General features: G+C 40.0%; 5 protein-coding genes across 11 annotated transcripts; 4 read left to right on the forward strand and 1 right to left on the reverse strand.

Moving 5' to 3' along the window:
* Positions 1-23,957: 23,957 nt before the first annotated feature.
* Positions 23,958-44,427, reverse strand: rps6ka5 (ribosomal protein S6 kinase A5). 3 transcript variants are annotated; one of them, XM_085442501.1, is made up of 18 exons: positions 44,248-44,427; positions 44,001-44,085; positions 40,829-40,900; positions 40,435-40,653; positions 40,100-40,215; positions 39,913-40,014; positions 39,495-39,578; positions 39,297-39,400; positions 39,052-39,202; positions 38,785-38,946; positions 37,383-37,508; positions 36,086-36,219; positions 35,256-35,349; positions 34,148-34,318; positions 33,637-33,828; positions 28,125-28,284; positions 27,406-27,569; positions 23,958-26,950 (listed from the first exon to the last, which is right to left on the reverse strand). In XM_085442501.1, the coding sequence occupies exons 2-18, from the start codon at positions 44,068-44,070 to the stop codon at positions 26,645-26,647; spliced, it is 2,427 nt and encodes an 808-aa protein (XP_085298627.1). In that variant the 5' UTR covers positions 44,071-44,085; positions 44,248-44,427; the 3' UTR covers positions 23,958-26,644. The 3 variants fall into 3 exon arrangements, with proteins under 3 accessions (XP_085298627.1, XP_085298626.1, XP_085298628.1); XM_085442500.1 differs by having other exon boundaries at positions 44,001-44,427; XM_085442502.1 differs by lacking the exon at positions 40,829-40,900 and having other exon boundaries at positions 44,001-44,427.
* Positions 44,428-45,919: 1,492 nt separating this feature from the next.
* Positions 45,920-55,481, forward strand: hadhab (hydroxyacyl-CoA dehydrogenase trifunctional multienzyme complex subunit alpha b). The gene is made up of 20 exons (XM_085442504.1): positions 45,920-46,046; positions 47,959-48,000; positions 48,096-48,166; positions 48,253-48,386; positions 48,512-48,650; positions 48,744-48,863; positions 49,206-49,308; positions 51,444-51,566; positions 51,656-51,774; positions 51,968-52,024; positions 52,116-52,225; positions 52,587-52,721; positions 52,871-53,042; positions 53,145-53,231; positions 53,366-53,506; positions 53,597-53,665; positions 53,783-53,978; positions 54,084-54,198; positions 54,398-54,543; positions 54,650-55,481. The coding sequence occupies exons 1-20, from the start codon at positions 45,980-45,982 to the stop codon at positions 54,793-54,795; spliced, it is 2,292 nt and encodes a 763-aa protein (XP_085298630.1). The 5' UTR covers positions 45,920-45,979; the 3' UTR covers positions 54,796-55,481.
* A 108-nt stretch (positions 55,482-55,589) lies between these two features.
* LOC146686238 (kinesin-like protein KIF3B) lies at positions 55,590-61,860 on the forward strand. The gene is made up of 8 exons (XM_085440876.1): positions 55,590-57,335; positions 57,445-57,546; positions 57,630-57,752; positions 58,026-58,144; positions 58,659-58,775; positions 59,479-59,593; positions 60,577-60,752; positions 61,040-61,860. The coding sequence occupies exons 1-8, from the start codon at positions 55,938-55,940 to the stop codon at positions 61,188-61,190; spliced, it is 2,301 nt and encodes a 766-aa protein (XP_085297002.1). The 5' UTR covers positions 55,590-55,937; the 3' UTR covers positions 61,191-61,860.
* Positions 61,861-61,994: 134 nt separating this feature from the next.
* asxl2 (ASXL transcriptional regulator 2) lies at positions 61,995-78,088 on the forward strand. Its single transcript, XM_085440875.1, has 12 exons — positions 61,995-62,229; positions 63,956-64,038; positions 64,960-65,068; positions 65,296-65,437; positions 68,478-68,596; positions 69,487-69,607; positions 69,895-69,954; positions 70,552-70,712; positions 70,983-71,079; positions 71,188-71,293; positions 72,623-73,355; positions 73,669-78,088. The coding sequence occupies exons 1-12, from the start codon at positions 62,173-62,175 to the stop codon at positions 75,454-75,456; spliced, it is 3,576 nt and encodes a 1,191-aa protein (XP_085297001.1). The 5' UTR covers positions 61,995-62,172; the 3' UTR covers positions 75,457-78,088.
* Positions 78,089-78,884: 796 nt separating this feature from the next.
* dtnbb (dystrobrevin, beta b) lies at positions 78,885-121,282 on the forward strand. Of its 5 annotated transcripts, none has more exons than XM_085440931.1 (20): positions 78,885-79,092; positions 81,327-81,372; positions 83,312-83,379; positions 83,591-83,671; positions 83,789-84,002; positions 90,961-91,046; positions 91,305-91,459; positions 91,559-91,664; positions 92,281-92,447; positions 97,979-98,103; positions 106,504-106,578; positions 111,204-111,294; positions 112,275-112,363; positions 112,811-112,924; positions 114,593-114,689; positions 115,017-115,037; positions 116,229-116,388; positions 116,497-116,586; positions 116,762-116,815; positions 117,221-121,282. In XM_085440931.1, the coding sequence occupies exons 3-20, from the start codon at positions 83,313-83,315 to the stop codon at positions 117,244-117,246; spliced, it is 1,818 nt and encodes a 605-aa protein (XP_085297057.1). In that variant the 5' UTR covers positions 78,885-79,092; positions 81,327-81,372; position 83,312; the 3' UTR covers positions 117,247-121,282. The 5 variants fall into 5 exon arrangements, with proteins under 5 accessions (XP_085297057.1, XP_085297058.1, XP_085297059.1 ...); XM_085440932.1 differs by having other exon boundaries at positions 91,562-91,664; XM_085440933.1 differs by lacking the exon at positions 115,017-115,037.
* Positions 121,283-121,896: the final 614 nt, after the last annotated feature.

Here is a 121,896-nt window from a genome sequence, read left to right on the forward strand (position 1 = left end):
CCTGTCACAGGGTCAGATCAAGTGTGTACAAAGGAGAATTGATTCCTTTGAAAAACAGAATCCAACCAAGGACAGTTTTCCCATTTGCCAAGGAGTAAGAATGAGAGAGGTGTATAGAAAGAGAGGAGAGGGAGAAAATGGGAGAGAGAAGTGGTGTAGGTGCCTGCAGGAGAGAAATGTGTTGATCTTTTGAGATGAAAAGCCCTACTTTCACAGGCTGCGAAATGGAATGGTGGGCTTCAGGGCCAAGGCTATAAGAAGAGGAGTTTCTTTCCCCTCTAGGTTCTTTTGTTATTCGCCCATCAGTCCATCACAGAAGAGGTGGAAGTATAGTGTTAGGGCCTGGGAGGAGGTGACTGTGTCAACTCTCTGCCGAACTAGCAAGAAATGGACTCCCTCCCTGGCCCTCAGGGGGGTAGATACACAAGCTACCTTACACTGGAGATGAAGATGGGCGCAAAGAAGAAGGTGTGATTGAAGTTTGGAGCTGGCACAGAGTAGAGGAGGCTGTTAATGAGGGGACAGCACAAGTAGAAAAGGTTCCACTGGGCTCTTTTTTTAGAAGTTGGCCCCTCTCGCATTATATTCTTGACTCCCCTCCAGGAGGGCCTAATGACACTCTCCCAGGATGGTGGAAGAGGGGTGTGGGGATGTGGGTTGGGGGAAGGGGGCATACTGGGAAGAAGCACCCCGAACGCCACAGAGGAGGTAGCCAAGAAAGGGGAGAGAGAATGGCGTCCCCACTAGAGAGACGAGTGAGAAGGAGCTCTTTTCTTCAAGACTCTTCATGTGCCCATCTTCCTCTCATTTCAACCTCTCTCTTCTTCTCTACTCACCTCTCCACCTCCAGCCATCCTCCCCTTTCTTGCCGCTCTGTCCTCAGGAGCAGGTTGGTAATTGTCACTACAGAGTAGTACTACTTTCCATTTACTTAAGCATGTACAAGGAGCTAATATCTAACTGAGATAAATGTGCGCTTAGGTGGGAGTTTCAAGCTCCATCGCCTGCAAAAGCACCAACCGTGGCATATGCTTTAATGTATATATAACATTTTTGGAGAATTTCTCATCTTTCTGAATGTGTTTTCTTGCAATTTCAGAAACACATTTAGAACTCACACCCATCCACCCACAACCCCTTCTTTTCCCCAAGAATGCCAGAGTATCCATAAACAAAATCAGAGGGTACAGTAAGGTCTCTAATCAAGGCAATCAGTACTGTTTTCAGAGGTGTACAGCACAGCAGCAGCGCTGGTCTCATCTTTGTCTGTGCTTTAATTACTTGCTTTTGCATTTTGATGGAGGGGGTGATGGGTGTGATTGTGCCTTATCACCTATCTCCAAGGATAAAAGACAACCCAATTACTTTGTTTGGATGCTAATGATTGCATTTCATTAGTAGCCGCTCTTAGCCCTCCTCACCCAGTAAATGAATGAATATGCCGTAATTTCAATTATTGGAATTATGAAAATTGCTTTTAAAAAGACGGCACGGGTATCATCAGCTTTCCACTGTGACATAATGCCATTTTAATTTCTATAATAGTTTTAATTGTCAGTGGCCCCTCTGTGCATTAATCATTTAATTGTATTGTCTTTTTCCTGCTGCAAACACCTACACCCCCTTAACACCCACCCACACGCTTTCCCGCCCCAGCTTTGAAAATACAAATCACAATCAGCACTATCATCTTGAGAGTGGATGAGACACGATGAAAACAAAACCAAGTTAGAGGCGTGATTCAAAGTTCTGAGACCGAGTGAGACTGTTTTTCTCGGGGATTTTTATAGAGTATATGTGCAGCATGTGGACGACGTGTGACCTTGGATTTATTCAATCTCTTGTTCAAGTTTTCAATAAAAAAAAATAATGAAAGTAAACTGAAGAAGGTGAAAAAAGAATTTTATTGTAGCACTGCACTGCAGGATTTAATGGCATCAAGGCTTCATTCCCAAGAGTTTTTTGCAACTTCTGGACAACACATTTTTTGCAAATATGTAGAAAGGTCACAAGCCAAGGACATCACACAGCCCCCCAGTGACAAGAATAATCTCTTTGCCGCCAGAATGACTTCCAATAACCCCACTGCCACCCCAACACATGGACACGCAAAGAAAGGAAATTCCTGGTTCTGAGCATTTTGTGTGTGTTTTTTGAGTCTACCTCGCATCTTCTCCTGAATGTAACAATGACACAAGTTAGTTTTTAGTGCCAAATGTAAAGCAAAAAGAACTTTGTTACAAAACAACTATAAAGAGCAGCTCAATTAATTCAAATTTCAATTTCAAGGCTGTAAGATGTTTTAAAAAAGGGTAAAACCACAAATAATTCTTATAAATAAACACTACAAGCCAGAAATGCAGTAATTTGTTGAACAAAAAGGTGTAGCATCAAACACTCAACATGACAATTTATTCACTGTGTTTTCATTGTGGAGGTGTGAGCTGAGACATCCATGAGAGGATAAAGTCTGACTGGCAGCCCTGAGAAGCTCTCCACTGTCTCCTCCATTGCTCCTCGAGAGGGAGGAGGTCAAGTGTACCCCCTCAAACAAACACACTCGGATGCCCATGTAGAATACCTTGCCAAGCCTTTTAGCCGCAGCTATTTTTCTTAAACTCCTGTCGTCAGGAGTACCAGGAGGCATCTCTCAGGCTTGAACTTCAGGTTGTGCGGAGTGGGCCAACGAACGGGCAGGAAAATACACGAGGAGTGTGAGTAGGATCAGAAAGTGTGCTCCCCTGTGAATACATTCGATGCCTCTGCCTCCAAATGTTTTCTTGCTATAGTGTTTTGAGCACAAAAGAAATTCTGCGAGGATACCATGTACATGTGCAGTTGCACTCTGCTTGGTTTGAAGTGTGTGCCTTTGCCACAGCTGTGCGATACTTCATATTTTTTATTATATATTTGAAAATCTTTAGAAAGTTACGTAACAGATCTCGTTATGCCATCATCCCATAATGAGTTAATGCAAGAACTATTTCAAGAGGTAGCAGTCATTCTTTTGTTTACCATTAGGGACTGATCAAGTCTTTTCTGACTGTACACGTTAACACTTAATGGAAAGCAAGTAAATCAATTTTAACTCACAGTTATTTCACATATTCAGTTATATAGCACCTTATTGGAAAGACAAGGCCACTTTTCACCCTCTTGAAATCAGACATGTTCAAAGCAAAGCATTCTCACTGAGTGCTCGCTGCAAATATCTACATGTAGCCGTATAGCCAGCTTTGTTTCCATCGAAATTACATGCAAAGACTTATCCTTTAAGTTTCGCTGTCTTTTTTAGCTGTCATTCAAAAAGAACCCTGAAAGTAACAGAAAATACACTCATGCACCTGGCATTGTAAGCAGGTTGCAAACTATCTATGTATATATTCCTAATGATTGCTTTATTAACTGTATCTGCACATTCTAACACAGTCCAGTACAACAACAATGCCTTACAATGTATTTTCACAAAGCTCGAAATGTTAATTTTTCTGTCGATATATATAATCATATGTTTATTATTTATAGGTGACAGCTGTGGTCCGCTGGGCTATGATATACTGAGAGGTCATTTTAAGGTCATAATAGCAGAAATAGCTGATTATAAACAATTTAACAATTTAAGCAATGTCCTCCTGGTATTAATAAATAATAGTATCAACAAAACTGAACATTCTAGGTATTATATGACTTCATGGCAGGGCACCTGTGTCGAATTGACTCTATATATCTAATAAAATGCACAATGTGTCCAAAATTTGAATCGTGTATAACAATCTGATATTTTTGAAGAGAATGGTTTCATTAAGCAGTGTAGATGTTTGAATTTGACCACCAGTCTGTTTAAAATAACTCCCTTCTTGATTTCATTTTTTTTTAAAAGGACAATTTGTACATTATTGTATTGTAATCTTATTTATTTATGTATTTTAAGATAAGGAAGTCAAGTCCATAAACATGATTTTTCAGTTTTTGGTTGATTGATTCACATCAGTCCACTTATATCAACAAAAGTTTAGAGTGGGCAAACTTTCCTTGAAATTTCAGTGAAACTGCTGATTCTTAAAGTTTCTGAAACACTATCCTCACTAAGCAAAGGATGAAGAAATTCAAAATGTAGCCTTCTTGATGGGGGTCATTAACAATGTCCACACCTCCTCAAAGCAGGACAAAATAGCATTTTGAAGACATTTCTGTCACATTAATTTCAAAGTCCAGGGATAAAAAAGGATCAGTGTAAAGTCCCTGTGAGAAATCTTGCCATATAAAACACAAGGTTTACCTTCAGTGAGGATATTGAACTTTTATTTAAACTTAAAAATCTTCAAGTGATGCTCTTTTTGTTAAGGTTAGGCTAGCAGATGCTTAAATAGTTTTTAATCAAGCAAATGTCCTGTAAGCTGCAGAACACCGGGAACCACCGAGTCGGTTTCTGCTGGTGTTTTATCCCAGCTAAAATTGACAGCCATTAAAGTTGTTGAGGACCAGACACTGTCACTCAAGAGAGCAAGCAAGGACAGAGAGCAAGCAAGGACAGAGATAGAGAAACAAAGGCTTGTGTGTGTGTGTGTGTGTGTGTGTGTGTGTGTGTGTGTGTGTGTGTGTGTGTGTGTGTGTGTGCGTGTGTGTGTGTGTGTGTGTGTGTGTGTGTGTGTGTGTGTGTAAGAGAGAGAGAGAGAGAATAAAAAAAGTGTGAGATCGAGCGGAAGACAGGAAAGTACACTCGACTAAGGGGAGGATTTATAAAAGACTCGCCCTTGGTGGGTTTGAATTATATGACTCCATGGAAGGGCTACATACTCTTCATCTGATGCTTTCTTTTCAACCAACATTTTTTTTTTTTTGCAAAACTAAAAGACCGTGACATTTTGGCAACTTGTTAACACTGTCTTCAGGGCAAAGGGTCAAGAGGTCTCTTAACATACAGTGCACAAAGATGGATATACTGTTTTCTATGACTGTCTAAGGAACAAGACCTCAGTGACAAGCTTTTTATATTGCATCAATGGCACCATGATGAATGCCAAGCTTGTGACCAGTTCCTACACAATTGTGCCACCTTCTGGAATAAATGGGAAACTCTATCAAGGACAGGCAAGAATTCAACAGGGACTGAATTTAAGAATTATCTTTTTTGACCACAGTAAGACGAGGGAAACCTGCTTTTCAGTGTACGGTATGTATTATTTTCTCTGGTTCTGGTTCTGTTCCTTCTCTGCAGCTCTGCAAGTCTGCTTTACTTCTGCTTCTTGCAACTTTAACTGAATTCCTAGAAAGTATTACATTCATTTTAATTCACTTTCTTTATTAAGGTAGAAATGCTTTATTTAACTTTAAATGTCAGAATTATTTTTAAAACAGCTTTAAATACATCAACTCCCCGAGCATTCTGATCAGTGTGCAGAAAATCAAAAAATACATTTTATTTTCTTGAGTCAATCATTTAGCATTCAGTTCAACACGAATGGGCCATATTTCTTTATTTCACGTTAATTCCTTTCCATCTCTAATTAGTATTACACTGGTTCTTTTTAAAGAACTTTCTTTAATAACAAATTAGTTGAACATCATCCATATGGAAATAAGTCATGTCTTATAAATCCAACAGTTTTGTTTTGTGTTAAAAAAACAAACCCCACAACAACCTGAATTGAATTTTCCAAGTATTTCTGCAGGGTCATCCACACAACTGGTTAAGGTGGACATACTGTATCTGTATTTCATTTTTCATGTCTTCAGATTTAGGGTTTGCAGAGCTGTCAGCAAGGCTTGGGTGGGGGTTCCAAGGGGCACTCATGAAAGCATGGGTGTATGGATGTGTATTTGGGGTGTGGGGGCCGGGGGATGAAAAGAGAAGATTGGGGAGTGATTCAATTGCTACACAAATGGATTTGGCTAATAGAACGAGCCTCTGATCCTGACTGGTACACAGCTGGAGCTCCCCTAATTGGAGAGGGTGAAGAGTGGAGAAGAGAGTGGAGAGAAGAGAGAAAGAGAGAATATGGCCCCAAGAGAAAATGCACCTCTGCTGTAACACTACTGACTCAACATGGACCATGACACACGTTAACAGGACCCACGCCTGGAAAACAGGTCATGCGGAAGCACATGGTACCTCAGCGTTCATATTCTCAGCTTCAATAGCAGCTTTGTGTAATAATTTCCAGTGTTTTAAATATCTGATGAAGTGTGCCATAGGAGCAAAAAGTGGACCACTTCAAATCAGCAAGGACCATTAGAGAAATATCTTGTTCTGATAGGTGAAAACGGGAGCCTCATAACCATCTAGCAGCACTAAGTACTCCCCACTTTTTGTGAATTGGATTCATTGCGAGACAAAGCATGCAATTCACTATTACTGACGACCTTTGTTATTAGCGCTGCCTCTGAAATAGCTCAAAGCAACAAATGTTAGGCTAGTATGAAAGTATGAAATGATTTCACTCTTAAATTCCTGAATAGATTAAATTGAGTGAACATCACTTCAAGGTACATTTCCAGTTTGCTGCTGCCTTTGTGAAAGTCTGAATAGTTGAGAGCGTGTTCAAAACATCCAAAAACGAGCAAGGCTCATCATATTGACGGCAATAGTCCAGCAATGACAGATTATAAGAGCTGTTATCCTGTAATATTCCACCCGTCAGACGATAGCTAACAGAAAAATGGAGGGAAACTAAGCACAATTTCTATAAAATTTTGCATCTGAGCCAAAATGAAGACATGCGGTGTGCATAAACCTTGTTTACTTGCTCCTCCATTATTAGTTTCTGACAAAATAGGATAGTTGTGATGTGAGCAAACATGTCCAAAGCATCCAAATACATACATTTTCAAAACAGTGAACACAAACACATAATAAATTTCTATGTTAAAACTGCAGTACCCAACAAATCAAAAAAGAAAGAAAGAAAATCCATAACAACCTTTGGCCAGTATATAGTAGGCTAGTATAAAGAGTGAAAAAGCACACATATGAAATAAAAGTGGACTTTCACCTAGTAGAGTAGAGTATACCCTCCAGTGTGAAACTGAATGGGCACTGCCTTATTTGCCTTTGTGACAGGGGAGAGCTGGAGAAGGAGGGCAGTCTGGGGAGTGATCCTGCTCTTTTTTCTCTCGAAAGGTCTCCAAACCTCTCAAACTACAGCCAAAAGTTTTGAGGATTAAGAAAAAAATCCGAGGTGATGCAAGAAATATGTGTGTGTATGTGTGAGACAGAGAGAAGCAGAGTGGGAGAGCGCTTGTGTGTATTCTAAAAGAAGGGGGTTCTTCCCAATCACCGAAAATACAAAGAGCTGCCGAGCATGAACTCACCAGGGGGGCTCTTAGGAAGCCTATCAGCTCACATAAGGGCAGAGGAAAGGCTTACATATAGGAAACATGCTCTAAAGGAGGAGCACACAAAAACGCCTGCACGTTCATCTCTGTGAGGATGCTCTGTGACATAGGAACTTCTTAACTCTCAAGCTGCACCAGAGTATCGACCCCAAATTACACATTTGGATGTGTGTTGCAAAGTGGCGAAAAACGAAGGTCACAAAATTTGCTTATCTGAAGTAGTTCCTCACAAAGATACAAATACAAATACACACACTGTCTCAAATCCTGCATGATGCTCTTATTCACGACAGAAGTAGGAGGAAAACCTCTTACACCTCTTACGCTACTTGAAGGGGAGTTCCTACAGCACAAATTGTCCGTTTGATAATCCACAATCAAGATCAACATATTAATGAGCAAACACAGACATACTGACAGATATTGCGGGAACACGTATACAGGGAGGCAGTCCGGCCAACCCTCCCACTGTGCTTCCTTTGTAGCGACCATTGTAACAGTTTTGTCTGAGCCATATGGGCTGATTTAGGGATGTGGACCCCCGGCAGCTGAGGCTTTGTCCCTGTGTCACAAAGGTCGCTGGGATTGTGTTCCCAGCTAATTCCCTCTTTCAGGGACTGCAGATCAGAGTCTATAATGATCTGGGCGGCCTAGAACAGGGATTACTGCTGCTGCTCCTGACATCAACAGGCTTGTGTGTGTGTGTGTGTGTGTGTGTGTGTGTGTGTGTGTGTGTGTGTGTGTGTGTGTGTGTGTGTGTGTGTGTGTGTGTGTGTGTGTGTGTGGGTTGGGGGTGCGAAAGCGCAAGGGAGATAGAGAGAGATGACATCTTAAGATGAAACATTGTTGCTACTCCTTTAGCAGGAATCAATTGATTCCCTCCTCACACCAAACCCACCCCACACACAGAAATAGATCCACCCCCAACTCACACACACACACACACACACACAAACACACAAGTACACTCCGAGTTTTCCACCTCATTTCCCTCAGTCCCGCTTAGGCAAACATTATTAGCAGAGAAAGTGAAGGCAGTGAAGGAAAAGTAATAGCTTCTTGTGTCTTCACTTACCTCCATTGTCATCATGTGGTCTCCAAATTAAAGGCTTCTGTCTGGCTACTTTGTTTAAATCTTACACTTCCAGTATTGCTCCTTCAGGATAACTAATTAGTGCAGCATTTATTACGAGATATTGTATGCAATAGTAGCAATAAAAAGAAAAAGCTATCCCTACCCAGTTCAGCTTAAACTTCTGCAGTCTAATACAGGAGTCCTACAACCTTAATTAAGGCTTAATTAACCTTAGATTGTCTTAAAAGTTCCTTTGAGGGCTGTTGATTCAACTATATGAACATTTTCGAGGACATCATTTTTGGTTTTGCTGACACAAAAAAGGTGGATACAGCATCAATCCCAAATATAAGCTTCATGAAGGATGGATTTATTGAAGGAAGGCTTTTTTTTAGACTGCATTAGCTTTGGCTGGGTTTACCTAACACACTAAGTGGCTGTTTCCAATATCCTCTAAATAAACAAATAAATGAACAAATTGAGGCACAAACTCAAGAAGGCTTTTGAATCAGAGCTCTTCTTATTTGCAATGATCACAGATAAAAAGGATTACAGCAAAGTAGTCTGTTAGTCAAGCATTACATTTCACACTTTAATATACCTTACGTTTCAAAAAATCAAATTTTAGGAAAAATGCCTAGACTATTACTTTGGTAATTAATTGGTAATAACCCGCTATCTCCATATTATTACCTTCTTGTTTCCACCTTAGTACACCATTATTACCACACTATTTCTTATTATTAGTCTTTCTAAATAAATAATGTGTAATCAGGTAAAATTCTTTAGTATGTAAAAAGATGACACTCTAACATTTTTCAGTGAAGTGTACTACTTGTACCTAAATGACTTTTCATCAGTGTTTACCTGTAACTTCAGTGAAACACCAGGAATATTCTTCGAGTATGTTTTCCCTCTTTAATACTAGAAACTGAAAAAACATTATGAAAATAAAAATCAGCCTCCACATGGCTCCATCACAAGCTATAACTGTCAGCTACATCACAAATAGAAAATACAGGGTTTGAATGAAAGACCTATTGATACAAGGGCATTTCATTTACTTCAAGGGAAAAAATACAACACTGATGTTGCTGTACCAGACTGCTGTAAACAATCCTGACCAGATAGACTTTCAGGAAATCTAAAAAAAAAAAAAAAACACACACACACACACAAAAAGAAAACTGAGTAATCAGGTATATGTGTTCTCAAGAAAAGACATGTCTACATGCTGAATGAAGAGCCCTCACATGGATACATGCTCAGGATGAATCACCTTACCTTTATAATGTTTTCCATTGTTTTATGGAGAGTACTTTCAACAAGGGAGCTGAAAACAAAACTTGTTTGCTTTCCTTCAACCCTCTTTTAATTTTCTGCTTCCAATTGTTTCTCTAGGCATTTTCCCCCCGGTATTTTATTCTCTTTCTTCTTCCCCCCAGTGAAAAGAGACTTTCATTGAAATTCATTCTCTCAAGGACCGGCACCCATGCAAGGCCAGAAGATAATAGGCCAACCTATTTATCCGGCAGTTTTATTTATCTTTTTTTCTCCTTCCCTCCACCTTTTCCCCCTGGCTTTGGATTGATCATGGTCGCAGCAAGATGACAGCTGTCTCCTGTGCATTAGCAATGCAAATGAATTTGAAGAAAAAGAAGTGGAGCTTCAGTGTGCTGGGCCATAGGTCTGCAGTCTGGGCTGAGACATAGAAGACCACATCCTGACCAGGTGCTTCCAGGACTCTGAGGGACAGGGAGCAGCTGACAGTAGGTCATAGTGGCTACACTGTTAGCTTTAACATTTCATGTTATTCTTGATGAAGGTAGGTAACAGGAATCGAAATGCAGTAGTGATTCAAAGGGGTACATTTAAAAGATTTATAAGGTTTCTTTATGCACCATAACATCAATTTGTTTGCAATTAAAGGTCATGCAAAGGTTGGTGTTAGCCTTTTTTCTGCTACCTTCTATTACTAGGTGGAGTCTCTCATCAATAATTTCTTTCTATCTTTAAGAAAACAATAAACCTTAGTTTCCACATTGTATCATACAAATCATAGTCCCACAGCAATAACTGAGTCCATCCATCCATCCATTCGCTTCCGCTTATCCTTTTCAGGGTCGCGGGGGGCGCTGGAGCCTATCCCAGCTGTCGTAGGGCGAGAGGCGGGGTACACCCTGGACAGGTCGCCAGTCTGTCGCAGGGCCAACACACAGGGACAGACAACCATTCGCACTCTCATTCACTCCTAGTGGCAATTTGGATTATCCAATTAACCTATCCCCACAAGCTGCATGTCTTTGGACGGTGGGAGGAAGCCGGAGTACCCGGAGGGAACCCACGCAAACACGGGGAGAACATGCAAACTCCACACAGAAAGACCCCGGCCTGATGATGGAATTGAACTCAGGACCTTCTTGCTGTGCGGCAACAGTGCTAACCACCGCACCTGAGTCATTTTACAAAAAAATACATTTTCATTTTTCATGAGGATTTTCATTCTCATTTGGGAAAAAAATCATCAGGCTTTTCCAGAATCATATTTCACCATTTCAGCTGTAATGTCTTAAGTCTAACAACTTCCAGCTTTTTTCTCTCTCTCTTCAGGTATTTCTTTGTAATCATCTACAGCTTGTATGAAATAATGACAACTAAAAGCTGCTACCAATAACATCAACAATAATTAGATCATTTTTAAAAACACAATATAAGTATTAGGATGCGATACTAACATTCATGACTTAATGACAAGGCATTAATTACAGGCTCTACTGACACAGCCGTTGCAAAACTATGGGTGATTGTTACAAATTGTTACATAGTGTAATGGCTTACATGTTTGCTTAGCAAGTCCAAGGTTGCTGGTTCAACCTGAGCTGGATACACAAAACCTCTCTGTGTTTGCATCAAGAAGGGCATTAGGGATGAAATTCTGCCAAATCAAACAAATTACACTCCCTTCTGTGGCAAGCATTTTACAAACCAAAGTGAAACTTCAGGTTTCTATAACAGAATTTAAGCTTTGATGGGTTAACCAGTGTAAGTATAAGTAAAACTAAAAAAAATACATATTTACACAGTGATATAGAACAGAAAATAAAATATGTGTCATATAGGTTTTTATTTATGATCATAAACTGGTATTTATTTAAAATTTCTGTGTTTCACTATTATGAGTTGTTGCCCCCCCCCCCCGCCCCTCCCCCGATGGTCATTAAGATATTCTTAGTCCCTCTTTTTCATGACAACTCACATAGCATTTCTTTTACCCAGGATCTTCAGGGTCGCTCAATGCAGCGTTATTGATTTTATTCATATAAATTAACCATTACAAGGATGTTGTACATATTGTGTGTTGAAAGAGCATGCGTGGAGGTAATAAGTATTTACTTTGACCATGTAATGAATGGACCTTTGTGAATCCAGAATCGATTAACACAATTTATTCGCACAGTCATGTATCTTGGGACGCAAGGACAACTCATATTAAGATCACTTGTACATTGAAGGAATACAAGGTAGGTGATTGTCCCAAACCTCTCTGAAGAAGTATTGTCATGGTAACCAGTAGGTACTTTAGACAGCACTTCATGTATCCTCATGACTAAGAACTGGAACGCACACATGAACATGAATGTATAAGCATAAATAAACCAGAGAGAAACCTAAAGGTGGTGTTGTGAACGCTGCTAAAAAATTAAAAAATAAATAAAAAAAATAGAAGCATACTCTTTTTAAAATTTATCTGGATCCTTTTCAGCCCGAGCAGTTGGTTCTCTATGTTGCTCTTAATGAGCAGTAACTATGTGCCATATCTTGTGCATATTTTTCTTCCTAGGAGCTAAATTGTCTTGTTATTTTTTATCTTGAGCAATACTTCTCCAAGCTTTCTGAAGGTCTTTCAAAAAAAAAATTTTTAAACATGGCTGCTTTTTCAATCATTTTCAGACCAGTCCGTGTTCCTGATCACTTTCAGACAAATGATCTATTGTTCACGAATAGTCTTAGTGGAAGGGTGGCTGTCAAGAAGCCATGTTTAAGTAAGAGAAACAGAGAGATTTTGATCCACCATGCAATATAGAATATGAAATTAATGAAACTGATGACTGCTAGTATATATAATTATGCTAATTTATATCTAAATGATATCTATTATAGATTATAGTGCTAAAGGGAACTGGGGATAAGGATGAATATGGTAAGTCTGTAGAGTGTTGACTGTGGGGTAGGGATTATTCCAAGTCACCGAGACTTTGTTTATTTTGTTTGAGCAAATATGTGTACGTATGTGTACATGTATATGCAGGTATCTGTGTATATGTGTATATACTGGTCTGTTTGCTTTATATGTCCAAAATAAGAGTTTATCATCTGGAAACCATCTTATTGGTAACGGCTACATTTTTTAGCATGGCATGACACTGGCATGACAAACTGGCAATGCGGTAAAAGCATACCTGGATAGAAAAACACACAATGGAACACCATGAGTCAAGGATTGTGCTCCCCAGAGCCAGACGTCAACATTAATAGTAATAATGGATTGCCTTTATATAGCGCTTTTCAGGGCCCTTAAAGTGCTGTACAATTCCACTATTTATTCACTCTCACATCCTGGTGTGAATGCAAGCTATAGTTGTAGCCACAGCCACCCTGTGGCAGGCTGACAGAAGCGAGGCTGCCATATCACACCATCGGCCCCTCTGGTCATCACCAGTAGGTGAAGTGTCGTGCCCAAGGACACAACGACCGAGACTGTCCGAGCCGGGGATCGAACCGGCGACCTTCTGGTTCCAAGATGAACTGCCAAGTCTTTGAGCCACGATCACCCATTATTGAAGTAGTGTGGGATCGTCTTGACCGAGAATTGAACAAAAGGCAGCCAACATCCAAAGAAGAGCTTTGATTGTCCTTCAAGATACCTGGAGAACTATTCCTGAAGGCTACTTAAAGGAATTACAAGAAAGCTCGCCTAAGGGAGTTCAGGCTGTGTAGAAGAATAAAGATGGTCATACCAAATATTGACTTTGAAGCTTGTTAGAACTGTACAAACTCTGCTTTTGAGTTCAATGCTATAGATCCATGTATGTCTCTAAATTGCCTCTATTTCCCTTTTTCCTAGCAAAATACAAAGAAATAAGGGGCAACTTGAGACTTTTACACAGTACTGTAGTACTCCAGTACTGATCCGTTTTTTAAAATTCCGCTACACCTATTGACTGTAGGACCTTTCCTTTTTACATTTGACATTGAAATTTTACATAAGAAGAACAAGCTTATCATAGCAGAAGTCTCCCATTGTGCAGAATTCACCTACACTGTGCTGTGTGCAGAGTTTTCATTCTCACCTTGACCTGGCAGTTTTTACACATGTACAAGCAAGGCTTTTGTGTATGGTAGTTGTTTAAAAAGCAGATCTTAGCCCAGGAAGGCCAAAGGTCTTAATGTGTGATTGGGTCCCCAACTTTTTTTGCCTTGTTGGCACTCTCCCAAAAAGTAATATTTAATTGGATTCCTTGTCAATTTTCAGATGTCTTGATCAGCTTCATTTAGATACTATAACAGGTCAATCCCAAAAGAGGTAAAGTAACAAAATATTTTACAGAAAAAGTCAACCCCAAAACCCCATGGACTCTTGGAATACACACTTTCAGAACCATTTATGCTTTTGCTGCATTCTCCTCTACCTAAGTAAGAATTTAATTTCAGGGCTTGTAGTGTCACCCTGCCATACAGGAACTCACCTCACTAAATGTATGTCTTCCATCACTGTTAATAAGAGTCACCTGAGAAAGATCATCTTCTTAAGGCCCCTCAGAATACATGGGTCCAAAGAGAGGCACAGAGGAAGGACAAGCAAACTGCCTGAATCCTTTACAAACCTAGAGTGGCCATCCTCCTGCCAGTCCTCACACAGGGCCACAATTAAATTCTTCGCCCACTTATTCTTCTCCTCTTTTTTTGTCTCTTGAGAAGACACCTCACTTGAAAAACCACTGAGGCTGCTTTTTAAAGGTCCCTGTGTGGCAGGGTGACAGAGGACACCACTCTCTGCCTTTTCTCTAATTTGGAAAGACCGGGTGAAATTGAAAAGGGGGTTCTCAGCTCCCTCCCCAAAGACCCTCTCCACTCCTGCCCCCACCCCATCACTACCCCCCGCATCCCCAGCGTGGCCTGGGTGGACTCCCCTGGTCGGTTCTCAGACCTCCCCTGTCTGTGTGATACCAGTGGTATTGTGAGAGGCTGACAAAGAACAGGAAGCCCAGGGGTCGGTAGGGCAGGCCTGAAGGTCAGCTCAATCAGTCTCTACATGATGGATGCAGCATGGGGGCCAGGTCACCTGAAAATGTACCAAGCAAGATGTCTACATGCGCACTCGTCTCCACTCACTTTACCCATCCAACTTTCTATCTTTCTACAAGAAGTGTGGGAAACATCTGTGTTTTCTGCACATTTGAAGAGCAAGATTTTTTTTTAAAAAATAAAGAAATTAACATTTTAGGGACATTTTAGGTCTAACAAATTTTTGTGCAGAAACTTTTGTTTAAATTAAAGCATAAAAGTGATAATAAAGGCACTTTTTATCTACAAAGCAAATTCTACACTTTATTAATAACACATAAATATTTTTAAAGCAGTGTCACAAAGTTTTTGGACTTTACACAACAGTGTTGATGTAACACAAACCAAATAATGTACTGAAAGGGTCATTAATATTTGTCATTTACTAAACATCATCATGCATGCATCATGCATCTTAGATTGTGTTTTAAGGCGTCAGCTCTTTCAAAAGCAGCAAATGTATTTTTACATTTTAATGCATACAAAATGAAGTGTGTGTGAGCCAGTGCGTGTGTGAGTGAGTGGAGTCCACAGTCGTCATGGAGACCTCTGGCTGTGGGAAGCAGTCCAAACATGACAGAGCTGAGTTTACTGACTCAAGGTGACTGGGCCGAGGGTGCAACAGCACACAACGGGGGGACAATGGCTGCTCCATTAGTGCTAATGGGGGACACATGTAACAGAATTAGGGTGAGGACACGTGGGGGGAGACCACATGGGGAGATGGTTCATCCCCATCCCAGCCCCCTCACCACCACCCCCCAGCCCCACCCCAAACAACCCCTCCCTGTCCTGTCCCACTCCATCAAACTTGCACAAACCCACAAGTCATATGCAGAACGATCTTTGTTTGACATTGATGTTTGACATTTTTCAGCACCTTAGCGTCAACAGAAAACTATGCCACCATACTCAAATTCATCTAATTTTTTTTTTTAAAAAGCCTAAAGGTAACGCCAAACAAATCTTTATGGTGAATGAAGTTGAACATCATGTATTTAACCAATAGCCACTGGGGAAGAAGGGACAAATAACCAAAGTGAACTGCATTAACAGGAAGTAGTGTTGTCATCCTGTATTTGGAGCTGCTTTATAAAACTGATGTAATATTGAATGAAATAAAGTCAGGCTAAACTTGAAATAAAATGTGCAGGAAAGTAGAAGTACACTAGGATTAAATGAAAACGGATATGTCAATTTTTTTGAGAAGAAAAATGTGTTATTTTGGTCCAAATAAACTAAAATTAGTGTATTATACATCTCAGAAATATTGTCTATGTTGTGAAATTAGGTTGGACTCTAAGACTTTTTGAAAAATATCTAATTGCAGCCAAATTGGAAAGTTTTAATATTGCAGAACTTAAAAGTTATTGACTTAAAAGTCATTTTAAAAAATAGTTTCTGTGTTACTGCAGTGCAGCCACCTCCGCATTGCCTCCTATCTTGTCCTCCTCACCGCAGTGTAAATCAAACGGACATAAATCTGAAACAGAGGTCAATGAATCTCTGCTGGTGGACTGTGAATCTTCCTCAGTCATCCCGCCCCTCCATCGATCCCCCTTCTGCAAATTCCTGCACTCTGCCCAAGACACCCAGTCAATTAATAAGACATTGTCTCCTCCCCTTGGAGCCTGTGCACAAGAGGCCACCCAGGAGCCAGCGGGCCTTCCCTCTAAAAGCTGCTTCACTGGTGGCCCCCAGGAATGCCAGTCGCTTTGGGAACAGGCAGAGCAGGGTAGGGTGGGGGTGAGGTGGAAGGAGGGGTCTGGGAAGTTGGATAATAGGAACAGCCCCATCATCCTCATGTGCTGGGGCAAGCCAGTCAAAAATTGGAGGGCAACAAAAGGAAATGCGTTCCACTCCCAGGGATCGAAGGCACTTCACCTCTCTGGAGTCCAGCTTAAACCTCACCCTGTGGAGTACAAACACACACATGGTGAAACACACACATTACTTTGCCCATACCAGAGAGACAACAATGCCTCGGTTTATATTTACTTCCTTCTAAACTTCAACTTATTAAGATTTTTAGATCTAAAGCAGTGAATCATGACATCATAACAGAGCTACACAAAAAGATTCTGCCATGATTCGCCATGCTCACTCCCCAACACCATCTAATTTATTGCAACATCCTCCAGTTTGAGGAAGTTCTCAGCTCTCTGAAAAATGTTAATAAAAAAGTGTTGGTCCTGTAAAGGTATATCACACATACACATCAAAACCACACTCCAAGTTCAACCTCCTCCCTTGCCCTCTGTCCCATTTTGCATTCATCTCTCAAACGCTGCTCTCCTCTTTGAGGACATGCCTGGGAGGAGCTGCAACTAAATCAGAGGCTGTGCAAAACCTTTGAGATTTGTTGGTATATTTGCTTTTTGGTTTAAAATATTCACTTAAAGCATTTGTTGCTTTTAAAAGCAGCTTTTCATTCATAACAGAAAGCATTTGTTATTTCTTTTTGATAACGATTATCTTTAATTAATCTGATTAGGTCTACTGCAAAATATATGAAAAAATATTCAATACTAGTACTGGGACAGTAGAGCCCAAGCAAGGGATGTGAAAAAATAATTTGCTAAAAATTTAAAAACTATGATGTAATTTTATAAAGTTAAAATTTAAACCACTATTAAGAATGACAAAACAATAATTATATGTCCAAATTTCCCACTTATGTTATATTTAGGAACTAGAAATTCTAGGATAAACATGATGCATCATGTCACATCCAAAGTATTTAGAGTAAAAGAAAGTTGAGTAAACAAATTATTCTCATGGCATCTTAAAATTCTAGTAAAATTATTGGTTATTGTTTATTTAAGAGGGGGGCCTTTGAACATTTGGATCATTTGGAATATTTTCTCCAGGTCCTTGGCTCCATCAAGTTTAAAACTGTTTCTATTAAGAAAAAACAAGTAGAAGTAAAACAACAAATTTTCTCATTTGAAAAAAATGAAGGCCTGGAATGATTAAATACTTGGCATATCTCTTAAATTGTAACCTTCTTTATAGACTGACAAATTATAGCAATATCATATATAAATTATTGCACATTTAGTCTTGTTTTAATTGTAATTGGCATTTTAAGCAGGTTTTGTTTCTAATCTGAGACGTTATTTCAGCGTGGCGATGCATAAAATAAGCCATGTGCCTAACTGCATGAATTATCTTTGAGAAATGTCTGTAATCATTTTAACATTTTGCGTAGTGCTGAGTAGTGGCAGATGAGGAGAGACGAAATGCGGACACAAACAAAAGTAACATTGTTTCAGGTTGTGCTCTTTGAAGGTGAACAAAAAAGGCTTTGCATAAATTGTGCTGTATCATACAAAGGTCTACATTGTTTTCACTTTACTACAGTTAGCTGAATTTCTGGTGCTTTGCATTTTAATCACTGTGCCACTACATGTCTACCATAAACCATATCTTACACTCAGGCACCCTTGTGATTATGCAGCACATGGTTATAAGATGTTCTGCTTTCTGTGTTTATTTTTGTCTTTTTTGGTGTATTGGCAAATAGTTCTCAGCTATGGGTTTTAGAGCACAGACCTTCCATCTGAATACTTACCTACTGTATACCACACATTGTTTAGTAATGGCTAGCATGTTAGTGGAGAGAGAGATTTCAAAGAAAAGAGATATCATGTCCATGTCCATGTACACACACAGACACACACACACTGTATAATGAGTTTCTCCTGCAGAGCGTCCATGTTGCAAAATTAGCCAGGCAAAAGTGCTCTGTAAGTGCACCATCTGTATTGTTGCATATAGTAGCAAGTGGGGTGAAACCACAATAAGTGGATTGAAAGCCATGAATAGGAAAAATCTTCTTTGTTTTTTAAATATTATGCAGGAGTACTGTCTGTGTCCTGCAGAAGCCAGCTTACACTCAAAAACATGACCTGCCTACTGGCTTGTATTAAAATGGCATTTGATTTGATGGTGGAAAAAGGAAAGTATAAAGGGAACAGTATCTTTTTGAACACCCTGCAAAGTAAACATTTGCATGAACAAGTGCGGTTTTCCTGTAGAATTTCTGCTGCCATGTCCTTCAAAAAACAACCCTATAGCTACAAAATACAACATGTTTACATGAAATATTTTTCATAACTGTTATGACGAATATTTAATGTAAACATGTTGTATTTTGTTATAAAGAATACTGATGCAAAAGAAACTGTGACTGGTGTTGTACATTCTTTTGCCTAAATATATAAAACTCCGTCTCCTTCACTTTTCTGGGACTTTTTTCAGAAGATGTAGATGAATTATACTGGACATAGAGTCCTCTTCGGTGAGAGGTGTAGAGCATCCTCTCCTGGTAGCATATGATATTACACAGTAACTTCCAGCTAAGTAAACTGGCAGAAAACTATTTCAAAAACTATATTCATACTTCACCGATTCTGAATTGTGGCACGTATGCTATGATTAATAACTTAATCGACAAATGAGTAAAAAAAGCTAATGATTTACAAATAATTTACAATTTAGTGGAAAAGACATTTAATATGTTGGTATTGAGGAAAACAGATAAAGCTGGTTTAATAAACATCATTCTAACACTAAACACAAACAGTAATAATTTTGCTTTTAAATATTCTGAGAACCCTTTTTTCACATATTTCCAGATGATTAAATTATTACATTTGTCTTATATCTATAAATACTGCCCTGTATACAAATAAGTAAATCAAAACATAAAAATGATATAACAGGAGACTGGCATATTTATGGAGAGAAACAGTCTTAGGGTGCTTAACAAATTTAAAAGACAAACTGTAATAAATGCAAGAAAACACAATTATTACTATTTTAAATTCATCAAATGTGTTTTTAAAAGTAAAAACTATATTGTTATTTATGAGGCAAATAAATTGAATTCTTGTTTTTATGCCTAAATCTGAAATGAATCAATCTTAATATTCAACCCCTTCAAAAAAAAAAAATTATTACTATTACTACTAATACTATTTTTATGTTTTTGATAAACAAGAAATTTGAAAATTCACTTCATATTAAGAGCTTAACTGGTGAATTAACCATTAAGGAAATATACAAAATTATTTTGGTAATTATCAATAATGTTAATTTAGGGCACCCATGGCATAAACCTTACATCTGGTGGTGATTTAAACAACCTTGAAGACACAATTTATTGTAGCAATGTTTAAGATAATATATGCTAAACATAATTTTCTACTTGTTTCTAAAGGCTTATTGAACAGTAAACTGCTCTTCTGGTTAAACTTTATTAAACACTGCCATCTGGTGGCTGCCGTCTGACATACTTTTAAAACTCTTGTCAACATGACAAGTTCACACCTGATTTATTAAAATCAAAATCATCAAGTGAACAGGAAATCGTACGTTTATTGTCTTTTTGACAACTCATACACACAAATCCTGGTATCACAAAATATCTTCATTAATGACGTAAACACTTAAAAATACAATGAAGCAGAGGATCTATTAAAAGACTCATTACTGGTATCAGATTATCAAACGTACACATGTATTCAGCTAGCACGTAAAGCATTTATTGAAGCAAATCGAGGGTTTTTTCCCCTCATACTATCGACGGTGTGCCCAAAAGTCCTGAAGGATGATTTTCACAGTGCCTTAAGAAGCAGGTACGCACATGGTGTCTCCTCGCCGTATCTAAAAAGTACTACTGCTGAGGTTTATTTTATCTTAGAATTATCTGACAACAACCATCAAGAGAAACAGAAAGATGAGAAACATTTGAACCTGCACAAAAGAGGACATTTTTCCTGCAACATATGCGTGACTAAATCAACATGTAAGTGCAAAGTTTTGCCCTTAAAGCTTGATGTTGTGTTTTAAACCAGTTTAGTGACCAATCTCAAAGGGATTCACTGCTACAGTACGTTTGGACAAGTTTTGATAAGAACAGAAAGATTGACAGGAATCAAGCAACATCAGCGCATGCATGATGGCTGCACTGGTGACGAAAATGATGATGATCACGATGATGAGGATGATGCCTTTACATCCCTTACAACCCATGGATGTGGAAGCATTAATATCTGTTACCAACTTTACATAGAGCAACACTCGCTGAGTCAAATAAATTAACGCAAGAGAACACGTCCTCATGCAGGTAAGTGTAGCTCAGCAAGGCCACTTTGTAGCTGACCACTTGCTTTTAAAAGGCTGAACTGTAAGGGGGGTATATATACATATGGCTGTCACTGCCCCAGAGATATCAGTGTAGTTGTAGTTGGATACTTTTAATCAAAGTAACTGTTAGCATATACTCCCAAATTAAAACAAAAAAAGTTCACATATTTCATTTCCTGGCTGAAATGATTCTGGATATTATTTAACATTATTAATTCCATTATTTGTATCCAAAGTGGAGCGTATTAGGTCCTTTTTATCTCAGTAGTGCCATTTGTGGACACTACCAGGGTGCCTTTGCATGATTAACCTTTCAAATGAATCTCTTTTTTTTAATCATATACTGAGCTTTTCTCCCTTCCCGCTCCCTTCAAGCCAACTTTCTGTTGATTGGCTGCCCATATCTGGGATATCTGCTCTCACTGACATCATAAAATGTCAGGTTCAAAGACCAATAGACCAAAAAAAAAAGAAAAAAAAAAGAAAAAAAAAAAGAAAGAAACCAAGAATTCAGAGCGGTCTGAAGTCTGAGCTTTTGCCACGCAGAGATTACATGTTCAGACATTGAAGTATTTTAGACTTTGATATAAACATCTACAACACAGAAGCACAGCAAAGCTGGACATTTTAACCATTCACTCTTTCTTTTCTCGCTCTTGATCAAAGCTGCTACACCTGACTCATGACTGATGAAAGCTCTACCTTACTTGGAAGTGCTCTAAATTGTATCAATAAATATACTTATCATTAGCCATAGCGGGAGATTTTGTTTGTTTTGAAGCACTTTTTCTGTGGATTCGTTGAGCCACTTAACAATCATCATGGTCATTTTAAAGGATCGCACTATTATGCTTCTCTCAAACAACTGATAGTTTGAGCACTTCAGCACCTTGGACAGCTCCATACATAAGGCAGTGACCAATCAACATGTCTTGAGTCACCCATCACTTCTTTGTATTTTGCTTCCAAGGAAACATACTTTAACTTTTTTTTAACATTTTCTAGAGCAAAAGTTCTGTAATCTTTCTAAAAGTTGGTCTGTGGACACTGGTTGCTTTTTCATTCATTTTTTAGACAAGAAAAAAGAAAAATCCAACAAAGACCTAACGCAGGACCTGAGATAGACATCTGGTCCTGCAGTTGATCATTAGAAATGATCTCAAATGAATAGTGACTAAAGAAACCACTCTTAAAGGAGGGAAACTGGGAGAAAAGACAGGTGTGCCAACTATACAAGTGCTGGACTAAAAATAAGTGGGAAGGTCTTATGGAGTGATGAATCCAAATTTTAACATTTTGGAAGTCAGGAGAGAGGTACAACAGTCTACAGCCATCTGTAAAACACAGTGAAGGTTCAGCCATTGTTTTGGGTTTGATTTCAGCAAGTGGTGTTGGCGATCTTTTCAAAACTGATGGAATCATGAATGCAGACAAGTAGCATCAGATTTTATCCACCATGCAAAAACAAAAAGCATCGGCACTGGTTTCAAGTTTTAGCATGACAATGATCCCCAAATAAACTGTTAATGTGGTAAGATCATCCAAGAAAGATCATACAATGAAACATTTTGTACCAACTCTGATTTTGCCTGTATACTGTATTTCCAAGTTAGTTTCTATGTGTCCGATAATTCACTGCACATATTTCCAATTTTCCTGGCAAAATATAGAGAAATGAAGCTTGGCTCAAGACTCTTGCACAGTACTGTACACGTCCTTAATGTTGACAAAAAAGAACAACACTAGCTGCAAGGTGTGTCCAAAATTATCGACGTTCACAAACAACACATGCACACGAGCACCATACTGAGAATCAGTACAGGATGTCACTCAACGCTGCCCTTAGTGTCTTAATCCCATGCGTGACTTCATGGACCGGAGCACTAAAAACACACCGCAACATCCCAAGCCAATTTCTCTGACTAAAGTGTACAACAGCAGTCGCTGGTTTACACAAAACAATTCAAACTACCAGCCCTCTAATTAAGTGTTGGAAAAATGCTAAAAAGGTTTAGCATCATTAGGCGTGACGCTTTCAGGCTTAGAAACGAGGAAGCACTGTAGGCAGAAAAGGAACTTTCGTTAAAATTTAAGGGAACTGACAAAATAATGTATCAAAGGCAACAAGGCCTAAAATAAGAACCGGCCTCCCTCTGTCTCTCTTCCTCGTGGTGGCACAATAAACAAGGTGTTCATCAAAAGAAGGAAAGCCTAGTTTGGAAATCAGCCCCAAGAGACATTGATACTAAACCAACCCTTTCCTGTGATGCACTGTTATTTTCCCTACAAAGAAAGTGAGCCGGGTCCCACAGAGGCAGTGAGTAGAGTACGGTATTTTCTTTGGAACAAACAGCACTGCAGCACATCAGCTAATAGAGCCTGGCTCCCAGAGGGGAGCTCAATATAGGACACTCTTCCTCTTCCTCCACTTGAGCTATTAATACACCCAAACAAAAGAAAAGAGGCTTAATGAGGCAGCAACGGGGAACTCATGCGAACTAAGTTAGACGAGAGCTTTGTAGTGTTTAGCTCCAAGGATTCCAGCTTTTTCATACTGGGAATCTTTTCCATCTGTTCCATTTCTACAGTGGCTGACGTTATGGGAGTAAAAGTACAGTAAACACTGATCAGCCAAAACATTAAAAACACTCTCTGCAATGTTCTGCTGAGAAAACTTGGATCGCACCATTCGTGTGGATGTTCCTTCACCGTACGCTTCCCACCGAAATAACTGCTTTTCCCAGCAGGACAGTGCACCTTGCCACACCACAAAAATTAAACAAAAAACATGAGCAAGAGCCCAAGGTCTTAAACTGCTCTCCAAACTGACTGACAGCAGTCCATCTGCCCTGTCCCAGAAACTAACAGCATCTCACGTCTGTTCTCCAACATGTCAGAGCTGTTTCTTCTGGCACAAGCTGGACATTACACAATATTTGGTGTTGTAGACGATCAGCGTATAGAAATTTTGTTACACCTTTTTAAGCACTCTGCTTAAACCCATTCAATGAGGTCTTTGTGAAATGGCAAAACAAGCAACACAAAAGTGTAAAAGAGATGCATAGATTTAAGCATGATAATGTGCTGGGTATTGATATTACTGATTCCATAAAGAATCTCTGAAGAAAACACATTATGTGCTGTTAAAAAAAAAAAAAAAAAATCATCTGTACTAAAAAATATCGTTCATTGAATGGACCAAGAAAAGAAACTCGAACAAACAGAAAATGTGATATATGAAGCTTTTTTTTTTTGCATATTTGCATGAAAGGTCATGTCTCATGCAGCTTAAAGCAGCTACCTTGAAGTTAATGCTTTGGTTCTGATTCAGAGTAAAAATGGAAGAGGATGACAGCGTGTGTTTAAATGCACACAGTAGTCCAACTGAAAATCTGTATCCTGGCTGAGCAGGAGGATCTGATTCTAGGTAGCTTCACATACGGATCACCAAGTACCCCACACAACAGCAAAATACAGTATTTCAATTATTACAATGAAAACAGACAAAGACGTAATTAAAAAAAAAAAAAAAAAACAGTTAACAGAGCATGGCATTTTTTTCCCCTAACTATCCCAACTAACACCAGAATTGTAACACTGGGATATTACAATATTTAGGCTATTGTAACAAGGGGTTTTGTACACCCATCACAATTTTAAACAGTAAAAGTCCCGAATTGAAAATTGGTTAAGCAAGTAAACAAACTCACATTAAATCAAGTAAGAATCTGCCCCCCAAAAAAGCCCACAAAGGCAAATAAAGGAAGTGGTTGATGTTTCGGGTCATATCATGCACTGGGGACCTAATACTAACAAGATATCTGCCTCAAAGTGCGAGCTGTCACACAGTGCAAAGATCACCTTTTCAGTCATGCAGTACAACATGGTAAATAGAGCAAGGACGGCATCAATAGTAAAAAGAAGCATGTGGTAGGGATGCACTGATTGTTAACTTCTGGGCCGACTGGCAAATTCTGATGTACTTATTCCACCTTCTGTTCCAGGGAAGCAAAGAAATCTTCACTATAAATAAGCATAACTGAACTTGAAGTCTTTCAACGCTTCATCACACTATACTTGAACAATAAGCCAGTTAAACACTGATATGATTCGCACATCAGACATTTTTAATTGCTGAAATGAGTCAACAAGGCCCACAACAGCCAGATACCAACATTTGGCTAATATAATCAATCGGTGCATCCCTAATTTGTGCTCAACAACTTGTAATCATCAAAGTTCGGCATTTTGCAGTAGTTTTATGACTGAAGACAAAACGGGGCTACTTTTGCTCTACATTGTCTCCAAATGTCCTAGTGTCTGACCGTCTTTAAACGCAAACATTACCATTCAAATGCAGTTTGGCACATAAGCCTTCCTTTAATTAATATTTTTTAATCTAAAAGAAAAAAAAAAAGAGGTCACTTGAAACTGCCCTCAGGCATCTTGGTTCCAAGAAGGCTCAAATCTCAAACTACTTGACGCATTCGACCCTTACGCTAAGCTGATCTTCATTTTCCATTTGGGACATTCTGCTCAATCCAATTGGTTGTAGTGATAATGAGACAATTAGGTCTCTACTGCTTGGCTAAATACTGACTTCAGGATCAGACCACATGGAACAGCAGCAATGCTAAGTCCGGCAGTAGCCATACTCCCACATAAGAGACAAAAAAAAAGTCTAAATATAGCTGTTCTAGTCAGGTTGCACTGCCTCAGGCAGCAGTACTCGCTGATAAAAATCACAGATTTGGCTGAACATACTACATCCACATTTGGTTCTTACAAAAAGATGTGCACACATTTTCATCTTTTATATGAATCAGGAAATGTATATTTTTTAAGCCACTAAACAAATATCAATCTTAAAATTCACCTTAAATAATTAGCAGTACCTATAAAGAACTCTGGTTTCATGACTTTGACTCTTACGATGTATACAAAACAAACTAAAACTGACCTACTAGACTCTTCGATGTGTCTAACTAGAAAGATATATGAAAGATCATTTCACTGTATGGAAAGTTTTTTTGAGCTGATAGGAAAACACACACACACACATACACACACAAAATATCTTCTTTTTTTAGTCTCACTGTATCCATTATTTTTTTTCAGATCATAATGAATCATAAATAAGTTAATAATATAGCTTATCATAAATAAATTTCAGTCTGCAAAATTCACATATAAATAAGCTGCTCCGTATAGCAGAGACGTAAGATTATCCTCCGGCATGTGGCCTTTTGTTTCTCTCTCCTTTTGACAGAAATTACAAAGCATCCGTGGTGTAAACACTGACTTTCCCTTTAAATCTCTAAAAACTCGGACAAAGACAGAAAAGGAGAGGACAGATGTTGTGATTTAATGACGAGACTGAAGATGTCTCTCCATTCTCTGGACCGGGGGCAGTAGGGCAGCCCTTTTCTTTTAGGACACTGGTGACACTTCTTCCTGGTCCAGTCCCTGATTGATAGTCTGTGTGAGAAAGTCAGAGCAAAAGATACGATAGGATAGGCTATTGCTAGTGATGATTGATTGATTGATTGATTGATATAGAGGTGACAGTGCTGCTCCTGCTGCATGCTTGGTTTTAGAGACGTGCTGACATCCATGCAATTGAGCCAGAGACAGAGAGAAAGAAGAAGGATGTCTCTATACTAGTCCAAGCCAAACTTCTTCTTCTTTTTTTTTTTCAGACCCAACTGTCTGAATCTGGATTCTCCTCAGGCTGTCTTACTGTCCTTCTGAGAAGGGAAAGGTTGGAGGTGCTGGCTGGTGCCCAGAATCTGTTCCAGAGGGCACCGGTGTGTTGACAGGGGTGATGACAGGAGTGATGTTAGAGTGCTGTCGATTTGGGTCTCCTTCTTGAAAAGTTTTCTCCTGTGACTGGGAGGAGGAGGAGGACGAATGGGTACTCTCGCTGGAACTGCTGCGGGTCTCTGTGCTGGTACTTGTTTTTTTCATCTTCCTCCTCTTGGCTAGAGGCGCCTTGTCCACCGTCTGGAGGCGGAACCCTTCCCGCTTACATTTGTTAAATGCCTGCGAGTACAAAACAGATGTTTGGTTAGACTTTTACATTTTAGTTTCAATGAAATGCACTGCTCTCATCTTTTTTCAAGGGATCTTACGTTTCAGATCCCATCAATATTTGGCCAAAACCCAGGTCACATAATTATATCATTAGTCGCATTAATATCCATTCAGCATTTTGATGAATCGCAATAACAACACAAATCCAACCTCAAGTAAGACAAAAACTAGCATCTGCGCTTTGTTGCAGTATCAAAGTGCCTTTTGATGCATTTTAAATTACTAATATCTTTAGCATTTGTTTGAATTAATCTTCCCACAATACGGTTAATATAATGTGGTCTCCATCTCTATTAATAACAGCCGGTTGACACTTAGCAGAAACTACACAATCCAAATTTTACACTAGGTTGGAACGTTCTGACCTACTATCTAACATTAGCACCCTTCTGAACATTTCATACATTAAAAGTAGCTTTGACACAAGTGTGGACAGAGGCAGTGGAGGATCCGAGAATGTCTGGGGTCATAAGTGGGTTGGAGGACAACTGGCTGTCGTCCTGGAGCCAGGCGTTGTAACGGAGGCCACACATCTTAATCCTCTTGTTAGGGTCGACCGTCAGCAGCTCTACAGGAACAAGACGCAGATAATTACCTTTAACGCTCTTAATCCAGGTGGGAAAAGGTGAGACACAGGCAGGAAGTTATTTCCTCTTTAGGAAACCTGATCTCTGAAAGCTGCTTTGTGAGTAGAAAGTTCATCCAAAACACGTCATCACTTACTGACATTGCACTAACGGAGCACTACTTGTCCATTTCTTCTTCCAGACTCTACCAGCACCACCAAAATCTGCCCTAAACACGACTCAAAGCTTTTGCATAAACCTCATTTTATTTATTTAACTAATTTACAATTTCACAAAAACAGTTCATACTACTTTATTTTGAAAGTCGATATTTTATTCTGAAAAAATGAGCCTGGAACAAAGAATCTACCGATAACAGAAGTCTTAGAGCTGCAAGCTAACACTACTCACTTTCATAACCATACCCTAAAATTTGTAGTACTATTTAAGTGGAATTTTATAAATTTAGTGCACTATGTTTCTATGTTTTTAATGGGAAAAAAAGAAACCGAAGCTCAAGTTATTCAAAAGAAAATGAGCCAGTTTTTTCCCCTCACCTTGTATGAGGTCCTTAGCTTGCTGGGACACGTTTCTCCAGGCCTCTCCTTGAAAAGAGAAATCTCCCTGTTTGATTTTACGCATAATCTCTTCAGCACTGGTGTGGGTCAGGCTCTTCTCCTGGCACTGAAAAGGCACCTGGCCGGACAGCATGGTGTACTGCAAACAAAGGAAGACCATGCAATCTGCTATGAACATAAACATATTAAAATAAGGATGATTTAGAGATCTCAATGCAATTTTTACAATACAGTCACATTTAGACTGGCTTACCAGTTTATAATAGCTCTCGCTTAGCTTTTCAGTTATAGACTTTAAAGAGAGAACAACGTTTATTTAGGTTTTTGTTACATTGTTGAGAAAAGTCTTGGAGTGAGGCCAACTGTTGGTCACCTAGAATTAATAATTATTAAATTATTAGTTTTTTAATTTTTCTCAGCTCTTCTCTGTCTCTGAGCTAACAATAGCTGCCACATCATCAAACTGTGGCGACTCAACCATAGCTCGCCACAAAGTGTAGACGCACCTCTGACACCTACTTCCTGTTAAAAGAGAGGTTTTGCTTCCCACTGTCACCAAGTGCTTTCTTAAAAGGGGTCTGATTGCTGGAATTTTCTCTGTATTATTGTAGGGTCTTTACCTTACAATATAAAGTGCCTTGAGGTGACTGTTGATGTGATTTGGTGCTATATAAATAAAATAGAATTAAATGTGAAAGATGCTAGTTTGACAAAATTGGGTAGCACAAATAGAACAACTGTGTCAAAACTTGAACAGTGTTTTTGTGAAAAGCTTTACTACAAAGTTAATAACGACTCCATTATTTTCCGTTTTCAGTACAACACACTCTGCAACTTTGATTTCCAGGAACTGGAATGCTGTGTAAAATGTATATCACCAAAATATCACAATAATCCAATGATTTTGAAGAATTTATAAGGCCTAAATAAAACAAAGAACAATATAATCTTGAAAGAGACATTGCACTGTTACTAAACTCATTTTTTCACAGTAAATATGAAAAATCTGAACATCTCTTTGAGACTCATGGATGCTGCGTTCTGCAAACTACACAACACACTATTTAAAACCAGCATCTGTGATAATTGGGAGCAATAGTGCATATAGAATTAGCTACATAGCCATGTGTAAAGGCACCATTAATGCAGATTATGTATACAGGTTTGGTAGCGACAAATGCTCTCATCAGGAAAACCTCTTTTTCGGGGAAGATCTTGGCTATTCTAGCAACACAACATCAAACCCCATTCTGCACAGATCAGTGTGGCTCTGTAGTAAAACATTCAAGGATCCTAACTGGCCTTTTAAACATGCTGTCATTAAATTTGAAATGAACAGATATTTTAAGCGGTTTGACATTTTTCTTTTATCTTTATATGTGCTTTTGATGGTGAATAACTGCATTGCATTTTTTTTTTAATTTACATCTTCTAAAACATCCCAACTATCTTTTTTCTCCATTTAAATCTCTAATGCCTTTGTCCTCAGAAATCAGGTATCTCTAGTGAAAATCTAATTTATACACTTTATACAACAGCTGCGGACGAAAAAACACTATGTGCTCATTTTTGTCAGTGCCACACTACCTTCAATAAGCTGGTTAAGTAACTAGACGTAAGTGTTTAAACACATGTACTGTTAAAATAACATGTTTTAAAAGCGCCCTTGACCGATCACGACTGTCCACATTTTTCCATTGTTATGCTGCAAGTTGTTGACCATGGCTGAACTAGCACTCAAGAGAAGAGCGGTTTGTGCTCAGCTGAAAGAACAGGATTCTCTCACCTTGGCCTGAATGCATCTGCCCTCATATTTCTTATTAAAATGACAGTAGTTGGGAACAACCCTTTTGGCAGCAAAGGCTCTGTTGTGCTGTGATCTCTCTCTCCCTCTATATCTCAACTCAGTTGGCTTCCAGGGCATTGTGCACAAAGCATGTCAGTAGCCATTTCATCAAACCTCCAAGAGGCACAGTACACCCATATCCCCCCAGGGGGCGACGGTGGGAAGCAGCACTTAAACATAGAGCCATGGCTCTGTACGGATGACTGGCCAACTACAGAAATCTTTCTCTCAACTATGTGTCCTTTCCTTATCCTGTCTACCTCTCCTTTTAATTCTTCTCTTCCATGCAAAAAAAAAAAAAGTTGAATGAGGATGACATATCCGCATAGCCTTTACCAGGTCTAAGAGTGGGGCAGGTTTTGCTTCTTTTTGTGGTGAGCGTAAACTGTGTCAGCTCACCACAGGATGCTGAAGTTTGTACCGCTGAACAAGAGGAGATGAATATCATCCAACACAGATTAGCCTAAACTACTACCAAAATCAGTTAAAATAACAGCTGATTGCTTAATCAGAGTGGCCTGTGTCAAATGTTTAATCCTCAAACTGGATAAGATGTGCAAATCAAGAGTATATGAAGCTTCTGATTAAACATTTATTTGGTTATAGAAACACTTCAGTCAAAAGCATTTTTAGACAAGCTTTAAAGTGGGAATCTGGGTTCTGAAAAGATTTGTGTAAATTATACATTTATATAATCAGGTCACTTTCCTGGAGCATTGTGGAAAGTGATGGCGTTAAGTCACAAAGAAGGATGCTCCTGAATAGGGCTAATCAATGATCAGTTATTTAGTTCTATTACAACCTGTGAGAGCCATGAGTTTCATCAAAAATCTACCTTTCATGTACAGAGCAATACTTTCATAATGTCTTTGAGCTACATGAAATTTTACTTACCAAGAATATTGCATTTCAACAAGCAAAATAACTTAACGCACTAATATACCCTGGAATTTATATTCTGCCTTTTTTTTGCGAAAAAGCACCACACCTATGAACAGCCAACCATTCTTTGGATAACAGATACTACTAAGGATGACAGGTTTGGTATGGATCTTCTTAAGTGGAGCTGCATGAGGGAACGTCTAGCAGAGGCCCCAGTCCGCGAGATCTTCAACGCACACCTCCGGCAGAGCTTCGACAGCATTCCGAGGGAGACTGGGGACATTGAGTCCGAATGGACCATGTTCAGAGTCTCCATTGCCGAAGCTGCTGCATTGAGCTGCGGCCGCAAGGTGGTGGGTGCCTGCCGTGGTGGTAATCCCCGAACCAAATGGTGGACACCAGAGGTGAAGGGAGCCACCAGGCTGAAGAAGGAGTCCTATCGGGCTTGGTTAGCCTGTGGGACTCCGGAGGCAGCCGACAGGTATCGACAGGCCAAGCGGAATGCGGCTCGGGCAGTGGCTGAAGCAAAAACTCGGGTGTGGGAGGAGTTCGGAGAGGCCATGGAAAAAGACTTTCGGACTGCCTCGAAGAGATTCTGGCAAACCGTCAGACGTCTCAGGAGGGGAAAGCGGTGCTCTACCTGCACTGTGTATAGTGCTGGCGGAGCGCTGCTGACATCGACTGAGAAAATTGTCAGGCGGTGGAAGGAATACTTCGAGGACCTCCTTAATCCCACTGACACGTCTTCCGAGGAGGAAGCAGAGTCTGGGGATGAGGGGAATGACCCGCCAATTTCCGGGTGCGAGGTCACTGAGGCAGTTAAACAACTCCTTGGTGGCAGAGCCCCTGGTGTTGATGAGGTCCGCCCCGAGTTCCTGAAGGCTCTGGACGTTGTAGGGCTGTTCTGGTTGACACGCCTCTGCAATGTTGCGTGGAGATCAGGGGCAGTACCTGTGGACTGGCAGACCGGGGTGGTGGTTCCCATCTTTAAGAAGGGGGACCGGAGGGTGTGTTCCAACTACAGGGGGATCACACTCCTCAGCCTCCCTGGGAAAGTCTATGCCAGGGTGCTGGAAAGGAGAGTTCGTCCGTTAGTCGAACCTCGGATACAGGAGGAACAATGCGGTTTTCGTCCTGGTCGCGGAACACTGGACCAGCTCTTTATCCTCTCCAGGATACTTGAGGGTGCATGGGAGTTTGCCCAACCAGTCTACATGTGTTTTGTGGACTTGGAGAAGGCATTCGACCGTGTCCCTCGGGGTGTCCTGTGGGAGGTGTTGTGGGAATATGGGGTGTCTGGCCCATTGCTACGGGCCATTCGATCCCTATACAACCGTTGCAAGAGCTTGGTTCGCATTGCCGGCAATAAGTCGGACTCGTTCCCGGTGGGTGATGGGCTTCGCCAGGGCTGCCCTTTGTCTCCGGTTCTGTTCATAATTTTTATGGACAGGATTTCTAGGCGCAGCCAAGTGGCGGAGGGCTTTCGCTTTGGTGGCCTCAGAATCTCATCTCTGATTTTTGCAGATGATGTGGTTCTGTTGGCTTCATCGGGTGAAGGCCTCCAGCTCGCACTGGAACGGTTCGCAGCCGAGTGTGAAGCAGCGGGAATGAGGATCAGCACCTCCAAATCTGAGGCCATGGTTCTCAGCCGGAAAAGGGTGGAGTGCCCACTCCGGGTCGGGGATGAGTTCCTGCCACAAGTGGAGGAGTTCAAGTATCTCGGGGTCTTGTTCGCGAGTGATGGGAGAAGGGAGCCGGAGATCGACAGACGGATTGGGGCTGCAGCTGCAGTAATGCGGACGCTGCACCGGTCCGTCGTGGTGAAGAGGGAGCTGAGTGTAAAAGCGAAGCTCTCAATTTACCGGTCGATCTACGTCCCTACCCTCACCTATGGCCACGAGCTGTGGGTAGTGACCGAAAGAACGAGATCGCGGATACAAGCGGCAGAAATGAGCTTCCTCCGAAGGGTGGCTGGCCTCTCCCTTAGAGATAGGGTGAGAAGTTCGGCCATCCGGGAGGGGCTCAGAGTAGAGCAGCTGCTGCTCCACATCGAAAGGAGCCAGCTGAGGTGGTTCGGGCATCTGACAAGGATGCCCCCTGGGCGCCTCCTGGGTGAGGTGTTCCAGGCATGTCCCACCGGGAGGAGGCCCCGGGGCAGACCCAGGACACGCTGGAGAGATTATATCTCTCGGCTGGCCTGGGAACGCCTTGGTATTCCCCCGGACAAGCTGGAGGAGGTGGCTGGGGAGAGGGAGGTCTGGGCCTCTTTGCTTAGGCTGCTGCCCCCGCGACCCGGCCCCGGACAAAGCGGATGAAGATGGATGGATGGATGGATGGATATAAAAAAAAAAAAAGAAGGCCTACTAATCTATTAATTATATAACCATAAAAAAGATCAGCTATAACTGTAATCAACAATTGTACCTAAAAATATTAATAATAGAACAGGTTAATGGAATTCAAATTAAAGCCTTAAGTCAGGATTTAAAGTAAGTTAAAGATCCAATACCCTTCCATTTCCAGCCAACTCAACCCTACCAACAATGCAACAGTCCTAGGCTCACCACATGAACATCAATAAATGCACTACAATCTATGATTCATATAGTGTAAATGGTAACGTTAGCATAAACAGCTTGTTCACCATTCAAAAACTCAGATAACGGTTTGCTCGTTGTTCTCTCCCCAATTGCTGAACAATCAATGATCCTCGGTCAAATTAATAGTGCTTTGATTTAACCTGAGCGTGGCTGCTCCACTCACCAGGATGACCCCTAGACTCCACAGGTCACAGGACTCATCATAGCCATCATATTTGAGTATCTCTGGTGCAGCATACTGTAGGGTGAAGCAGGGAGTCTTTAGGAGCTGATTGTCTGGTGGTTTCAGTCGAGCGAAGCCAAAGTCTATGATTTTTATCTCAGAGTTCTCACTCTCATCTGTGAAGAGCAGGTTCTACAAAGCAATTTGAGACACGCACAGCAATCATTTTTCTCAGCTCAGCAGAACTGGTTCACTCAAGTAGTAAATTGTACATCATGACTGACCAGGTACTTGTGACCCACGTTGGGGTCAAACAATTTTACTCTTGTTTTGTAAAAAAATAGCAGAGTGAGAACGAGAGAAGGACAGATCATACAAAGTTCAGAAAAACACAGTAATTCTTTTTCAGAAACGTACGATCCAGCCAGCCTGCATTCATCACAAAGACACAAACTGTGCTTGGACAGAAAGAAATCTCTGGCAATAGCTCAGCTGAGAAGCTCTCCAATACCTCCGGTTTAAGATCCCTGTGCACAACTCCTACATCATGCATGTGACTGACAGCAGACACCAGTTTGCGCATGATCCGGCTGGCTTCCGTTTCGCTGAAATGTTGTTTCCGGCGGATTCTCTCCAGCAACTCCCCTCCACCAAGCAGCTCCAGAACCAGGTATGTGTGAAGCTACAGCAAACACATACAGGATAAGGTTACATCTGTTACACCCACTCTTAACCTATATTCTTTAACAACCCTTGAATTAGCTCGGCATGCACAAACACTCTTAAATGTTTGGCAATTAAATAAATATTGGAAAGTTTGTCTTTCCTAAAATATCATCAATGTTGCTTTCAAAGCTTGAACACCACATTGAAAACAACTGAAAAGTGATGGGTGAAACATTAAACTGTAATTTTTCTATTGCGTAACAAACAGAAACAAACACACACAAAAAACCATCCTTGATCTCATGATGGTGACATTAAACCACATTGGTATTAAGTAAAAATGAAAGGGGCCAGACAAAGTGGCAGGAGAATGATGTGCCAGAGCAGCGGGGTTGAGCTTCTCATTAGTGCAGGATCTAGGGAACAAAGACAGGACTCAGCTGAGGCGGGTGAGGCAGCGCTGCTTTGATCTGGGTCACAGACCTGTGAGGTACAGTAATAACCCCACTGAGCTCATCAGGACTAAAGTGGTGCTCCTGGGCATGAAGGACCGAGGCTAATGAAGCTGTACACAGTCACACACACGGTCACACCTTCCATATACCGGGGGTAAGCTACATTTAGAACATATGCGCGCTTAGTTTGGGTTAAGTGTGCGGCTCGATTAGCAAAACAAGTGAATCTAGGTTGTTACTATTCAGTGGCGAAAAATGGATGTTTGTGCAGCTGCAGTTTAGAAATAAATCAGAGGCGAAATATTGAGCACAGTGTGAGATGTTCATGAAACAATATGCAAAGAGATAAAGAAACACCCAGAGGGCTACCAGCATCCCCATTAATCTGCCTTGTTCCATTTCCTCGACTTAATAAGGCTGCAGTCCCCACAGACTAGGCAGAGAGCTATGGAAAACAGAATTTATGGAGGCAAATGTAACGGACGCGATTATCTTTACCTGATCGTGGTAAATTTCATGTAACTTGACAATGTTGGGGTGACCGTCGCAGAGCTTCAGGGCTGCTATTTCCCGCTGAGTCTGGGCCTCCATCCTACAGCAAAGCCAGTCACATATACACACACAGGACAAGTGGAACATTTTCCTACTTTTGCATTACGTGTTTAGGAGCACAATATGCTAAGATTTTCTTTTTTTTTAAAGAAGACAAAACATTTACACACATTACAACACTATTAGTTGTACCACGTTAACGTTTTCTTATAACATGCTCAATACAGTATAAAAAAAAAAAATAATCCTTTTATAACCCAGAACACACTGGAAAATATTAGGTTTTAGGAATTAGGTTTCTTTTATTTATTTTGTTTACTTTAGGGGAATTTCCAAAATACTTTAGGGCAGTTTTGCTCTAACCAACGAAGAGCTAGAAAATACTGGACATGGGTTTGCCTTGCATCAGTCCTAATGTCAACTATAATCAGAACTATAATACTGGGTGCCAAACTGTGGAGGAGTGTATTATAAGCATACATGGGATTTTACAGGACGTGGCAGTAAAAACAACCAAGTGATCTACTTATATAACCTGGATTTTTCATAGGGAAAAAAAAAAAAAATCAGGAAAATATGTAATCAGGTCGAATTATGACATTATTTGGCCTTTGTTAGTTTAACATTTATTAGTCTTCTCAGACTGGCTTCAGACTTGGCTGAGCAGGGGATGGAGGAGGGTGGCGGTCCAACTGATCCAGTAAATCTATAAACAAAAGACAGAGCCAAAAGCATCTGAGTTGACAAACACATGTGTGCACCCAGTGAACTCGTACCTCTTGCTGACAATCTTGACTGCATATTTCTGCCCAGTCTTCTTGTGTGTGCACCGTCTGCAGATCGAGAAGCTACCCTCCCCCAGAGCACTTTCCTTCAGGTCCATTTCATAACTCATATAGAAAGGCGAGTCCTGCAAATACGCATAAAAATAATCACAAAAAGTAAGAATTATGTGTATATTTTATTATCACGCAAATAAAATTCACATTAAATATTATAGCCTGATATAGGATGTTTGTTTGTAGAATTAAAGTAGAGATTTTGCAAGTTCCTACATTACTTATGACCAAATTAATTTGCCAATTATCTGAGTATTATCTCAGGGCCTTAGTTGCTTTCAGTTTTCTACAGAGAATACTTGGTACACTTGACATTCTTCATTCTTTCTATTCCCTTTCTTTTAGTCAAGTCTTTTCTGGAGGTTGTATGCAGAATTTATATTAAAAATCCTGATTCAATTACAGCTAGAATCCCCAAAGCTATCCCTCTTCTCACCCATAATAATGTTCATAATAATTCTTCTCTCATTCTAGTTTTATGCTACACAAAGGGTTGTTTTTAAGTATATCACCACACCAACCCTGTACACTTCACATGCAAAATCGAAAAGAAGAAATACAAATGTGACGAGGACTTTAAAAAAAATAGCACTGAAAGTCTCGACTTTAGATCTGAACTAAAAGAGTTAAGATCGTCACATGATAAGACAGAAATACCGTTAAAAAGCTTCCTGTTTGCTAACCAGAATCTGGTTTAAAACCTATAATGTGCACCCAGTGGAAACTTTAGAAAAGAAAAGCCAGCTACTGTAGTTAAACCACTAATTTCCTTCATTGTTTAGATACAATTTAAAAGCCCAATTTCTTGTTTTTCCCTCCGTTTTCTTGGATTATTGAAGCAGCAAACTGAAAAGGACTAAGATAAATAATTACAATACCTTTCAGCATTATGACTAATCTCATAATAAATAGAAAATGCTAAGGTTTGCAAAACAGCTCAGTTTCCCAGGATGTTGTTGAGAAAGCTTTAAGCTAACTGAGCGCACAAAAAGCACTGCTACCTTTTCAAAAAGCATTATGCTGCAAAGACACGCAAGTGTATTCACGAACAAACGCTATTAAATAAACAGGATTAAGCCTGAAACGGAACGTGAGTGCAGTAAAACTAGCACAGAAGAAAAATAAAGTTCAAGTGGAATGGAAAGGAAAGGAAGGAAAAGTTCTCATCTGTCTGTGACAGCATCCATTAGCTTAAGTGTGTTTGTGCTCGGAGAACCAAGTCCATTCATTTTACCTTCATCATGGCGCTGTGGGCCACCGCAGCTGAGCCTGGCTTTTCAGAACCCCCACACAGCTGGACAGGGTCATCCATCACCACATTCCTTTTGAACAGGATGGAGGGGGCCATAAAAGAGTAACCCTGCAAATAAAAACACAAGAGCCCTAGGTGTTTACATTTTACTAAGACATAAAGCGAGAGATGGACTAGGGCAGGAGAAAAGGAAACTTCCTCCACTGCCACAGAAAAATAGAGTCCCTTAAAATAAAACAAAATTGCGTAGTTTTCTTTAAATCTATCAAAACCAGCCTGTCAGCTCAACAATAAGCCCAATTCTCTTCATGTGTGACTGACAGTGGCTGTCCAGCTGTTCCTATTGTTAGGCCTGTCATTGTGGAGCGCTGCCTGCTTAATTCCAGCTGTGGGGAGCACAGAGCTTTGAGCTGGCATTAATCTCTCCCTCTCTCTTTTACACCGGCACACACACAGCTGTGTGATATGTAGTGACAGCAATGGATGGACGGAAGGATGGGTGTTGAATGAATGAGATGCCCTAAATTGCCGGGCTTGAATATTTGATTGCTCTGCTGTGAAATTACATCTTGGCGCTCTTAATGCAATTTTAATTTTGTTTTGTGCGACACGGCGGGGGAGCAAGTGCACGGTTTAAAACTGGGATTGCTGTCGTTATCGCAGAGATTGCTAGGCTTGCAAATTATAAAGACCACAAAATTTCAGACTACATGAATGGCAGCTGAGAGTGAAAAAAGCCAAGATGAAGTTGGCAATCAAAGACTGAAGGCGTAACCGAGACAGACGTGGTGATGCTCTCAAAGTGTAACCTTTTATTCCATGAGAGAAGCCCGTTAATGGATCTATTGATCTAGCATGCTCAAGGATCCAGAAGGCAATCAGAGTTGAAATTTCATGCAATACATCAGACAGCCATCAGCTGGCATGGAGTTGTGGGCCATATTATGGTTCAAAGCTACATCAAAAATAGTCATTCACATCTGTTACTTCAATAAGAGCTGCATATGGCAGCAATTACTTCAATAAAAGACCCTTTAGTCAATTTGAATACCAATGCACACAGACAGACTCATGTTGACTTACAGCAACCTTTTGAGGACATTCAAAACTTCACTTGATTACTTCAATTGCTGTGAAGTATGTCAAATATAGTCACAGACAAAAAGCGGATAATGTATAATGCGATTTTTCATCCGTGTCAACATTTCACACTGCCTGCTACCAAAGCCCAGACAAACACGGGCTCTAAACAAATGCCGATAAACGGTGTCCTGTGCGATGACCTCCAAGGAGCACAAAGAAATATTCCTGTCTGCAAACAGCAGCAGCATGAGTCACAACAAAACACAGTCTGCTTGTCTAAGATGTCTTCCTTCCCTCCCACCTGGAAGATGCGGTCACAGTTCTGAGGCAGAGCTGCGGGAGAGTAGGTGGGGTCCATCTCTGTGAACTCGTCTGCAAAGTTGCTGACGTCCAGCTCATCCCGAATCACTGGCTTGAATGGCGCAGGCACCTTTTTGGCTGCCAAGTCCTCCCAGTTAATTTTCTAATGTGAAAACCATGTAGAAATACTCAGTACAAAACAATGACATCTCAGTCCATTAGTTATATTAAATATCGTGACCATTACAAGACAGGCAATGAAATCCACCTGGTAAAATGGGTGTTTCTTTACATTCTCCACTCCATTAGGCCCCGACCCTAATCTCTTCTTTGGATCTTTAATGAGGAGTCGCTGGATTAGGTCTTTGGCCAGTGGTCCCATGTCTTTAGGGAAAGGGGGATCTTTTTTGGCAATCCTCCTGTGATGTGCGAGAGATATACAGCAGCATTATAGACTGATTATAACTGAAATATAGCTGCAAGCTGAGGCTGATGATCAAGGAGAATTCATACTTGGCAATGTCCGTGTGCGAGTTCTCATCTCCATCAACAGTGAAGGGCGACCCACCAGTCAAAAGCTCATACATCAGCACGCCGAGGCTCCACCAGTCCACCGCCTGGAATGCATGAAAGCACCTAACCGTGACTTCTCACTGGAGAGTGTGCAACATGATTTGATCAAACAGGCAATGACATGAAACTAGAATTTACCTTGTCATGTCCAGACTCTCCTCCTTCCACAATTTCTGGAGCCATATATTCAATGGTGCCACAGACAGAGAAAGCTCTTTCAGCCTATTTTTTAAAAACAAAACCAAACATTTCGTAAGACAAATATGACACAGAATAGAGATAAAATACTCTATCCTAACAGACGCTGCATCCTAATATTTCTCTGCATTTGTAATGAGGAAGTGAGAAGTGGTTATATCTCTATACTGATGAAAAAATATCTCTAATGTGAAATACCCAAACCCACACTATTTAAAGTAAAAATCTGGCTTCACAGTTGGGTTTTTGAGGGCATTAAAGAAAAAGCAAAATGTCCTTTTTGGGGTTTTATTAGCTAAAACGTATTTTGAGAATAGAAAAGGTTTGAGAGGTTTAAACACATAAAGGCAAACTGTACCTGATCAAATTCTTTACTAAGGCCGAAATCTGTGAGAACTATGTGACCGTTTGAATCTAGTAGAATATTCTCAAGTTTAAGGTCCCGATAGACAATCCCAAGCTGGAACAAGAAAATGAAACACAGGTTAATCATCAAGGACGGAAGAAGCGCTACTGTTTACTGTTGAGCTAAATCTGAAGGTCACCTCGTGTAGATGTTCTAGTGCCAAGACAATCTCTCCACTATACAGGGCTACTTCTTGCTCCTTAAACCGCACCCTTTGCACTAAGTGCGTGAAGAGCTCCCCACCATTTACATAATCTATAAAGGAAAACATCATGTTTGTTATGTAAGTTAGTTAATGTCCCTACAAGGAAAGACAATTTTTATTCTCTGCGTACATTAATATATTTAGCTGTTAAAAATGTGGGGGTTTTCCACTGGGTTCAGACAGTTGCCATAGGCCTTAAATCTTTGATATAACAATTTAAAATCTGAATTTATCTTAAAATTTAAAAAAGTATTATCAAATATCCTCACCAAGAATGAGGTGCAGCTTGGTTTCTGTTTGGAAGGCATAGTGAAGTGTGACAAGGAATGGAGACTGGCGAATGTGCTCCAACACCTGCCGCTCGGTCCGCGTGTGTTCTGCAGTCTTGGCCTTCTGTACAATAGTGGCCTTCTTCAAAACCTTCATGGCATAAAGCTTTCCTGCATCATGGCCACTGACTTTTCTCACGAGGAACACCTTTCCATATGCTGGCAGGAAAATAATCACAGACAGGGCAAAGTTCAATGAAGGTGGGTAAACAGAAAAGACTCGTTCGACACGCTTAGCATTCCAAAAACACTCTTTTGTTGGATGACAGAATGGCGTGCAAACAAATTTCTGAATGTTCAAGTTTACATTAAGGGAAAGTAACACTGCACTTACCTCCGGTACCCAGCACCTTTAATAGCTCAAAGTTTTCTATCCCCACCCTCTCTACATGGCCCGTCAGGTTGGCTGAAGTCAAAGTAAAAATAACAATATTAATATATTTGTAGTGAATACTTGAAATAATAAAGATGGCTTGATTGTCAATATACACAGACACTTGAAAATATATTCATACTGTATTTTTGGCATGAAAAGTAATTGTCAGTGAAATTATATTTTTAAGATTTCTCCAAAGCAATTAAATCACATAGGGTAAAGTTTATTAGCACTGAAAGATCACTTAATGCTTACTACAAGAAAAACTTTATATTTAGGGATGCTCTGAAATTCTGGATATGACTATTTTTCATTTTTCATTTGGTTTTTGTTGTTTTTTATTCCCCCTTTTGCTCTAGGGAAACAGGCAGGCCAGTGCAAAACGGATATAACACATAAATATTGGCCACTGATATTTGCAAATGCGATTTTGTTTAGCAATATCCCAGTACCAGTTAATAAGGCTAATATAGGCTAATACCAATGTTCAGCAAATGTCTCAGTGCTTCCCATAGTGCATCCTTGTTTATACTCACAGCCTGACTGTATGCAGTTGCACTATGAAGCTCCCACCTGGCATTTTTCAGTACCTGGAAATAACTATTAATGGCTAAAGATTAGATAGTAAAGTCAAGATACCTAAGGTTCAAAGAAGCACAAACTGTGGATACACATTGTAATAGAAAACTGAAGGGTTTAATTTCTGGTCCGATCTTTACCCCACAGCTCTATAATATATCTGTTTCCAGTCTTAAATAATAAGGATTAAAGATGGTTTGTTAACTACCATGCTCGTGTGCTCTATTGGGGATGAAATAAAGGACTATGAGTAAAAAATTCTCCTCTTATCTATTATTAATCAACAAAACAAATCTTAATTTGTTTTTAACTACTGTTGAGTTATCAACACTGCATGTCTACCAGTAGACATTTTTTGGTACACTTGTTTTGTAGATTGGGGTCAAGTTTGAATTCTGATGCACTTTACTATGTGACTTAACTGAGACTTAATGAAAAGGTTTAAAAGCTGGAGAATTGGGCTTTCAAATGAAGAACCATCAAATTAAAACAAGAGACAACAAAACACCAACAACAGCAGACTGGTAGCATTGTTATGGTGATTTCACTTCACCATTACGTTAAAAAAAAAAAAAATGACCGCAAATAACACATGCATGATTACCAAACTTCCTCCATGTAAACAAGTGTTACAAAAACACATTTGCTCTTCCTGTCTCCTAAATATGCAGCACTACAAAATAATCCTCCCTTCCACTGCAAGCAAACTCGCTAAATTAACCAGCAAAAGGTCATTATCTTCCATTAAAGATCTTCACTGAATTCAGCACACACTGTCTGTGACTCCCTGTGTCTCACTAAATCATGGTCTCCCAGTACAGCTGACTGAGCACGGCACACTCTTAGACATGCATGTCCATTGTAGTGAACACATTCCTTCTGTCTCGCACTCTGGAAATAGGGTACTGAGCAATTAAAGCGGCTGATTTAATCTTTTCCTCTGCTTCTCCAGTTACACACAAGACAAAATGCTGCAACTGTTAGGCAATTTGAGCGCACACTGTATCATTTCAGAACAACAAAGCTGTCCTTCAAATTTAAGGTCAGAGATTCAGGTTGCATAACACCCTTGTCAAGCTTACCCTGCCAAGGCCCAGTTTGATTTTGGTGTTTATTAATAGCCTAACAGAGGAGTCCTAGGAATCCCTTTGCTTTATTGGAGGGAAATTATGCTTCCTTTAAAAAAAATAAATTAATTAAAAACTTTAAAAAAAAAACCCAGATCTGTTAAACTTTGTGCTTGGTTGGTTTCCTGAGCAATTGTTGTTAAAGACCCAACATCTAATACAAGCCCCGGACAAGCAAGAATATTCTTTTATTGTGCAACTGCCAGCACAAGCATGATTACTTATTTTATGATAACATAGCCACATTTAGTACAGCTCTGCCTTGATCTCCAACAGGAAGACAGGGAGGTGCAATGACAACTGATATTGACATATTTTTATATTGACATATGAGCTTGGAGAACTGTGTGGTTGTTCTGGACTAAGACATCTCCACAGACAAAATGGTACAGCTGGATGCAAAGTAGCCATAAGTTTCACTGTGTTAAATGAAACACACAGGGAAAAAAGTGACAACTAGACAGACTGCATTTTTAGGGCAGGGCAATAATCGGGGTGCAGCATAGTCATGTTGGAGCCTGAACAGGAGCCCTGTATCATTATAACCTAGTTGTCCACTGTACAACTTCACTAAGCAGTCTTCTTCACTTCTTCACAGAAACCCTCTTTCGAACAATAGAAATAAAATTGAATTGAATTGAACACTAACATTAAAATCTCTGTTTATTTGTGAATCCTGCCTAGATTTACTGTAAATTCTTAGTGAACTCACACTATACTGTCCTTCAGTAGATTACCCTTTTAGGGATGAGGCTTAGTAGTATAAAGTTAACCAGGCTGCTCAGGAGATTAATATGTCATTGCATGCACTGTTAGAAGCAACAGCTGTAGCTAAGGTTACAGGTGATCTTAACTATTGTGTAATATGCAGAATGAAACTATAGGCTAACATTAGCGTGTTGGACTTGACATCACTGCAGCTGGCTCTGCCTTTTTTGACTGAGGAGAAGTTAGCTGTGACAGCAAAAACAGTCACACACAGGCAACAGCAGGAAAACCCAGCAAAATAAGTTAAGGCGTTGACAATGGCATTAACTTAGTGAAATCTTCATCGATGCTCTGTTTTTAACCTGGTTACACGCTGACAACTAGCTTAAGCTAATGTTATTTCCCTGGTTGAGTTCGGTTTATAACAAACGCTAGCCGCTAGCTCGCCGTAATAATATGGTCAGATAACGTTAGTTTGTGTGAGTTCGCGGTAACGTTATAAGTAGTAATGACAGTCGGATGTTAGCTTTCCTCTGCCATGTTTGAACTTGTGTAACGTTGATGTTAGTGCTTACTACAAACGATCACTGACAGTGACAGTTGCCTCCCCTAAGCTAGCCCAGCTAACATTTTTCTCGCTCCGACACGTGTCTCCAAAACATAAATATCGAATGAAATTCACAGCATTGAGTTTTACCGGCTCCCAGCTAACTTACCATTTTTCAGCTCGTGTTTCACAGTAAACAGGTCACCTTCTCTGGAAGATCCCTCCATCGGGGATGGCATCGTAATTTCGTGTCCCTATTATATTCAAATATGCTTTCAGACAGATTTAGATTCACCTGCCAAGCTAGATTGCAAAATTAGCATGCAGAAACCATATAATGCATAACAAAGGGATCAAACGCCGATAAATTCGGCGCCTAACCTGACAGATACACGAGTAAAAGGTTGTTACTAAACCTTGCAGCTAACAAGCCCAGAGGAAACACTTGCTTCTTCCAGTACACCACCACGACCACTACCTTCGCAACCAGCCAGTCCCTATTCGCTGATTGGGGTTACTATGTGAAAAGCTGGCCTCTGATTGGATTCTTTCGTCGTAACGACACATAATCCCGCCTTCTCCAATATATTGGTGCTGCCTTCAAATGTCCGTGTTAACACGCTGTGCCAAAGGTCAGAATGTAAGTATAATAAATACTTCTTATCAGTTTAGACAGCATATACATATGAATACAAACTACACGCATGTCCTAATGTAATAAATTAATGCAGGCCTACAGTGTTAGGTGCAGATCTCACTTTAGATTTTCCACTTCAGTTTTCTGATGAAACCTCTTCAGTCCTATCCTACTTACTGTCAATAAAATAATAAAGTTAGAATGAAGAAAAATGTATCAGATTTAACATATAACCATAATACGGAATATGGTGCATTTAAGAGGTTCAAGAGATAATCCAACAATACAGAGCTGGTATGACTTTTGCCTAAGGATAGTAATATTTTATTGTTTCACTATTATGCACATGTCTAAAAGGAATTATAGTTACTTTTCTTTTAGATTTTCTTTTATCCCCTCATCTGGTCTTGCCACAAACAGCATATCATGAAAGTGATCAGTTCCTGTTAGTTGAGGTAGAGCAGTTCCTCAGAAATACAAACCACCTTATCCAAAACGATCGCACTTCTGAAAGGAAATCTCTCAAAAACGGATTCAACACAAATGTGAACATTATAACATTAATAAATATTGAATTAACTGCAAAACTGTTAGGCTAGTATGTTAACTTCAAGTGGATGGTTGTAACGTAAACTGTCAATCTAATGCAATTCAGTTAACTGCCCACGGGGTGTCGCCCTTGTGCTGTTACTGTGGAGAACAAACACGTAGACAGTAATTGTAAATATTTTTTCCTTTTTTTTTGTTCAATAAATTGTATTTGTAATATCTCCTGTGTGAATATTTCTTAATGTAAAAAGCAAATTTTCTTAGAGCAAATCTGCACTGATCATTCATGCAGTCTACCACAAAATTGTTGGCTACCTGAAGAAATGTGCTTCCTTTATCTATGCAGAAGACTGTAGCTTTAGGCAAATAAATTTTAAAAAAAGACGCAGTTCTTCCTGCGTGCCTTTATTAAAAGGCGCCACTTCTCTGAAATCTGTAGCTAAAGGACATTTTAGTCATAAATACATATACATGGGTAAATATCTCTGCTATTTAAAGAACTCATTGCAAATATTCTGGTTATGTTTGTATTCACTGATTTCTGCCTCTACCTTGTGGTAGCATGCTGCGATTGCATCATGAATACGGTGTGATTGTTAACTTTAAAATTGAACATTTTCGCTATACACAAAATAGTAATAACAATAGTAGTAATTGCTTGAATTTTTTATTTTAAAAAATGTATAAGGACAGTGTGGATGAAACCCAGCCGGCAGTACTTACGTTTGGTTCATTTTTAACAGTTTGGTTAAGAGGCGTTTTGTAGTCTTTGGGCGTCCAATTACGTGCGAGTTCCTGAGATTTGACCAATGCTGTGGGGGTTTGTTGAAAGACAGCCAATAAGTACCTTGTCCGATTGACCGCTTTCAGGAAGTAGTACAAGTCTTGTTCTTCTCTTCTAAAGCACCTCCTAGTTAGCTAGCTTCCCTTCACGCCACCGCAGACTGACCTACGCTCCCAAGATGGCCGGTGTACGAGCTGTTGGTGTTCTCTCCAGACTCACATTAAGGAGATATAACGTTTTTACAGGTAGACTATACACTTGTTTCATGCAGACATTTTAAGCAAAGTCGGAAGAGAGAATGGCAGCGAGAGTCCAAATGTATTTAAGTGTCGTAAATGTATTAAATGTATAATTAGCTTGCGGCTAGCTCTTATCGCCAATGAATGCCCTGCATAAACGTGTGGTAGTGCAGGTTAAATAACGCTAATTTTGAGTCAGTAAACGTATATCTCAATTAAAGTTTAACCAGAATTTCAAAGTGCGCGACACTCCTAAACTTTTATCTGTGCAGCGAGAACACTTTTAAGCGCTAGCTAGCCTACTGCTACGGAATCCCATAAGTTAAAGTGGGAGTGGATCAAAGCTGTAAATCGATTTGCTTCACTTTTAAGCCTTACATTGTATTGATTAAGACAGTTCAGACTGAGATTTAAAGGCTTGTGTACAGTATTCTCAATTGTGATGACCGCGGTTTCTGTCCTACTGGTGAGGGGAGAATGTAGGTGAAAGGTCGCTGTGCACTGAGGTCACGGAAATGTTGTGTGAACGTCTCATATACATCAGATGTATTTAATGCACGAGGACATTCGGTTTAAGTTCCTTTTAAATATGACATTGACTCTTAAATCTGTACGCAAAAGATATTGTTTAAAATATTTCAAAATGTTTTAAAAACTGGTTATTCCATCTCGGATCATGACATTTTTTTCTGTTAGATCATTTCTTATTTGTCTTTTATGCCCCAAGATTTGAACATACATAATGCTTGTTGTGAAAGTTTAGCTTCACGCACGTATGTGTATATGTAGAAAGAGAGATTTTTGTTATAGAAGGCCTGCCCATCCAGTTTCAGGCTTTTTTTCCCGCACATTGAAATCTGACGCCATTGAACATTAATATCTCAAAAACTATTAAAGGTAAAACCCTGAAATTCTTTCTTACTATAACATTGAAACAGAAGCTGTAACATGGGACAGATATATCTGCATTTTTAGTTCAAACATGAAAAAATAAATTTAAGCAGTCTTAGAAAGTGTTACATTTGAGCTCACACTAATATAAACCTTTATATAAAAAAGACAACGTGACTGTTTCTAAATAATACACACTTGTATTTCACGATTATGCAAAACAAAACTCCTATAATACTTTTGAACGTGAAATGAATAATCAACTTACTTAACTTTGGTGCAGGATTGAGCTAATATGACAAGTTATACAATAACAATTAACAATTAACAAATTTCCCACGTGTGGGACTAATAAAGGTTATCTTATCTTATCTTAAAAAAGAAATATCTGTAGCTATTCCGGAAAAACAAAACTTGTGATTTTTCCAGATTTTACTCTAATTATAACTAAGAAAATGATTTTGTGAAATACATGCATATTTCATATCCTTTTCAATACATCCTATACCAACCATTTTGACATCTGCTACCCTGAAGGATTGTGTTAATTCAGGTTAAGTTTAACATATACCAAGAGATTTCAAGGGCTCAGAAAGTATAATGTAAATATTTTTCTACATAAAAAAATAAATGTATATTCGAGTAATTAACAGTAATAAAAGGGGGATTAGTAGCTTCTTTCGGGTAAGTAGTATTCCAAGGCCAAGACCCCTGGCTCTGATTGAACTTTATGGTAATATTTATATTCATGTACAAATACTACCTGAGAATTAACTTTGTGGGGAAAAAATGTTGGAAAAGGATTGGACCATTTTTCAAAAAAGTGCATCTTAAATGGATTTCCTATATAAAGCTAAAATTGAACAGCAATTAGTGTATTTATCCTAACTTTAGATCATAAAATTTTCAGGCAGATGGGACATGGATCAGCAGAAGTCATACAGAGATTTGTGATGGAAAAACCCAATAGTAAACTAACTTGGCACATAAACTAATAATGCACTGTCTTTTCCCTTGGTTTTTACAGGCCCATCTTATCGCTCCTTCTCAGTATCTCCTGCCATGCTAGGTAATTTCAGAACAATCATACTGTCAATCATCTGTATAAAAATATGTCAGACACTCGCTGAACCTAATTACACTCTCTTCTTTCTGTATTTGCAGCCCGAACACATGTGAACTATGAAGTCAAGGGAGACGTCGCTGTTGTACGGATTAATGACCCAAACTCAAAGGTGTGAGCTCAGTAACAGACAGTTAGTTTATTTTACAGTCTTGCATCGTGCAGGTTAAATGTAACTATAATTATGTTTCCCTCTAGGTCAACACACTGTCTATTCAAATGCAAAAAGAGATGACAGAGGTCATGAATGAAGTGTGGGAAAACAATGCCATTAACAGTGCTGTTCTTATCTCATCAAAGCCGGGATGTTTCATTGCAGGAGCTGATATCAAGTAAGCACAAACTCCTTAAGGGTGGTAGTGCAGACACAAAGCGTGACCCTAAAATGAGTGACGTCTCTGAATAATGAGTCCAAGTGGCTTGTCATTTTATTTAAAATATTCTACATCTGATTCAGTATGATCCAGGGCTGCAAAACCCCAGAAGAGGTTACCAAACTTTCTCAGGAAGGACAGAAAATGTTTGAGCAGATTGAAAAATCTCCAAAGCCCATTGTCGCTGCCATCAATGGTTCTTGCTTAGGAGGCGGCTTAGAGGTAAATAAGTGTTTTTTTTAGCAGCTTGCTGTGTTTAACAGGGATCGATGATGATAATGTGTTCTCTAACCTGCTCTTTGTGTTGCATTTCAGTTTGCTATTGCCTGCCAGTACAGAGTTGCAACAAAGAGCAACAAAACAGTTCTCGGGACTCCAGAGGTGATGCTGGGTCTTCTACCTGGAGCTGGTGGTACGCAAAGACTCCCCAAAATGGTTAGTACTGGAATTTATTCCCCAAATTGTCTTTGATTTTGTTGAACTTTATTCACTTAAAAAAGTGGCATTCAGGGAGATACTTGTGAAATGGTAGCAACGATGTTCTATATTGGCAAAGCTCTAATACAGAGCAGTCAGGTAATGCTCGTAATTGGTTTAAGCTGTTGGAGACTTTGCAGACTGATTATCACTCCAGTTCATCATGTGCTGTTTTCTAGTGTGGACCACATTATAACCTCTATAAAAATTAAAAAAATATATTAGTGTATTTTTCTTTCTCCACACATTAAATAGTGATGATTATTCAGTGCATTATTGATCTGCTTTCTTTACCTGTAGGTTGGCCTCCCCTCTGCTTTTGACATGATGCTGACAGGACGAAATATCCGAGCAGATAAAGCCAAAAAGATGAGGCTTGTTGACCAACTTGTAGATCCTCTAGGTAAAACTCTAATGCTACCCAAGTAAAATTAAAAAATGGTGAACATGTGGGTAATTTGAAGTATTATAATTTGCTGTAATCTGTGCAGTTTGGTAAGTACCGTATTTTTACGACCATAAGGCGCACTTAAAAGTCTTAGATTTTCTTCAAAAAGTACGCCGCGCCCTATAGCGCAGTGCGCCCTGTGTGTTGTAAGGAGGACGTAGTAGAGAACACCATGAGAAGGCTAAAGGGTGAAGTGTGGGCATTGATCGTATATACCGGACAATCGCACATACCTGTATAAAAGGACAGGTATGTGCATTATGTGGAACATCGTTGTTTTAACAACCCTGAAAATGGCAAAGAGACACGCTTATGAAGCACAGTTTAAACTGAAGGCCATCAGCTATGCGGAGGAACATGGAAATCGAGCAGCGGCGAGAGAATTTAAGATTAACGAATCGATGGTTTGCAAATGGAGGAAGCTAGAAAACAAGCTCCGGCAGGTCAAGAAAACGCAGCAGAGTTTCCGCGGACATAAGGTGAGGTGGCCCGAGTTGGAGGAAAGACTCGAGCGGTGGATCATCGAGCAAAGAACGAGCGGTAGAAGCGTTTCGACGGTCACCATTCGGCTAAAAGCAGTTTCACTAGCTGAAGAGATGAACATTGAACATTTCCAAGGAGGTCCGTCTTGGTGCTTTCATTTCATGAAACGGTGCCATTTTTCCATCCGGACCAGGACTACGGTAGCGCAGCAACTTCCAGCGGATTATAAGGAAAAGCTGGCCATCTTCCGCTCCTACTGCAGCAAACACATCGGCGACAAAAACATCCAGCCCAGCCACATCACAAACATGGACGAGGTCCCGCTCACTTTTGACATCCCGGTGAGTCACACTGTGGAGAAGAAGGGGACCAGCACGGTAGCGATACGCACAACGGGGTATGAAAAGTCTTCTTTTACTGTTGTGCTTGGCTGCCATGCTAATGGACAGAAACTGCCGCCTATGGTGATTTTTAAGCGAAAGACTTTGCCTAAAGAGAAGTTTCCAGCAGGAATCATCATTAAGGCAAATGAAAAGGGCTGGATGGATGAGGAAATGATGAAAGAGTGGCTGAGGGAGGTGTATGTAAGGAGACCAGGTGGTTTTTTCCACGCATCACCATCGCTGTTGATCTGTGACTCTATGCGTGCCCATCTCACAGCCGATGTGAAAAAACTAGTGAAACAAATGAACTGTGAGCTTGCTGTCATTCCGGGAGGCCTGACAAAGGAACTCCAACCGCTGGACATCGGTGTGAACCGCCCGTTCAAAGTAAGGCTGCGAGCGGCGTGGGAGCGATGGATGACCGGTGGAGACCACAGTTTCACTAAGAGTGGAAGGCAGCGCCGGGCGAGTTACGCCACAATTTGCCAATGGATTGTAGATGCTTGGGCTAACATGTCTGCTGGCACTGTTGTTCGAGCTTTCGCAAAAGCCGGCATCATTTCCGAGGAGCCGCACGGCACGGAAAGTGACTCTGACAGTGAAGAAAGTGAACCTGGCATGTTTGATGGAGATTTAGCGCAGCTGTTCAATTCAGACACAGAGGATGAGGACTTCGATGGGTTTGATTGATGATAAAAATGTGAGTACCAAACTTTGTTTTGCTCCTGCTTTATTTTTAAATACGCACACTTGTATGCTTGTGTGTTGTTGATGATGACGATTACTGGTAATAAAAATGTGAGTACCAAACTCAGTTTTGCTCCTGCTTTATTTTTAAATACGCACACTTGTATGCTTGTGTGTTGTTGATGATGACGATTACTGGTAATAAAAATGTGAGTACCAAACTCAGTTTTGCTCCTGCTTTATTTTTAAATATGCACTCTTGTATGCTTGTGTGTTGTTGATGATGACAATTACTGGTAATAAAAATGTGAGTAAGGTACCGAACTCAGGTTTGCTCCCGCTTTATTTTTAAATACGCATACGGTACTTGTATGCGCCCTATAATCCAGTGCGCCTTATGTGTGTGTTAAATACAGTAATGGCACACATAACTGAGACTGCGCCTTTTAGTACAGTGCGTCTTATGGTCGTGAAAATACGGTATTTGAGTGTACGTTGTTCAGTCTGAGGATGAGATTATTTCTGTTTGTATTAAAGGACCAGGACTGAAGAGTCCAGAGGAAGGAACAATAGAATACCTTGAGGAAGTTGCCATTGAGTGTGCCAAAGGGATTGCCAACAAAAAGATTTCTCTTCGCAAAGAAAAGGGTACAATGCAGAGTAAGTTGTATTGGATTTGTTTATCATTTGATTCTGTAGTCACTCTTGCTTGTTTTATCGTAATAACATTTCTGTTCTTATCTCCATAGAGATTCAAGACTATGTTATGAGCTTCCCCTTTGTCCGGAATCAGATTTACAAAACGGTCCAAGGCAAAGTTATGAAGCAAAGCAAAGGACTTTATCCAGCACCCCTGAAAATCATCGAAGTAAGTAAAAGCGCCTTCTAATGAATATGTTTTAGGAAATACAGTGAAAGATATGAATAGTACAGAGAAGTCAAAGTCATGGCATCGCTTTTGGGTAAACCTTTCTCATGCAATCTGCACCTTTGGCTTCTATGATGAGATTTTTTAAGAAAATAATATAACATTTTTATTATATATTTTTTCCTCCTCTTAGTGTGTGAAAACTGGAGTTGAACAAGGACCTGTTGCTGGATACTTAGCGGAGTCTCAGGTGAGGTTGTTTTCCTAAATTATTGGCACCCTAAATATTTACATTAATAAAATGTGTTTATAAACGGCATCAATATCCATGTTCATCACAGAATTTTGGTCAGTTGGCTAAAACTTCAGAATCGGCAGCCCTGATTGGTCTGTACCATGGTCAGGTTGCATGCAAGAAGAATCGCTTTGGAACCCCTGAAAGAGAAGTGAAGTAAGTGTAATGCAGATGGGAAGGGAGTTAGCATATTTGCATCCAGCAATTTAAAAACAAAACAACTTAAAGAATTTTAACACAACTGGTAATTTGCCAGAAGTCAAAACAGAACTATAAACAAGCCAAAAGCTTTCAAAAAAGTACAACCCACATGAACATTCCCAAGCAAGTCTTCCTCTTTTAATAATTAAAGTTGCTAATGTCCTGCCCTTGATATTTTTTTAATGAGTTTTAGTCCTGCATGAATTCTTGCTGCTGATTTTATTTTATTTTTTTATTTTTATTTTTTTTAAATAATATGACATATTGACCCTCATGACAGTAAGTTAACATCTAGGTTGTCTTTCTTTACCACTAGCACTCTTGCCATCTTGGGAGCAGGTCTTATGGGAGCAGGTATTGCTCAAGTGAGCGTGGACAAAGGTGTGCATACAATCCTGAAAGACACCACAGTGGAAGGACTGGCAAGAGGCGAACAGCAGGTTTACAAAGGGTGAGCTCATTTCTATATCACCCAGCACCGAACCCACCTCCTGATGGGAAATGCAGTGACACGGCCATGATAAAATAACGGTCAGGTCACCTCTGGTAATGTTATAGCTTTTTTTGCTGACTCGTATGACTTCTTTCTTTTAAAACAAGGCTCAATGATAAGACTAAAAAGAAGAGCATTACATCGTTTGCGAGAGACTCTATACTGTCTAACCTGACTGGCCAGTTGGAGTACAAGGGTTTTGAAAAGGCCGACATGGTTATTGAAGCTGTGTTTGAAGACATAAACATCAAGCATAAAGTTATAAAGGAGGTGGAAGCTGTGAGTATAATTTTTTTTTTAAACCATGTGATTTATACTTGGTTTGTAAGCATTTGTAGCACTAACTGTAACTTTGAGCTGTGATCTTGCTTTTGTCCTCAGGTGATCCCCCCTCACTGCATATTTGCCAGCAACACATCTGCTCTGCCCATAAAGGACATCGCAGCTGCCAGCAAAAGACCAGAAAAGGTCTGTACTTGAGTTTAACTTCCTAAGATCCACCTTTCAAATAATGCTATATATAAAAATCCATAAAAATGGTGCTGATGTTGACCTAACCTGAAATCAGAAAGTTTTGATTTGTTTTATTTCTCCATTCTTAGGTGATTGGAATGCACTACTTCTCTCCAGTGGACAAGATGCAGCTCCTTGAGATTATAACCACTGATAAGACATCAAAGGACACCACTGCCTCCGCTGTGGCAGTTGGCCTGAAGCAAGGAAAAGTCATCATAGTTGTTGGGGTGAGATTTGGCGCCATGTGTGTTCTTTCCCCTCTTAGTTTAAACTAAAACTAACAATGGTTTAACTTAAAATGTAACATGTTTTTGCAGGATGGACCCGGATTCTACACAACAAGATGCCTGGCTCCCATGTTGGCTGAGGCAGTGCGATTACTTCAGGTTAGTGTTGTTCCAGTAACAAATTCCAGCTCGGAGTTCAGTGCTGACTGCTGTAAATGATGTAACAGCATCAATATTTAATAGAGAATATGTTAATTTATCTTTCCGCATTTACAGGAAGGTGTTGACCCCAAGAAACTGGATGCACTCACCACAGGTTTTGGGTTCCCCGTGGGTTTGGCCACACTGGCTGATGAAGTTGGCATTGACGTTGCAGCCCATGTGGCAGAGGACCTTGGGAAAGCTTTTGGCTCCCGCTTTGGTGGTGGAAATGTGGAAGTTTTGAAGACTATGGTGGACCTTGGATTCAAGGGTATGTACTTCACTTCTTACTGAAATATGGTGAGTGACTTAAGGGCTTAAGTTTTAATTTTACTTGATTCTCAATTGTGTTAATGTTTTCTTTATTATTCTCAAGGCCGCAAATCAGGAAAGGGTTGCTACGTCTACCAGCCAGGAACTAAAGTCAAAGATGTGAACCCGGATATTGGAGACATTCTTGAGAAATATAAGTTGACACCAAACCCCTCTGTGTAAGTTGACAGTTATAGAGGTAGTAGTAGTAGTAGTAAAAGGACATTCAGTTCAGACTTTTCTTATTAAAAAAAAAAAAACGGGGGGGGGGGGGGAGAGAGAGAAAGTGCTATCATTGCAGGTCTAAATCTAAAAGTTCATGCAGTGTTCTACTTGCTTCTTGAGGTTGGGATGTTTAACCACTCGTGTTTCTCACAGTTCATCAGACTCTGAAGTGCAGTACAGACTTGTCTCTCGATTTGTCAACGAAGCTGTGATGTGTTTGCAAGAAGGTATTTTGAACAACCCCTTGGAAGGAGACATCGGAGCAGTGTTTGGTCTTGGATTCCCCCCCTGCCTTGGAGGTCAGATTTGATTGCAAAGACATTTCACAACTGAATACTCATCTTGCAGTTACTCCTGTTTAATGTATGTAATACTAATATTTCTCATACATCTTGCTGCTTCCAGGACCTTTCCGTTTCGTGGACAGCTTTGGTGCTGACAAACTGGTGAACAAGATGAGGCAATACGAGGCCGTCTACGGGAATCACTTTGCACCATGCCAGCTTCTACTGGACCATGCAAAAGATTCCAGCAAGAAATTTCACAAGTGACCGAATCACCATGCTGTGCCAGTAGCTAATAGTAAAAACTCCAGCCTGCCATTTGAATGTGCCTAACATTTATATTGGTATAGGGTGGGGAAACGCACTGAGTCTAAACCTTGACCTAACCTTAAGTAATGCTGTTTAATGTAATAGTCCTACAGTAAATTCTGCCTTCATGAAATTTGTAATGTTCTGTTTTTTAATGTGTTTTAAAGTGGTGTAGATCTAATTTTGTGATTATTTGACAGGATGCAATCTGAGGTGTGTTGAATTCTTTCCCACGGTGTGTGTGCACAAAAGCATCCCAAATTATCATAAAACGCAATCAATACCTCTTTAAAACTGTCAGAAAAACTGGAACATTTCCATCTTCATGGAGATCAGACTGCATTGGTTTTTGTTAGGTCTATCTAATAAACTGGCAACGGATGATCTAAAATTGAAGTTGTTTTTTTTATCATTAACAAAAAAAATTGCATAGGTGTGTTAGGGGCTAATTATTTACACATTGCATATGTAAAAACACTGTAGATGTAAAATAAACGGCTCCAAATGGTAACAATGAAATTCCTCTATAATGAATGTCTACAAGTATGTTTTAGCGAATGCCTTTTCATTCTTTTTTCTACGTGGAAGATTTTCTGGTTTGGTCTGGACAATGTGATGTGAAATAAAAGCTTGAATGAAATAAACCTGCGTTGTCTTTTGCAAGGTGCGTTCACGTCCTGCTCAGATGGGAAACGAGCCGCGTCTGTGGGCCACAAGGTTTGCTGAAATCTAATTCGTTGCGCAAGTCACATGTCTTATTTCCATTGTCCGCAGAGCAGGGTGTGTACCGGGGACGTGTGGGCTGGGTCTGGATGGATGGATATTCTGTGGGGGGATTTTTTCCCCTCTTCATCAGCCTCCTCTACAAGCTTGTGACATCGCCTCTTTTCTGAGAGATGCTCGGGGCGGAGGAGACGCTGCGGTCATCGGTGGGTGATGAAAGCGGCTCACATGAGGCGTGTCTGACTTGTTTGCCTTTCTTCACTAAATAAAATGGGAGTTGCTGCACCTGTACGGAGAAGAGAAATTATGTGGACTCAGCGCGAGATAATTGCTTTTTTAACGTGGTGAGGTGATGTTAGCCTTTTTTTTAAGATAAAATGTCCAAAACCAAACATTGTGAGGCGGTCAGGGTAGTGGTCCGCTGCCGGCCGTTCAGCAGGAGAGAAGAGATAGCGGGGTCTGAAAACATTTTAGAGATTGATGACAAACTGGGGCAGATCACCATCAGGAACCCGAAGGCACCACCCGATGAGCCAATGAAAGTATTCACGTTTGATTCTGTTTACGGATGGAATTCAAAGCAAAGCGACATTTATGACGATGCGGTGAGACCTTTGGTGGAGTCCGTCCTCCAAGGCTTCAACGGGACTATATTTGCTTACGGACAAACTGGGACAGGTAAAACCCACACCATGCAAGGGGTTTCAAACGACCCAGAGAGGAGAGGTGTCATACCTAATTCATTTCAGCACATTTTCACACAAATATCCAGAACCCAGAATCAGAAATACCTGGTGAGGTCATCCTATCTCGAGATCTACCAGGAGGAAATCCGAGACCTGCTGTGCAAAGATAACAACAGGAAACTGGAACTTAAAGAAAGCCCAGACTTTGGCGTGTATGTTAAAGACCTGTCTTCAGTGGTGACCAAGAATGCCACAGAGATTGAACATGTGATGAACATAGGCAACCAGTCCAGGTCTGTGGGATTCACCAACATGAATGAACGCAGCTCTAGGTCTCATGCAATTTTTGTCATCACTGTGGAGTGCAGCGAAGTAGGGCCAGACGGTGAGGACCACATCCGAGTTGGGAAGCTGAACATGGTTGACCTGGCTGGCAGCGAGCGCCAGAGCAAGACAGGCGCCAAGGGGAAGCGTCTGAAGGAAGCTGCCAAAATCAACCTGTCCCTTTCTGCGCTGGGGAATGTCATTTCAGCTCTGGTGGATGGGAAGAGCACCCATGTCCCGTACAGAGACTCCAAACTGACCCGCTTGCTCCAGGACTCCCTGGGTGGCAATGCAAAGACTGTCATGATAGCAACAGTGGGGCCTTCGCACAAGAATTTTGATGAATCCCAGGCCACGCTGAGATACGCCAGCAGAGCCAAGAAAATAAAGAACAAACCACGGATTAATGAGGACCCCAAAGATGCCCTGCTGAGGGAGTTTCAGGAGGAGATCGCACGCTTGAAAGCTCAGCTAGAGGAGCGGGGAATGCTCGCGAAAGAGAGAAGAAGGAGGAGGAATAGCAAAAGATTGAGTAAAAGTTTGGCTGGCATGGAGGAGGACGTCCTTAGAGAGAGGGATGCTGATGTGTGGAAGACTGTGGAAGAGGAACCAGATGGGAACTTGAAAGATGCAGGTGACATCCCAATAGTCCTGGCTTGCCAGGGAAGCAGTGAAAAGCTAAAGCACCTGAATGAAAACAGAAGAAGCGTGGAGGACATGCAGTGGGATCAAGATTCTGTGGAGAAGATCATAGAGAAATATAAGGTATTGTAAGTGTGAAACCAGTGAATTAATCAGTAAAATTTCAGATTAACGAGACACTGGTGGAACAAAAGAAATCTGCATAAATAATTAATTGCATCTTTGTTCACAGGCCATGGAGAGCAAACTGTTAGTTGGGGGAAAGACTATAATCGATCACACCAATGAACAACAAAAAATGCTTGAGCAGAAGAGACAAGAAATTGCAGAACAGGTTATTAATTGCGTCTAAAATCAAATCAATAATAAAGAAACTTTTTTGTTGCTTTTATTCAGCTTGGAATGTTTAATTTGCAGATAAGACAAGAGCGAGAGATCCAACAGCAGATGATGCTGCAGGATGAGGAGACCGTGGAAATGAAAGAAACCTACTCCTCCCTGCAGCAGGAGATCGAACTTAAGACAAAGAAGCTGAAAAGAGTAAGATGACTCACCCACTAATGCGTCCCAATGGCATTATTGGAAAATCAATTAACTATTAGTCTTATTTACTATAAACAATCCTTTTTACACAGACAATGTCAGTAAAATACTTAGATTAGCCATTGTTATTGTGAGCTTAAATTTGAGGTTTTAATGACTTTTCTTGTGCGGGGGTATTTTACATTTGCATAAACCATCACTGTTTTCATGCAAACATTTTGCTACTCCAGGTTTCGTGATGCAGACCTCTGTTCTGTCCTTTCTGTACAGTTGTGTACCAAACTACAGGTACTGAAGAGAGAGATGAAAGAAATCATTGACGAACACATCACAACAAGACAGGAACTTGAACAGACGCAGAATGAGCTCACCCGAGAGCTCAAGTACAAGTAAGTAGTACATAAAACATACATTATGGAATTTTTCTTTTTAGAAAGAAAGAAGAAAGAAATCCACCCAATTTTGGCTATAATGCATTTTTATTTGATAAACTAATAAACTTTTTCATGAGTTGGGGTCTTTAGCGTTGTTCTTTCTTAGTCATCAGGAATGCAAATTATTCATGCATGCTTGTAACCAAGATAATATTTTTTGTTGTTCATTGGTGCAACTTGTTTTAGACCTCACCTGGAGATATACAATCTAAGCTTTTAAATTTTACGCCATCATTGAGGTGTCTTCCTGTTATACTGTATCACTATAATATCATTAATATATATCAAGTTAAACAGATGTCTCACCTTCATTCAAAACAACAATTATCTAAAGGTACTCTAAGACTATCCTAATGAAACACACATATGCCCAAGTTTTTGTTTCCATTTTACACCATTTTATACAGGAATTTAATTTGTATTATTTTGGCTGATTTCAATTTGCACCCGCTTGTCTTCTGTATTACAGATATCTCTTGATTGAGAATTTTATACCTCCCGAGGAAAAGAACAAAATTATAAATAGGCTGTACTTTGACAGCGAGGAGGACCAGTGGAGACTCCGACCAGTTATTCCATCAGAGAGGTCAGTAAATTAAATATCTGTATCTGTAAATGGTACATTAAAGAAAGAACATTCTCATAAAGAAATTGTGAGCACGCAAGAAATCCATCACTGAAACAGAAAAACACCAGCCGCTGTGTACCTGGAATGTGTAAGGTTTTAAATAAGGGATACACATGTGCTTTTTCTACTGTAGCTATTAGAGTTCTTTTGATCTGCATGCTTTACACTTAAATGCACCTGCACATTTCTTTTCTATGGGCTCTCAATCAACCCCCTGGAAAATATAGGAATTAAGTAACAGAAGCACATAACCAGAAAAGTGGATCTGGCCAAAAGATATTTTAGCACTTCATATACTGACTATATTGATAGAATTTGTGTCTAAATTATAACATCTAACAGCATATCTGGTATTTTTCAGCCACAATAATTTTAGCTACCACTGGGAGTCACTAAAGTAAAAAAAAAAATCCTTCACATGAAAATGGCTCTGGTCTTAAGGATTACAGATAATGATATATTATGAATTCTCATGAATCTGGTGTATTTTTATTTCCTAACCTGGGACATTTGCCATGTTGAGAAATATTGCTACAAGCTAATTAGCTGGCTATCTATGGGGAACATGGGTCTCAAAAAGGTTTACATCTCAGGTGACATCCACCCTAAGTGTATTTAACTGCAGAAATTCATCCTTTCCTATGTTTTTTTTTTTTTCCAGTACACCCACCCAGGTCAGGAGAAGGCCTCTCTCAGCTTTGGGTTACAAGAGGCCAGTCAGCCAATATGCACAGATGGCTGTTGCCACAGCTACCGGGGCCCCATCTCGATACCAGGTCAGTGTTTGGAAATTCACAAGGCCAGTTGGCAGAAACAGCAGCGAAACAGGGAAGTTGTGATCTAATTTCCATTTTCATGTTCACAACCACGAACCTTTGCTGAAGGATGCGGAGACCATTGTAGCCATGGAAACTATTCACAGATTTAACTTTCGCATCTTTAGCCAGTGAGCCATTATTGTAAGAAAGCATACAGTTTACATTTCAGAAGAATCACTCATCACTCTATGGCTGTTTAATGTTTCATGTTTTATCAGTGTTAAGATACTGTTAATAAGACATTAAAGAGCAGAAGCTTTACAACAGAAGCCTTTACTGGAAAGGGAGAAAACTATTTGCATAAAATGATGGAAGGTTTTTGGTGTGCAACAGTTGCAGACCATTTTTGAATCGCAAAGAATTTGGCTGGGTCCAAACTTTTAACTCTGCATCTAGGCATCACTTCAGCTAATTCATGTCACTGGATTGGATCTATGTCTGTGGCGTTGGTGTTTTATGGAGTCTTTTTAATGCAGTTGTCTGGTAAATATTATAGCTGTCTGATTAAGTGTACTAACAGACTGTTAGAAATATCTGATTACCTGATAGCCATCTTGTTTAAATATAGACAGGTATTTTACAGCAGTGGTCTTTAACACCGGGTTCTCAGTTCAAATATACTCACGGCAGGGAAGACCAGTCAGCACCATGGAAGAGTCTAACACTGATTTCAGGCTGTGCAGCACAACCAAGGAGTAATAACCACCATAGGGATCATATTGATATCCTTATATCCAGCAAAACGAATGTTTTTATAAGGATTGCATCAGTGTCAGTGTAACCCAACATTAGACTGAGCTGGGATATCTTGGTCTCTTGTGACTGTTCAGATTAAATCTAATGTGCTTCTCCATGGAAACTGGCTTAGAGTGGAGGCTGGATTTTTTTGTGCAAGTAAATGTGTTTTTTAACTACATTTTTATTGTTGTATATCCTTACAGGCTGAGAACATCATGCTTTTGGAGTTAGACATGTCTCCCCCAACCATGTTCATGTTAAATCTTGATGGTACTCACCTGGAGAGAGCCTTTACACCGAGGCTAATACACGATCCCCTGGCAAATGTTTTCTTTAGAGAAAGGACTGCATCACCAATGGTCAGGAAATCTAAGTCCTGGTAAGAGAACAGCAAGTAGATAATTTCTTTATTTATGGCTCTAACTGAATTTTGCAGCAAAATTTTAGAAGAATAATTTTGTAATTTTGTCTTCAGTTTTCCTCTTTAATAAATTGGATTTCCTGAAAACATGTCCATGCACTTTACCATACATTGCACCATTCTGCTTTAAATACAATTCACATATTTTGTTTTGTTTTTTTTATATCTCACCTATTAAATCTTGTGCATCATTCTGTGATATTAAAGATTAAAATATAGTCAGTGGTTTTTGCAATGGTTTGCAGGTATCAGGCACCACAAGCAGCATCTGTCACATCATCTTCTTCGTCCACCACTCTGACATCAGAACTTCAGAACTTCTCTCCGTCTCAGCGACAAAGACCTTCCTCAGCTGCCTATCTTCCACTGGGAAGTCCAACTCAGACAAGCCCCTGATTTATGTCGATTACACCTGCACTGTAGGGCCGGCCTTAATTAATGGTGGCACCAGTAATGTCTGGGAGAGATGGGGGGGGGGTGGCTATATGTCTTGACTTTAGATTGCTTTAAGTTCTCTTATGCAAAACGGTGAAGTAAGCATGTGTTCAGCTTAACCCAGAAGTTAACCTTTATTGATTTTTTTCAAATGCCTGACTCTTAAAAGTGATAGTTTGCTGTTTGGCTTAATAAGATTTGGCTTTTTTCTTTGTTGCCTAAGCCATGCAATTTTCTTGGCTTACACTGCCCTATCAAAATAGCACAGACGAGGCTTCCAGGCTTTTTTCAGCTAATAGGGGTGTATTTTAGTCCAGTTTGTATTTACTGAATCTGTCCCCCACCCCCAATAAGAACACTTAAATACTTATTTTTTTTCTGTTTAGCCATATATCAGTCTTTGCCAAAACACTGAAGGGTAATGGAGGTGGGGGGAGTGTCTGCAAGACCACTTTGGTTTAGCCTGTATGCTTGATGAATTGTTGCTTCAGTTTGTAGCCAGTGTAATTGTAAGCCAAAAATGTGAAGAAAGCTTGCAGTGCTCTCTATATCAGCTGCCTTATTTTTTCATAGTTGTGAAATTGTGCAAAGTCCATTTGCTTACACATGAAAATAAAGAGACTTAAACAGTCTTAAACTCATTATTTTATATATATATATATATATATATATATATATATATATATATATATATATATATATATATATATATATATATCCTCCTTTCTCGTCATAGTTGCAGCTGGCAAATGTGTAAATACATGTGGGAAAGTTGAGGACTTGGAATGACAGCTACATACAGTAAGATGACGTTTCTTTTAGAGTCACATGACTCTTTTACAGTAAGTCCAACATGGCAGACGGAGTGGATCTTACGCGGTAACTAAAGCAACATTTTAACTGAAACAGAAATTGAAGACTACTCTGCAACAGGACATTCGCAATGAGGGAGAGACAGAAGAAGAAGAAGGGGAGGACGTGGGCGGAAGCAGCGAAAACGGTATTCTTGGTGTTTTATGTAGCGTTTGTTGTGGTTGTTTTCCTTGAACGCTCCCACTTGTACAACTGTGTTTATGAGTTCACGACCTGCTGGTGAAGATGAAATGTTGCGTGCACCGCGCAAGGCCTGTGTTGACGGTTCGACATTTGGAAAGACCGCTGTCACTACTAGCCTTGTAGCTTTCATCAAGTGGCACCTCAAAGCATAAATACAGCGAAATAAATATAAGTCATGTGCACCCAAGCATGCCTCTGAACCCACTGTATGTGTTTTGTGGGGATAGTAAGGCTGACAGGTCTCGTAGGATATTAAGTCCAATGAAGTAACCGTGAAGTAATCACGCCAATGTTGCGCGCTAGCGCGACTAGCATGGGCTAACGCCTGCTAACGCAACTCTGTTCGTCAACAAGTTTGATTTGTATTATTTGGAAATAAACCACTACAAAACCTCCTGTTTCCGTAGTTAAAGCAACCCAAGAGCAAACTACTTAACTACAAAATCGATGACAAAGTCCGTCTAGTCATGCTAGCGTTTTGCAAGAGTACAATATATGTTGTTAGCATTGAGCTAGCTGACAGCATAGCATGCTAACGAGTATAAAATTATCAAAACGTCCAATAGTAATTTATAATTTAAGCACATTGCAATCGGCTGTAACGCCTTGCGTTAGCTTCATACAGGTATTTACACTTTATAGTTTGCGCACAGCGTGTAGTATGCTAACTGCATAGAAAATAAATAGCGATAACGTTTGTAGGACTCAAAGTTATGTTTCATTGCAGTGCTCAAAACACTAGCTAAAGTAATTCAAGGCTTTTCGAGAGGGTTTGGGAAAAGTGTAAGCGCTACATCTTAAGGTCAGCCATAGTAGTTTTTTTAAATTACCGATTTAAAGTTGCTGATATGTTGTTGTTGTTATTATTATTATTATTATTATTATTATTATTATACTGTTATGAGAAGCTTTTATTGTCATGTTTTTTTTTTCAGCCAACACTCAGAGAAGTGAGATGTTACAGCATAAGGTGGTGCATCCACCTCAAACCCAAATGAAACTTTAATTTACCACCCCTTATTTATTACTAGACGGATTCTGTGCATTTTCTCCAGAGATTGCAAAATATTCATGCCAAATATATTTCTAATAGTGGAAAAAAGGAAGAAATACAAAACACAACTGTGCTGTGCTTGTTGACTGGATCATTTTAACCATAGTACAAACTAGTTGAGTTTTTGCATAAATTGCTCAGGCTTTAAGCTAAGATTGAGGAAATCGTCCTGGATCAGGCAAGTCTTGCATCGAAAATCAATAAAAATCAAGACAAAAACCCTAAAAAGGCACACAGTCATTAGAACAAATAACAATTAGTAGATTAAAAAAAAGCTTAAAAACCTTTGCCACTTCTCTGTCAGTCAGTCATGAGCACTTTGCAGTTTAACTGACAGAGAAACAAATGGATATTTACAGTGGTTATACTTACATAAGGGGAGCCTGTACCTCCTACTACAGATAAAATCCTGTTAGCTTGCCGAACAGTACAGAAATATCTTGGTGAGTGAGGAGTGTTGTTCCTGTGGTTATTTATTTTAATTTAATTTTACTGATGTGTAAAAAAATGTGATATCTTTAATGAAGTAACCTTTGGGCTGCCTCTTAATTTCTGAATATTTTTCCTTTAAATAATCTCTCAGCAAAATATAATCATCTGCATTTTTATTTTCTAGGTTCTGGAGAAGTACCCTAATACACCTATGAGCCATAAAGAGATCTTGCAAGTGATCCAAAGAGAAAGACTTAAGGAAATAAGGTACACAGGTCCTTGTTGTCATAGCTTTGGAGCTGCAGATACACTTCATATATGAGACATTTTCATGAGAGCACAACAGGTGTCATCTGTCATTTCTCAGCTGCTCATATCATGTGCCTTTTTGTTATTCACATAGTCACAGTTACTTTACTCAATTAATAATTGTTTTATTTCTTTTTGTTTCACTTTCACTATTCTCATCCAGAAGGTAAGAAAAGGTAGCCCCCCCGCTTATCTTAACAAACTCACAGCAATGCAGGTTTGTTTGGAGTTGCCTTTTTGCATGTTAATAGGAATAACATGTTCTAGGTGAGGTTGCATAAAAATGCAATGCTACGTTCATAGTTTGAGCTTCCACAGCCACCTGTTGCATAAAAATTACATTTTCTTTTTTTTTCCGAGTAATTAACAAAATAAAAATTAGAAATATTTAAGCATAACTAGAGTAATTTCCCAAAAATTAAAAATAGACTTTTGTTTTTTCTAGTAATTATATTGTTCAAAGCCTTATGTGTTATACTGTGTAAAGCAGCACAAATGCAATTTGACCAAAAAAAAAAGTAAGGTTCAATTTGTCAGTCTAGATTTGTGCATGACTTAAGCAAAGCTTGACAGATTAATTTTTTTGCAACAGGCATTTTTATGTCAGACCCCTTTATTCTGTGAATATCGGTCCATCACTTTAATTAGATGAGCATTGGATCAGTTTTCTGCAGCTGATTTCTCATAAAGCACAGAGCAAATTTCCCCTCTAACTGCACTGATGCAAATCTGACCTAAACTCACACATGTTTTCCTGATGCATGATAGCAGCTTCTCCCAAGTTACCAGACCAACCTCTCCCCTTCCTTCGTCTTTTCCCAGCCATCTGATTTATGGGGGAACAGATGTGTAAACTGTGTTTTTCCTCTTGTGATCCAGCGGAACGTCACCGCTGGCGTGTCTGAATGCAATGCTGCACACGAACTCTCGTGGTGAGGAGGGAATCTTCTACAAAGTTCCGGGCAGAATGGGAGTCTACACATTAAAGGTTTGTGAGACACAAGGCACTGTTTATTACTCAGCCAATACAGGAAAAAAGAACTAGCACATGTTTTTCTTTGCTAATTGCAGCTTTTCGGGTACCTGGACACAAATTAAGTTATGAATGTACATGCCGTAGCTGGTCATTTTCTTATTTACTTCTGCTTAACTGTTCCTCCGCTCTGTTTCCTGCATAAAAATAACATGGAGTCTTTTGCTCTGTTTTTCATATAGAAGGACATCTCAGATGTGGTGAAGGAACTGTCGGAAGAGGGCTCTGAGGAGAGCAGTGACAATCTTTCTGACTCTCGAAGCTCAGAAAACAACAGTAGTGCTATCAGTCAAGAGGGCAGGAGAGGAAGGTGGATGCGAAGAGGTATTGTGCCCTTGCATACAGGTTCTTTGATTAACTTACACATGACCATAAATTTTAAAGTCACTTGTTTGCAATGAGTTTCCAGACATTTCTTTGTTGCAAGATAATTTGGTCCTACCTTTACTGCTACAACATTAATATGTGCTGTCTGTTTGTAATCTAATTTGTAATTATGGCTTTAAAAAAAAAAAAAAAAGTACTCATTGTAATTATCATAACTCACCATTGCATTGAAATACTTCATAACACAAAAATGTGTGCTTTATATGAAGTATTTTTTTATTTAGCTAAGAATGATGAAGATTTTAGCTGTAACTGTGAATTAACATAATTGATGCAAAGCAGTAAATTCCGTTAAAGTAAATATTTGATAAGCAGGCTACTCAGCATCACATTTCAGACATGCCAAAAATTTAGTTGTACCTGATATCTCAAATACAGTTTTGGTAGGTCTTTTAGTTTTAAGTGTTCACCAGGAATTCTCAGAGGGTAAGAAAATCATATTCTATCAATATGTAATGAGTATTTGTTTTTTAACTTGTGACAGCAGACTGCTCAAACATTATGGTCCAAGTCAGTGTATGAACTGTACCAGTGTATACTTGTAGTGGATGAAATTTGCAGCTGTAATTTTGAAATGCACTGCAGGATGGCTGATTTACTCTACTGAATAGTAGACTACAGAGTGAATAAATGGGCAGTTTGAACAGTCAGATTGTCTGCCATGAAGAAAGGGTCTCATTCTTAATAGCTCGATTACATGTTTAGCTTATATTTCCTGCAGATTTCAAACAAAATTATCCATCCATCTTCCTCTGCTTATCCAATTTCCGGTTGCAGTGGGGCTGGAACCTAATCCAGCTATTACAGATGAAAGGTTGGGTACACCCTAAACAGGTTGCCAGTCTATCGCAGAGCTAGTTGATGGAGCCACACAACCATTTGTGCTCACATTCAACATTACACCTTAGATTTCCAGTATAACTAACTCAAACTAGCTAACCTGGTTAAACTAGTTTTAGTTGCATGTCTTTGGACTATGGAAGGAAGCTGGAGTTTGCAGTGAGAAGCTGATTTTAGATATGAAATCTAATTAACTTTTGCGCATAAGATTTTGGAAGTACCCATCATATTCTTTTAACACTTGAATATCATTATAATGTATCAGTGCAATCTCTGGAATGTTAACTATTTCCCATTAAAACAGTTTTAATGTGTTTTTTTTTCCTGAAAATAAACAAGAAGGTGATATGAGAGACACAATAAAGCACATTTTCAGCGCACTTAAAAATGTTCGAGGCACTTGGTTTTTTGCTTCTATATCTGTCTCTCCTTGCAAGAATTAACAGTAATCACCCTTCATCCTCGGATTAAATTTTTCCTGATATCAGTTTTCCATCACTTTAATATCTTGATTAAATTTTTCACCATGCTCATCACTGACATCGCTCAGATTTGATGGAAAGAACGTTGACAAAACAATAACATCATATCATTAACTGATATGATTTCAGCATGTTAAACACAAGTTCTCTGCTCTGAGATTGCCAAGAAAATTCTGGCTACTTGCACAAATGTTTCCTATGCTGCTGATCCAGCTGGCTACAATTTCCTTTCAAACTCATCGTCAAGCATCAGTTCACGGATTTCAGGACTAACAAAAACATCTTTGTTGATTTTGGCTTCACTTTTCTCGAGACCAAACTTACATCTTAAATGTTGAAACGCATTGCTGTGTGTGTTCAGTCATCCCAGTTGTCCAGTACTTGGAATGGCTTAACCAGATGAAAATGGTTTTCAGATTTGGGGTCAAAAAGTAAATTTTGAAAAACAAAACACTTGTTGATCAGTGTTATAGATTTGAAATATGTCACCATTATCTAACTTCCAGACCACCTATATAGATTAACAGTGAATACTACTTAATAAAGCACTGAAATATGTCTTTACTAACTCCTTAAACACCTTTAGATGCAACCCCTGTTGACGTTTATTAAAGAGTGAGCGTGTGTTTTTTGCTGAAGTGTCATCACTGTTCATCAGTCAACAGAGAAGGAAAAAACCCCATCAACAGATCATAATGCAATAATGTTTGGCTTTTTTTTTTTTTAGGTGATTGTAGCTGATTGGTTATGCCAGTTAGAGTTAACACCCCCCTGTCAGCTGATGATGTAGGTTATTGTGGAAACACCGGAAACTAGCTCAAGTCGCATTAGACATGCCAAGTTGGAAAGTGGCTTTACCACAAACATAAAATACACCACCTCATCAAAAACATTTCCTGGAATACACGCAGCACTGAACATGATGATAGCGAAAGGTGGGTTTTATCTTTGAGCTTTACTTTGTCCTTATTGCTGTCTGATAATTGTTCACCAAGAGCCTGCTGGCAGCGCACAACAGCCACATTACAACGGTTTCTGATCTTTTGTGATTCTGTGGGGTTAAGATATTGCTTTATTGTGAAATGAACACCTGATTGTGCCTGATTGCAATGCGGTTTGAGAGAGGGAGCTTTTCATCAAGTGCCAATTATTTTGTTTTCCTCAGGTTGTGGTCTTACCGATTCTTATTATTTCTCACTGCCACTTGAATAACTTAAGTGACGGTTAAAACAGGAAACTGATTTTTCTCAGTATGACCCGTGACCACTTCCTCATTATGCACAACTTAAAAGTACCAAGCAAATAACCTTGGTTTACAGCTGAGTAGGAGGGCTCTGATATTGCTTTATTTTTGAAATAATCGATGCAAAGGACTGCAAAGTCAAATGCAAATTAGGCAGCACTGGGAAGGAACTGCTGCAGAATGTAGAAAGATGTTCTGTAAGAAACAGAAGGCAGATAGTAGGAGGGGGATTGTTCTGAAGTTGAGCTCATTTTTAACAATATGATATTTTAGTAAGGTAATGTAATCTGCTTCTTTGTCTACAGAATTGGTTTCAGTTTCGCCAAAACAAAAGCACAATGTTATAAAGTCTGCACACCGCCCTCAGGAAATGTATTTGGTAACATCTGTTTTGTGCTTCTGTATTTCATAGTTCCCTCCAAGCTGCAGTCACAGCCGTCGTCTCCACAGCCTCGATGCTCGTCGCCGTCTGTCCCCACCAGTAAGCTCATCTCTCCCTCGCAGAAACACAGCAAGAAAGCTTTGAAACAGGTACAGCAAACAACATATATTTCTTGTTGTTTTTCTTTTTTAAACATACATTTAAGTTGTTAACTTATCCTCCCTACTCAGATGAGTAACATGAGTTCCTGCCACACCCCACTCCCATATAAATCACTCCCTCTGTGTTCTGCACTATGCAAATCCACCCTTTTGTTTTTACATCGGTATACAGAGTGTGGAGTCTTAGACTTGGGCTCTTTTTGGGCTACAATGAGCAATTAAATTTGTATGATTATGTTCATTACTTTGTTTTAATTGGCAGCATATAACTCAATGGTAGTGTTTCAGCTGGTGTTCTTTGTTTTTTTTGTTCTCTATCTGACATCTTGCTGATTATTTCAAACATCAGGGAGAAATGCCTGTAGCTGTTTTTTTTGTTGTTTTTACAGTGTTAATGTTTTCAAAGAACCCATTTCCCATTGGCTGTCTTTTGCCTTTTGTGTTCCATTTAATTAGATTTAATTTGATTGCACACATTGTAATTCACTCCATCTGTGCTGGTGTGAATTTGTATTCATTATTTGGGCGTAGGTAACACTACAAGATGGCGACTTGGCTGAAACATTACTGGACGGATCTGTTTATTGTTTCCTATTTTATATCTTATTGTGGTGGACCTCCTTTCTTTGCTTCTTTAAACGTGTAGAGAAATTTGTGACAAATTTGATCTGACTTGTTCTCAGATTTACAGCAAGGCGAGGATTTATGCCTCTGTTATGCAACCTATGTTCCATTGCTCTGCTGTTATTTAGCTGTTATTTAACCAGGCAAGTGGCCCTTGGGGAGCAATTGCAGGGAAACAGAGGGTTACACATATTCACACTCTGTTTTTCTCATACTGCTGGCTATTTGCGTCTTTCTGTGTTGTTCATTTTAAGGCCCTAAAGCAGCAGCAGCAGAGAAACCAGCGTAGACAGGGGGGAATGCCAACCTCCTCCAGTCCAAGACTGCTTCTGAAAACCCTTAAAGACATGGCAGATAACATTACAACAAAAACTGGTAGGTGGTAACTCTTACATTGCCAAATTGTTGGATAGTTTACTGATGTTAATTGCATGATATTACTCACAGTTTTGTAGATAGATGATGGATAGTGATGTAGTTCTGGGAATTATCCTGTTTATTATTGCAGGTTTTTATAGCTAGACTACAAAAGGTTATGTATCATCATCATCCAAACATGACTCATATAATTGGCAGCTTTAATGTGGAAACTGAAGCAGTCGGATCTCTGGCTTTCATTTCTCAGAGCATTTCCTTTAGCTCCTCTTCTTCTTTCCAAACAGATTTATGCCACCCAGTCGTACCCAGAAAGGTTCCCCAAAGGTCCAGTCGCCTCAGTGCAGGTAATTCAGACAACTGCTTTTATTTAAATCAGTTGTGTGGAAATTTTTATGATTTAATTATAATATTTAACAGAAAAAAGTTAGCAATTAGTAGTTTCCCTGTAGTCCTGCTTTGTTTTTAAGAAGCAAATAAAAATACTCTTTAGGACAGTTAGGAGCACAATGGCACACAATAACAACCTCTTAGTGTATTTTAAATCACTCCCACATTAATCAGCCTGATAGCACAAATATCCATTAGTATGCCACAAACAGTCACACACGCACTATTAATTCATATGTGAGTGAAATTTTCTAACATCGGGTTAACCAAATTATTTACAGTAAGAATTTTTGTTTCGAGTGTTAAGAATAATCTGACAGTTGGGTTTAACTTTATATGTTCAGCTTTTCTGTGTCTGCTTGTAATCTAGAATTAATTGTCTGCATAGTTATTTCTTAGGTGTAAGTAAAATTATTCTACTTTGACAGAAAACAGTTAAGTAAAACAAATTATTTTACTACATTTAAAAGTGAACTACATAATTCACAGTTGTTTCTTTGCATTATTGAATCTCCCTTGGTTTACATCTGTTTCCTGTTTTGTTTGTATCGCAGGGCAGATAAAACGTGCCAAGTATAAAATAGACGTGGAGACGCCAGACTCTATTTTGGTTAACACCAACCTGCGAGCAATCATCAACAAGCACACTTTCTCTGTCTTGCCTCCAGACTGTCAGCAAAGGCTGGTCAAACTTCTGCCAGAAGTAGACCGCCAGGTAGCCCTAAAATTATACATATGTTATAACGTTTGCTATTTATATTACATTAAATGTAAATGTGTAAGTAAAATTGTTGCTGTGTGCAGTATCTGTCAGTCATTATTTGATATATGCCTCATAAAATATCTTTTTAATCTCTGTAAAACATTTGTATGATTCTTGATGCAAATTCTAGATCATAGGCAGAATCCAAATAAGGTCAATGTACCGATGCAGTGATGTTGATCGTCATGCTGTTAGTCATAACATTGTGCCTTCTCTCCTCAGGCTTGCATGGACGGCCTTCTGAAGGTCACTAGCTCTGCCTTAAACAATGAGTTTTTCACATCAGCAGCTCAGTCTTGGAAAGACAGGCTGGCTGAGGGTTAGTTCAAAAGCTTTCAGTTCATAACTGCAAAATTCAATTCACATTAAAAAAAAAAGCACAACACCAAGGTTTACATTTGCTCTTTTGTGACTCTTCCATTTTTAGGGGAATTCACTCCTGAATTGCAGCTCCGAATGCGCCAAGAAATTGAGAAGGAAAAGAAAGTTGAGCACTGGAAGGAAGCCTTCTTTGAAAACTATTATGGGGAGAAGTAGGTTCTCTGTTTCATTTATAATTTCTTGATCCACTAATCCTACCTAGTTCTCATGAACTTGGACATCATACAGTATCTTGCTAATCTGTCAGTCCAGCTGTTCGGTCTCCACTTGGCAGGTGAAGATCTTTAGCCCCGAATAAGTGTGTCGTAGGTTTGGGGTTGTTTAGATGACCAATTCTAATATTTTAGCTAAAATTTTAGAATCTCTGTGTTCAGGGAGAATGAGTATGAGGCATGTTTGCTTGGCTTTTCTTGTGAGGACATGTATTGGTGTTATTGCTTTCCCGAGACTCTAACCCCACCTAATACCAAGTTTAACCATCACAAATAAGTGTGACATCTTTATCCAAACCTTAACCTAAACCAACTTCTTACTTTAACTGTAAAAAACCCCATGTCTTCACTCTCAGAAAGCCCTTTGAAGGCTTTCAAAGAAAATGAGAGCCAAAAAGAGTTCTCAGTCTTACCAAAGGTCATCTAATCCTGACCTGGCAGAGTTTTTAATAAGATATCAGGACAGGTTTTATTTAATTTTCTTTATATACTGTCCTTGGTGTCCTGTATCAAATGACATCAGTCACTCATGCCTGGTCTAAACAGCCATGGCACAGTCACACACACCTTCAGTTAGTTCACTTTTACAGCTGTCATCTTTTCCATCATCCTCTAGGGGAACTTTAGGGGACATCAGGAAATTATATCTACAAAAACTGGCCTAGGTTACACCCTCCCTTATCTTGCAGTGTAGTATTTTTTTCTTAAATATCAAAAAAGACTAAAATCTTAGTACTTGTAGTATTTACAAAAGGAAAATGGAACAGTCACTTTTCTTAAGAATATTGATTGAATATCTGTTTCTAAAGGATATTTACTTTCTGTATAACATATTGGAACAGATTAACCAAACAGGGCAAAATAGTATGTCAGTGCAATGCCCAGATAGCGCTCATAAATGTCATTCGTTTTATGGATGTATGAATTTTTTCCAACAGTTTCACTTTTAATGCACAACTTCAGATTAGATTCTGTGATTCAAAGATTTGTCATTTGTTGTCAAGTTTGTTGTTAAAAATTAAGCAATTCATAAGAAAAAGAACAGATTGAAAAGTAAAATACTACAATGAATAAAACAATACTAGCTGATTAATAGTTTTTAGTTTGTTTGGGCTATTGTCATTTTCAAAGCTCTTCTTGTGTATTTTTAAAAAAAAATAATTTAAAAGATAAGTGTTTAATGACTTTTTCCTCATTCAAGAAAGACTTAATTCGTAGATTTATGTTTTTTTTTCTCTCTTTTTCTTTGTCTCCCTTTCTATTGTACAGTTCTGGGCTCAGCTATGAGGAATCCAAAGAGCTGACAAAGGCTGATTTGAATCAGGAGTCTGCCAGGCCTCAGTCCCCCTCTCATCAGACAGGACCTGTCGCTCAAGCACTAGAGGAATCTAAGTGCACCAAGGACAGCAGCCTGACTGATGCTCCTGCAAAAGACGTAAAGCCAGCGCAGACATCGTCACAGGAGCCTCTGAAAGCACTGCCTGCTCAAAAAGAGCCTCTCTTTACTGCAGAACCCATGAAGACGCGACGCTCACAGTATGCTGAGGATCGGAAGATGAATACAACTGCAAATACTGGACTGGCGGCTGCAGTGAGAGCACCAGAGGTTGAGAAACGTGGTGAATGGAGTGCAGCATGTACAGTGCCAGAAAAGGAGCACAAGGAAGACATGAAGGAGGAGAAAACTGAACGCTCCCAGTTGTCTGTGGACAGCAGCCCTCCACCAAAGGCTAGTTCAGAGTTGAAAGAAGTTCAGTCGGTGTCTATGGTTAAGCCTGCTGCAGAGAGCGAAGAGATCATCTCTGAGCCCAGTGGCTCCTCAGAGCCACTGAAAAGGAAGTCTCTCAGTGAGATAGAGGGTGAATTAACACCAGAGAAAAGACCCCGCATGTCGTCAGTTTCTTCAGTGTCTTCATTCTCATCTGCGTCTCCCTCAGCATCATCCATATCCAGCCCTGCTACACCAACTTCAACAACAAGTCAGAGGGTTCCACCACTAAAGGTAGGAATAAATGTGGCAGCTCAAAGTCTGCTCAGATCACTCTATTTTCTGAGCGGACCTGACAGGTCTGTAGCTTTATCTTTTCAGAGTTGGGAAACTATACTTGCTGAGTATATTGTTAGTCTCACTATGCTCCAAAGACTTAGAGTTTTCCCAGTAAATCCCAGAGTTTGTTGTTTTGTACGTGTGGGAAAATAAAATAGGATACAGCTTGAAGCCTATTTATATTGTTATATGTTTTTTTTTTTATTTATATTTTTTAGATATACAAATGGGAATTCATCTCCGTTTTGTTTTTTTTCCCATTTTGCAGATCCCAGTATCACGAATTCTTCCCTTGCCTGTGTCACCTAGCCAGATCTCACCGAGGACTCCCCTCCCAAGCCCACTTAGTAGCCCATGCCGTACTGGTGCTCGCACTTTGGCAGATATCAAAGCCAAAGCTCAGCTTGCCCGAGCACAACGTGCAGCAGCAGCATCATCTGCTTCAAAGGGGGCAGTGCCAGGCCCAGGGCCAGGTGGAGGCAGTAGTGAGCAGACACACCACTTATCCAGCCCGACATCCCCACAGGGATCTGCTAGGTTAGCAGCCACACAGTTTAGTATATCTTCTCCTTGCCAAGTGGACTCTTTTGGTCCATGTAGCCCAAACCAGTCTCAGAAGTACTTAAGCAAAACTGAAGAAAAACATACAAGTCTTTCTGCTGGTACAGTCAGTACAGGAATCCATAGCGTCCAAAAGACAACCACAACAGCACAACCATCATTGGTGCATGCTTCAAAGGAACAGGAAATCCCATTAACTGCTGGATCAACAACCAGAATCAGCTCCTGCATCCCTGCAAACAACCCGCTGGTCACTCAGCTTCTGCAGGGCAAAGAAGTTCCACTGGAGCAGATCCTCCCAAAACCGCTATCCAAGGTGGAAGTAAAGATGTCAAACTTCTCCTCTGGTACTATGGCAAAGGCGTCACATTCTGCTGAGCACAGGGCTGAGAAGTTCAATACATCAGGCCGAGCTGGTGTTTTCTCAGAAAACACAAAACATCACAGGGAACTTCCTGACAAGGAGACTCAGGAGCAGATCCTACAGGCTCTAATGCAGAGGAAAGTCCAACAAAGTCAGCCTTATGGAGGGGGTGTAGGGCCTCAGTCACCTCATTACAAAGTTCAGCAACTGATGCACGCAGAAGAGCGACAGGATCGATCCAGGATTTCTGTTGGTTTTTTGGGTCGAAGGAGGATGCCAAGGCCTGCCATGACAGGACATTACCTGCTCAATGTCTCCACGTATGGCAGAGGATCAGAGAGCAGGAGACTTCACCTGTCTGCCATTCCAAACACAACTGTAACCAGCACAAAAAGGGAAACCACAGAAGCAGAGGACGCAGCCAAGGAGGACCAACCAGCCAGGAAGGTTTTTCTGTTTCCTTCTGGGGTCAAAACAGAGCAGCAAAGATGCTCAGTAGGCAAGTCTAATGAACCAGCGGGCTTTCAGCATCACTATAACATAAAGACTGAGCCTGGATCAGAGTATTTTGAAGCTGGTGGTGATAACAACAACACCAGCGCAACCACCAAAGACACCAGCCCCTTTTCTCAATCACACCGAAGGCACCTCGAACTCTGCAATAGTAATCAAGGAAACTCCGAGCCATATCTTACCCACGTGGATCCCAGTCACCAGCGGCCGACTGCCTTTCAATCCCAGAGAACACTTGATAATCAGGAACCCCCGGTAGCGTCACGCTACGGTGGCACTATCAGCATGTCCGTACCTCACACTTTGAACCGCAGCACTGCAGGCACCGGCTCTTCCACATCCTCATCAGAAGCTGATGGTGGTGGCATCCACGGGAGCGTTATGTCCTTCTCAGTGACTGTTACCACCATACCTGCTGGTCACTCATTAGACCACGGCCACCAGGGCGAGCCCTCACCTGAACAGTCATTCATTGAGGGCTCCAACATGGAGGACGTCCAGTCTAAATGCTACTGCCGACTGAAGGCAATGATCATGTGCAAGGGGTGTGGAGCTTTTTGCCATGATGACTGCATAGGCCCCTCAAAACTATGTGTCTCGTGTTTAGTGGTACGATGATATTAAATTAACAGTAACAAAAAATTGGTTAGAGTTGTATTGTCACAGCACAAAGCAGAAGCAAGTGTTTTAGAATCAGTGCATAATAGGCTGAAACATGTTAAGTCACACTCTGGAGAAAACGGCTCTAGGATCGGTTCGTTGTGGGAAAGGCAAGGATTTACACTGGATGGTCTTGTTTTTCCACTAACATCTAAGAAAAGTCGTTTTGTGCAATTGTGTCATAGAAATGCCAATCCATTTTCAATCAAATGTTGTCAGATATGTGAGAAATGAAAACTGGCAGTGTTTGCACTTGGCTAGATTAGTGTGATATATTTTTTTAAATATATATATGCGTCTAGTTTTTTTTTTTTGTTTGTTTTTTTTTCTTTTTGAGGAGGGAAAATGAATGTTGCTATTTTTTTTTTTTTTAGAACATAATGACTGTTGTGCTTTAGACTGACACTTTTTATTATTGGTCCTAATCAGTTATGGTTTAACGGCAAAAAAAAAGAAGAAAAAGGGCGCTAATGATAATCATTTGATGTAGAGTACCTCCTATTTGGCATTTATGCACGTGTGGCAGGGAAATGCAACTTACAGTAACTATTTTATATGAAACTGTACTTTTATTACTGAACACACTCAGATTTAAGAACTAGAAATGAACATGTATAGTTTTAGTAAGAAGATATAGAGTGATTTTTGAATTATACTTTATATAAATCAACCTGACTTGTTTCCAAGGCAAAGAACTCGAAAACCACCTGGATATAAAGTAATAACAGTGTACAGCACTTAAAATCAAACCTAAAGAAAAGAGAATCATATATAATTCCTCTATAATCCTTGTTGGTAAATTAAGATCTTTTCACTTCCAATGAAGGTCTGAAGTCACTTCCTACTGCGTGAATCAGCATTTCCTCCCCAAAAATCAGGTTTGTGGATATGATCTCCCTTGGTGTGGGATTTCTAATGCTTGTGCGTCTGTATAGATAAATCAGCAGTGGCAAACTTAATTTAAACACTCAAGGCGGGTGGAGAAAATGCTGACAATTTTGTTAGTTTGCTGTATATACTTGCTCATGTATGGTATTTGCCTAGATGTAGAAGTATTGTTATTTTATTCGTGCTGCACACCTTGCTTGAGCATAACTGGTTCTTTATTTCAAAATGTTTTTCTTTTTTTGTTTCTGTTTTTTTTACTGTGGAATGAAAATAGAGAAGAACAGTGAAATATGCTAAAAACAGGTACAATATGTCACCAATACATCAATAAGTGAGTGTAACACTTCACTTTAACGTGGCCTTTTTCCAGGAAATTAAGAGAGTGATCCTCTATAATACTGTGGTTGGAAGTATTGTAAAAATGATATTTGTCACATATGTATTTAATCAACAGTAATTTGTCTTTGTGATGCACAACACATTAGTGGTGTCAGCACTTGTTATAACCTTTGCAGGCCCGTTATGATGATTTTAACATTAGTGCTTAGTGCGTACTGACTTGTAAAAAGGCCACTGTGTTTGAAGTGTTATCTCCAAAAGTTTTGTGTTTTTGCTGGTTACAAATATTGACACATCTATATTTTAGAATCTCCTGGAGGTACAAAACATGACCTCTTTTATAGCAATTATTTCCAAGGTAGTATGCCAAAGTCACCTTAAAGAAAACAAAAAATAATCAGAAGTTGTTTTTAAATGTCTGACTAGTTAATCAAAGTAATATATTTTAATTAATATATTTTAATATAAAAGATCTATTTGCTAATTGTTTTTGACAAATCAACAGGGTATTTACTATATTAATATATTGGCTGTCCCGTTCTTTCCTATAGTGTTTTTTTTTCTAGGCTGGACAGACCACCGTGCAGAATAATCACTTTTCAAATAGTCCAGGTATCTGATATTCTGTATGGTCCAGGTTTTTTAGTGAATCCATTGGTCTATATTTTTCAATGAAGATGTTGTCTAAAGTGTAGCTTTTACTTGTCTATTTGCATCATCACTTTATGAAAAGATAATGTTTTAATGCACCATTTAAAAGTCATTCATTTAATATAGTTTTATTTTTTAGTTGGTGGGTGTGTCTTGTGGAAAGTTGTTTTTGAGGGCTAGAATCTAGTAGGAGTTTCACAAGGCATAGAAATTTCACTTATTAAGGACATAATGATGTTTTAATTAGTGATACAGATGTCTCTTTTATTCTCATTTTTGATCCCCATTAAACATTTACGTCATATTTGGTTGAAAGTGATGTTAGAGTCCTGCTGGACTGGATTGCACTGCAAAAAATATTAACAACAATCATTCTCAATCCTAAAGGCAGCTGACATTTTGGTTAATGATGACTGAAACAAGAGTCCAACAGCAGTCCCAATCAATACTAAGGCTAACTGTGTGTGCATTTGGATGTGTAGAGCACATCATATAGAAAATGGCTGGAAGAAGGGAAGGGGGGGGTCTCCACTTTTTTTCCCTTCTTCTTTTAATGTCATGTTTGACACTAGGTGAATTTCTTAAATGTCAGTGTCATTTTGTCTCCATTTAAAACTCCAGGTGAATGTAATATAGTAATCAGAACTTGTAAACAAAGTGTATTTTATCAAAGTAATAGAATATTATGAATAAATAATAATGGAAAAAGTTTCTTCTTTGACTTCATCTTCATTTTATTGTATTTTTTGTCTTTGGTACTATTTATAATTATTTATATATATATATATATAATTTATTTTTTTTTAAAGCACAATAATGTTACAACCCCTGTATGGGCCAGTCTGACAAAAAAAATTCTGTTGCTCCAAAGTTTGACATAATAACCCTGATTGCTGTAGCTGAGTTATCCCTGACTGTCTTAGAAAAATGTAAAAAAGAAATGTGGTGGGGTGTCTCCTAAAGATCCTAAAGATCTCTGCCCTTAGGAGGGATACATGTTTTTATATGAGGTCACCACACTGTCACAGTTGGGGAGGGGGTATTATTTTCATTAAATAGCTTCAAAAAATAAACTATATTTAATTTAATATTTAAAAACATTTGGGGTCAGTATATTATCCACAAGAGTCCAGTTGTTGAATAAAGAACAGGAACACTCTATGACGCTGTTGAACTGCATTATGAGAAATGTAGAGCCCAGGAGTTATGGAGCTTGGTTCTCCAGACAACTAGAAAGTCATGATACTTTTCCGGTCTTTTAGAAAGTATTTGCGCCGGCCACATCTCTTTCTTTCCCCTCTTTATGAAAGTCCCAAACTGCTGCAGTATCCCTTTAAATGAGTCTAAATGAATTCTGTGCTTCTTCCTATTCAGTGTATAATATTGGGGATTATATTTCAGAGTAACAGCGGTATTAATAATAGTAGTGCGCCTTTAACCAGTGTGCGTGCGCACATGCGTAAAGTGTACTAGTAGTTGGTCGCGCATGGCATCTTCGTGCCTGCTTGTATCTACTGTCCTCTGCCGCTGGGTCGCTGACGATGCCGAGCGGAGCAGGGCGCCTCTACATTTCTATGTGCGGCTACAACCGCAGTTGCGAAGACTGAAGTCGGATGAGACGGGAGAGGGGCTTGAAAAACGACGATGGATGGTCCGAGCTGTTTCTCATCGCCCGGACAGCTTTAACATCAGGGGAAACGCGTGGATTTATTAAAGGTGAGAAGTGGGGCTGTCCAGCACGGAGGAAATATCCCCCTTATTCGCCCATAGCCACTTACATCCTCCCTATCTGATGCTGCTGCTGCTGCCACCGATGATGATGATGCTCTAAACGCAACCTGCGCGATTTTCCTCCGGTAAAGGCCAATTCCCCGCCATGTATCTTACTTGGCTGTGGAGACACCAGTAGGATTTGAAGAAATGCAGAATTGTCATTGTTTGTTAACCAAAAAAATACAAATTAAAAAAATAAAAAATAAATGTATGGACATCACGACACACATTCCCCACTGCGGAAATAAGGTAAATAGGCGGTTAAATCAGCAACATGGCTGCGTTGATGCTCTGCCGTCGCTTTAGAAGTGATTTTTAAGTGTTGCGGTGCTGCTCAGCGTTAGAATTAAGGCTCGTAGAAAGGGAGAAGTGAATGATATCAGCGGCGGAGAGATACTGCAGTAACCGAGTCCTTATGTTGACTCGCGTCAAAGGATGTTGTCATTACCTTGGAGCTGAAGGTGCGGTTACAGTAAAATGCACCTTTCCAGGCCTGTGATGATTACTACACAGTCTGACTTCACTGCAAGCATCTGACATCCAAATTATTACGAGCTTGTGATTGTTTATGGGGAGATGAATAAATGGCACTAGCCAGAAATCCCATTGATCGGGACCGGTGAAACAGTGATCACACCGACTGTGATCTGAATGTGCTGAATTTATTTTGGCATGAATTATTAAAAACTTCCATCAAATAATCAACTTAACCGTTAAACTGTCATCTGCTTACAGGCTCTGATTACACGTCTGTGAACACGAACTGCCAGTGTGCAACCCTTGTTGCATACTCATGAATTTCAGCAGTTACCTCATAGAGGGAATTTATTTACAATGAACCATTGTGATATTTTGCTGACATGTCTCTGCTGGGTCTTCCACTGCATAACCAATGTTTTTTTAACCATTTCGCCAAAGGGCAGCCGTGCCCCTTTGACATATCTGCTCTAAAAATGCCTCCAAAGCTCTTTTTTTTCTCTATTTAGAATCACAATTATGATATATAATTGGTCTGACTTTATCCAAACTACCATGCTTTGCCAGCTCCAAAGGCATGTGATGGTGTTTAGAAGCACTGAAGCAGATTTTTGACTATTGCACAGAGTGGTTTTGCTGCTTGTGAAACGAGTGGTTGTTGTCAAAGAGCTGAAGATGAGTCATTCAGTTGCTCAAAAAAATTAATTATTTGGAAAAAATCTGACATTTCGTTTGGTTTTTCAAGCAAACATCAGATTCCCACAACTGGATTTTCTGCTTTACTCAACCCGCTGTTTAGGAAGTGGGAGGTTTTGCTTGTTAGAAAGCCAGGCTGTAGTTAAAGAAATCACCCAAAGCTGTCGTATGGCAAAAATATTGATTGAACATTTGAGAAAAATATCAGCAGATTGTTTGATGTTGAAAATAGTCTTTAGATGTGGCTCTTATTATATTAATATCTATTATTTAAAACTTAATTTCAATGAAGCGTCCCCTTTAAAAATCTTTGCTGGCTCTTGTAAGCAGCACAGAGAAATGTTCAAGACAAGGGAGAGGTGCGAGTTTGTGACTGGAAATAGGCTCTGTCATAACATTAGAGATCAGTCTGTCTAAAACAAGGTTGGATAGAAGTGAAAGCAAAATAAAAAAAGGGGGGGGGGGGGGGGCTTCTTGTCTACACACTTCGAACCTTGGCTTCTATGGTTTGCTGATCAGCTGAATGCCCTCAATTCACCATGAGAATAAGCAAGTAATCTAAACATGTTTGGGATACTCTTGAGTCCTTGGTCCCAGGGACACCCAGTGCTAATGGCTTATTGGCTATCCCTAATGTGCTCTGTGTCCGTCATCATTAAGTGGTTCCTTTGCAGCTCAGTCGGTGTCATTAGCCCACAGGATGCAGTCACTGCTGAGCGGGATGTCATAGAGAATTATCATTTGCACAGACCACAGGCACTGGAGTGCTCCCTTGCTGGCTCACCAGTATCTCTACAGGAGGCGATGGAGGGGAGGTTAAGAAAAGCACAAAGTGAGAGTTAATAAGTCCTTGAAGGAGGTAAACAAGGGAGGTGTTAATTACTTATTTAAAAGTCTACTACATTTTGTCAGCGTGAAATAGCTCATCTCTCGTAGTAATGGTGGTGTCGAGTCAATATCAAGACACCCTCGCTGACCTTTTTCAATTTGTTTTTTTTTCACAGGGTCAACGTTTAAGGCTTCACTTTGTTGACATACAGTGTGCGGCAGGTAAGTACTTTTAAAATCAGTGTGACATAATATGTCACATGTAAAGCATGTCATATAAGCGCTTGGTAAGCAGGAAAGGATACGGTGTCCATGTGCAAATTGTCTTCACGGTAAATTATTTTTGTCAGATAAGAAAACAAGTCCAAAAGAATTGGTGGTAACGGTAAATTAAATTGTCCTGTGTTTGAGAGAAGTGACACTGTAAAGAAGTGACTGGAATCACAATAATAAAAGCCATGGAGATGCTTTTGAAAAATAGTACAGAGAAAGAAGTGAATGAAGTAATGAAACCTGTGTTGTTTCAAAGGGGGCTTTTCTTTCCCTGCTGAGCTGAGAAGAAAACATACACCAGCAGTGAATCCTGTTTGAAAATGCACAACAGAGTCAACAGTGAAGTTCAATCAGGCAGCAACAGTTAAAGCTGTTCAATAGGCATCTCTTCTTTGGTATCAGATAATTATTTGGGGGCACTGAGAAATATTTACATGCTCGTGAGTTTAGAGCTGAATAGATTTTGTCATCATATTTTAAAAGATTTGTAGAGATTGCAATTTCCTTGGCTTCTTGAGATTTTCTTTCTAAGAACTGCAATAGACAGCATACTTTTCTTTAATGCAAAATTTATTTTCACTAGTAAAGAATTGATAAGATTGAATAATTTTGCCAAACTGCAGTAAGTTACACTTACTCTTTCATTGCTCATACCGAGGCTGATACTGATAGCTTTAGCCATTTTGCCTTTGCTACCTTTTTAAAATATCCATGTTCAGCTTGGTGAGGGGGATTTAAGTGTCTTATTAAATTTGTTGTTCCATTTTGTGGCGATTTATTTTGCCAAGGTTTGTGTCTTCACCCAATAAGATGCTAGTATATGACTGTTTGCCTATGCCATTGTGGTCTGGCCCATAATAAGCCATATATGTACATGAGGCTGACTGGCTGGTCACCTGTCTGGGCAAAGAACACTGGAAATCAGCTGATTCTGGTCTCTTGTTGGTCAGTTGGCGCATCTCTAGTTATTTCCACTTCCCCCAAGAGTTAGATCGCGTAATTGATCTAAAACATTCTCACATTGGTAAGCTAGTATAGCCAGAAACTGGTAAAACTGTCTATGCAGAAATACTGGAATACTATATATAAATATCCCTTATGTAACCCACCCTAAACTACAACCTATTCTGGTCATTATGTGAGTTTTAGAAGCTGGAGAGCAAACAATTTCCACATTTTCAAATCTTTATACTAAGCTAAGCTATTTGGCACCTGATTGTAGCTTCATATTAAACCTACAAATGTGAAAGGATATATTTTTTTATTTTTCCTTATATACCTAATGAAGGAAGTAACATCATCCAGACAGTGTTAAACTCTTCTTTTTAATAAAAGTCACAGTTCTGACACGGCTATTCTTTTACCAAGCACACTCTCAGTATAATGTATATATAATTTCTTTTCAGTTCTCTGTCCCTTCTCGGTAATAGGGAATGGACTAGTAATAAACAAGTGAAATTTCAAAGCAAAATCATCTACATAGTTGACCAAGGTTATATTGATGACTAACGCTGTCCTTTGTGCAGAGGGTAAATTGCAAACTTCCTGCTGGTACAGCCGTATTCAAGGGTTCATCTGAGTGTTTCAATAATTCATTATAGCCACATAATGGATCACTTACTGTGTGCCCTCCACTGGTAAATGTAATTTAGACTTGAACACCAGATCCTTTTCTATTCTGTTTTATCCACAAAAATCATCTGTTCTGTATATATCTGCATTTTCTTTAGTTTTATGCAAGAAGTGTAGTTCATTCAAATCCTTCTTAGTCCTATCTCTATGACTTCTGACACTGAAATGAGTTGTGTGTTGCATTTATTACTATGCTGCTGTGCAGTAAGCACAGTAAGAGTAAGTGCTGCATGCACTGGTGTTTGATGTGCCACAGAATGATCGAGGAAGGCAGTAAACGAGGCAAGGCCATGGTGGAGAAGAGACAGCTCTTCATGGAAATGAGTGAGTGGAGTCGACTGCGAGAGATGTCTTTTCACTATCTCATGTAATGCACAAACATGCATGGTCCCTCGCGTGTAATTCCTCCCACACAGAGCGTATCACTGATTAAATAAACATTCAAAAAGCTTTAAGTGATATTTTTACTTTGATATCAGATTACATTTGTCAGGTATAGATGATTTTTTGAGACTGCGTTTCTCTTATTTTTCAGGAGCTCAAAACTTTGATGTCATCAGACTGTCAACTTATAGGACTGCCTGCAAACTTCGGTTTGTGCAGAAGAGATGTAACCGTAAGAAAAAAATGTCACCTCTTTTCAGCCGTTATAACACCAGCAGAAACATTTGTTTGAACATGAATGCAGACTTGATTGATTGTATTCTGTCTGTTTGCCAATCCCCCCTCACAGTTCATCTGGTGGATGTCTGGAACATGATCGAAGCCTTTCGTGACAACGGGCTCAACACATTGGACCACAATGCTGAAATCAATGTGTCACGACTGGAGACTATTCTGTCTTCCATTTACTACCAGCTCAACAAGCGGCTGCCCACCACCCACCAGATCAATGTGGAACAGTCCATTGGGCTCCTGCTCAACTTCATGGTGGCCACATATGATAGGTATGGAATAGGTGCACAACACAGAGAAGTACTATACTGTAGTCTAGTCTGTAGGTGGTGTTGTTTGGATAGAAACAACAAACAACAAAAGAGTAAAGGCACAGCTCTTATTTAGGATCTTTTAAAGATAATATTTACCAAAGGAGGGTGGCACATTGGAGCAGTGGTTAGCACTGTTGCTTCACAGCGAGATGGTTCATGGTTTGAATCTGCTGGCTAATAGCAAATTCAAGATAAGTGTAACTGCAGGACTGCAAGAAAATTTACTGTATGCAGTAAAAAAAAAATTCAACAGAACAACAAGCAAAGATGAATCCAACATGAGTTTTGCAATAAACTGTAAATAGTTTTTATAAATAGGTTAAAAAGACAAAAAGTGGCTACAGATTACTGGATCAAGTCCACTAATATAAAACATGTGGAAACCTCACATTGTCACAAAAGAGGAGCTGAAGCCATCAACTATTTGACATTGTTGCTTCAAATCAGTTTTTAGGTAATAATCAATTCTTAATCGCTTATAAAATGCATTGCTTAAAAAAAAGCTTTTTCTTATTTGAAATAAGATACACAAATCACACAGATATCACAAAGATACAGACTTGGCACTGACTGAGGAGACACAGGAAACACGGAGCACAGGAGGAGCACAGGAACAGAAACCAAGAAACCAGAAATGATAAATTATGAAATCAAAGACTATATAATAACTGAAAATACAAAACACTGCGTCACTGACCCAGGACCGTGACATAAACTTTGTCACCTGCTATCATTCTGTTGTCAGTCTGCTATTGAATGGGTCAAGCTGGCAATTATGTACTTTATCAAGCTAAGTGTTTTTCCAGTGTTGGATTTAGTGTAAACTTGTTCAGCTAACATTATCTCAGGATGGTCATGCAGTTGAGTCGTATTCCCAGGGTATTTTCATTTATTATTTTCTATTTATTTTCATTCTTTTAACAAAAAATATTGATATTTCATGTCCCTGGGTTAATACAGTATCACCATGCAAAAAATCACAATACTGTGCTGGTTCGATTTTTTTTCCCGCCACCCCAAATATCTCAGCAATTGAAGTTCAAGAGAAGAAGTGACAGTTCTAAAAATGATCTACAGCAGATCAATGGTGTCGAAAGTCATCCCCTTAATAGAAGAAAAAACTAGTAAAAAAATCCATCAAAAACCTTACACAGGATCCGAGAGATACACTGGAGCCTGCAGATAATCCACTGTTTGCTAAAGCCTCAAAAGAAATGGTAGGTTGGCTGTCAAGGAAGGGAAACTAGGATAAAAGACTGAGGTGTGCCAAATTACACAAGAACCGGAATGAAAATCAGTGGCAACAGGTCTTGGATTCATATGATTAGTATATATGGAGGAGATCAGGTACAAAAGTATCTGCAGCTATCTGTAAAACACAGTACAGACTCTGTCATGGTTTGACTTTGCATTTCAGTCAGTGGTTTTGGGGGATCTTATCAAAATTGATGGAATTATGAACGTAGAAAAGTACCATCAGATTTTGATTCGCCATGCAATACCATCTAAAATAATCTGATTAGCAACAACTTCATTTTTCAGCATGACAATGATCCCAACCTTGCCACTGCAGTAAAAGCATACCTGGATAGAAAAACAGTAGAAAACTATCAGTCATTTGGAGTGGCCTCCCCAGAGCCCAAACCTCAACAGAATTAAACAAAAGGGAGCCAACATCCAAAGAAGAACTTAACTTTGAATGTCCTTCGGGAAGTGGGAAGAGAACTATTCCTGACGACTACTTAAAGAAATGGCAAGTAAGAGAGTTCAGGTTGTGTTGACGAATGTAGGTGGTTAAATTAAATACTGACTTTCAAGCTCACTAATAAATCAGTAATTTCGGGAGCCTTTTCTCATCTTCCTAGCAAAATATATAGAAATCTGAGGTGGCTCTGGACTTTTGCACAATGCTCTTTTTGAACCTTTTTTAAATCAAGTGCAGTTTTAAAATTTCAACCCATAAATCTTCACAAATCCACATTTCTGACTCTGTGATTTGTCACACTAACAGAAAGACTGCCACCTCCCAAAGATTTGCTTGGGCACTTCCAAGTGTTCTCCTTCTGGTTTGTGTTGTGTTATATGTGATTAAAAAGACCAGGGGAGAACATTTCCTGTAGCTGCTTAACTTTCAGGATGTTAAATAGACACTTATACATGGCTGAGTTATTTCCAAACATAATCAAAATACAGTAAAACCATTACTGGCACTTAGATGGTCCATGGATCTTGTTTTCAGAAATCCCAGAAATACAGATTGGTGCAGAGGACAGAGTATCAATGACCCAGCAATCGATGAAGAATGTAAAATGTTATTAACTTCTAGTAGGTTCAAAATCAGGATTTTAGGTGGGTATGGATCAGGCTAACAAATAGACTCTAAGCTAGCTAATAATTAAGATTATACAAGCATATTTACTTTTATTAAAGGACCCTGTCTATGTACATTTAACTAACTGAAATATTAAACCGCTCATCAATCAAAAATGTTAACATATAAGCTACCCTGTACCGGTCGACAAAGTCTGGTAACCCTGGAGATGTTTTACGGTACGTCCCTCCTCTTAATATCCACTTCCTGAATCAGGGAGGTTTATTATTGACTAGAGATGGACCGATCCGATATTACGTATCGGTCCGATACTGACCTAAATGACTGGATCGGATATCGGAGAAAAATAAAAAATTTAATCCGATCCATTAAATATCACGAAAGCACCTCACAAAACTTGCAACACGCCGTAACTCACCTCAGAACGTTAGCATGTCGGAGCAGTATGCATCACGTGATAGAGCGGCTGTGGCATGCGGGACCTGTGGTCTGGATAGCATTTGGAGCTTCGCTAGCAACCCGGCATTTCATCTCCGACAAAGTTATCCCCGAGAGAAGTAAAGCAAGTGTGTAAGTCCATCTCTGAATGTTTGTAAAGCATTCCTGCGTTAAGCTTAACGAGCGACTGCCTCTCGCTCTCCGGCTGCTACTTCAATCGTGAAACTGCTTAAATGATCAGCTGATCGGCTTTTCTGTCGCGAGTCCGTCTTTGTTTTTGGCCCACTTTGCACCAGAAAGAGGAAACCAGCGGCTGAACAACAGCAGCACGTTTAAGCTTGATAAGCTGTTGTTAGAATGTATTTAATATTACTTTCTACACCAGGATCTTTTTCTACGTAGCTGACGGCTGGTAACTGTGCAGGGGCGGATCTAGCAAAGTTTAGCCAGGGGGGCCGATAGGGCATTAACTGGGAAAAGGGGGCACAAAGACATACTTTTCTTTCTTATTCTCATTTAAAATGTCGAGCTTTTAATAAATAATTATCTGACACACAAAGTTTTAATTTGATGTAAAATGAATAGAAGTCAATTACTGTATATAGTGACTATTAAGTCTAATATATATACCCTAGTAAGCTATAGTACTTTTTCCTTTGGGAAGGTACCATCTGTGCAGTCTGCAATTTTGTTGAAGAAAGATGTTGAATCTATTTAATATTTCTTGAAAAATAATTGATTTCTGTGCATTTTTTTTCACACTGCATCAAATTAAGGTTGATTACGTCGATTAAGCATCATGAGGTGGAGTGTGAGGGGTGGTTCCCTATTTTTTATTTATTTATTTTTGTTGTTCCTGGGAGTTGGAATCCTATTAGTTAGGTTGCTTAATATTTACGCTAAGTACTCTTTAAAATACCAGAATAGGGAGGATGGTGTAGGTTTAAGTTTATTAGATTGATCAGTATTGCTGAACTATGAAATATTTTTTTTGTATACAGGTATAACAGAATAGCTTTAGTGTAGTTGTTGTTTTAAACTTGAGTATGAAGTTGCAGACTTGCAAAATGCAGCAAGATATTTTAAAAAACAGTTTTGTTGATTAAAAAACACTATATCGGATTCATATCGGTATCGGCAGATATCCAAATTTATGATATCGGTATCGGTATCGGACATAAAAAAGTGGTATCGTGCCATCTCTATTATTGACCATAAAGCACTCTCTCATTATTATACCTCGTGTACTCAAATTGATTGGCTGCTTGCCCTCTCCATTCAGGGATCCATTCAATTGGTTTACTTTTATCTGTAAAGCCATTCTGGTCCCACTCTGTTATTATTCATGCTCCCGTATCTCTGTGAAACTTTTGGAAACGACTTGCTGCAGTCACAGGAAGCAGTTTTGCTATCTGTCCCTCAGGTCCAAACTGAATTAGGCAGGAGAGCTTTCATCCACTCTGTTACTTCTGCTCGGAAGCAAGAGCTAAATGAATCTCAGACGAAACAAGCTGGTCTCGCTAGGCAAGTTAAAACGATTTATAAGAAGAATACAGGGAGTGCAGAATTATTAGGCAAGTTGTATTTTTGAGGAATAATTTTATTATTGAACAACAACCATGTTCTCAATGTATTAGTATTTTTAGTATTTATTTATTTATTTATTGTCATTGTCAAGAACAATGAAATTGCGTTTGGGGCTTCCATACAACCCAAAAAAAAGAAGAAAATAATAAATACCCCTTAAAACCCAAGTGTACATATTTAACCCAGTGTGACTCCAATGCAATAAGACAATCCTTAGCAATAATGTTCGTAGAAATTCAGACAAAGACCTGAGAAACATGACAAAATACAACAATGCAACCCATTCAATATTATTGTACTGTGAGATATGATATCAGATATGATAGTTATCTATTTAAGAAAGAGGGGGGGGGCAGGAGGGGGAAGAGAATAAAGATATGATGCACCAATGCAGACCAGTTCATTGCTATTAAGAAGTTGGATATGGTTATTGTCCGTGAGAGGGGGGCAGAGAGTTCAGGAGCCTCACAGCCTGTGGATACAGGCTGTTGGCCAGTCTGGATGTTCTGGCCTGTATAGACCTGTACCTTCTCCCTGAGGGCAGCAGATGGAAAAGGTGGCGCGCAGGGTGATGTTGGTCCCGCAGGATACTGTGCACCCTCCTCAGACAGCGAGTGGGGAAGATATTACTGATCTCTGGCAGACTTGTTCCAATAATTCTGCCAGCTTCTTTCACCACCCGCTGGAGTGCTTGCTGATCGGCCTTGGTGCAGCTGGGGAACCACACTAGAAATCCATACGTCAGAACGCTGCATGAACCCAAAAAACTCATTAATATCAAAGCTGAATGTTTTTGGAAGTAGTTTTTAGTTTTAGCTATTTTAGGGGGATATCTGTGTGTGCAGGTGACTATTACTGTGCATAATTATTAGGCAACTTAACAAAAAACAAATATATACCCATTTCAATTATTTATTTTTACCAGTGAAACCAATATAACATCTCCACATTCACAAATATACATTTCTGACATTCAAAAACAAAACAAAAACAAATCAGCGACCAATATAGCCACCTTTCTTTGCAAGGACACTCAAAAGCCTGCCATCCATGGATTCTGTCAGTGTTTTGATCTGTTCACCATCAACATTGCGTGCAGCAGCAACCACAGCCTCCCAGACACTGTTCAGAGAGGTGTACTGTTTTCCCTCCTTGTAAATCTCACATTTGATGATGGACCACAGGTTCTCAATGGGGTTCAGATCAGGTGAACAAGGAGGCCATGTCATTAGTTTTTCTTCTTTTATACCCTTTCTTGCCAGCCACGCTGTGGAGTACTTGGACGCGTGTGATGGAGCATTGTCCTGCATGAAAATCACGTTTTTCTTGAAGGATGCAGACTTCTTCCTGTACCACTGCTTGAAGAAGGTGTCTTCCAGAAACTGGCAGTAGGACTGGGAGTTGAGCTTGACTCCATCCTCAACCCGAAAAGGCCCCACAAGCTCATCTTTGATGATACCAGCCCAAACCAGTACTCCACCTCCATCTTGCTGGCGTCTGAGTCGGACTGGAGCTCTCTGCCCTTTACCAATCCAGCCACGGGCCCATCCATCTGGCCCATCAAGACTCACTCTCATTTCATCAGTCCATAAAACCTTAGAAAAACCAGTCTTGAGATATTTCTTGGCCCAGTCTTGACGTTTCAGCTTGTGTGTCTTGTTCAGTGGTGGTCGTCTTTCAGCCTTTCTTACCTTGGCCATGTCTCTGAGTATTGCACACCTTGTGCTTTTGGGCACTCCAGTGATGTTGCAGCTCTGAAATATGGCCAAACTGGTGGCAAGTGGCATCTTGGCAGCTGCACGCTTGACTTTTCTCAGTTCATGGGCAGTTATTTTGCGCCTTGGTTTTTCCACACGCTTCTTGCGACCCTGTTGACTATTTTGAATGAAACGCTTGATTGTTCGGTGATCACGCTTCAGAAGCTTTGCAATTTTGAGACTGCTGCATCCCTCTGCAAGATATCTCACTATTTTTGACTTTTCTGAGCCTGTCAAGTCCTTCTTTTGACCCATTTTGCCAAAGGAAAGGACGTTGCCTAATAATTATGCACACCTGATATAGGGTGTTGATGTCATTAGACCACACCCCTTCTCATTACAGAGATGCACATCACCTAATATGCTTAATTGGTAGTAGGCTTTCGAGCCTATACAGCTTGGAGTAAGACAACATGCATGAAGAGGATGATGTGGACAAAATACTCATTTGACTAATAATTTTGCACTCCCTGTAGAAACCTAATAAAGCAGGTGAATAATCATTTGTACGTCCACGGTCAACCGTAGTTTAAGGTTTAGTTAAAGATTCTTCACATTTTGTATGCTAAAGGATGCAAAATCAACACTGCAGTCATATTTTTCAATTTTATTTTTGTTCGTACTCCTGAATGTTAGTTTTTTCTCTTAAATGACAAAACTTCAGGTTAAATTAAAAAAAGAAGCATGAAAAGCATAAAAACCATAAATTCCTAGTACTATAGGAGCAGAATTAATAAACAAATGTATATTTTATTCATTTTGAATTCAACTTTCTGCTTCTTGGAATGCTTTCCACTTGCAGTGAAAGCCATGGGAAGTTGACAGTTTTCTCAATGAAAGCCATGCTGGCAACAATGTGTGGAGGGAAGATTGTTGACAAACTACGCTGTAAGTACAATTTTGACTGCTTTTTTTAAAAGCTGATGTTTTGGTTAATTACATATGCCAGGGTCTGCATGTAGTTACTCGAGTTAAACACACAGGGGCACTGCTGCAACATATATACAGTATTCATTTATTTTAAATGCATTAAGTTAATGCTGAGTCTGTGTACCTAGGATCAATAGTTTCCATTCACATAAATGTCAAGTGCCAGTTTGCATCCTGTTTTTGCTCAAAAGTAAAATGTGACATTTGCTTTCTCAGATATTTTCTCGCAGATCTCCGACTCCAGTGGCGTCATGGTGTTTGCAAAGTTTGATCAGTTCCTTCGGGAGGTGCTGAAACTCCCCACAGCCGTGTTCGAGGGCCCATCATTCGGCTACACGGAGCACTCAGTGCGGACGTGCTTCCCTCAGCAGGTAGGAAGAGAATATTGAATCAGCTTTCTCCTTTACTTTTTTCAAAGTCTTCAGTGCTTTACACTTGTTCAACGCATGCATGTGTGTGTTTGTATCTAGAAGAAGATCATGCTGAACACATTTTTGGATGTGTTGATGGCAGATCCTCCCCCGCAGTGTCTTGTGTGGCTGCCGCTCATGCACCGACTTGCTAATGTTGAAAATGGTAAGTTTTCCCAAACCAAATTTAATACTGAGAAGAGATGCTTGAGAAAGGAATAATAATTCACTATTTTTAGACATTTTCTCTCATGGTAACATTTTATAAAGTGAGTGAAATATCATAAAAAACCAACAAGGAAATCCTGTTATACGAAAAGCCAGAAGAAATCATGAAACCAGTCTTGGCTTGGCTCCAAGACCAAAATCAAGACGATGACAACAAATTGTGTAAATAAATCATAAATGTACTTTCCCGTCGCTTATTTCTCCAAATGAATAAAAATATTTTCTCTCTACATTTCATATGCTAATGAGGGGGCGGGGTGGGGGGACGTGGGCTGTCTTAAAGATGTGTCATAGTGTCAACTTTCTAGCTATTGGTTGTTACAGAAGTGGTGGAGTCAACTCAGAAGATCATTTTTAATTGTCCTTTATCTGTAAAGCATTGACTAATTTCTCAAGTAAATATAGTGGAGTATAAGGTAACATAAAATTGACATACGTAAAGTATCTGAATTTTTTTATTATTTAAAACAAACCAAATACAGAAGTAGCTCTGAGATTAGTGACATCACCACTCTGACAGGAAAGTGTCTTTGTTTTCGTGTTTATCCACTCAGTCTTCCATCCGGTGGAATGTTCTTATTGCCGGAGTGAGAGCATGATGGGTTTCCGGTATCGGTGCCAACAGTGCCATGGCTACCAGCTCTGTCAAAGCTGCTTCTGGCGTGGCCATGCTAATGGTCCCCATAGCAACCAGCACCAGATGAAGGAGCACTCGTCTTGGGTAAGGGGAAAAGGCTCTGATTATTTCTCAGTCTTACATTATGCTTTTCCCATTTCCATACAATTGAAAAGTCAATATCTCTTCGGTCTCATCTCGACTGATTTTATGACATAGCAACCCTGTGCCCACATTTCTCGTCCTTTCAGACAAATTCAGCAGGGATTTAATGGGGTTTTACTCATCTTGGCAAATAAAATTGTATTGACTGAATTTACTGTGTTGCTGCCCCCAAAGCTCAATCATTATGTTATAAATTGAAACATGGGAAGTCTGAACCCATTTCACATACCACTTGGATTTTACACAGAGAAGAATGACTGCTCTTGTAGCCTGAGGACTGGAATGACATGCCGGAGAAAAACAAAACGCTTTTTCTCTGATATAAAAAAAGAAAGAAAATTATAACATGGGGTAGGTGCATGCATCTGTTTGGGATGTTGTCCTGCTTCCCTGATAAATTGGTATGATGTACGCACACCAGTGAAATTATTTGCTGTTGCCATTTGGATGCTTTTTCTGTTAACCTCGGTCCTGATTACCTGGCAGTATTACTGGCTATGTGACAGAAAAAAATGGATGCTCATCCATTTTTCAATTGCTCTCTATCTGCCTCCAAGTGCAGTACATTTATTTTTCCTACTTTTATTTGTTAGTTAAATCTCAAGTGTGAGATTATACAGGCAAGGACATGCATTTTTATTCCTACACCACATCTCACTACGTTGTGCCAACATTAAGGTTCCTGGGGTCAGCGGGGGAGCTGGCCCCAGGGAGGGGTTACCTGCCCCTCCCTTCCTTCCCTCCCCATCTCCAGCTGCCTCCCTCTTCCCGCTCCTCCACAACCACCCACACATGCAGGGCCTTGGAGTGGGGGTATGTCACCAGGGTGCAGAGGAGGCTACCCCCCCCCCCCCGTCCCCTTCTGGCTGCCTCTGCCTCAATTTTATCCCACAACTTAGACATTCACATTATTCACACTCTCATTACACATACATATAGGATCTTGGGGGTGGGCACAATCACGGAGTCCAAATTACCATCAGGGTGTACACCTCACCCCTGACGTCGTTGCCCACCTCTCAATTTTAAATACACTTAGTCATTGAGGGCTAGCAGGAGGGACTATGCGCTTACCTGCTGCTCCTTGGCAGGTAGCTCCATGCCCTCCTGGGTTTTAATTGCACCTTAGAACACACATGCATCAACACTACAATGAGCGGGTGGAGGGAGGTTTGGAGTCTTCTCCCACCCCCATTCTCTGCGGCCTGCTGGAGCGGGAGGGCTAGTAGGAGGAGTTGGCCGTCCGACTGCGGTCTGGAGTGTGGGGCCTCCCGGCTGCTGCGGAGTCGGGGTGGTCTGCCTCTCCCCACCGCAGGGAAAAGGGTAACACCACCTGGGTCTGGGTGCAATTCCCCCCTCCAGGGGCAAGGGTACCTAGACCCGGTTTGTAGAGTACGCTTGGGGAGTGTGATCGTGTGTACAGTGTCTCTTTATGTCTGTCTCCACGTTGGTTGAGTGTGGAGTGAGTGCATATGAGAGCATGAGGGTGGGAATGGATGTTTGTGTCTGTGTGTGCCCGTATGTCTGTGTCTATATGTCAGGTTGGGTATCAGACGCCACCTCTCTGGGGACACCTCAGGCCCTCCAAGGTTTGGAGGCCTATCTCCACCCACCACCACTTCCCCTGCCGGTGGCGGACTCCCTCAGGTGTCGGTGCGTTGGTGGTTCTTTGTGTCTGGGGGTGGGCGTCCGGGTACACACCGGCTCACTCCTTGGCGGCCGCTTGTCGGGGCCTGGGGCTCGCTCGGGCCCCTTTGGAGGTGGGGTGCCCCCGGCCTCTCGGCCTAGGGCTCGGTCACTCAGGCACAGCTGGGGGCCGGCGGAGCTCACGGGCGCGTCACTGCAACTCCCCCTGACTTCTGCTCCGCGGCTGCTGGGCGAGCTCTCATCTGGGACTCTCCTCAGCTCTTACTGGAACAGTGGCGCGGCTGCCCCTCTGTTGGTCTTCCATGGTCTCTTGTGTTCTGGGGGCCTCTGGATGTCTGGAGTTTTGATCTCCTCCATACCCACTTCACACCCTGGAGGACGGGGCTGTGGCCCCCCCACACTCCCTAGCAGATCATTACATGGAGAAACCTTTGGAATGCAAGCATGCTGATCCACACAGGTATGCACACATGGGTATTCACAGACGCGGACTAAAGCTTTCTTGGCTGCTGCCTCAAAGCACACTGTGCGCTGTCTATCTTGCGTGCTGCACAATATCGTTTATTATTTAGTAAATATTGATATCTATGACTAGCTAGTTTATTGTGATGGTGCTTTGTTTTCTCTATTATTATGTTACTCTTTGTTGTTTGCTGTCTCCTCTGTTTGTTTTTTTTGTTTGTTTGTTTTTTTTCTCCATACAGGTGACCCAGGAGTTCTTTTTTTTTTTTTTCTCTCTCTTCCCCCCCCTTCTCACCGTCTCTTCTCCCCTTTGGTTTTCTTTCTTTCTCTCCCCCTCTTTCTCTCATTCATTCCCCCTGTCCTATTTATTTAAAAAAAAAAAAAAAAAAAAAAAAAAATGACAAAGGATGAACTGAAGCTCTGCCATCACGTAATGTCGCATACTGCTGTTTCTGATGTCATTTAAAAAAAAAAAAAAAACAAACAAAAAAAAACAAAACATTAAGGTTCGTAGCAAGAAAGAGGAGTGCTGTTTACTACAGCTCTGCACGTCGCCCCGATTTTCAAGAACAAGGTTGATGTGCAGAGCTGTAGTAGCTACAGACGGATGTGTTTAATCAGTCACACTATGAAGATATGGGAAAGAACTTGAACTGTATCATTTTTATGTGCATAAAAACTAAATACCATTTCTGCTTGCCCTAGGGAAAATAAACATTTAGCTCAACATATGAGGACCATAATAAACAATGATAATGAAAATAAACATTGGTACTTAAAAATATCTGGATCATATAAAACATGGTTAAGAAGCATTTAGAATAAAATCATTATAGCAGAATAAAATGCTTCTTTACCTTCTTCCTGACTGCAGGTGAGAAAACAGGCTGCGAGATAGATGGCAGGGATCATTTATGATGCTGTCACCTGCTGTTTTCACAATCCTGTTCAGTTTGTGTCTTTCCTCAGACCTGCTGTTTCCAAACCAGCAAGTGATGCAGGACATGATTATGCTCTCGGTGGTGCCTCTGTAATAGACTGTCAGGGGTGGAGTGGCGAGGTCCCGCTTCAGGTTCAATGTCTTCATGTTACAGAGGAGATGGAGACAATGTTTTACCTCCTTAATGAGGGCTGTGGTGTTGTCACTGGAGTTCAAACCTTCCTTCAGATACACTTCCTAATACTTGGTGCACTTTGCCTGCTCTACTATAGATCCACTGATGGTCAGTGGTGGGACACAACTGGAGGTTGTCCTCCTGACATCCATGATCATGTCCTTAGTTTTGTCTGTGTTCAGAGTGCTGAGTGTTATCTGGTAGAGTGGGGTCATTAAGACCTGATTGCACAGTGGGTTTATAGCCTTCTGCTGTCTGGAACGCAGCCACAAGCGCTGCGTGTCCTTGTTGTTTGTAAAATGATTTGACAGTTTTTCACATAATGCTTGTTTTCAGTTGCTTCTTCGTATGCTATAGGCTGAGCTGTTTCCAGATGATAACTCTGATCCTCGGTGGTGAATAGACCTCAGTTGTCAGCTGTGGCTTGTCACCAAGTGTCTTGACAGTTCTGATGACAGTCACATCGTCTGTGCATTTGTTTACAAATTCAGTGACAGCATCTGTGTATTCCTAGAGGTCTATACAACTCCCTTGATGTAGCTGTGTCTCTAAAGGTCCACCGTGCGCACTCAAAGCTGTCCTGCAAGGATGTATTAGCCTCATGAGGCCGCTTTCTGATATCTGACTTGCTGGAGGCATTTGGCTCATTCTGGGCCTGCATTCAGGTGTCAACATGACAGTCAAGTGATCAGAGCTACCAGTGAAAGAGTTGGTGAAGGTAGTTTAAGAAGAGAGCTGAAAATTAGTGAGCAGCAGTACAGCTTCATGCCAGGAAAGAGCGCTACAGATGTAGTGTTTGACAGCGCTGATGGAGAAGTACAGAGAAGGTCAGAATGTGTTGCAATGTGTCTTTATGGCTCTAGTAAAATCACATGATAGGATGCCAAGAGAGGAGCTGTAGTACTGCACAAGGAAGTCAGAAGTGACAGAGAAGTATTTGATGGTGGTGCAGAACATGAGGGCAGCAACAATAGCGAGGTGTGCATGAGGAGTGACAAGGTGGGGGTGGGATTACATCATGGATCAGCTCTAAGACCCTTCTTGTTTGCAGTGGTGATGGACAGGCTGACAGATGAGGTCAGGCAGGAATCTCCAAGGACTATGATGCTTGCAATTGACATTGTGATCTGTAGTAAGAGTAGGAAGCAGGTGGAAGAGAGCCTGCAGAGATGGAGTCATGCTTAGAGGGGGAGGTGAAGTTGAAAGAAGCAGTGAAGGTGCATGAATATAAATACCTGTGGTTAACCATCCAAAGCAATGGACAGTGCACAAGAGAGGTGAGTGGAGATGAGCGTCCGGGGTGATTTGTGACAGAAGGATAACAACAAAAGTGAAAAGAAAAGTTTCTAAGTTGAGACATTCGGTCAAACAAAAGAAAGACATGAGGCAGAGTAGAAGGTAGCTTAAGGTGCTAAGATTTTCATTGGGAGTGATCAGGAGGGACAGGATTAGAAATGAGTACATCAGAGGGACAGCTCAGGATAAGCACTTTGAAGGCAAAGTTAGAGAGGCACTGAGATGGTTTGGACATTTGGAGAAGAGTGATAGTGAATATATTGGACAAGGGATGTTGAACACAGAGGTGCCAGCCAGGTGGAAAACAGGAACACCAAAGGATGTAGTGAAGGAGGACATGCAGAGGATTAGTGAGAGCCGAAGAGGATGCTAGGGACAGGATGAGATGAAGGAAAATGATCTGTTGTGGTGACCACCTTGTACCGCACTAAAATATGTTGAAAGATGCTCTAACCTGCCAGTATGAGAAAATATAATTTAAAAAATCATAAGATATGAGTGACTTCAGTTAAGAAGTTAAAGTATCACTCATCAGAAACATTAGGGATAGTACTGTATACTTTTCCCATATAATTCAGAGTTTCCTAAAGAGTGAAATACAAGTGCTGGAAATCATCCTAAACCATTGGTCAGAGTAGCCAAACCTAAATGTGTTTGTTATATTTTGAAGCTTCTTCCCTTATTTCTCCTGAATGAAGCATTGCTGTCAAGCTTCACTGCAGTTTTTCAGCCATTTGGATTAAAGAATCCACCGAACCTGCTCAATAGAAGCTTTTACTGAGTATGCAACAAGTACTTCTCATCCCCACTTTTCCCACAGTAAACAACGTCTTGACCTAGTTATGTAAATGACTTCTAACAGCGTAAAACTGTTTTCACTCCAACACAGTCACAGCAGTCAACAAAATTGCAAAGCTAACCAATGCGTTGTTTGTCTTGCCTAACTCACAGAAGTCTCCGGCTAAAAAGCTGAGCCATGCCATCAGTAAATCGCTAGGCTGCGTCCCCATCGGAGAGCCGCCACATCCCGTATTCCCCGAGCAGGCCGAGAGACCACAGGAGCTCACCCACACTGTGTAAGTACTCTTCCCAATGCATTTGTTCCTGCTCTCTCTGTCATTATTGAGGGAACCCCAGCAGATTTGTTGATTAACAGTATGGCAAGGATCAGTATCCTCATGATCTATAGTCTGCTACCGTCATGTAACTGCCTCCATCTTTCCACTTTGCTGTCACCACATGACTGATAGTGCGCCATCCTGCTCAGACATCTCGTCCCTGATTATTTGCTACCATGGAAATGCTGATATACTACACAGATTCAGCCGCTGCTGCCGTTAAGCGCAGTCATACTCATCAGTCTGTTGGCAATGAAACAGGGACGATGGTATAAATCTCAGATTCTAGGCTTTGGGAAATCATTATAGAAAATGCATTATATTCTGCTGGTGTCCTAAACCCTGAAGACTCATTTACATTTCAGCTGAAAAATAGTACTATTAACATAATCAATTCCACCACTGAGATACTTTCACGTAGCGTCTTCTTTGTTGCACTGAAACTCCAACGCTTTATGGTCTCCACCAAGACAACATCTAACTGTGTTTTGAGTATAAAAACAGTGGTCCATGGTTGTTCTTGTCTATGGCGTTAACATGATCGCAGGAAATCTCTCAACTTTTGTATTTGAGCTTTCGACAGTTCCCATAGCACGTTTCATAACAAAATCCCGCTTCATATTCCAGTCACGACCATAAATCTAAGCTGTCTGTATATCCTTTTGTTGCTGGCAAGTGTCAGTGAGTAATTGATAGTGCACTGCATCACAGGGGAGAAAGTAGCTTCGTGAATACCAAGAAAATTGACACAACATAAATACATTCGCATGATTTCCTGTTTTACCCCGATTCGCTTTTATATCCAGACTCTGCCCACTGCCAGGGGGCTTTTTCTGCATTGTGCCCAAACTTATGCGTTTAAGATGGAGTTTACATTTGCATAAATTTACAATTCATCACAACAGGGAGAGCCAACTGTCGACCCGGATGTTTTCCTCCTACTGAGAGATAAGGCGATTGGATTAGCTTGCACACTATAGGCTGCGTAGCATGAAATTACTTCACACAAGTAGATTAATATTGATAAAAAATAAAATTTGTGGCTAAAATATATTTAGAATTATGTATCTCTAGGGGCCACAGGAAGTTGCAATCCATATCTATATCTATCTTTTTTTTATGATGTTGATTATTTCAGACAGTGTAGTCACGGAGAATATGGAGCTCCGTCACAGAGAAACCAGCTGGGGCTTTTGTTTAGAGCTCTAAAACTGGTTTTAATTGCTCAGTATTTTCTGATGTAAACTAAAATTTGCAGTGAGAAAAGGCCCTTGATTAAATAATACTGAATATAATATAGCTTAGAGGAAGTTGTACCACGATTATTTCTACTTTTTATAATTTTACTTTTAAGTTTTAATAGCTTATTGGGCTTTAATAAAAAAATATGTTTGGCATTCTTTCTTTGAAATTCCAAGAACTTATTGTTATGATCTCCTTTGAGGGTTTTGAACACAAAGTGCATCCTCATGCTCTTGCAGATGGCATTTTCAGGTTGCTGAAACTCTGTATTCGTGTTTGCTGACTTTTAGGATAATGGATGTGACTGTTGACCCCTTCTTTTTATATCTTTTTGTCTCTATTGTTATGTCTGAAAGGGCATTTACAAAAAAAACAAAACATCTATTTTTGGTTCCAGAAATGATTTTATGTTTTGATTTGTGTGGCGATGAAGTAGCGCCTCTCATCAGCTGTGCAATGAAAAGAAGCTTTTAAACCTGACAACCCTTCAAAATATGTATTCATCAGCGACTGTCATTCTCAATTTTGGTTCGGATTAAAAGCTCCCAAATTTAACTGTGCAGGTCTTCAAAATAGCAGGCAGATACATCTGCAAAACAACACACAGGGGGAAATAACAGTGTTGTTTAGTTCTTTGGAATATGATCCTTAGTATGAAATTATACATTAAACATGACACTTAAGTCTGCTTATCTTTAGATGTGAGAAAAGTACTAGCATGGCTCTATCTAACTGTAACAAAATCTAGAACCTCATTAGCATTTTATATGTTACACAATTACTGGACACTTTATTAGGTACACCTTGCTACAACAGGGTTGGATCCACTTTTGTCTTCTCAACTGCCTTAATTCTTTGTGGTATAAATTCAGCAAGGTGCTGCGAGTGTTCCTCTGAGATTTTGGTCCACATTGACGTGATAGCGTAAACGCAGCTACTGTAGATTTGTCGGCTGCACATTCATGAAGGGAATCTCCCATTCCTCCACATCCAACAGGATTTCTATTGGATGTGGCGAGATCTGGTGACTACGCAGATCATATGAGTGCAGTGAACTTGTTGTCATGTTTAAGAAATTAGTTTGAGGTCATTCAGTTCAAATCAGGTTAATTTATATACAGATAAGGACAATATTATTAGCTTCTCTCCCTTTATTTAAAGTATTTAAAGTATTTTCCAAGCGCTTTTAAACAGAGCAAGGAATTTTTTAACACAGCTTTTCCAAACATCCTGGTTTTATTTTGTATGCTTACTTTATTTTACCTTGCACACAGAAACATAATCATAATTCAGTAATGTTCACTTTGGTCTTCTGGAGGTAGTTCTTCACCAGGAGTGATGTGTGTTTGGGATCATTGTCGTGTTGGAAGACAAAGTGATAACTCAGACCCAGTTTTGGTGCTGACCGTTTGAGGTTTTTCATTCAAAATCTTCACATATCCTTCTTCCACTTTCCACCTTCCACCTCACAGTTCCAGATGCACTGCAGCATCCCCACAGCATAATACTCCCACCACCATGTTTCACTGTGGGGATGTTGTTCTTTGGGTTGTACACGTCTCATGTCTTTCTCCAAGCATAAACAGTTTCAGTATGACCAAAGAGCTCTAGTTTTGTCTCACCTGATTAAAGGGAGTGACTCCAGTATTTCTGTTTCTCAACGTTGTCCTTAGAATACTTCAGGCTTGAAGTTATCTTTTTTGTATTTGTTTTCTTGGTGTACGCTGCTATAGCTTTGCATATCCATCTCCTGCTTTGTGAGTGCCAACAGTTCTTTTTATCTCAAGTCCAAACCGATTTCTTTTGTTTTTGGCGTGATGCTTTCTCAAGTGACAGCTCAAACCCATGCCGAAGTTTTTATACTGTGTGCAAATTTGGAGATAACTCTCAGTTTTAACTTGATTTTACAACCTTTACAAGGTTAAATTTCATCAATACACAGCAGTAGTTTGTGCAGTTGCTTAATAAAAAGGTCAGTTCTCCAGAGGGACTAATAATATTGATCATGGTAATTGGTAGATGTTTTTTGTTTTGTTTTTTTCTGAAGTAATGTGTCTAAAAAGAAATTATTTCTGGTTTCTAAAGAAAGCTACAATGTATGGAAATTCTATGTTACAAATCCCTTGCTATGTTAAAAAAACACTTTCTTCATCTGTAGTGCCAAATCACAATAACAGCCACCTCAAGGCACTTTATACTGTAAGGTAAAGACCCTACAGAGCAAGCACTATGTGATGGTGGGAAGCAAAAACTCCCTTTCAACAGGAAGAAGCCTCCACCAGAAGCAGCCTCAGGGAGGGGCACTCATCTCCCTCCACCAGAGATGGGCGCGTTACTGTAATCCGATTACTTTTTTCAAGTAACGAGTAAAGTAAGGGATTACTATTGCGAAAACGGTAATTAGATTACCGTTACTTTCCCGTAGGAACGCTGCGTTACTGCGTTACTAAAACTGTGATGTTTTTGCGAGAATGTCTCATGACAGTGACGTAAGCGAGTGCAACGTTTGTGACAACAGCTGTGTGCAGATCAACAATGGATAATATATCGAGTGCGGAGAGAGTATGAGCATGCAGCGTTTAAAGCGTGGAAGTACTGACCTTACTTTGAGTTTGATTCCATAAAAAGTGACAAAAACATTAGCGTCTGTTGTGCGTGGGAAAAAAACTTCTTTTTACAGCGAAAAAAACCCCTAAACTTCCGAACAAGCACGAGTGCGCTATGACGTAATGGGAAACTCACAGAGAAGCTCGCGGATTCTTCCACTGACCGCTGCGGCACACCTGCACCAGGGCAAACCTCCGCCTACGCCAGTCCTGCTTTACAGGTGAAAATAGAGCAACAGGACCGCTGAGTCTTTGACTTTATTTATTTTCTGCTGTGTTTTACTTGCATCTATGTGAAAGAGTGAGTGTAAACACAAAAAAATATTTTATTTTATGTGCTGGAATGTGCAGAAAATAGGTTTAAATGTTAAACAAATTTTTTCCGTCAGAGAATGTTGCATATAATTAAATTTTTGCTTGATGCATAAAGTTAAACGATTAAAACTGATAAAACAAGTTTTAAAAAGAGACTTTTCCATTTGATTGCCTTTTGTATGATGGATTATGCAGAAAAAGTAGAATTGGGCTGAAAGATCTATCGCTTTATCACCTATTCAGGTTGTAAATCATGTTTTTAAAAAGTAACTAAGTAATTAATTACTTTTGAAAATAAGTAATCAATAAAGTAACAGGATTACTTTTTGGGGGAAGTAATCAGTAATTAGTTACTGATTACTTTTTTCAAGTAACTTGACCAACACTGCCCTCCACCAGTTTGGGGTTAAGTGGAAATAGGGAGACAGGACAAAACCAACTAAGAGAGAGAAGACTAAATTGTAATGACATACTGCAGTGGTAAAGAGTGAAAAGAGGTGCTCAGAGTATAAAAATTACAGTTAGTGGCTGTGAATAGAGCGGTGCTTCAACCATGTTTTTTCAGTAATTATGAAGAAGCAGCTTTAAAACTTAGCTTAACTTAGCATAAATACCAGAAATGGGGGAGCTAGCTAATCTGGCTCCAGATGAAAGTTTAAAAGCCTCCCAGCACCTCTAGAGCTGATTAATTTACATCTGTGATGTTTAATAAAACATAAAAACTGAAAAATAACAACTACGCTTTGATGTTATATGATATTTGTTGTTTGACTGTAAGACAAGGACAAAATTAAATTGAACTGTACCGTTAAATCCAACATCAAATTGTAAATCGTATGCCCTCGTTGTAGCCATGAGCCATGAGTTCTGCCGCTAATGGAATAATTCTGTTTTTTAATGGGCAGTTTAATAAAAAAAATGATGGGGGAACACAGCAATTATCTGCATACCATTCCGAGTTCCCTGCTGGCTATAGAAATGGATCCCTCAGATAATTAGTCACAGGAAAACTGCCAGGCTTCTACTTTTATTCTACATCGACTTCATTTTACTGGTGATGCATAAGAGTGAGAGAGATGCAGTGTTGGAATACTAAAACTATTGCTGCTGCTTGCCAATTCTGATGAATGTTATTTGTGAAGAGATGGTGTTTCATATCGTAAAAGCAGAGGACATACATCAGTGCGATCTCTTAGGTGTGTGTGTGTGTGTGTGTGTCTGTGATGGCTGACGGAGCTTCTGTGAGTGACTAATAATGGCAGAATCAGGCTAGAGAGTCAAGTTTGATCAAAACGCCCAAATCGAACGGACACGAGTCTCCCAGTTGTCCAAACTCTCATATCATCTTCAGACAAAGTGCATCTATTCTGAAACTATTCTGAAATATTTACTGGCATCTGAAAGCAAAGACCAACAGTGAGCTGAGCTGTGAATTTCTTCTCTCCACTCTAACTGTCAGCGAGATTCTTGGGGATTTGTGTTTTAGAGAGGAGTTATAGGTTTGGGATGCACTGTCTGTCTCAGAAACTTTAAATCTAGGATGCGGCTTCTTACCTTCAGACTTAGCACCGCTTCTGCCAAAAGACTTTAAGCACCAAAACAGACTAAGAGTCAAAAAATAGGCATCTTGCCGTACTTTGCATTTAATGTGGAACACACCAAGTCTGTGAGTCTGTAGGCTCAAATTCTCTCTTCCAGTGTTTAATATTTAGTAACCAATTTTCCACTCTCTATATAATCCCTAGAAATCCATTAACATTTTAAAATGCTTTCCTCTGTTTTATGCCTCTTCTTCTTTTTCTTTTTTTTATTCTTCAGGTCAATGAAAATTCCATCAGTGTCATTAAAATGTAGAGAACAGGCATATAATTCACTTCACTGAGAGCGTGATCCATTGGGTTTTTATGGCCGAGGTACTGTCAGCCTCGCGGGAAATAGGAGCACAGCAGGAGAGGATGCTTCACGCTTGCTTATTATTTTTAGCCGACTGAGGACGATTGAAGGCACCCGTCCTTTTCAGAAATAAGGCGAACGAGTGTGCATGAGGTGCCACTAGACTTAATTTTCCCAGTACCCCCTTCAAAGCCAAGTATAAATAGCACGTGGTACATTGTCATTCGCTGCACGCAGGTAACACAAAGCTTAGCGCATTGCAGACTTTGATCTCTTAGTGCCTAAATGTTGTGTCAATTCACTCCTGGTTGACCTCTGAGGCGCCGCCCAAATGTCTGGCCTGTGTGTCCTTAATCAGCGTTCAGGGAGTCAGTGAATCACAGCGTTGCAGACACTGATGTGAACGAGTCGGGATGCCTGTTAGAGTTCATTCTAACATTTAGAGGAGAATGAAATACTGCTTTACATAAGAGGAAGCTTTTTTATGGCACCCTGCTGTGCCAAAGGAGTTTTATTGGTATGTTCAAAAAGGGCTGATGATTATTTATAGAAGGCTAACTGTGAAGAGCTTTGACTTATGTAACTCACTAAAGGTAAGGGGAAGAGTAAGGATATATAATTGCAATTATAGTAGAAACTGTAGAGTTCATTGTGCGCTTGTCTGCTGAGGAGATGATAAAACATTTGTGCTTTTTTTTTTGTTTAGAGGTTGCAGAGGAGGTATTTTGAGCAAAAGGCATTTCCCCCTAATTTCCACTGTGTTAGCGAGAGGTGAAGAGAGGAGAGTGAGCGTGTGCGAGAGAGAGAGGGAGAGAGAGAGAGAGAGGGAGAGAGCAAATCTACGTCGTCACAAAGTCACATGACCGCTGAGTTTCCTTGGAGACAACAGCAGTGTAATAGTGAGATGCTCGCCTGCTCAGTTGAGGGCAGATTAGGCATCTGGCAACAGCAGCAATTGGATGTATTTTGCCAGCCAGACAGGTGCTTTCTCTCCTCACAGAGGTAAGTGTGGCGCCTCGCTTCCTGTCCTCAGACTGGAGCTCACCTTCAGGGTGGATTCTTTTTTTTTTAATGTGATTAAAAAAAAAAAGAGGTAAACATTTTTCACATGCGCTGGGATTTTAGCCGGAGTGTTTGTCAGGGAGACTGGAAGGCAGCGCGTGGCCATTTAGTAGTGACACTTTTGCGTTCCTGTTTATCCTAATGCGTGATCCAGAAATTAGCAGTGCTGTGGTTGTGCAAACGGCCCCAGAAACAAATACTCGGACTTGCGTCTCTTACGACCCCATTAGGCAACTCTTGAGGGGCATAAACGTCTGAATGAATTAATAATTGCAGTGTGTCTTCAAAAAGAACACACTGACCCCCTTGAGCACCCACATTAATGCGAGGAGCATGCATTTAGAAGTACTGCTGCATTTTTTCATATATTTTGTGCTGATTTCTGTTTTTAGTAGCTGAGTAATATACAGAACTGCCTGTGCTGTTGATGTACTTTGTGGGGGGGTAAAGGTGGCTTTTTTGCACAATGTAGATATAAATAGTTTGATTTGGAAAAAAGAAAAAAGGAAAAGCTGATTGGACAAATAATCTTAATAAGACACAGTGCTCTACATTGCATTTTCTTTTATGTGGTAATGAGTGTTTTAAATAAAACTGTTACAACAGAATCAAAGCTGATAACTACACAAAGATACTGCGGATGCGTCTTCAAGGATTTGAAAATCAAATGCTTTCCTCTGCTGTTTTCTGTGTCGGATGTGAAGCTGAGAGGACCTGAGATGTGCAGAGTGATATTTCGGCGCGTTAATGAGACTCTGTGGTCCGGGGGTTTGGACTCCGATGAGTTTGCCACTGATTCAGCCGCCAGATGGACCCCACTGCTTTGTTTACTCTCACAAAAAATTACCTCCTACAATGTCACCTTTACTAGTTTTTCACAGACTTCCAGTTTAATTAGATCGCTTGTCTGCTGCTCTTGCTCTTGCTCATGTTAATTAGGTTTAAGCTAATAGCCCAAAAACATCTAATTCGCTGTTCCCGGAATAGTCAATTATTTTGCAACAATTTTAAGTTAACTGGAGTACAGCATGTTGCTTTTTTTCCTGCAACACACTCAGTGGTTTATAATGATCCTCCTGCTTCCCTCCTCACCCTCCTGGTACAGTTGGATTAAACTGAAGCCAGGATCGCTGATTCATGATTATTAATAAAATGCAAATGCCCTCTCCTCCATTCCCTGGTGACAAGCACCACAGACCTCTGCAGCGCAGCATTAAAGACCTCTAATCTTGTCTTTTAGTCAGCCGAAACCAGCGGCCAACAACATGAACGACACAATGCTCATGTCCTCTGGGGCACCTACTCCAACTAAAAGGTAAGCGACCCTCAGGCCTGGTGTCATTCTGAAGGTATAACATCTTTAAAAGATGACCAGACGTCACTTGCAGTTGCACACTCTGGCTGTCAGTTCTTCTAATCACAGGATTCAGATGGTTTCGGGTTTCCTCCCATCAGTTGACACACATTTCTTTTTTTTCTTTTGTTTGTTTTTTTTTTTGCATCCGAACAGCATTGCCTTGTGAGTAATTTTAGAGGAAAATTAGTTCCGCTGTCGTGAAGAATATGCGAGCACTCCTACTTAAAGGGCTGATTTGACAAATAGATTATGATAGAACTGGAGCCTTATCATGTAAGCAGATAGCAGGCGAGGGCCCCGTGAAAGCAGCCTAATTGTCCTCTTATTTCTGCCCCTCTCAGTTAAAGGCAACCTCAATTATTATTTACTCACAGTGCTAATGAACCATTGTGGTTATGAATTCAATAATGGAGAGCACTCCGAGGGAGCTGTAATGTATCTGCACTCTCTCTCGCAGGTCTGTGCTGGTTAAATTTTCCTTTTTGTGTTCACAATCTCTTTATCATATCTTTCCAGCAATTTGTGTTTGCAAGACAGGCACGTTAGCAGACATGCTACAGTCCACTGTAGAGAATGAGGCATGAATATCAAACCTATTTAGCATGCGGCGTTTGATTGAACTCTAAAGAATTTATTTAAGAATTCAGTGTGCAGTTTAATGAAGTCCTGTGGATGCTTTTTTATTTTTTTTAATCCACTTGTGTTTCTCCAGGCTGAGGTATCATACAATACTATGCCAAGGACCCTCGCAGCTGAAGGGCACCTTGTAAAAAAAGGGTCCAATGATGTGCAACTAGATTTAGCCCTAAACGGTGTTTTTAAAGAGACGTGTTAATATAAGCCTGTTTTTCTGTTTTAAAGATCAGTCACTTCACCTGGTAACAAAGTGTAAGTATTTAACCTTGCTGAAAGCAAAGTAGCAATCAATACCGGATTAGTTTTCTTTGCAAGATCAACATTTTGTGCAGTGCAGTCTTGTCTGTGTGGCCCGACGGTATCGAGATTACAGCTTGCATTGAGGGAAGCCGACAAGATAGGGTCACCCGAGGCTGTAAACAATACCTCACATCCAAACCTGTGGAGGTCAGTGGAAGACATTACGTTTTGCAGCATGGGCAGGCAGAAGGCGACACTCTCCTGAGATTTGCTTCATTGTGTGCATTGAAGAAGCCCGATAACCTTTGTCTTGACATTTTGCTCTGTGAGTCATGGCTGTATGGGAAGATGTCATGCACCGAAGATGCTGTTGCCTCGGAGGGGTCCTAACAACCACAAAGCTGCCATTTTTAGGGCAGGAATTGTGCACTGAGCCATTGTGACGCTTCTAAAATAGGTTGTGTTGTGAGTGGCAGTGAGGATATCAGTAGGCAGGTCAAAGTGGGTTCATATTATTGTATTTGATAATTGCGCAGCGCTAGCCTGCCTGCTTTTTTTTACTAAGGATGTACGAGTCAAAGATGTTACTGTTGAATAATGGAAAGCTCCTTGTGGCTCTGCTTCAGTTTGAAAGCCTCAAACTGAAAAGCAGCACCAGTGCAGTCCTTGTTTGTTGACTCTTTCAGATTTTTTACTGCAGGGAAACAAACAAAAGAAAAAACAGAAACAGAACTATAAGATGTCAGGGAAAAGATAAAAACTGATGCTCTCTAAAAAAAAAAAATAGTGCGTGTTGTGCTCCTAGCCTCCATCACAGTGTGCTCTCTGATACTGTCTGCTCTGCTGACAGGGCATCTGCTCTCTTCCACATCTCCCTCTCACACAGCAATATCTCAGCATAAGCAAGCAAACCAACAGCCCACAATTTAGAACTTATTAGCCGCATTATAGCCGCAAAAAACAAAATGCTGTCTCAGACTTAAAGGGCATTAACTCAGAGTCAACTCACTATTGACCAAACGTCAGTATGAAAGCACTATTGACAAAGCAGCTGTAGTTATATGTGATTGATGAACTGCTATTGCTTGCTTAACATTGAAGTTGAGAATAATTTTCATGAAGCAGGCTTACCTGGTGTATTTAGTGAGTAAATGAAACGGAACAGATAGAGTTAGGTCCATACACATTTGGATAAAGGCACAATTCTTGTACACCGTCGTTGTATTTTTTTAGTCAAGCATTTAATATTAGACTGAAGTGCAGATTTTCAGCTTTAATTCAGGGGTTTTAAAATGTATACAGAATAATGGGCAGCTTTTTACAGGCTTGAACGTAATCGGACAAACTAACCTGATTTTAAATAAAATCAATGGCTGTCTGAGTTCTCGAACCAGTGGGAATCACCAAATGCTTCATTTCCTCACATGACATGGCCTACCAGGCCTTTGCTGAGTCTCTGTGCATTCAGATTTGTATTTATTAACTAAAAAAACATGTTCTGTTGGGTTGAGATCAGGTGACTTATTTGGTCAGTGAACAATATACCATTTGTTTAACCTGAGAAACTGTTAGGTTGCTTCTGCAGTTTGCTTTGGGCCATTATCTATCTACTATAAAACACTGTCCTATTAGGCTGAATCTGAGCCGTGTACACCCATCACATTCGTACAAGTTCACCTTGGTTTCATCTGTCCAAGGAATTTTTTTTCAGAAGTGTGCAGGCTCTTTTAGACGTTTCCTCGCAAAGTGACCTTCTAGTTCTTGAGTGTAACCAGTGGTTTGCATCTTGTTGTGAGCCCCCTGTAATTATATGTGTGAAGGGTTCTCTTGATTCTAGACTTCGACAATAATACACCTTCATCCCTGAGAGTGTTCTTGACGTAGGGTGTGAAATTTTCTTCTCTCTCTGATAGATTTTGATTTTTGGCTGATGATAGACTCCTTGAGTTGTTGCAGAATCTCTTTGGACCTGATATTGAGATTTCCATCGAAAAGCAGCCAAATGTTCAACACTTGGGATTTAGGCGTTAGATCTTTTATCCACTTAGATCGTTGTAAATAACCAGGAAACAGGCCTCACCTAGCCACAAAACTGCTCGTCATCCAATTGTCCATTTAATTCTGAGTCTCTGAAAATGGCAAACTATGTATAAATGGCTGAATGTCCTAAACAGATGATGCAAAACTTTTGAATTAAAGCTGAATGTCTTTATTTCAATGACATATTTAGTGTTTGGTTAAAATCCAATGTGATGGTGACCTAGGTAAAACTACAAACACTGCGTCATTGTTCAAAAACATATTAACGTCACTCTATCGTACTTATAGTGGTTGGCAAATGACCTAATGTAATGTTTTGCTGTTTTTTATGAAAATGGATGAATTTACTCTAAATCATATATATTGATATTAGTGCTGTAAACACTTGATGTCCAAAATCTGTCACTTAAAAGTCATTTAGTCTTTATTTATAGGAGCGTCAAAGAAACCAGAAACTTGAACTCTGAGCCTGCCCACGCTGAGCTGAAATAGGTAAACATGACAGACACAGTGGTGTCTGAGAAATTGTGTTTGAGTAAAAATGCTTACAACTAAAATAAGTATCTGGGAAAGATGCCAGTTTGGAGCGCTTAAAGGTAGTTCATGCATCTCTGTCTGAAACCTGGCTCAGGCCATCAGGTGGTGCCAAGAAACTCCCTGAAGAACAAAACACTGGAGCTGCTTCCAGCCTGAAGATTCAACCCAAACGGCTCCCTGACGTATGTTAATGCCTTACTTTAATTCTACAAGAAACCTCAGACTCTGCCTGTGCTTTGGCCTGAGGACGAGAAGGTAAATTATTTAGAAAGTGCCCCACTTAACGAGACATTTTCAGAGATCTGGCTCAAAACGACTGCTATGACATGTTGGTTGAGTGATTTCTCCTCTAGTGGACCAAGTTTAATCTCCTCCAGTCAGGTGATAGTATCTAAAAATATGTCAAATCGTACAGTGACTATTTAATGATGTAATCAGTGAAATTATGGGAAAAAAACATTGAAAAAAATAGCTGAAATGATCTCAGTACACTAGCAGATTTATGTGTATAGATAAGATTCAAATACAAATGTTAATTAAGAGGCTGATTATCAGTCCTTTTGAGGCCGTGTGGTTGCTGATGCAGTGGGTTTGAAGCCAGATTGGGTTTAATGGTCTTAATCATCACTTACTCTCAGATAGCGCCCAACTCCATATCAGCTGTCCTTCACTCTTCACTGCAGACCGCCTGCCGAGAAAGAACAGCATATGTCCTGTCGTCTGTCCGCACCATATGCCACACCCATGGTCATTTAAAGTCTTGCACCTTATTTGACATTTCCAGTCAGTGATGAAATGGCCAGAATGGGCATTGGCACAGTCACAAATGCATTTGGCATGCTGCATTCTCTCTTATCCATCACAGTTCATTGTTATGACCAATTACTGTACCTCAGACTGTCTATCAACACTGCAGTCAAAGCCAATTGTCCTTTGTAAGGTCGCCTTAATTATGAAGTTTTGTTTTCATGCAAATTATTTTATATAATCACTTGCGCCATGCAATTTTTTTTTTTGTTCCTTTCTACTTACATAAGCGCTTTTGACATTTGAGTCACTGTTGCTGTCTATGCTTGTGTGCATGTGTGCACGCGTGCATGATGTGTCTTTCTATCTTTGACTTTGGGCAGTGTCTTGGAGAGTCCCAGCCGGCTAGATGAAGAGCACCGCCTCATTGCTCGATACGCTGCCCGCCTGGCAGCTGAGGCGGGCAACTCCACAGTGAGTATGAGACCCCATGGTGGGCATCAGTCACCCTGCATTTCAGATTTGATGCTTTGAAGTTTTTGTCAGGTTTTCTTCATCAGCACAGGGAACTTGGATTTTGAAACTGAAATGTGAGCTTTTATTTTCCATGACTTGTATTTGTTTTAGAAAGACTTAAGGAATTTTTACTTTTTGGCAGAGCGCTGTAGAGAAATAGGCAGGGCACATGGGGCAGTGAGCAGGGAAATGACTCAAGTTGAAGGTCAGCCAAGCTGGGAGTTGAACATGTTCAGGGCATTAAAATCTCTAAGCAATGGGAAACGTAGCCCTTACGTTGATGACTTTTCTAGAAATACAGTGAAGTAAGGAGCACATGTCATCTGATTAAAAGTTCTAGTCCTTTCTATGCTGGTAACATGTTAACAGCAAAGTGTGGCTCAAATATGCAACAAATACTCCTCAAGCCAGATTCCTTATCACAAATACACCAACTGCTGGGTCTGTTTACTCTGCAGCCAAACAAAATCAGGTTCTCTTAATAAAAACTGCTTTCTGATTTTATGCTCCACTAGTCGTGAGCTGGAAGAGTACAACTCTCTCCTTCTTAACTCTTTCATATTCCATTGCTACCTTTTAGAAATTTAAACATAAACCTCTCCAAGAAATGGAAAAAAATATGTTTTGAAGGCACATTTTGGTGAAGAAAAATGGTAACGAGGGTGACACATACATGCTTCAAAATAAAAAGCGCCCCGCTGGTTTCGCCAGCTGAACTCTTTTGTTGTGAAGCAGCAGCAGTAGATTTCTTTGTCACTGTTTGTTATATATGGAAGGGATAAAGCGACGCTGTGGTTCCTGTTTATGCTGAAACATAATAAGTCTCCAGCGGAGCATCATTACTGCTCGCTGTGGTCAGACGCGATAGCTGTTTGTATTTAACTTTTGTTCTCCCCACCGTGTTTTTAATACTGTTTTATGATAATTTTGTTTTTCAGCAACAATGTCCTCCAACAGATCTCAGTTTCAACTTTGATGCCAATAAGCAGCAGAGGCAGCTGATTGCAGAGCTGGAGAACAAAAACAGGTACAGCTTATCATGCGACCATTGTCATACATGTGTGACAGGTTTTGATTTGATTTTTTGGCTTGTTGGTGGTAAAGCAGTGATGCATGATTTTGTTGCACTCATTTGCTTTCTGTTACAGCCTTTAGTTGAGATGATGATTATATATGTGTGCTAAAAATATTACAACGGTGCACAGCGTGGCTAATCAAGCTGTTCCTTTGAAAGTTTCTCAGCCATCTGTAATATTAAAATGCTGCTTGCATGTGAATGCATTAGCAGTAAACCCATTATTAAATCTTTGTCCTTTGACTCATCTGAGTACAGTATGTAAACAATATGTGCTTTTCCTTTCACATTTTAAATCATTTCAAATGCAAGTTTTGCATTTAAGGTATTTTTAAACATGTGACAACACAGCATGAGTAATAAAGCTCACGTTTCGTCTCTGCTGTCTGCTATATTCAGAGAGATCCTGCAGGAAATCCAGAGGCTGCGTTTGGAGCATGAACAGGCCTCTCAGCCGACACCAGAAAAAGCCCAGCAGAACCCCACACTCCTGACCGAACTACGACTCCTCAGGTATCAACCTGCCGACACGATACATCACATATAACATCATCATTAAGGGGTCAAAAAGATAAAGAAATAAAAACAAACAAAACCTCAGGGCGGTTGTACCTTTTTGGACTGAACTCATTCTTTACGTAAAATTAATGTGTGCCTAATTAGGGAGCATTTGCTTCCACAACAGCATGGACATTTGTCTTGCTGGCAGGACACTGAGACCCTTGGGTTCAGTTGCTGGGAGAGAGTCACCCTGTGAGGACATGTTACAGCACTTTTTACCTTGAACGACTCCTTGATTGTGTCAACTGGCCTAAATAATGCATCAGAGGCAACATTGCAAGTCAACAGTTGTGCCAAAGGTTCAAATCACATCATCTTTTAATGTTTTATAGCTTAACTGTTTAGCTTCTAAATTAATCTTTAGTCATTCATCCATTTGTATCATGGTTTTTTTTTTTTCAATTTTACTCCCCACGCGGACTCTTTTTGGCATGTTAGTGTTGATAATATTTTCATAATATGGTAATTATTAGGTAATTTCTGTCTTATGTCACGTAACCACATTGTTTCTTACTAGTAAACAGGTTTTCATATATTAATACGCTCTCTTAGTATGTTTGCTTTAGGGCAGACATCATCAAATGGTAAATATTTAACAGCACAGTGTTCTGTGTGGAGCTGTATTTGGACTGAACAGATGTCCTATTGCATTTATACAGCCACAGGATGAAGAACAGATAACTGCTGCTTACAATCTGCAAATGTTTGTACGTTTCTTATAGGACAACTTTAGCCATACAAATGATTGCTACTGTGCTTTAATTTTTTTTTCAATATACAGTTACATAGTATGGACACCAGGGGGTGATAAAGAGCCAGAAGCTGAATTGAAAAGAGGCCACAAGCAGTCACAGAGTCATGTTTTTATATATAAAAGAATTATTTTAGACCATTTTTGTGCATGTACTTTATGAAAAGCAGCAAATCAAAACTTTATCCTAAAACAGACCTCTGAACAACAAAGAGCTCATGAAGAATAAAAGGGAACACTGGGGCTTAATCATAGCAAGAACAGAAAAACACACTAGAGCCTTGTTATTTGGCATCCAGGAGTCTTTGTTTCCTGAATGCCAAAACGTGAAAGAACACATATTCTGATAGCATAGTGTTAGTGTCAGGGTGAGGGTTAATGGCTGGATTTGACCTTAATGGCTGTAGGTTGACACACTTGGTTTAAGGTGTGACATTGATGTCATTTTTTCAATATCGAGAAAACATATTACCTAATAATGCCGGTTATGGTGCACATACTTGATGCAAATGCCGTGGGACTCTATATATATTAGAGACTGCCTACTGGAGTGGCTCTAATTGATCTGGGGATTATTGGACCTAAAGGCAAGTCTGTCTCCCAGACACAAAAATAATCCCCTCACTTAGCTGCTCTTCAGGAAGTGAATAAGTGTATGAAATAATTTGCTAATAGACTTTGATGAAGTCTCTGAAATAGACTTCATCTGAAATGCTTTCAGTTTCAGATGACACCGCCTTCTTTACAGAATATTTTCCAGGAATCTTTTGTTGTCTGTTTGGAGTTTAAAGCAAAGCACTGGTGTAAGATTATGCCTTACAAATAAAACAGGAATGCATAAATCTTTTGTTTTCCTCCTTCCTCGGCAGACACAGGAAGGATGAGCTGGAGAGGCGCATGTCAGCCTTGCAAGAGAGCAGGCGGGAGTTGATGGTGCAGCTGGAGGGTCTCATGAGGCTGCTAAAGGTAAAACTTTCACCTGCTTGGAGAAGATTTATCTTCAAGTAGGGATATATAATAACCCAGAACAGAACAGATATTAACTGTCCTAAATCTGCTGTTATTCTTTTATATTTCACAGGTTTTATCAATGATATTCTACCTTACATAATTAGGCTTTATTTGATGAATTGAAAATTTCCTTAAGTCTTCAAAACCAAGACAGCAGTAATCTTATGTAAACGTGCCATGTGGTGCATGCAGAAACCCCTTTCTTCTTCTTTTATTGCTTTAATTCTGTTGCTCTCACTCTCCTTGCTCTCTCACTCTCTGCTTACCTTTGCTGGCTGATAGGATGAGGAGCAGAAGCAGGCTGTAAGTTGCCCTTAATTCAGTTTGCAAGGCTCAATACCTGCTCTAGTCACATCACTTAGTCCACTGCTCCCCTCTCCACACAGATGTGATTGAAGGAAGCGTTTATAATAGGTTTTAAGACGACTGTTAAGAAAGATGATAGGATTCCACTACCTAACATGATTCCACTGATCTAGTTGTCAAACTTGATTCTGCTCCACCACTTCCTTGTTAGCTTCATGCCAGTGCGGTAGAGGCACAATCTTTAAAATTTGTTTTCTAACCCAGGCGAGTTGAGAGAACTGTGTTTTTCTTGGTCCAAATGTCAGGGACCTGTTCCTTTCATTGGCGCTAACAAACTCACTTCTAATATGACTGCAGTCTGGCTGGCCATCTGCTGCCTGGCACGGAGCCATCAACCCAGGCCTGCAACAGTCCCAGAGACACACACTGATCCTTTCTCTATGAGATATAGCTCCCAACTCAGCACAAGCCCCACATGCACACCTACGCATGGTTCTCATTAACCCTGTGAATGCAGTAAAGGTGTACTATAGACAGACAAGGTAAAGCCAATCAGTATAGCTTTACCACAAGTCTTTCTTTTTTTTGGGGGGGGGGGGGGGGTTGTGGCTTTTAGCCAATATTTTGTTTGTTTGTTTGTTTGTTCTCCCAGTAAGGATTAAGTTCTTTTGGTCACATCTGTGTCAAGATTTATTTCATTAGAAGTCACCTTTAGAAACAAAAAGGTTTCCTAAAGCTGCAATCTGTGATCCCAATAGAGCATCATCTATTTAAACTGGTTGTTCGAGAATTTGATTAGTTGATGTTAGGCTGATATTTAGGTTTCTTTGTTTTTTTATCTTCTTTCTGTAGAATCACTAAAGGTTAGCAAGCATAGATTCCATGTTTTTCGCTTATTATGCTTCTGGAAGAAGATGACACCGGTCAGCTAGTGTCTTTGTACCTGCCAGGGTCAAACACATAAATATCAGAAATCAGTCCTGATGTAAATGTAGCCAGTCTCTTCTTTAAGCTTATCTGGTTGTATACCTCTCCAATTTCAACTTTGCTACTATTTTTAGAGTGCTCCCTGGAAGTTGTGCTCTACCCTCTTGCATGTGAACTTTCAGCATGTGGTTCCTACGTTTGGAGGTTAGGTAATGTGCTGATGATTACCGTAACTATCATAAATGGTTTTATCCATTGCAGTCACAGTCTGGAGGCTCCCCTCACTCTTCTCCCAGCCACGGTGCGGGCTGCTCAATGCCTATGCCCATACGTTCCACCTCGGCTGGGTCCACCCCAACTCACACACCACAGGACTGCCTGGCAGGTGTGGGAGGGGATGTGCTGGAGGCCTTTGCTCAGGGTTCGTCTGAAACCAGTAAAACAAAGAGGATTTGAAGCAGATTATACTTACGCAAAGTTACACTCCAAGACTGGTCATTTGATGTCTTCTCCGTTCTCTGTTCCTCAGGTGTGCCTAGAAATCTTCGGAATGATCTTTTAGTTGCTGCTGACTCAATCACAAACACCATGTCGTCACTGGTGAAAGAGCTTCACTCAGGTTAGTCTAGACAAAATAGGTTTTTAGCTTTTTTTTCTTCCTCTTCGCCTTCAGTCCTTTTTTCTTATCTTAAAAAAGGCACTTCTGTGTTCTTTCTGCTATATTTTAGCCTTTTGTGCCCAAGTATTTACATAAGGAACTGCTGTCACTAAAATGTAGTTCTTGTTTTTTAAAGTGGACGATGCCGCAGAGGATGAGGAGACCAACATGAGGAATGGTGGAGACAGAGGTAAGTCTGGTAATAGTAATTATAACGATTGGCCAGGATCAAAATATGCAATATTTGGTTTCTTTTCTGTTGCAACATAAAATCAATCAAAATTTGACAGGATAATATAAAATTACTGCAGAAACAGCAGCTTTTGATGACAATGACTGTGTTGTTTCTTCATTTGTTGGATTTGAATGATTGGCTCCGACTAAATATTTGCATGGCACCTATATCAGCCAAGAAAAATATACTTGTTTGGCTCTTCGAACTGGGCTCCTTCTGTCACACTTCATCCAAAAGCAGCGATGCACTGTGGCGTATTGCCACATTCTTTTTTTTTTTTTTTCTTTTTAAAAAAAAAAAAACAACTAATTCATCTAGACTCTTCGGGCTGTCAACAAGCTCTTCTGTTTGTGTATCCAGGCACAGTGAGATTACAGAAGCACTGAGGGAAAGAGAACACCATCCCATCCTGTAAGGACATACAGTCATTAACTGGGAAGAATCAGCAACAATAACAACAAGAACCCCCCTGGCATTAGCACGTAGAGTAATGCATGCTGTAATCTAACAGGATTTCACTATGTGAAAAAAAAAAGTTTCTTCGCACCTTGCTGGTAGCAAGATGTGTATAATTAGCAAGTATGTATGTTGTCCTGTAAACAAAAACTGCTGTAATTACCCAATGATTTCCCTCATGACTGCTAAGGAATGGCTTGCTGTGCTTTCTCTCCCAACTGTTCCACCGCAGCAGATCATCTGTATATAAGATTCTGTACACACATGACCTTGGGAATGCCCCGACATGAAGGCGACCTGCTGTCACCACATGTTCCCTGTCATTGCTTTTTGTATGATTAGCACTAGCATTTCTTTTTTTCTGTTTTGATATTTTTTGCATGACGTTGCACTCGTGTCTTGATAAAGGTACTGTACCACACTATGCCAGCTCTTTGTGGGTTTATGATGACAGCTGGAGTGTCAGAAGTGTCCTGCCTCAGAATTCATGCTGAGTGTGTTTACCTGCACATCTGTATTCTGCCACTCTAGTCTCCAATAGCAAAGACGCTCTATGCTCTGGTCACAGCCTGGAGAAAAGCTTCATATTAAGGAATATTTCATTTCCTTTCTCGTAGTGCTATGAAAGGATTAAGCTGGGACAAAATTAGATTAATCTAGTATAAAAGCCGGAGGAGGGTTAGCTGGTCTGTCAGAAGCCATTGGCCTGGCAATCAAGAATCACAAAAACAAAATACTAGCTAACTTAGCTGGGAAAAATAAAATAAAATCACTAGATTTGGTTGTTTTTTCTATTTTTCTTTCAACGAATATTTAAAAGCAAGCAAAACCAAGTTAGCTGTTGAGCACCCGCTTCTAGCCAAGAATACTGGCTTAAGCCTGACTCACACAGGTCTAGAAACCAGTCAACGAGCCCCTGGTTGCTAATTGAAACTAGTTGCACATAAGGTGATGCATCAAAAACCTTTATCTGGCTACCTGTAGTTTGCAATGGAGATGGTAATTTGTCTGCAAGCAACAGTGATGCTGTGAAAAGTGTGAGAAAAAAAAATATCAAAGTTTCCTTATCGTCTGCAACTAACACATTTCAAAAGGCACAACTTTTACTTTGACGGCATAAGTTCTCCATTTCTGGTTTCTGTTTTACTATAAACAGTTTCGCTACAGCTTGGTGAGTAGTTTGCAAATGTTTGCAGACAAGTCTTTCATGCAAACTGCTGGTGACCATGGCAACCTTTCAGCGACCACGGTGATTGCAAGGATTGCTATTGTCCTGCATTTACCTTCCAGACCAGAGTACACATCTGACACTGATTTTGATTTTCTCCTTTTGGCAAGAAAGCAAGCAGGTGTAGTTTCCACAAGGCTGAATTTTTCCTTTAATCGTTTAAAAAAATCTTGGAATGAATAAGGAATAGCATGGAACTTTTACCACTGTTGTTTCCAGAATATCAGGAGCATGTAAACACACTCGATGAGTCTATACTATTCTGCTGCTAATGTGCTCTCAGTGAGCAAACCCTTGCAAATAAAGAGGGCTGTGCGCTTACAAACCGAGGGGCTGCTCTATACACAATAATGAGCCAAGCCTTGTTTCCTCCCAGTGAAAACTGAACCACCTGAAGGGCATTGTACTGCTCAGCACAGCATGGTGCCTCCTTGCAAATGACACTGACTAGCTGGTAGCCTCAGTATTTATTGTTTAAAGCAGTGTTTCCCAGCCACTGTGCCACGGCACATAGGTGTGCTGTAAGAAATGATCAGGTGTGCCGTTATCTGTTTCCACCTGATTAGTACTCAGCGACTGGCAGAACTACTGTATTACATTCTGTTCCACTAGAGGGCAGTATAACTGGCTGCTCTAATTAAATGGGTTGCTGTAGTAGTGGTCAGAAGAAAGCAAAAAAGGTATACTGGGGACAAACCAAACCAATTCCGCTATGGCCGGTGCCGGGGAAAATGATCAATATGCTTTTTGTGACATTTTTGTTTGGTGGTGTGTCGTGTGATTTTTCTAATGGGGAATATGTGCCGTGGCTCCAAAGGGTTGGGAAACACTGGTTTAAAGTATAGAGAAGCACCTCAGGATGTTAAATAGTAATGAATTAGGCACTGACTTTTAGTTTTGAGTTATAAAATTTGAGGATTTAAGGTTTTAGTGAGCAAGTAGATAATGTTTTAATAGCTTTATTTTGTTATTTCGAGAATATTGACAATGTGTATGTGCAATGAAGGTAGGTGCTCAGGGACTGCAGAGGTAATTTAGGTGAAATGTGATGGTAACATGAAGAAATCTTTTGCCACAAACTAAGATCAATGTTAATTGAAGATGGAGGATTTAACTGCAGAATAGTGCAGTTGTGGTCACTGGCTTTGTTGAAGTTTCCCAAAATAGTTTCACATTCTACCAAGTCAAGTTTGTTTTATTTATTGGATTCGAAGAAAAGGAGATTTCAGTGAAGCATGTTGTTGAATATAGTTTGTCTGTGTGTGAATTTGTACTTTTTGTGGAAAAGCAGAGTGATTCGCCTGTTAAGGAGGCAGCTGTTAACATGAAAGGAAGTTTATCCTACGTCACTAGTAGAGTGAGTCTCAGTTAATTTTACATTTTTGTCTAGCTCACTGTTTTGTCCTTCAGAGTAGCCTTTCATCTCATATGAAAACAGGCAACGTCGGGTTTTTAAGTAAATGCTTGATTGGTAAACGTTGGTGAGCAGTTTAAGAGGGATGTGTTCAGTCCCAGAAAGAAGCGCAGGGTAAAGTCTGCCTCAGTTAAACTACAAAAAGTGTGATCTATTTATTTACATTTTTTTTTCTGCTTTGAGATTTGTAAATTAAGCCTGTGCTATAAGCTAAGTATAGGGTTTGAACAACCTGTTACACTGTGTCAAGAAAAACAACAAAAAGACACTCCTCTGTTATTGTTGTTCTTAATGTGATGTTTTTCATTAAGTTCTCTTTTCTGCTCTGCGTTATCATTACTGTTATTATGGTTTACAATATTAGTGGAGTATCGTTATTGTAATGATTTTGTTGGAATAAGGATTCACTTGTATAATTGCCCAAATATAATATATAGCAGGTGCCGTAAAGTACAATTCTGGGACCCCTGCTGTCAAAAAGTTTCATCCGGCGTCAAAGGTCCCAAAATTACAAAACTGCACAGGTAAAAATTTAGCGAGTTCCTGTCTTCCCCGTCATTTCAACCATGCATTCCGGTGCAAAATTGAGCTTTCCGTTTGTTCTTTCAGTCCGTGCCTGTAGCTGTTCTGTAGAGTGCTGTACAAAGTAACCATTCAGCAAATACTGTCAGCCTTTATGTCTGTTTTAGCTTTTGATTTTATTTATTTATTATGTTCTGGGGGAAACTTACTCATGCTCAGCCTTTACATTTGTGCCAAACTGTTTGCAGACATTGTGTGTCAAATTCCAGGTATATATCAAAGTATATCTGCATTAGTACGTTGTTGTTCATAGTTTATTCACAGAATGCCTGAAGATGTTCGTATTTAATGATTTCATCTGCTGGGGAAAAAAAAATCCCCAAACAAAAACAAACTCATATTAAATATTTCAGAAAAAAAGATAATTTAAAAAACCACACACACATTCCAGATCTACTGATAGAGAGTCACTGATGTCATTTTAACCAACGCAGAGGCAATACTGTATGTACATACCCTGTCAGACCAAACTCGGGGTAATACAATTATAACATAGCTGGTCACACAGAGGTGCATACATCGTGATCCTTTTAATGTTTGCAGAGAGACAATGTGTAACGAGGACAACCTCGGCGACAACGCTCCCCTGATGTTATTTATCTATGTATGTGTTCTGTATGGTTATGCTTCTGGTACCCATTGTTTCTCATGTTGATTTTACAAAACAGAGTTTTATGTCACAAAGCCACTGTCTTTTGTAAATAAATCAAATGTGAGATATATTAAAAAGATTTAAAATATGGCTGCGGCTGGTCACGTTTTTTTATTTATCATCACTCGATGCATACATCAGCTATCATTGGTGGCAAGTAACATGTACTCACTGGCAAATGCTCATTAACATGCATCTCTAATGAGCCAAGCACACGGCAGCAACTTAATGCATTTATGCATGTAGACATAGTCAAGATGACGTGCTGAAGTTCAAACTGAAGCGATTTAGGTGACTTGGTTGTTGTTGCCAGGCTGGTTTGAGTGTTTCAGAAACTGCTGGCCTGTCGTCTTTTTCTCACACAACCATCTCTAGGGTTTACAGAGAATGGTCAGGAAAAGAGAAAATATCCAGTGAGTGGCAGTTTTCTGGGAGAAAATGCCTTGTTGATGCCAGAGGTCAGAGGAGAATGGTCAGACTGCTTTGAGGTGACAGTAAAGCAACAGTAGCTCAACTAACCACTCGTTGCAACTGAGATATGCAGAAATTTGCATACAGCATGTCTTACCTAGAAGCAGATGGGTTACAGCAGCAGAAAACCACACTGGGTGCCACTCATGTCAGCTAAGAACAGGAAACTGAGGCTACAATTCACACATAATGGAAGCATCATTCATAGCAACTCTCATCACTATTAATTTATA

Source organism: Copadichromis virginalis, linkage group LG19 (genome assembly GCF_057382275.1).
Source record: "Copadichromis virginalis isolate Kocher_CV1m ecotype Utaka linkage group LG19, C_Virginalis_male_GT1.1, whole genome shotgun sequence".
Lineage (NCBI taxonomy): Eukaryota > Metazoa > Chordata > Actinopteri > Cichliformes > Cichlidae > Copadichromis > Copadichromis virginalis.

Bases quoted from the DNA above. Each gene is read 5' to 3' on its own strand.
- rps6ka5 (XM_085442501.1), bottom strand. From the start codon at position 44,070: ATGCCATCCCCGATGGAGGGATCTTCCAGAGAAGGTGACCTGTTTACT. The intron at 35,350-36,085 runs GTACGAGTTCAC...GCTTTGCTGTAG, and splicing joins GTCAAGATTGTCAGCAAGAG to GATGGAGGCCCAGACTCAGC. The intron at 26,951-27,405 runs GTATGAAATGTT...TTGTACTCGCAG, and splicing joins GTGTCAAAGCTACTTTTAAT to GCATTTAACAAATGTAAGCG.
- hadhab (XM_085442504.1), top strand. From the start codon at position 45,980: ATGGCCGGTGTACGAGCTGTTGGTGTTCTCTCCAGACTCACATTAAGG. The intron at 48,001-48,095 runs GTAATTTCAGAA...CTGTATTTGCAG, and splicing joins AGTATCTCCTGCCATGCTAG to CCCGAACACATGTGAACTAT. The intron at 48,167-48,252 runs GTGTGAGCTCAG...GTTTCCCTCTAG, and splicing joins TTAATGACCCAAACTCAAAG to GTCAACACACTGTCTATTCA.
- LOC146686238 (XM_085440876.1), top strand. From the start codon at position 55,938: ATGTCCAAAACCAAACATTGTGAGGCGGTCAGGGTAGTGGTCCGCTGC. The intron at 57,547-57,629 runs GTTATTAATTGC...TTTAATTTGCAG, and splicing joins GACAAGAAATTGCAGAACAG to ATAAGACAAGAGCGAGAGAT. The intron at 58,776-59,478 runs GTCAGTAAATTA...TTTTTTTTCCAG, and splicing joins CCAGTTATTCCATCAGAGAG to TACACCCACCCAGGTCAGGA.
- asxl2 (XM_085440875.1), top strand. From the start codon at position 62,173: ATGAGGGAGAGACAGAAGAAGAAGAAGGGGAGGACGTGGGCGGAAGCA. The intron at 71,294-72,622 runs GTAGGTTCTCTG...TCTATTGTACAG, and splicing joins GAAAACTATTATGGGGAGAA to TTCTGGGCTCAGCTATGAGG. The intron at 73,356-73,668 runs GTAGGAATAAAT...CCCATTTTGCAG, and splicing joins AGAGGGTTCCACCACTAAAG to ATCCCAGTATCACGAATTCT.
- dtnbb (XM_085440931.1), top strand. From the start codon at position 83,313: ATGATCGAGGAAGGCAGTAAACGAGGCAAGGCCATGGTGGAGAAGAGA. The intron at 112,364-112,810 runs GTACAGCTTATC...TGCTATATTCAG, and splicing joins GAGCTGGAGAACAAAAACAG to AGAGATCCTGCAGGAAATCC. The intron at 112,925-114,592 runs GTATCAACCTGC...CTTCCTCGGCAG, and splicing joins ACCGAACTACGACTCCTCAG to ACACAGGAAGGATGAGCTGG.